The 144,179-nt window shown below is 35.1% G+C and overlaps 1 protein-coding gene across 5 annotated transcripts; it reads left to right on the top strand.

Moving 5' to 3' along the window:
- The first annotated feature begins 31,788 nt into the window (after positions 1–31,788).
- On the top strand, positions 31,789–101,306 carry TMEM161B (transmembrane protein 161B). 5 transcript variants are annotated; one of them, XM_069492067.1, is made up of 12 exons: positions 31,789–31,912; positions 53,590–53,693; positions 65,131–65,214; positions 67,554–67,651; positions 71,859–72,015; positions 89,950–90,063; positions 90,581–90,641; positions 91,133–91,273; positions 93,921–94,034; positions 97,348–97,522; positions 98,589–98,685; positions 99,855–101,306. In XM_069492067.1, the coding sequence occupies exons 6-12, from the start codon at positions 90,012–90,014 to the stop codon at positions 100,130–100,132; spliced, it is 918 nt and encodes a 305-aa protein (XP_069348168.1). In that variant the 5' UTR covers positions 31,789–31,912; positions 53,590–53,693; positions 65,131–65,214; positions 67,554–67,651; positions 71,859–72,015; positions 89,950–90,011; the 3' UTR covers positions 100,133–101,306. The 5 variants fall into 5 exon arrangements, with proteins under 5 accessions (XP_069348168.1, XP_069348167.1, XP_069348170.1 ...); XM_069492066.1 differs by having other exon boundaries at positions 89,912–90,063; XM_069492069.1 differs by lacking the exon at positions 53,590–53,693.
- Positions 101,307–144,179: the final 42,873 nt, after the last annotated feature.

The raw sequence follows: 144,179 nt of genomic DNA, 5'->3' as shown, positions 1-144,179 counted from the left end.
CATAAGCTTAGCTCACAGCAACCTCAAACTCCTAGGCTCAATTAATCTTCCTGCCTCAGCCTCCTAAATACCTGGGACTACAAGTGTGTGTCGCCGGGCCTGACTAATTTTTTTTTCTATTTTTAGTTGTCTGGCTAATTTCTTTCTATTTTTAGTAGAGACAGGGTCTCACTCTTGCTGAGAGGCTGCTCTTGAAGTCCTGACCTCAAGTGATCCTCTTGCTTGGCCTCCTAGAGTGCTAGGATTACAGGTGTGAGCCACTGCACCTGGCCTTGGTTTTGGATTTTTTAAAATGGCCATTCTAACAGGGGTAAGGTAATATTTCATGGTGGTTTTAATTTGCATTTCCCTGATGGTTACTGATGTTGAACATTTTTTCCATGTGTTTTTTGGCCATTTGACTATCTTCTTTTGATAAAACTGTTGTTGTATTAGCATCTGTTGTTTTGGGACTTTCTAATAAAAGCCATTCTCACTGGAGTTAGGTGATATCTCATTGAGGTTTTGATTTTCATTTCCATGATGATTATAGATGTTGAGGATTTCTTCATATGCTTATTGGCCATTAGTCTATCTTCTTTTGAAAAGCTTCTGTTCATGTCTTTTGTCCACTTTTTAATGGGGTTGTTTGGTATTTTCTTGCTCATTTACTTGAGTTATTTGTAAATTCTGGTTATTAGCCTCTTATTGGTAGGTTGTCTGTTTGCTGTATTGATTGCTTCTTTGGCTATACAGAAGCTTTTTAATTTAATCAGATCCCATTTATTTACTATTGTTGTTGCTGCGATTGCCTTTGGAAGTCTTCTTCATAAATTCTTTGCCTAGGCCGATATCTATGAGAATTTTTCAGACCTCTTCTAGAATTTTTATAGTTTCACGCCTTAGGTTTAAGTCTGTTATCCATCTTGAATGAATTTTTGTGATCAGTAAGAGGCATGGACCCTGTTTCAGTCTTCTATATGTGGCTATCCAGTTTTCCCAGCACCATTTATTGAATAGGGATTCTTTTCCCCTGTGTATGTTTTCGTCTGCTTTGTCAAAGATCAGACAGCAACATGAGGATGGTTTTATATCTGCATTCTCTGTTCTGATCCCTTGGTCTATGTCTCTTTACTTGTGCCAGTACCATGCTGTTTTAGTTACTATAGCCTTGTAGTATAGCTTGAAGTCTGGTAAAGTGATGGCTCCTGATATGTTCCTTTTGCTTAAGGTTGCTTTGGCTATTCAGGGTCTTTTCTGGTTCCATACAAAGTGTAGAATTATTTTCTTTAGATCTGCAAAAAATGATGTTGGTACTTTGATGGGACTGCATTGAATCTGTAAATTACATTGGGCAGTATAGACATTTTAACAATGTTGATTCTGCTGATTCATGAGCATGATATGTTTTTCCATTTGTTTACATCCTCTGTGATTTCCTTCCTGGGTGTTTGATTGTTCTCCCTGTAGAGGTCTTTCACCTCCTTGGTTATATATATTCCTAGGTGTTTTATTTTCTTTGTTGCTCTTGTGAAAGGTATTGAGTCCTTGATTTGAGTCTCAGCTTGACTGTTGTTCATGTATGGGAATGCTACTGATTTCTGTACATTGATTCAGTAGTCTGAGACCTTGCTGAATTTATTTATGAATTCCAGGAGACTCTAGGCAGAATCTTTGGAGTTTTCTAAATATAAGATCATATCATCAGCAAAGAGCTGAAGAGGTAAAACTACTGCTCTTTGCTGATGATATGATCTTATATTTAGAAAACTCCAAAGATTTGGAGTTTGGATATTGGAGTTTGGATACCCTTGATTTCCTTCTCTTGCCTGATTTCTCTCGCTAGGACTTCAAGCACTACATTGAACAGACGTGGTGACAGTGGGCAATCTTGTCTGGTTCCAGTTTTAAGAGGGAATACTTTCAGTTTCTCTCCATTCAGTATGATGATGGTTGTGGGTTTGTCATATATGGCTTGTATAATATTTCATGTATGCCTATTTTCGTTAAGAGTTCTTATCATAAAAGAGTGCTGAAGTTTGTCAAATGCTTTTTCTCCATGTATTGAGAGGATCATGTAGTTTTTATTTTTGCTTCTATTTATGTGGTGAATCACTTTTATAGATTTGCATATATTGAACCATCCTTGCATCTCTGGGATGAAGCCCACTTGATAGTAGCAGATTATTTTTTGATGTGCTGCTGAATTTGGTTTGCTAGGATTTTATTCAGGATTTTTGCATCTATATTCATAAGGAATATTGGTCTGTACTTTCTTTCTTTTCTTTTTTTTTTGTGGTATCCTTTCCTGGCTTTAGTATCTGGGTGATATTGGCTTTGTAGAATGAGTTGGGGACAATTCTTTCCTCCTCTATGCTATGAAATAATTTCTGCAGTATAGGTATCATTCTTCTTTGCGGGTAAAATTTGGCTGTGAAATCATCTGGTCCAGGACTTTTTGTTGTTGTTGTTGGAAGATTTTTTTATTGCTGCTTCAATTTGGTTACTTGATATTGGTCTGTTCAGGAGTTCTATTCGTTCCTGGTTGAGCCTAGGCAGGTTGTGTGTTTCCAAGAACTTGTCCATTTGTTTTCAAGTTTATGTGCACAGAGATTTTTATATCATTCAGAGATGATATTTTGTATTTCTGTGGTATCACTTGCAATATCTGCCTTTTCACTTCTCATTGAGTTTATTAGTGTGTTTTCTTTTCTGTTTCTGGTTAATATAGAGAGAGGAATGCTGATTTTGTTTATCTTTTCAAGGAACCAACTTTTTATTTCATTAATCTTCTGTATAATTCTAAGGCTATCAATTTTATTTAGTTCTGCTCTTTTCTTCTGCTGGGTTTGGGATTGGTTGGCTCTTCCTCTTCCAATTCCTTGAGACAATTAATTAGATTGTTGAATTGTGGTCTTTCTATCTTTTGGATGTAGGCATTTATGGTCATCAATTTTCCTTTTATAACTGTTTTTGCTGAATCCCACAGATGTTGATAACTTGTGTCTCCTCTGTCATTGTTAAAATGTCCATACTTCTCAAAGTGATGTACAGATTCAATGCAATTCCCATCAAAATGCCAATGTCATTTTTCATAGGTTGAGATAAGTTAATCTTAAACTTCATATGGAACCCAGAAGAGCCTGAATAACCAAAACAATCTTACAAAAAAGAACAAATCTGGAGGCATAACATTACCTGACTTCAAATTATACTATTAATATTATGTTAATTCTTCCAGTCCACAAGCATGGGAGTTTCCCCATTTGTTTGTGTTATTTATGATTTCTCTCATCAATGTTTGTAGTTATACTTGTAAATATCTTTCACCAACTTGGTTAAGTATACTCCTAGGTATTTTATTTTCTTTGCAGCTATTATAAATGGTATTGAATTCTTGATTTGTATCTCAGCTAGACTCTTATGAATTATATAGAAATGCTACCAATTTGTGTACATTTTGTAACCCAACACTGTGCTGAATTCATCTATCAATTCTAGAAGTCTTTTGCTGGACTCCTTAGGGTTTTCTAGATACAAATCATATCATCCACTATTAGGGATAATTTGACCTCCTCTTTTCTAATTTGGATTGCCTTTATTTCTTTCTCTTGCCTGATTGTTCTGGCTAGGACATCCAGTACTATGTTGAAAAGAAATGGTGACAGTGGGTATGCTTGTCTTATTCCAGTTCTTAAGAGGGAATGCTTACAACTTTTCTCCATTCAGTATGATGTTGGCTGTGGGTCTGTCACACATAGCTTTTATTATTTTGAGGATTGTTCTTTCCACAGCTAGTTTATTGAGGGTTTTTGTCATGAAAGGGTGCTGGATTTTATTGAGTGCTTTTTGTGCATATATTTAGATGATCATATGGTCTGTAGTTTTCTTTTTTTGTTGTGCCCTGGCTTTGGTATCAATGTGATACTGGCTTTGTAGAATGAGTTAGGCAGGGTTCCCTCCTTCTCAATGTTATGGAAGAGTTTCAGTAGAATAGGTACCAGTTCTTCTTTGTAGGTCTGGTAGAATTTAGGTGTGAATCCATCTGGTCAAGAGTTTGTTGTTGTTTTGGGGATTTTTTTTTTTTTAATTACAATTTCCAACTTGCTACTTGCTATTGCTTTGTGCAGGATTTCTATGTCTTCCTGATTCAGGCTAATGAGGTTGTGTGTTTCCAAAAATTTGTCCATTTCCTGTAGGTTTTTTAGTTTGTGTGCACAGAGGTTTTCATAACAGTCATGTATTATATTTTGTATTTCTGTGGTATCAGTTGTAATGTCTCCTTTTTCAATTCTGATTGAGCTTACTTGAGTCGTTTTTCTTCTATCTGTGGTTAATCTAGCCAGTGGTATACCAATTTTATTTATGTTTTCAAAGAAATGACTTTTTTTTTTCATTGATCCTTTGTATTTTTTTGGTTTTCATTTTGTTTAGTTGTGCTATGAGCTTTGTTATTTCTTTTCTTCTGCTAGGTTTTGGCTTGGTTTATTCTTCTTTCTTTATTTCCTTGAGGTGTAATATTAAGTTGTTAATTTGTGATCTTTCTGTCTTTCTAATGTAAGCATTTAAGGTTATGAATTTTCCCCTTAGCAAAAATTTTTCTGTTCCCCATAGATTTTGGAAGGTTATGTCTTCTCCATGATTCATTTGGAAAAAATCTTTTAATTTCCATTTTAACTTCATCATTGACCCAAAGATCATTCATCAACTGGTTGTTTAATTTCTAAAACTTTGTGTAGATTGGAGAGTTCCTCCTGGAGTTGATTTCCAGTTTTATTCCACTGTGATCTAAGAAGATACATGGTATGATTTTCGTTTTTCTAAATTTCCTAAGTCTTGTTTTGTAGCCTAACATAAGATCAATCTTGGAAGATGTCACATGAGCTGATGGGAAGAATGTATATTCTGCAGTTTTGGGGTAGAATCTTCTCTAAATGTGTGTTAGCTCTGGCTGTTCTAGAATCTTAATTAAGTTCATTGTTTCTTTGTTGATTTTCTGCATTGATGATGTGTCCAATTCTGTCAGTTGAGTGTTGAAATCCCTGGCTATTATGATGCTCTTGCTTATTTCTTTACTTAGATCTAAAGAATGAGGTTTATGAATCTGGGGTTCCTGAGTTAGGTGCATGTGCATTTAGGATTGTTATATCTTCTTGCTGAATTTCTCCCTTTATCATTAGAAAATGACCACTTTTGGCTTTTTTAACCATAGTTGATTTAAAGTCTATTTTATCTGATATGTGAATAGCTATTCCTGCCCACTTTTGGTTTCCATTTGCATGGATTTTTTTCCCATCCCTTCACCTTGAGTCTATGAGAGCCCTCGCAAGTTAAATGGGTTTCACTGAGACAGCATATGCTTGGGTTGGGTTTTTTTCATCCATTTAGCCAAGCTATATCTTTTAAGTGGGGCATTAAGACCGTTTATGTTCAATGTTAGTATTGATATGTGAGATGCTCTTTGTTTATCATGCTTAATGATACCTTGTTGCTTTATTTTCCCCCTTGTGCTACTATTTTATAAGACCTGTGAGCTTTAACTTTCAGGTGTTTTTACCTTGGTGGGTATCAATTTTTCTGTTCCATATATAGAGTACTTTTGAGCATTTCCTGTAGTGCAATTCTAGTGGTGACAAATTTCCTTAGTTTTTGCTTGTCTGAGAAAGATTTTATTTCTCCTTCATTTATGAAACATAGTTTTGCAGGATACAAAATTCTTAGCTGGCAGCTATTCTGTTTAAGAAGCCTGAAAATGGGACTCCAACATCCTTTGGCTTATAAAGTCTCTGCTGAAAATTCTGCTGTTAATCTGATGGGTTTTCCTTTGCAAGCTACCTGTTGCTTTCATCTTGTAGCTTGTAAGATTTTCTCCTTCATTTTGGCTTTGGCCAAACTGATGACTACGTGTCTTGTTGATGTCCTATTTATGAATCCTCCAGGTGTTCGATGATCATCTTGTGTCTGGATATCTAAATCTCTTGATCATACCAGAGAAGTTTTTCTCATTTATTCCCTCAAATATGTTTTCCATGCTTTTTGCTTTTTCTTTTCTCCCTCGGGAATACCTATGATTCTTATATGAGCTCATTTTACATACTCCCATATTTCTGAGTGATTGTTCATTCTTCTTTGTTCTTTTTTCTACATTTCTGACTGATTAGGTTAATTTGAAAGCTTTATCTTCAAGTTCTGAAATTCTTTGTTCTGCTTTGTCTAGTCTGTTTTTAAAGGTTTCTGCTGTACTTTGACAATTCCTAAATGAGTCTTTCAATTTCTTTAAGTTCTGTTATATCTTTTCTTATGTTACCTATTTTTTAGAGAAATTTCAGTCATGTCCTGAATTATTTTTGTTTTCTTTGTATTGTTTTTTTTTTTTTAAGAGTCTAACAGTATATCTTGTTAGATACAGTATGTCCTCATAATGTATACATTATTTCTTGTACAATGATATGAAATAATATGGGAAATATTCATGATAAATTATTAAGTGAACAGTGCAAGTTAAAAACAATAGTTTCATATTTTTTCCCCACCCCGCCTTTCCCGAGTCAGCACCTTCAAGTGTTACCACTCCCCAAACGGTGCGCAATGCACTCATTGTGTAGGCATACCCCCATCCCCTCCCCCACTCCCCACCTCAGTTGTATTGGTTTTTGAGTTTCTTATTAATTCCACTCATCTTATTTGCCATTCATATTCTGAATTACATATCTGACATTTGACAATTTCATTAGCTTGGGGTCCATTACTGGAAACCTATTGTGATCTTTTGGGAGTACCAAAACAGCTTTTTTTTTTTTTTTTTTTTTCATGTTTCCAGGGTTCTTATGCTGGTTTCTTCTCATCTGAAATAATCTCTCAGGTCAAGGCTGGTAAGTTTTCCATGTACCTATTTTTCTCTATTGGTAACTCCTCTGACTTAGTGAAAAGAAGGAGAGATCCTGGATGGTGCACATGTGTCCTACTTGGGAGGGGACAGATAAACTGAGAGCCTGTAATGCAATTATTCTCCTGCATCACCCCATTTCCCTGTGGTTGTTACAGTCCAGGCCAGTGCTAGGGGGTATTCGTGGGGAGTGGTGGGTTGGTCCTCAGGCCACTATTGGAAACTTGGGCAGGGCACTGAGCAAGTCCTTCTCCATGGAGACAGTTGGTGTGGGAGTTTGCATTTGCTCTGCTGAGGTCCAAGCACAGTGGCAGTACGTGGAGGGGGTGGCTGCCAGTGAGCAGATCTGCATCTGTGTGAGGGGCAGTGCCACAGTGGCCAGGCAGTGTGGGGTGTGTGTGGGGTCACTGATGTTCATGGTGCATGGTGCTGCTAGGCATGTAGTGGGGCTTCCAGGGTGCATAGGGCCATGGCCGTTGGATGAGTCTGAGGTGCCTGGGCAGGTCTGTGTCCCTATTTCAATGGAGCTTTCAATGTGGTAAAGAAAATAGGAAAATAAATAAGTGAAGGAAAGAGAATTTCAGGAAGAGTGAGCAGTAAGTATCAAGACTCTGAGGCAGGAATGTTTTTGGTGAATTGAGAATTCATAAGGTCTTAGTGGCCAAAGCAGAGCACTGAGATAAATTGATAGTTGAGGTTGGAGATGTAGGCATAGAGGATAGACCAGGTAAAGCCTTGTAGGCAAGCCACAGTAAGGACTTAGAATTTTGTTCTAAATGTGATGAAATACCACAGGAGAGTTTTAAGCAATGGTATAATTTGACTTGCATTTTTTAAAGAATCATTCTTGGCTCTATGTGGCAGGTAAAGAATATGGGGGAGGGGGTACAGAGGGAAAAAATTGAAGTAGGAAAGTCAGTGAGAGGTTATAGGGATGGTCTAAGCAGAGATGATAATAGTTTTTCCTAGGGTGGTAGCCATGGAAGTTGTGTGCAAGAAGCCCAGAAATAATTAGAGCTAATTCTAAATAATTATTTGCGTTGAAAATAAAATTAATAATAATCTGGAAGTAAATTTCAGATTATCTCCTAGAATTATACAACATAGCAGTAGCAGGAGAAAGGGCACCAAAGGAAGTGAAATTGATCAAAGACAACATACAGATGCTGCTTAATTCTAAGATTTAGGAGAAAATATATGTAAAATGGTGGTTAAAGGGTAAATTCCTATGAGCAGAATAAAAATAGGATGTATAATTTCTAAGTTACTAAAATAAGAAAGGAAGCAGTTTAATTTTGTAAAAGGTGAAAAAGATAAAAAGTAGGAACTAATACAAAATCACTGAAATAAATCCAATCACAATAAATATAAATAAATTAAATCCCCCTAATAAAATAAAGCCTGTGTCTAACTGGCCTTAAAAGAAAAAAACCCAGTTATATGCTTTCTAAAAGAGTAAAGGAAAATAAAATCACATTGGAACATAGTATCAGAACTACTTGGAAACTCCGTATCAGAATCACCTAGAAAAGGCATTACATAAGAATCAGGGGTGAACTTTGGGATAAAGGGCTTTCTTTTTTTAGGACCCTAGAAAGTTAAGCAGAGATGTCTGGCAAATCTGGGAACTAACGCTTGTGATTGCTTCTGGAGAAAACAATGGAATACTGAAGAATAGGGTAGAAGGTACATTTACTTCTACTCTTTACTATATGCATTTTTGTGCCCTTTCAAACTTAGTTTTTTTTTTATTTATTTGTGTTTTTTATTTTTTTATTAATTGAGTATATTATTCACTCAGATAATTAATATATTTTAAAATATTTTAGGAAGGTCATCACACATATACAATTATGTAATTGATGACAAAGGTGCAATTCAGTGGGGAAAGGATGATCTTTTGAATAAATGGCTCTGGACCAACTGGATAACCATATAGAAAAAAAATGAACCCTGACCCTTTTTCACATTATACACAAAATTAATTCAAAATGGATCAAAGATTAAATGCAAAGGATAAAACAAAGCAATGTTTTCTTAAATACAAAAGGCACTAACCATGAAAGAAGAGACTGGTAAAAGAGATTACATTAAAATTAAGAACTTCTGTTCATCAAAAGACATCATTAAGAGAGTTAGAAAACAATCTACGGATTAGGAGAAGAAAAATATAAAACAACTATTAACAAAGGTTTTATATCCAAAATATATAAAGTACTACTAAGTATCAATGAGACAACTCAATGTTTTTAAAAATCGACAAAAGATTCAAGTAGGCCCTTTGTAAATGTAGATATATAGTCAGCCAACAAGCAGTTGAAAAAAGATTCATTATTGCAAAGTCCAATAAAAAATAAAAATTTTGAAAAAGAAAAATGATTCATTATTTATTAGGCAAATTAAAACTATAATCAGATACTACTACATACTAAAATTTTCAAAATTTGCACTACTACTACATTGCTGGTAAGTTGTAAATTGGTACAACCACTCTGTCCCTCCCATTACTTTCTCCCATCTATCCATTAGTAACTTCTCATTCTGCCACAAAATTCCTTTGATTAGCATAAGATGAAAGATTTTTTTCCCACACACATTTAATAATTTTTCCTTTCTAGTTCAACTGGTAAATATCAAGTACACAGTAACAACTAAATGGATAACTCTGTTCCAGCCTCCTTCCTTGTCTATTAATTCTATCTTTACTTTTCTTGGTTCCTTACTACATGACAAAGTGATCTGCGTTTCTTCACCTATTCATAGGGGGAGCCTCAATTTATTATGTCCAGTTTAACATGTAAATAATTTGTGTATTGATGAGTGAATCACTAGAAGAGAGTATTCATGGAGAAATCTCCAACCACAGAAAACTTAAAATTTTTTATCAACTTCAAGGGGCTCTGCATATACTAATCATTTTATAAGTATGGAATGAAGTTGGCATGATTATGGTCAGAAAAAAACCAATGACCAGAATATTTAAGAAAGTGGAGTTGCTCTCACATTCTAGGTATGACAAGATAATGACCCTCTGAATTTTTCCTGAGTGTCCCATTGTATCTCATCATAGGTAACATGTTTTCTTTCTTCTATTTTATATGCCCAGAGCAGTAAGTTTTTTAAAACTCCACTTCTTTTTTTTCTCATTTTCCTCATAGTCATTACACATTAAAATCACTGTTTTCCATGGCCAGAGATTTCCTACTAGCCTCTTTTAAAAGTAGTCTGTGCTCTTCCAATCTTTTCTTTCCATAACACCCCTACAGTCAAATCAGAACTTTAGGGAGCTAGCGTTAACTCTTAGTTTCGGCGCTTTCAAAATTCACTTTCAGGAAAAACATTTGATAGAGAATTCACTTTTTTCCATAGGTAACTGCTTTAAGGAATTATCTTTTAAATCTTTTAAATTATGTTTTAAAATGAATTTCTGACGGTGGAATTTTAAAGTCTGACAAACTGGTAGAAGGATGGTGGTTAGATTTTTAGGTTAGTAACCTTCCCTCTAACCTTCCCTCCGCCCCTTATAGCTATAGAACAAGATCTCTTTTCCAGTAAAGCTAGTTCTGTTTTCAACAGACTACAAAGTGTAGCTATCTGATCTGCCCTTAGTCCCATGTAACTTTGATCTATTTTCTTTCAGAGGTATCTTCCTCTCAAAAAGCCAGGAGGAACTGGCAAAGAGTTGAAAAGAGTTCTTTTTTTTTTTTTTCCACCCAGACTGAAATGACCTAAGTAGCAAGGACTGGGTGATCTCAGTTTCTCTGCAAAGTACAAAGTGTTGTTTTTCATGGTTGGTAGTAAACAAAGAACAGGATGCATCATTGGTAACACTTAACCAAAAACAAGTCTTCAGTTTATGACCTATTGCCTAAATCAATGACAGCTTACAAAGGACTTGTCTCTAGATGGGGTCCCTGAATATAATAAAATGTCAGCATTCACAACTTTTGTAAAAAGCATTAGCAGCTAAATAAGGTCTAATCATTGGCTGCCTTTGCACTGAGTGTGAAGAACATTTCTATTGTTTAATAAGAAGGAACATCATTTCAATAGTTTTTAACATACGGTGTTCAAAAGTTATAAACTGACTATTTTAACATTTTAAAGTCAGTGCCTTGGTGTGGAAGGTATATAGCCCAAAGAAATCAATAACATTTTACATGATGTTAATATGTTGTCATTATTGAGGCTCAATAAAGATTAATAAGGGAGTGCTACAAGTAACCAATTTAAAAAAACGCATGGAGAGATAGTAGACTCTTTTGGTGCACTAGTAAAGGTAGCTATAGAACTCTTTGAGGTTCTTGTTAAATACAAACAATGCTCCATTGGTCTTTTTGTACAAATAATAAATTACCAAATAAACACCACTTATATGGGAATTAACATTAGCGTCCCTATACCTAAGTCAAAATTGTATCACCCAAAAAGTCTTATATGTTCCTACCTTCAATTTGTGTCTTTGACACAGCTTCTTGTTTTTATACAGACACTTGACATTCTATATCTACATGGAACAAGTGAACTTATCCCAGGAATTGGTGGCCATGGCCTAAGGAACTAGTATGACAAAATGACTATATTAATAATGATTGCAGATGCTATATACAAGTATAGTACTTACTGTATCAGAAATTGCTTTAAGCCCTTAATGTATTTAGCTCATTTAATCCTTTCAAAACTCTATAAGGTAATTATTATTCCCAATTTACAGAGAACAAATCTAAGGAACAACCAAGTAAAATCGTTCCTAACATTGCATAGCTAGGAACTGCCAGAATTTGAACCTAGGCACTCTGGCTCTCATTTGTAGTCTCCTGCTCATTAGTCAATCAGTTATTCATTTATTCATCAAATATTTATCAAATATATACTATGTTCTCAGCACTATGGTAGGCTCCAGGGTATATATGAATGAGTTATATCAGATATGGTACCTGTGCTCACAGACTGTAAGGTCCAGCAGTGAATATGAACATTAATCAATAACAACACAAACAAACATAAAATTCCCATATGACTGGTACACAAAGAAGGCATGTATGATGCCATGAGAATCAATCAGGAAAATTAGGGAAAGTTTTGTGGAGGAACTGACAAATGCATTAGATATGAAAGATGGTCAGACTTAAACTAGACAAAGAGGAAAAAGGGGTTTCAAGGCTGAGTAAACACCGCATACAAATCATGTGTGGTGAGTGGGAACAGAAAGAGCACTGGTAATTGAAAAAAGTCCACTGTGTGGTGGGATCATAGAGAGCAAAAGGGAGAAGCATGCAAGACAAAAACTGGAAAGATTTTGTAGGCATGTTATGTATTTACCTTATTTTTCTAAGCACCGAAAATTTCAAATTGGGGTAGAGGTGGTAGTGGAATTACAAATAGCTTTGCATTTTTAAAAGACTGCTCTAACTTTAATGTCAACAATGGGATGAAAGAGGACCAATGGATATGAATAAATGAATTAAAAGGTTATTGTAATAGTCCAGGGAAGAGAGGACTAGACTGGAGTGATGATGTGATAAAAAGTGGATTGACTCAAGCTATCGCAGACAGAAAAATCAATAGGACTCTCTTGCAAAATGATCTAACCACATTTGGTTATGCACAACTATTTTGTTCTTTTTGACAGAAAAAAAATTTCCACCAACTGTTGAGATAAGTGAAGGAGGTAGCTATTAACGCTAAGAGTCAATGAAACAAGTGTCAGGCCAAATTCTGTCATACAACAGATATTTTAAAAATACATAGTGGTTAACAGGGAGGTACACATACAACAGTTCATATAATCTCTTCAATAAGCTCAGCTGAGCTCTGGCTCTGTGTCCTTTTATGTACTATGGTATATTAGTTATCTTTTGCTGCATGATGGATTACCCCAGAATTTAGTGACTTGAAACAACCATAAACATTTATTATCTCACAGTTTCTGTAGGTCAGGGATTTGAGAACAACTTTGTTGGGTAGTTTTGGTTTAGGATATCTCTCATGAGTCAAGATGTTGGCAGGGGCTGTTGTTACCTGAAGTCTTGACTGGGGCTAGAGTATCTGCTTTCAAGATGGCTCACTCACAAGTTAAACTATTGGCAAAAGACCTCAGTTCTTCCCCATGTGGACCTCTCCAAAAGGCTACTTGAACAGTTTCTCAACATGGTGACTGTCTTCCTTCAGAACAGGTAATCCAAAAGAAAACAAGGTAGAATCTGCAACGTCTTTTAACGCTTAGCCTTAGAAGTCACATATCTTCATTTCCAGAATATCTTATTGATTATAGACGTCAGCTCTATTTGATATAGGAGAGTATTACAGAAAGGGATAAACACTATGGATCATTGGTATTAGATCATTGAGGGCTAACTTGAAGGCTAGCTGTAACATATGATGACAACATGCATAAAAAATTAATTTAAGGCAGATGTAGCAATATTTTGAGGAAGGATTCAGGCAACCAGAATTCACTGAATCAATTGCTACATACTGGACCTTTGAGGGATTAAACCTTGGGTGCCATTTCTAAGGATAGAGGTTATGGTGCTTAATAGCTTTTTATACCCTATTCTTCAAAGGTGGAATGTCTAAAATATATTAGCCAATCCACATATTTTGAACAACACTAATTTTGCCCATGAAAATGCATTCCATGCAGCCTGAGCACCATAGCAAGACCCTGTCCCTACAAAAAATAGGGGATACGTTCTGAGAAATGAATCATTGGGTGATTTTGTTGTGCAAAAATCACAGAGTGTACATATATAAACCTAGATGATATAGCCTACTACACACCTAGACTATATGTTATAGCCTATTGCTCCTGGGCTTTAAACCTACACAGCATGTTGCTGCACTGAATACTGTTCCTTCTATCTAACTGTATGTCCATGCCCATTTAGCATCTCTCTTCATCCTCCCACCTCCTTCCTACCCTTCCCAACTCTTTTAGCTCCTATATGTGAGTGAGAATATGCAATATTTGTCTTTCTGCATGGCTTATTTCACATAACATAATGACCTTCAGTTCTATCCATAGTGCTATAAATGACATAATTTCATTCTTTTTTATGGCCAAATAGTATTGCATTGTGTATATATACATTTTCTTTATTCACAATTCATCCATTGAGGGACAATTTAGGTTGATTCTATACCTTGACTATTGTTAATACTGTTGCAAAAAACATGAGGGTACACATATGCCTTTGATGTACTGATTTCCCTTTTTTTTAGAAAAATACCCAGTAGTGGGATAGCTAGATCACATGGTAGTTCTATTTGTAGTTTTTTGAGAAACCTTCATATTGTTTTCCATAATGGCTGTACTAATTTACATTCCCACCAACAGTGTATAAGAGTTACTTTTCCTCCAAATCTTTGCTAGCATTTGTTATTTTTCATTTTTTTGATGATAGGCTATTCTAACTGGGGTGAGGTGATATCTTATGGTGATTTTGATTTGCATCTCCCTGATGATTAGAGATGTTGAGCATTTTTTTCATATACCTTTTAGCTATTTGTATATCGTCTTTTGAGAAATGTCTATTCAGATTCTCTGCCCACCTTTTAATGGGATTATTTGTTGTTGTTGTTGTTTAAGATCATTGTATATTTTGGTTATTAGTCCATTGTCAAATGAATAGTTTGTGAATAGTTTCTTTCATAAAACAGGTTGTCTTTTCATTTTGTTGACTGTAACCTTTGTTGTGCAGAAGCCTTTTAGTTTAAATATAGTTCCATTTGTCTATTTTTGCTTTTATTGCCTGTGCTTTTGAAGTCTTAGCCATAAAATCTTTGTCTAGACCAATATCCTAAAGCATTTCTCCTACATTTTCTCCTAGTGGTTTTATAGTTTCAGGTCTTAAAGTCTTTAATCCATTTGGATTTAATTTTTTTATTCGGTGAGAGATAGGGGTCCAATTTAGTTCTTCTGCGTATGGATACTCAGTTTTCCCAGTAACATTACTGAAGAGTGATCTTTCCCCAATGTACGTCCTTTGCACCTTTGTCAAAAATCAGTTGGCTGTAGATGCATGGACTTACTTCTGGATTCTCTAGTCTGTTCCATTGGTTTCTGTGTCTGTATTTACACTAGTACTACATTGTTCTGGTTATTATAGCTTTGTAGTATATTTTGAAGTCAGGTGGTGGGATGCCTCCAGCTTTGTTCTTTTTGCTCATTATTGCTTTGGCTATTAGGGGTCTTTTGTTGTTTCATACAAATTTTAGGATTGTTTTCTATTTCTGTGAAGAATGTCATTGGTATTTTAATAGGAATTGCATTGGATCTATAGATTACTTTGAGTAGTATGGTCATTTTGACAATATTTATTATCCCTATCCATTGAGAATGGTATGTCTTTCCATTTTGTGTGTGTCCTTTTCAATTTCTTTCATCGGTACTTTGTAGGTTTTGTTGTGGAGATCTTTTATGTCCTTGGTTAAATTTATTACTAGGTGTCTTATTTTATTATTTTGTAGCTATTGTAAATGAGATTGCTTTCTTGATTTCTTTTTCAGCTAGTTTGTTATTTGTGTATAGAAATGATTTTTGTATGTTGATTTTATGTCCTGCAACTTTATTGAATTTGTTTATCAGTTATAAGAGGTTTTGGGTGGAGTCTTTAGGTTTTTCTAAATATAAGATCATGTCATCTGCAAAGAGGGACAATTTAACTTTCTCTTTTCCCAATTTGGATGCCATTTATTTCTTTTTCTTGCCTAATTTCTTTGGCTGGGATTTTCAGTACTACCTTGAATAAGACTGGTGAAAGTGGGCATTCTTGTCTTGTTCCAGTTCTTAGATGAAAGGCTTTCAGCTTTCTCCTGTTCAGTGTGATGTTAGCTGTGGGTTTGTCATATATGGCCTTTATTACTTTGAGGTATGTTCCTTCTATTCCTAATTTGCTAAGAGTTTTTATCATCAAAGGATATTAAATTTTATCAAATGTTTTTCTGCATCTATTGAGATGAACATATGATTTTTGCTCTTCATTCTGTTGATGTGATGTATCACATCTTTTGATTTATGTATGTTGAACCACCCTTGCACCCCTAGGATAAATTCTGCTTGATCATGGTATATTATATTTTTGATGTGTTATTGTAATTTTTTATTTATAAACTTTTAAAAAACTTTTTGACTCTTTTGTAATAACACTTAGCTTAAAACACAAATATATTGTACAGTTGTACAAAAATATTTTCTTTCTTTATACATATCCTTATTCTTCTATAAGGTTTTTTTTTTTTTTTTGAGACAGAGTCTTGCTCTGTCACCCACACTGGAGTGCAGTGGTCTCATCATAGCTCACTGCAAGCTTGAACTTCTGGGCTCAAGTGATCCTCCTGACTCTGCCTCCCAAGTAGCTGGGTCTACAGGCAAGCACCAACATACTTAGCTAATTTTTCTATTTTTTGTAGACACAGGGTCTCTCTCTTGCTCAGGCTGGTCTCAAATTCCTGGCCTCAAGTGATCTTCCCACTTTGGCCTTCCAAAGTGGTAGGATTACAGGTATGAGCCACTGTGCCTGGTTGGCTTTTTTTTTTTTTTTTACTTTTAAAACTTTTTTCTTAAAAACTAAGACAAATGTTCACATTAGCCTAGGCCTACACAGGGTCAGGGTCATCAATATCACTGTCTCTCACCTCCATACCTTATCCTACCAGAAGGTCTTCAGTGCATGGAGCTGTCATCTTTAATGATTATACCTTCTAGAATATCTCCTGAAGGAACTGCCTGAGGCTGTTTAACAGTTATTTTTTTTATATAAATGGGAACAATATATTCTAAAATGATTAAAAATTATGGTATAGTAAATACATAAGCCAGTTACATTATGAAGTATTATGTACTGTATATAATTGTATGTGCTAGACTTTTATATGACTGGCAGTGCAGTAGGTTTGTTTACACCAGAATCACCACAAATACACATGTAATGCATTGCACTATGATGTTATGATGGCTACAATGTCACCAGGCAATAGGAATTTTACAGCTCCATTATACTCTTTTGGGACCACTCCTGTATATGGGTCAGTCATTGATTGAAATGGCATTATGTGAGCATGGCTGTATAAATAAAAGTTAGCTTTGCCTGAAGTAACTTCCACATTTTACTATTCACTATTTACTTTTTTAAGGAGAAGTAAAATTATTCTGTCAAATAAGTACACCTCACACTCTTATTTCTATGGCATTCTTCAATAAGAAAAATGTTTCATGTGAAAAACATTCCATATTATAGATTATAAGACATGAAAAGTTCAAACATGAAAAAAGTCAATGAAAACAAAAATTGAATAAAGATACAAATTTCTGTGCTTTCCAGAACCTTAAAAGTAAACATACTAATTTATTTTTGGCATATAGTTCTATAAAATTTTATATGCAATAGATTAATGTAGTGATCACCACCAAGATACAGAACTCTTTCATCACTCCAAACAAACTCCCTTAGGCTACTCCTTCATAATTACACCTTCCCCTAACCCTAATCCCAGGCACCATTGATCTGTTCTCCATCACTAAAATTTTGCCATTTTAGGAATGTTATATGAACAGAATCATACAATATATAATCTTTTGAGATTTGCTTTGCTTGAATCCTTCAAGTGACTGGGAAGGTACTAATTTTGGGCCCTGTTTTATTTAATTTTTTTTTGTAAATTTTAGTCATTTTTGTGTATGTGTACTGGTATCTCATGGCAGTTTTTGTTTTGTTTTGTTTTGAGACAGAGTCTCGCCCTGTTGCCCTGGGTAGAGTGCAGTGGCATCATCATAGCTCACTGCAACCTCAAACTCTTGGGTTCAAGTGATCCTCCTGCAAGACCCTCCAGAGTAGCTGGGACTACAGGAGCACAACACAATACCTGGCTAATTCTTCTATTTTTATTAGAGATGGGGTTTCCCTCTTGCTCAGGCTGGTTTCAAACTCCTGAGCTCAAGCCATCCTCCTTCCTCTGCCTCCCAGAGTGCCAGGACTGCAGGCATGAGCCACCATGCCCAGCCCAGGCCCTGTTCTTTTAGAATGTGTTTCCTAACACTGAACTGAAATGGCCTATAAACAAGTGAACAAGTCTTAAGTGTTTTAACCTTGAGCTGAAATGGCTTACTATAGCTCCTGCCAATGGGTCTAGTTCCATCCTCTGAGACCCTCCAGTAGAATTGTGGTCCCTTTTCCACATGGCAGAATGTCAGGTACTTGAAGACAGTCATCATGATTTCACAAATATATTCTAGGCTAACCATTCACATTTTCTTTCACTCCTTCCTAAGATGAGCTTCTTTACCATTCTATTTGCTTTTATGTAAAACAGTCCAAGATTTCTTATGGTGCAAAATATTGAACAAAATATAGTAGTAATACAGAGTCTATACATTTTCCAACTATACACATCCACTGCAGGAAATAATGAAATATCCTTGCCTTTGATTTAGTATATCATGAGTATTTCCTCAGATCATTAAAAAATAATTTGTAAATGTATTTTTAAAATTTTAAGCTGAATATTTCATTTTAAAATTGTGTTTATTTTTTGAATGTGTTACATGAATGTGGTACAAAATTCAAAATGTTGAAGATGTTTTAAAGTAAAAAACCATGACCTCCAGACTTCTAGTTGAATATAATATGCTATGCTATAAAAAATATATTTCAGAAACCCTTTTTTAGATACATAATTCTCTATGATTATGACATTCTATTATATGGCTATACCATCGTTTTAATCATTCATCTTAAAATTTTTTTGCTATTATAAATAATTCTGTTATAAACTTCCTTATACCTTTACGAATATATTTTAGATTATTTCTTAAAGTAAATTCCTAGAAGAAAATTGCTGCATCAAATAGTACAGCAATTTGGCTTATACATAATAACTTTCCACAAAATTACTATTTTATGTTGTACCAGCAGTATATAAGTGTTCATTTGTGACAAATTTTTTCCAGCTTATTAAATGTCTAAAAGTGTTCCACACATTCCAGTTCCCATCCATCTCATACAATTAAATGTAGATCATTGCTTTTTTTAAAATTTTTACTAAATATAGTATCTTAATATTTATGTTATAGTATATTTTATCACTTACAGATCTGTTTTATTCACCAGATTTTAAACTCCTGCAGTTCAAGGACAATACCTTATTCATTTTTCTAAAGCCTAACATGGACATTTACACAGAGTAGATATTCTATAAATTTGTGACATCTAAATGAGTGAATAAACTTAAAAATCCCTACTAGTTTGTTGGATTCTGCCCATACACTCAAAATTTTATTAATTCCAATTATGCCCATTTAGAATTTAGCCCAGAGTCAACATCAAGCTGTTCTAAAGTTTGGAAAGCACCCTATCCTTCTCAACATTGAATCAGGTAAAGATCTGGTAAATATGGGTTCTATATCTTCATTCAAGTCAATGAAATACAGTGTTGACCCAATAGGGACTGTGGATCTATACTAAAAAACCTTTGTAGAGGCTGACTGCCATCCAGGAGTCAGTACCCTTTGGGTGCTAAGTCTCTGAAGGTACTATCATCCAGCCTTCCTGTCACAACTTATGAGTATATGATGAAAAATGTCAATAATACTTCATGGGCCCAGATATATACAGCCTACTGCATTTTACTGGTGGACTAGCATAATGACCTTGTCAGGAAGAAAATTAAATTATACTGAAATAAATTATTGTTGGTAAACCCATACTGTATTGCATTGATTATAGATGCTCCCAGAGTATCTCTTTCTCTTATGGATGGTCCCAGAGAATCCTTTTTTTTTTTTTTTTTTTTGAGACAGAGTCTCACTCTGTTGCCCAGGCTAGAGTGAGTGCCGTGGCGTCAGCCTAGCTCACAGCAACCTCAAACTCCTGGGCTCAAGCAATCCTCCTGTCTCAGCCTCCCGAGTAGCTGGGACTACAGGCATGCACCACCATGCCCGGCTAATTTTTTTTCTATATATATTTTTAGCTGTCCATATAATTTCTTTCTATTTTTAGTAGAGATGGGGTCTCGCTCTTGCTGCAGAGAATCCTTTAATAATTCTTTTTAGATTCTTGCCTAGGATCAACATGGTCTTGACTGGAGATTATAGATATTAGAAAATCTCAGTTGAATGAATAATGTCCCAGTCAAGTAAAGATCGAAGGGAGGTTTCCAAGTGATATGAATTTCCATTTTATATCACTGGAACCCCTTTAGTTATCCATGATCTTTTTTGTATTTCTGAAGATGTGAATACTTGGGACTACTGAAAAAGTTCTTTTCCTGTGAGTAGTTTGGATAGAATTGAGTAAAATATCTGCTTGCAGACAGCTGTTATTCCTGCTCCAGATCAAGGGGGTGGAAAGTGGGAAGCATTTGTCAATCAAACAGAGGCGCTGTCTCTGAGCACATGAAATACTCTTTCGGGGATCTTTGGATATTGGCTTGGCTGCCACATGGTTTCATGGTTCTGGTAACACATGGTAACCTTACCAGTTCTCTTTCAAACCTTGGTAATCTGTCAGAGCAGAGAGTGCACTTTGTAATTCACTACCTCCACTCTGTTTCACATAGTCCCTCCAAAAAGTCCCTCAAACCTTCTCCACCCTCCCACCACCTGTTTCATCAGCTCTTATTCCCTCCAATCCAGGAAAACCTAATTGTGATGGTTAAATTTATGTCAACTTTGACTGGGTTAAGAGGATATTCAGATAGCTGGTAAAACATTATTTCTGGGTGCCTCTGTGAGGGTGTTTCTGGAAGAAATTAGCATTTGAGTCAATTGGCTGAGTAAAGAATATCTGCTCTTACGACTCTGGGTGGGCATCATCCAATCTATCCTATCTATTTGGGGGCCGGCCCAAATACAACAAAAAAGGTAGAAGAAGAGTGAATTTGCTCTCTTCTAGAGCTGCTATATCCATCTTCTCCTGCCTGTGGACATCAGAGCTTCTAGTTCTTGGGCCTTCAGACTCCAGGACTCACACCAGCACTATTCTCCCCATTCTCAGGCCTTGAATTGGGGATTACATTATTGGCTCACTTGGTTCTCAGGCCTCTGAACTTGAATTACACCACTGGCTTTCCTGGTTCTCCAGCTTGCAGACAGAAGCTCTTGGGTCTCTATGATTGCATGAGCCAATTCCCAAAATAAAACTCCTATCTATCTATCTATCTATAAAAAGAGAAACTGAGGCACAATAAATGTTTTTTTTTGTTTTTTGGAGATAGAGTCTCGCCCTGCTGCCCGGGCTAGAGTGCTGTGGCATCACAATAAAGTTTTAAAGAGATTATTTTAGAAAGTAGCAACTCATGAATTGAGCAACTCCACACCAGAAGTGGTTTGGGAGCTCCACTGAGGGAATTCAGATGGGAGGTTTTTATGGGAGGAACGTGAAAGTAGAGCAAAAAAAATTTGGTTACAGTTATACTGTTACCTTATTGATCTGTCCCTAGTTATAGAATTATAAGTTTGGCTATTTCTGATTGGTTGAGCTGAAGTTCTGCTTTTTAAAAAATATATTCATTTGTAACAAATAGCTCAGATTAAGTTTCAACTGTGTTTGCAAATCAAGCAAGGTTAACTTATGAGGCCTAACTGGTTTTGTCTGCTCAGGGATTCTTCAGGCCCAGCATCCATTTTAATTTGCTTTAACAATATGTATATCCTATTGGTTTTGTTTCTCTGGAGAACCCTGACTAATATACAAATCCATTAGAGATATTACTGAACTCTCTTTAAACTCTGATTTAACTTTGCAGGGCTACCATAACAAATGACCACAAACTGGTAGCTTAAAACAACAGAAATTTATTCTTTTGCGGTTCTGAGGCCATTAGTCTGAAATCAAGGTGTCAGCAATGCTGTATTTCCTCTGGAAGATCTAAGGGAGAGTCCATTCTTGGCCTCCTCCAGCTTCTGGTGGCTGTCAGAATTCCTTGATTTGTGACCACGTTACTCTAATCTCTGCCTCCATGGTCACATTGCCCTTTCCTCTTCTCTGTGTCTTTTCTGTCATATAACAATACATGTCATTGGATTTATAGCTGGCCAGATGATCTCTTCATCTCAAGATTCTTAACTACATCTGCAAAGACTGTTTTTCCAAATAAGATGATGTTCACAGGTTGCACAGTTAGGACCTGATTTATCTTTTTGGGGGCCACCATTCAACCTATTACATCTTGTTTAAGAATGCAATTTTTTTTCCTTCTTTCAAGCTCTCTGTCTCTTGAAGCTTTGAATAAATTCAAGGTCTGTTTTTTATCCCCCCCAGCATCACCTTAGCTTTCAAGACTTGTGTCTCCATTGTAAGTACTTCTTTGGCAACAAATTCAATCCATTCCTTTGTTTCAGTTGCTTTTTGGGGAATTTCCCTCTCTTTGGACCAAATGAACATGACACCAATGGGGAATGAAGTCACTTAGTCAAAAAGCAAATAAGTCAGGATTTAAGATTTCTCCTTTTTATCCTGAAGCCAGACATTTTCTCATGTTTAGTGTTGTAGGGCCTATTATGTTTTCCATAATTCCTCAAAGATGGGGACCATTGTTCTCTGATCTCATTTGTAACCCCTACCTGCACCCTTCCAAAGTCTAGACTGTAAACCATTCATAGCATATAAACTAAATTCAAACTGTTAAGTACTCTCTTAGAATTTCTTCCTTTATTTGGGAACAGTATTGCATTCGGTCAATATTTATACTATGCTTTTGAGTAATATTAACAAGTTGTTATTTATTGAGTCACCACTGTGAGCCTGGCTCAGTGTTTTGAATGTGTTACTTCCATTACTCAGAACAATCCTGTGAGAAAGATATGGTTATTTCCATTTTATAGATGGGGAAAAGGACACCCAATGTAAGGTAGCCAGTAATGTCAAAATTTCAACAAATTTAGTTTAAAGATCTATTTGGCTTTTATTAGTGATTCTAAAATTAGGCACCATGTCATTTTATAAAATAGACTGATAAGCTAAGCAGAGGAAGTGGTCTTTCTAGGCAGAAAAGAGATAAAGAAGGCAGAAATAAGGAATAAAAAGTTAATTGGTCATTTCAAAGTTACTTTCCTTATGGGGTTAAAGCTGAGGGGACTTCCTTATCATTCTAGCTAAAACTGGCCAGTTTGAAAAGTTGGCTATTGTCTCTCTCCTGATTTCTGGAAGGTAAGATAAAAAACTTAGTTTTGGTTTGGCGACCTGGAATTTTAGCATGAGTGACACCATTTTGGTTTGGTCTGGTAAGGCCTAGTGCAGGAGCTCAGTCCAAAACAATGGCCTCCCATAAATTTTAACAGTGTTAAAACAGAGAATTAAAACCTAGGTTTGCCTGACCCTACAAACACATGTTCTTTCTATTATGTCAACCCACTTTTCAAGTTTTCTTTGTAGAAAATGAAGCAAACAGTAGTTAGGGAAATCTGCTTTCTTTGTCAGTTCTAACCTTATACCAGAAGCTGCAAGTGGGCTTTTCCTTTCCTTGATCATCTTCTGGTTCTGAACAGAATTTTAAAAGGCCTGTTCTTTGTCCTCTTTTAGCATTTTTTTGCAAGTCTCACCTCATTTGGGAGCTTCAGGTTTCTTGACACTATCCTTTAGGGCCCATATTACCTTTTCATAATTATCCTTGGTATGTGGTTGCTTTCTCCCAAGGTTTCTGTCACTTCCAATTAGCCAAGCAATTCCTCCTTGTTGGCCAGAATTAGGTTCCCCAGTTGCTCTGCTGGGACATTAAATCATGAGAAAGGCATGTCAAACACTTGTCAGATGTTTTGATTTTCGCCCAATAAAACTTTTAAAAGGTGTCCAGCTATTTGAATTTTCATTTTTGATTGTTACATGGCTACAGGTATTGACAAATATTAATAGTGCACTGTAGGGCACTGTGGTATCAATAATGAACCTTTTTATGAAGGATTACATGTGTCAGTACATGTTTGGAACCAGTTTTAAACCTCTTGCATAAAACACCCTAAAGTAGTTCCAGCCTTCCCATTGTTTATATGCACCTGTGGGTATTTTCACACATTTCCATATCTTACCCCCTACTCAAGTTCATCGGGTGGAAGAACATTTTCTATTTCTAATAAACGAAGTTATTTGTATATTACCTTTTGCGTATAATCCCAAAACAGAAAATGGGAAGTTGGGTGGAGAATGCCTCTGAGTAAAACATGTCAGAAAGTCTATGAATTAAGATTATAGAGGGCTGTGAATTTGGTGGGAAAAATATTATAACCTTAATTTTTACTAACTTCTAAATTTAGCATTTCTTTCAACTGTGAGCATAGATAATAAACCACAATGTTATTAGATGTATTGGTGACTTTTTTACCTATAAAAATCACAAATATTTTCCTATCATGTTACCATAGTTGTAGATATCTCAAGATACAATTGGAGTTCATCACTTCAAAATTATACATATTATCAGACCCTCCACTAGATTTTGTTATGTAATGCATTAATTAAAAAGCACATGTACAGTATACATTTGTTAAATAGTTTTATTACTGTATTTTAGTATGGTTTTATTTATAATCCTATGTATCATATCACCATATTGTCTTTGTTGGAAAATTTCTACTGATTCAATTTCTTACATAGGTATCAGGACATATTTTCTATTTCTTGTTGCATAACTTTTGAAAAGTTATATTTTTCTGGAAGCTATCTACTTCATTTGTATTTTCCCATTTATTATTATAAAGTTGTTCATGATTTCTCTTCAATCTCTACAGTGTTTGTAATAATGTCCTCATTTTCATTTCTAATATTCTTTATTTGTGTCTGCTCTTTCCTTCTTGGATAATCTTGTCAAAGATTTGTAAATGTTATTAGTTTGTTAAAAGATACAATTTTTGGATATACCAAGTACCCAGATTGGTTATTATATTAACACAGATATGTAACAAAACACCAAATTATACTCCATAAATATGTATAATTATAATGTGTCAATTTAAAGAAAATAAAAAACTTTATTTTTCTCTTCTATCTTTCATTCTTTCCTAATACCTTAGGTTAGATTATTAGCTCTTTAATTTTCACTCTTCCTTAAGTATTTAAGGTTTTCAATGTTTCTGAAAGTACTGTTTTTGTTGCATTTTACAGCAAATATGTAGAATTTTTGTCATTGTTCAGTTCTGAATATGTATTTTCTATTTATCAGTGAGAATCCTTATTTGAATTTGACTCATCCTACATAGAAGAGGGTTTTTTATTTTCCAAATATATCACGTTTTCTAGATTTCTGTTGTTATTGATTTCTAGCTTAATTATATGGTGATTAGAAAATGTGATTTAAATAATGTCAATTTAGAAATTTTAAAAACTTTTATAGTTAATTTCTGTAAATGGTTCATGTGTACTTACAACATTTTTTACTTCTACTTTTAGTAACAATGGGCTAGGTAATTTACACTAGTCTTTCTTATGAGAACAACTAGAAAAGCTGGACAAAATATAAAACAAAAATCTGAAGGCATTAGAGACAGTGAAAAATCCAGGAGAAAAAAACAGTGTTGTTGAACTCAGCATTTATGATATCTTTTCCTCCAGGTTATCTTGCTAATTTCTGAGATGATGGCTAAGAAGCTGGAGAGATCTTCTAACTCAAAGAGTTAAAAAGACAAAAATTAGAGTTCAGGGCCTGCTCTGGTAAACTCTGCAGGCTTTGAGTTAGGATCTCAAAGATCTACATCTTGAGAGAAAGTATGAACTAAAAGTAGACCTGCCCAGATTCTAATCATCTCAATTACTAACTGGATTCAGATGATCTTAGATTACTAACACCCAAAGCCTCTGTCAGTAGACATGAATCCTTTCTTTATAAAGTATTATCATATTGGACTTCAAGGTATAATTTCTTCATATACAATTCAAGCAAAATAGTTCTGATATTCAATAAAAACAGCATAACATTAACCAAATTTTATACTATATTTATAATGTAGTGTTTATAAAATAAACATAAATAATATAAAAATAACATAACATAAAAGTAAAGGACATAAAAGACAATGTAATAAACAATGTCAATAAGGAAACAAAACAAGCACCAGATAATGGTAGACTCCATAGTTATTAGACACAGGCTTTAAAATAACTGTGATTAATATGTTTGAGAAAATAAAAGATCAGATTGAGACACTGGATAAATAACTACAAACAATAAAACAGAACCAAACAGAAATGCTTGAACTAACAACAACCAAAAAGCTAAAAAAATGCTTTCAACTGATATTTTAATAGCTTAGAAACTATTAAAAAGAAAATAGTGAACTGAAGGGGTAAGAACGATCCAGAATGAAACATAAAGAGAAAAAATATGAATGGAAACATAAAGGATAAAGTGAAATAGTCTAATACACATTTAAGTGGAGTACCTGAAGAAGAAGAGAAAGAAGAGAGTGAAAGGAGAAGCAAAAGCTGAGAATTTTCTAAACAGTCTAAGGACATCAGATCAAGATTCAAGAAGCATTATAAACTTCAAAAAGAAAAGAAAAACAAAAAGCAAAGAAAAGCAACACATAGGGACATCAAACTTAAGACAAACATCTTAAAAGCAGCCAGAGGAAGAAAGAGATTACCTTTGAAGAGGGAAAAATAAAACTGACATTATTTCTCAGAAGAAATAATGGAAGCCAGAAGCAATGAAATGAATGTATCTTCAAAATAATAAAATAGCTGCTAATTTAGCAAAAATGTTCCTAGAAAATGAAAGCAAAATAAGACAGTTTCAAGATACAAAAATTTAGAGAACTTGTCACCAGTAGGCATTCACAAAAGAAAATACTAAAGTATGACCTTCAGGAAGAAGAAATAGGATTCCAGATGAATGCTCAGATATAAGGAATCACAAAGCAACATAGAAAAGGGAAATGTGTGGGAAAATGTAAATGTACACTAATTGTATAAAAATAATAATGTCTTGAGAATTTAGGAAACACATATTAAGAATACACAAAGTATATAACATGGGGTGTGGTAGAAATGAAGTTGATGTATTCTCAAGTCCTTACATTGTCCAGGAAGAGGTACAATACCAAATATTATATATCTTAGAAGTTGATGAGCTGAGGTTCCATGTTTTAATACCTGAGGTAAACTCCTAAAGGAATACTAGAAGATATATAACTGTCCAGCTTATGCGGTAGGAGAAATGGAATAATTAAAAATAACCAATCTAAAAGGCAAAAGAAGAAAAAATGAATATAGGGAAGGTAGGACAAATAAAAAAAAGAGCAAATAATAATATACTTAAGTCCAAATATATTACATGTAAGCAGACTATTCCAATTAAAAAACAAATATTATCAGAGTAGCTTTTAAAATATATTATATCACTCCTGAGGTTAAAACGTTCTAATTTTTTTCCGCTGTGCTTAGAATAAAATCCAAGCTCTTTCCTGGCTTTCAAAGCTAACATGGTAAGTTACAGTGTTCTACTCTGTAGTCACTACGCTGCAACCACGAAGGCATTCTTGTAGCTGCTGAAATATCCCAAGCTAATTTTGCACTGTTGTCCCTCTGCAAGCAATGGTTTCCCCAATTTTTACCAAGATGGATTCTCGTCATTCAAATAGCAGCTTACGTGGTAGTTTCGTAACTTGCCTAAATCACATAATCTAAACAGTCATGTTTTTATTTCCTGCCTAGTACTTCTCAGTCTCTTATATTTTTGTTTATTTATTATTACTACTAAAATGTAAATTCCCTGATAGTAGGGACCATGTCTGTTTTATCCGACCTGGGCTGGTTGACCCCTTCTTAGGCAACCTGGTGGTCCCCTACTCCCAGGAGGTCACCATATTGATGCCAAACATAGTGTGAACACTGGATCGGCATAGTGCACTCTAGCCCAGAACTCCTGGACTCAAGTGATCCTCCTACCTCAGCCTCTAGAGAGTAGCTGGGACTACAGGTGCACACCACCATGTCTGGCACATGTCTGCTTTAATATACCAGTGTTTCCTCAGAGTGCAGAACAGTGACTGGTACACAGTTGATATTCAAGAAACATATAACGAATAAATAAGACTAATTTAGGTTTTAATCACATAAGTAATTTCATATTTTTTATGGCTCTTGATGGTAGTGGTTGTTTAGACTCTCCTAATACCAAAAGGTATCAAATGGTATTAAGATCCCATTATGTATGTTAGTGGTTCTTGAAATTGTGCATTGTACAACTTGTGTAAAATTTTAAGGGGTTATTCTACCAATTACTCAGATATGTGGTATAATCCTAGGTACAACTACAGTAAGAAACATGGAAATAAAGAAAAAGTTCAGAGGAAGTCTACTGAATTGTTAAAAGATTGCAATATAATTCTGAATAATGTTTTTTCTAAACTAATTTTGAATACAAAAAACAAACTGTCATACATTCTTTGCTTCAGTAAAAGAAAATGTGCAAATTTAAAAATCCCAACTAAAGAAAGGTTGTTTTAGAGTGTTAATGCCAGAAGTGGTGACTGACATTTTGGTTACTTTTTACACTTTGTGCTTAGGATTTTTTTCATGTCAAAGTAATTGTCCTAGGTACAATTTTACATCCTGCTGTAGCTTAGTTTGGGGTACTTTAATAAAACTACCGTAAATGGGTGACTTAAATAACAGAAACTTACTTCTCAGAGTTCTGGAGGTTGGGAAGTCAGAGATCAGGGTGTCGGCATGATCAAGTCTAGTGCAGGCCCTCTTCCTGTTTTGTAGTCGGCTGCCTTCTTGAGATCTCTTCACATGGGTGGAGAGCAGAGCAAGGAGGGAGCAAGCTTTCTGGTGTTTCTTCTTTAAAGGCACTAACCCCATCAATGAGGGCTCCACCTTGATGACTTAATCACCTCCCAAGGGCCCCACCTACTAATTCTATGCCATTGAGCATTAAGGTTTCAACACATGAATTTTGGGGGTATAGAAATAGTCTATAAATGTTCTTTTAACTTAGAAAATAAACATCTTCCATTTGAAAGATTAATCTGACAGCTTTTTAAAAGAACTAGATAATATTCCACTAAGCATATATAACAGGATTGACCAATCTTATTGTTGTACATAAGATCGTTCCTAACTTTAATTAACATCTTCGTCCATAAAGCTTTTTTTTTTTTTTTTTTTTTCAGACAGGGTCTCACTTTGTCGCCCAGGCTGGAGTGCAGTGGTTCCATCACAGCTCACTGCAGCCTCAAAGTCCTGGGCTTGTGATCCTCCCATCTCAGACTTCCAAGTAGCCAGGACTAAAGGTGTGCACCACCATGCCCAGCTAATTTTTATCTTTTGAAGAGATGGGGTCTTGTTATGTGGCTCAGGCTGGTCTCGAACTCTTGGCCTCAAGTGATGCTCCTGCCTTGGCCTTCCAAAGTGCTTGTATTACAGGCAGGAGCCACCATGCCTGGCCCATAAAGCATTTTAGGGGTAATTTACAGGAGTATTTCTGTCTATCATATTCATTTAAATAATATTTCTTAACGGGAGGATGAGCAAAAAACAAAACAAAAACAAGGTCCCAGCTCTTGAGTCATTTATAATCTAATTAGGAAAACAAAATATGCAGTAGGAAAAAATTACAAAGAAAGCATATTAAGCAAAACTAGCAGAAATTATTAGAGGAGAAACTAATCAGAACATTTTGTGAAAAACATGGTTGAAAGAGTTCCAAGTCAGTGTGGTTGCTGTCAGAGGAGGTAACTTTTTGTTGGTGCTTGTAAGTATTTTGAGAACAGCTGTCACTCAGGACATTCAACTCATCACAAAGCCCTATGGTAAGCAAACAAGACTTTTCTCAAGGATTGCCCTCCTAACTCCCTTGCCAAAACTACTAAATTTCTTTTTAATCTCCATCACCTATAGCTTTTGTTCACTTTCATAATTCTCCCCTTTCTTTGTATCTTTGTCAAAGACCACTACCTATTTTAAGCAATGGAAACAGGCAAATTCCTCTACTTTAAGGCAGGCAACCAATAGAAAACATTATTCTATAGGATAAAAAAGACTGGGCAACACAGCTTTAAAACATACATGCATTTTAATCATTAAAAAAAACAGTACTTACGTAACAGATTTTTCACACTGTAACAAAGATAACTGTGAGAAACATGAATATTAAAGGGTATTAAACAAGGGTTATTTATCAACTTGCTATATACCAAATAAGGAACATAGAACCTGTGATCTATTAAAAATGATAAGCAGATAACAAAAACTGACTGTGATTTCTTTTCATGGTTTCAGTCTGGCAGGAATGGATTCCATCCTGATATTAATTCCAGTTTTACTGTCACATAGAAGAAGATGCTTTGTGAACCTCAATGAGGCTGCCAGGTTTAGGACAGATGTAAGAACCACAGTGTCATAAATGAAAGAGTAAGACTTCACAGGATGTGTTGTCTCTGACAGGCTGATAGCCACTTTCCTTCTCCACCTTTTCTTCCTCAAGGATAGCAGCTGCTTCCCACAGATACAGTACCAGACAATTCCAATCCTTCTCTACTACACTAACCATTTGCAGATGCCCTGGGGCTAGTCTATTTACAACCTTGTCCCCACACTGCAGAAGTGGAACCCTCAGGGAAGTTCTGGATTCATCCTTAGCAGGATCTGTTTCACAAACTATTCCCCAGCCCCACCCCACCTCCAGCTGTTTGTCAATACTTATGATTCCTGTATCTCCTTTCTCATGCTATTGACAAAACAAAATTTAAAGTAAAAGACTACACATACTCATAAATTCAGTCTCTGTTCCCCTTTTCTAATATAAAGCAACTGCCCTAGGCCTGCTTATTTGGGATGTCTCAGAACCCTGATTCCCTGGGTCTTTGGGCCATTTATAGTTTGGAGGCCATTCCCTCCAGCTACTTTGATAAAGAGGGTGAAACTTAACATCCATAGCTACCCCTGCCTGCTCAACCTTCTCAACTTTTGAATCTGCTTAGTTTCAACCTCCCCAATTCCAACTTCATTACACAATTTGACACTATGGCCAAAAAACAAACAAACAAACAAACAAACAAACAAAAAAAACCTCATGGATGAAATTACAGATAGCCACGACTTAAGTAAGGATCCCTAAATTGTGAGACATATTTCTGGGTTGAAGGTGTTCTGTATAACCATTTCAAACCTACCTACAGTACTATGTCTCATTATAATCAAATAAAAGTCAGGAAAAGTTGACTGGTATAGATTTTAGAAAAAACACAAAATTAAGAAGTATATGGGTTTCATTTCCTTCCATTTTTTTTTTTTTTTTTTAACTAAAAGGAAACCTTCCATATTGGAATGTATTAAACACGCAGAATTTTCTTCCTGGTTTCTGTCTGCTCTTGGTAGATGTCCTTCTGGCTTCAGCTGGTATCTGTGAATAGTGAAGAAACTTCTCACGACCAGATTCCACTGCTCTGAGGTAGGGTAGAGCTGGAGAACTCATTAATATAGGGCACAGAAACGACAAAGGGACAGATCTGCGCAGATGAAGAAAGACTCCAAGAAAGGGCCGAATCAGGAAAATGAAAGGGTAAAAAGAGAAAAGGCACTGGCTAAGCTGAGACAATTACAGTGCTGTCTCAGCACGAGCACGGCGTAACTGTTGTCTTCACCCTCACTAAATCCTTTGGGTCCGGGGTCGACTCCCACCCCAGCCATCAACCTGTGCCTCCACCACCTTCCAGCTTGAGGATGCGCTCCTGCCGAAAGAAGCCAACCTACCTCAGGATCCTCGCAGGCGCAGCCACACCGCTCCGCCCGCCCACCTACCTGCGCTGCGCCTGCGCCTCCCCCGCGCGCTCTCAAGGTCAGCACCGCCCCTAGCCCCTAACTTAGCACCCACGGAAGTTGCTTTAGTTTAGAGGACGTCCTGCGTATCCTCACCTCTGCGTGGCGTGAGGTCGAGGGCGTTGAGGGGAGGGGAGGAACTTCCTGTCCCGCGCGGGCAGAACTTCCGGCAGAACCGGAAGATCTTCTCCCTCGCTGTTTTCAGAGGCTCTAGGCTGCGGGACGCGGAGGTGAGGTCCGGGACGGTTCCGGTGACTCCAGGGTGTCTGGCCCACGACCTAGCCTAGGCGTCATGGTGAGTCCTTCTGTGAGGGCAGAGTGACAAAAGTGGGGAGGAAAGGGCCAGGAGATCAGTTTTTTGAAAAGAGCAGGTCGGGTGCTCTGCTCAGAATGGAGCGGGCTGGAGCGTTGGGATGAGCTGCTGGGCACGACCCACCACTTGCCCCAGAGTGCTTGAGCCATGGAGGAAGCAGCATTCGTCCTGTCCGGCCGCGAGACTAGCGGGACGGAGGTGGAGACGAATCTGTCAGGGAGTGTGGAGTAGGTAGCCTACCTGTTCATGGCCCATTGACTCTGTATGGCCTGTGGCGCCAGGTGGTCTCAGTGTTGACCTTGCCCGGGCGATCACCTCTCCGCTACCTTTCTCAGCCGCAGGGCAGTGGCCAGGAACTTACGATCTTAGAAATGTTTTTAACCTCTCCAAGTGGGTCCCCTTGGAGAGGGTCAACACGTGTCATTTAAACGACAAAGTCAGCTTATCGTTCAAACTCAATCACTTCAGGATTGGAAAGGGTGTCAAATAAAAAAATCCAAATTTAGTAAGGACATACTTTATTCAAAAGGAACTACTGCAATAGGGGGAATGCCCTGACCATAAGATCTGCAAGCGTCTCAAAGGTGAGGTTAAAAAGGCTTTTTCTTTTATAGGGAGGGGTAAGTAAGGCTAGAAAGAACTGGATGTGGGGAAGTAGGTTGCCAGGGTGGTATAACCAGAGAATATTTTACCCTGAGGCCAGCCTATTATGAGAAGGAGCTGTTCAGGAGGGTTTATACATAAGGGAGGTTTGTATATTGCTGTTTCAGGCTGAGGGTAGGCCAAAGTTCAGAGACCTAGGGGAAGAGAATTTTAAAGTTTGGTTAATAAGCATTTTGTTACTATTGATTGTGGGGACAAGTAGTTCAGCAAGTCATTTATGAGGCAGAGAATGGGAATTTGAAGGGTTAGATCTGGCCTTGTCATAGGTAAACAAGAGATGGTGGTGGGAATTTAATCTAAATTAAGTCAGATTAATCTGAATTCTATGGGGAGCAATGATTTTTTTGTAGTAAGCCCAGAACACAAAAGAGGGAGTGGCAGAGTTCTTAACCTTTGCTGTTTTTCAAAATTACAGGACTCTGGTAAAGTTCAATTTTCTTGACTACATAAAAGATTTCAAACCCACATCTACAGGGGCTTCTGTCTTGGAATTCAGCTTCGTTTTGCCATACATTTTCAGGGCCAAATATTGCAACATTCAGTTATTGTGTGTGATGACTGGCTTTTGAATGACTTTCAGAAACTTAACTGAGTGTAAAACAAGGACCTGCAAAATAATGTAGTTCCTGGTGCACTCTGTCAAATAACCTATCTGTTTGAGCACTGTGTTTTTTTTTTTTTTTCTTTTCAAACCTCATGGTTTGTATTCGTTAAGGGATTTTGTTTCTTTTCCTTTGTATTAGTGAGTGTGGACAAAGATGAGGAACAATAGAATTGGAAAGAACCAAAGCCCAATCACTCGCCCCCTGCCCACCTAAAACTCATATCTCCATTTCTTAAATTTAAGCCCAATTTTTGACTTCTTGTTCTGAAAAGTTGAAGATAAAGTGTAATTAAAATCCTTAAATGCATCGTAGTCAAAGAGAAGCTGAATGTGAACTTGTTCCCAGTATTCTGGAATACTAAAAGTAGAATTCTTCTCCTGCCAGCTCAAAAGAGGTAGTTATGTTAGAAACTAATGTAATTTCATGCTGTTTCTCCAAATGTCACTTTAGAACCCACTACCAGGGGCCAGATAGTTGGCTCTCTGCATTCTGGCATTGCTTTTATTTCTGAGTTAATTACTTGACTGAGTTTTATCTTTCCCAGCTATGAAATTGGTAACCTCTGTACATGCAAGTGTGGTCAATGCTTGAAATTTTCCAAAAGAAAGGATTTAACCATTAAATAAGAGAATATGGGCTGAATTTATTTAAGATTCAGCTTAGTTGAAATCAGAACTTCTGCATTAGTTGAGCCTAATGATATAATGGAAAGAACTTTAGACTTGAACTCAGAAGACCCAGATTCTGCCCATTATTATATGAATTTGGAAAAAATCATTCAATTTTGATAAGAGTTCCAAATTCCTCCTAGATAAGAGAAGTGGGACTTAATGAGTATTAAATAACCTTCTTATTCTTACATTATGGTTCTATAACTCAGAACTTTTCAGTATAGGTACATGTTTCTGATTAAATTAAAGTTAGTCTGATTTCCGCTGGGTTTTTTTTCCTGGTCATTTTCGTTTAAGTTTGATTTTGTTCATCATTCCTTTTTCATTTTTTCTTACATCATGTAGGTAATAACTGAAATCTTTGTCCATATGTTTGGCCAAGTATTTCACTACTATCTTGAATACTACTCCAGAATGGAAAACATCTCTTGGAACGTTTTCATTTTACTTTGGTTTTAATCAATTATAAACTCATTCTGCTCTCTCATTCTCTGATAAATTATGTGGACCAGAACTCAATAGATGTCTGTGCATAAGATTCTTATATGTGAGCAAATGACCAAAGGATTATAAACCAGACTAAAAATACTGAGTTTACTCTGAATTTGTGTGCTTTCAAGTTGTGAAAATAGTGTGTAGAAACTATACTGATAGAATGAAACCATTTGTTTTATTTACTTTCCTTTTTGAAAATTACAGACCAACTTAAATAAGATAGAAATCTGTTTACTATTCAAGCTAATTTGTGGGAGAAAGGTAGGTTAGAGCTAGCTCCTGGAACTGTAGGTATCTCATGGTTTTACCTAGGTAGCATACTGTCATTTACAGCTGGGATTGAGCTATGGTCTTTTGGAGGTAAAAAAGGTCATACGCCTCTGCCATAGTCAATTGGCGTTAATGTAAAGATTTATTTTGGGGGGAAGAGTGGCGAGGAGTGTTGGGAAGAGATAATGTGGTAAATGTTATAAGAGAAGTACATGTAATATACTCAAAGAATACAGAGGAAAGACATTAATTCTAACTTCTGGGGGGGCTAGTCATGTAGTAGTTGACTTCAACCTTGTTTTGAAAAGTGGGTTATGATACTAATTCTCAAACTTGAGCTTACGCAGCAATCACCTGTGATGCTTGATAGAAATGCTTACCAGGGCTTCCTTATTGGGGGTCAGGAATGAAGTTTTAGAATCTTATTTTTAATGAATTCTGCAGTTAAATCTTTGTTCGTCTTCTTTTTAATTCTTATCCTGTACTGGATGCAGTTAAATCATGAGCTAGTAGCCCTTAAACCACTGTGAGAGGAAAATGCAGGCATAAGAGACTTTGATGGAAATATAGGAGGTCTCTTCGCTAGCTGAGTGATAATCAGACATGTGCAGTTTGAAGGATGGATTCTGGTCAGGTTTTAACAGGTAACCACATACTGGCAGAGATTTGGGTTTCTTCTTGTTTTTCTGACTTTTCTTTTGATTTTTCTGCTTGATTACTTCTTTCCTCAAGAGGCCTAATTGAAATAATATTATAGACTGACTATTCTCTTGGTTAGTAATTTGGTTGATTCAAGGTTGTTTCTTAAGACTGGCTTATACTTTGAGCTTTGATCCACTTTTTAAAAAAAAATTAGTTCTTTTGTTTGTACTGGAACAAATGCTTAAAGTGAATTAAGTTGATTTCGGAAAATCAGAAGTTATTCTTAAGTGTTCAGTTCTAAGAGAGAACTTATTGTTTTCTTACTGTTGTAATGTGGTTTTGGCCATGTTACTAAGTTAAGAATGAACACAGCTTGTCCCAGAGGAACTTGGCAGAAATGGATTTAAGTGTAAACTGCCTTCTTACTTTTTCTATATCATCTACCCTTGAGTTATAGGAAAAGTTAAAGTCCTGATGAAATGAGTATCCCTTGGTTTTGATTGAAATGATTGTACCTTTTGTTTCACCAGATTAACATTTTAAAAATTGTACTATTATCTCAAAGGTAGTTGTTCAAACATTCATTTACTTATTTACCATTTATATTCCAGCTGCTCTTCTTGGCAACAGGGATATAACTGTTCATAAAACAGAGACAATCCCTGTGCTTATGGAGCTTATGTTTTATGGGGAGAGGCTGATGATAATTGACACATAAAGCAGAGTAAGGGGGATAGAAAATACCTATTTTAGATAGGGCATTTAGGGAAAGCCTCAATGAGGAGATAACATTATAACAAATTTGACATATATTTGATATATATATATTTGTCACATATATATTCATCCTATGTGCTTGGTACCTATGAGTATAAATTGAATGGCACCCTAAAAAATTCTTGTAGTACAGTATATCTGAAAAGCAAGCACAAAGCTCATACTGTTTTTAGTTGTATAAGTCTTAATAAACTTATTTATTGTCACCTTTCCAAACAGTAAACAGAAAAATAATAGAAATGTATTTTTTTTAAAAAATTATAGTAGTAGGTGATAATGACATTTTATTTAATAGATTTTATTTTTTTGCCATGTTAAAAACACTTTTTTTGAATTCTTTTTTTTAGAGCAGTTCAGGTTCACAGCAAAATTAAGAGGAAGATACAGAAATTGCCCGTATCCTCCCTGCCCTCACACATACATAGCCTCCCCTATTATAAACATCCTTCACCAGAGTGACACATTTCTTACAATTGATGAACTTAGATTGACACATCATTATCACTCAAAGTTCATAGTTTACATTGAGATTTGTTCTTGGTGTTGTATATTCTATGGGTTTGGACAGATGTGTAATGACATTATCCATCAATATAGTATCCTAGAGAGTATTTTTACTGCCCTAAAAGTCTTCTGTGTTCTGCCTGTTCATCCCTCCCCATCCCCAACTTCTGGCAACCACTGACCTTTTTACTTTTTGCATGATTTCATCTTTTCTAGTATGTCATAGTGGAATTATCCAGTATGTAGTCTTTTCAGATTGGCTTCTTTTGCTTAGGAATATGCATTGAAGATTCCTCCATGCCTTTTTGTGGCTTGATAGCTCATTTCTTTATACAGCTGAATAATATTCCATTGTCTGAATGTACGACAGTTTATCCATTCATGAAGGACATTGTGGTTGCTTCCAAGTTTTGGCACTTGTGAATAAAACTGCTGTAAATATCCATGTGCAGGTTTTGTGTTGATAGAAGTTTTTAACTCCTTTGGGTAAATACCAAGAAGTAAAATTGCTGGATCATCTGGTAAGACTATATTTAGTTTTATAAGAAACTACCAAACTGCCTTCCAAAGTGGCTGTACCATTTTGCATTCCCCAGCAATGAATGAGATTTCCTGTTGCTCCACATTCTTGCCAGTATTTGTTCTTGTCAGTATTCTGGGTTTTGGCCATTCTAATAGATGTATAATGGTATCTCATTGTTTTAATATGTATTTCCCTAATGACATATGTTGTAGAGCATCTTTTCATATGCTTATTTGCCATCTATATATCTTTGGTGAAGGTCTTTGGCCCATTTTTTAATAAGGTTGTTTGTTTTCCTATTGTCAAGTTTTAAGAGTTCTTTGTATATTTTGTATAACAATGCTTATCAGATATGTCTTTTGCAAATATTTTCTCCTAGTCTGGGTTATATTCTCATTTTCTTGACATTGTCTTTCACAGAGCAGAAGATTTTAGTCTTAATGGAGTCCAGCTTATCAACTATTTCTTGGGTTTTGCATTTGGTGTTGTATCTAAAGTCATCGCCTTATCCACGGTCATCTAGGTTTTCTCCTGTGTTATCTTCCAGGACTTTTATAATTTTGTATTTTATATTTAGGGATATGATCCATTTGAGTTGATTTTTGTGAAGGGTGTAAGGTCTGTATCTAGATTAAATTTTTTGCATGTGAGTGTCCAGTTGTTCCAGCACCATTTGTTGAAAAGACTATCTTTTCTTCATTGTATTGCCTTTGCCCCTTTGTCAAAGATTACTTGGCTATATTTATGTGAGTCTATTTCTGGCCTCTCTGTTCTGTTCCACTGATCTGTTTCGTCTTTCACCAATAAAATACTGTCTTGATTACTCTAACTTTATAATAAATCTTTAAATTGGTTAATGTCAGTCCTCCAGCTTTGTTCTTCTCCTTCAAGATTGTGTTGGCAATTCTGGGTCTTTTGCTTTTCCAAATAAACTTTAGAATTAGTTTTCTTGATATCTGTGAAATAGCTTGCTGGGATTTTGTTGGAGATTGCATTGAATCATACAGTAGATCAAGTTGGGAAGGACTGACATCTTGACAAATATAAATATTCATGAACATTTAGTATCTCCATTTATTTAGTTCTTTGATTTCAGCCATCAGAGTTTTATAGTTTTGCTCATATAGATCTTGTGCCTGTTTTGTTAGATTTAACCTAAGTATTCGTTTTTTTGGATGCTAATGTAAAGGGTATTATATTTTTAATTTAAAATTCAACTTGTTCATTGCTGCTATAGGAAAGTGATTGACTTTTGTACTTTTGTATATTAACCTTGTATCCTGCAACCTCACCATAATCACTTAATAATTCCAGGATATGCCACAAGTTTTTACTCTTTTATTACGGTTCTTACAGAATATAACTTATTTACCCCAAATATCCTGATTTTACATTCATATCTTTTATTGTATAAAACAATTCTGTTATTAAAATAGATTAAATATCTTTTGCATTTTGGTCATAAACTATAAGATTTGAACAAAATAGTTCAAATTCTTAGGATTTGTGGGAATATGAATTTAAGTAATGGTGTTCCATGACTAGAACCATTTTGTATTCAGCCTTACTCAAAAAAGAAACCATGACATTTTTTCTCAAAAGTTTTGAGAAAACAATTTCAACTTTTACTACTGTGGTATTGCGACTAAGGATCTTAAAATCTGATTATAATTTTTTTTAAATAAAGTCTTTGATCAAGATATTATGAAAACAAATCTGCTTATACACAGGTATTTCTAAAAATGACTTTTTGAAATGTAAAATAAGCTCATGGTATTGAAAGTCCTTGAACTAGAACTTGACCTTTATAGTTTTCAGTCAAGATTCTGTGACTCTGAATATGTGAATTTGTAAATATTGTTGATATATATTTAGTTGAATGTACATTGGGGAGCATAAAGGGAGGAATATTCAATTTATAGGTATTTAAGAAGGATTTCACAAAGAAAGGCCAGTTGGACTAGACCTCTAAGGGTAAGTAAAATGTGTCAAATGGATAAGAAATTGAATTTTACTTTTCCTCAATAGTAACTACATTTATTTATCAGTTAATATTTATCAGGTATTATTCTAAACTCTACTAATATTAACTCATTTTATGCAGTAGTTAAATCCTGGTTTTTTTTTAACCTCCAGTCTACAGATGTAGAAAATGGCAGCACAGCAAGATTTTTGTCCAAAGTCACACAGCTAGTGATGATAAAATTTGACTTCTAACCAGGTTTCTTGGCTACTGTGCTGTTGTGCCACTCTGATTGAACTTATGGAAGGATTGAATTTCAGAAGTTCAATCCAGTGTTTGAAATTCAAAAACATTTTTCTATAGTTAGTGATGATATTTCTAGAAAATCTTCCCCAAACCTGGTTAACACCTAATATTTAACATATCTTATGTAGTAGTAGAGAAATTAATCATGTCAGGCATAGTAGTACTGATTGACATTTCTAAGACAGGTGCTAAACACATCTGCTACACATCTGCTGCTGGTGCAGTAAGTCACAAGATTCCTTCATATTCCTGCCTTAACTGCACCAGTTAAGGTACTCCTTCACACCAAAGCATTAGTTTTCCTTAAGCCTGAGGACGGACTTGTAGTAACACTGATGAGGTGGAGAGCAATTAGAGAAATTGGCAGTGAGAAGTTGTGAACTGGAAATTCTTGTCAGTGTAAATGTTTAGTGTGTCACACTTGTTTCAAGTTTGTCTCACTATTCTCCCATTTCTTTTCCTGAGTGCTCTAAGGACTGGCTTGCTCCCTTTCTTTCCACTTGGACTGCCTGATGCTTGCAACTAGAACTTTGTTTCCTCCCCAAGTTGCAAAGAAGAATGTAATCTTGTTAGAGTTCCTTGCCTTCCCTCTCATATGTTCAGCAGACAGTCCCTTTAAAGGTTTTTACTGCTAGGAGAATTTTCAAAGGTCATCATCCCATGTTACTTCACAGCCATCAACTGTTTATCAATTTACTTATTACAGAGATCCTCTAGAGGAAAAAATAGGTGATAATGGTAGGATCTTTGCAATAAATTTTAAAAGTAGAGAGGTTTGGATTGTGAAGAAGATATGAGATAAACACTTTTCTCCACTGTGTAAAAGTGGCTTATGAAGAAGGAGCTTCAACAAGTTGTTCTCCATTTTATAAATGTATGATTATGGACTGTCAACAGTTAATGCTGTGAATACTTGACACTATAAGGCTATGGCTGTTTTTCTTTTTTGAATAAGGTTAATACCTTTATCTTTGATTAGTAATTAGAAGCCCTTTGAAATATTAATCTGGATTGCTTATTTCTTTATATAGCTATTGTATGCCTGCTCTTTACACAGTGCTTAGCTGATTTTTGTTATCTTTTACCTGGTGGTTGCCACTGTTTGCTCCAGTGCACTGATCCACTTAGAAAAAGCAATGTCATAGTGTCCTGCTTCCTTTTTCTAAAAGAAAAGTCATACAGGAAGATTCTGTTCACCAAAGCCAAAACTTCATTAACTTGAATGTTTATTAAGCATTTTTATTATTCAGAAAATTTTTGTCATTTTTATGAAGAGTATAAATAATTGATTACAAAATAGTTCAAATTCTTATGATTTGTGGGGATATGAATTTAAGTAATGGTGTTCCCTGACTAGAACCATTTGTTTCTGTGTTAAGCCTTACTCAAAAAAGAAACCATGACATTTTTTCCTCAAAAGTTTTGCTTTTATTAGTAGTTAAATTCATTATTAGAATTTTATTTCTGTTTAAATTCATGCTTACTGCTTCCTCTTCCCTTCCCCTATTAGATTAATTAACATTAGAATAATGAAGTCTCATCATATCCTTTAATGCCAGACAGTTGTTTGGTTACTTGGGTAGGATATTTCATATAGAATATACCAGTCTTTTTTTTATTATAATCTTTAAGACAAGAAAAATAGAAAAGGGTCTGGATAAGTGGAATTAGAAGTAATTGCCAATGAAATGTGTTTTCTAGTCGGTAGGGACACATAAGAAAGCTTTGGAAACCTTCATTGTAATGTAGATCATAACTTTAATTGAGACATATTCTTTAATATTAAAATTTTTCTAATTTGATTTCAACTAGCATTTATTGAATGCTTATACTTGATTCTTACAGAGAGCTTCTCAATCATTCATATCAGAAGTGTTTATGGTCATCATAGTGTTTAAGGTCATGATAGCCACTATATAGAAAATTTGCAAATTATAAAGAAAATGAATCATTTTAAAAGAGAGAATTGGCCAAGTATCTGAGATAGATAAAAAAAAAAAAAAAAGAAGAAGTAGTAGTATAGAATTGTTGGCATTCACAAGTCTTTCCTGAGAGAAATTCCCACAAATCACTAATTGAGGTGAGACTACTGGTGGGCTAGGTCTACTCTTTTACGTTAGATAATTTGGATATCTGATTTCCTTTCAGGTCTTACAAGTATTAACTCATTTAATCCTTATGTGGAAGGATTATTATTCATTGCCATTAGCAATAACCACACATCACAGGCTTGTACAGTGGTTTAGAAATGTTAAATCTGTGAATGCCAATGATTAATTATATATTTAGTTAAAATATTGCAATCATAGGCAATAAGATCTGCTTGGGAGTTTGGAGATCATGTGCCAGCTCTTGTCATTCTGTAAATAAGGAATGAATCCCAGAGAGAGCTTATCTAATTGCTGTGTATCTAGTTAGTGACAGAACTTCGATCCTAGTGTGTTTAATTATTCAACACATTAAAATATTCTCAATGAATGTATTTACCTAATAGTTAACATTAGGGGTACACATTAGAGTTTCTTGGCATTTGTATATGGCTTAAAATTTAGAATTGAAAATTTTATTTTAAATTTGTTTAATGAAGCTTTATTAGTGCACTTACCAAAGTAGTAATTTTTAGTTTGCTTAAAAGAAAGTATTTGTAACAGAAAGCTATTCATTTAATTGAGAGGATTGTCTTGTAAAAACAGATATACGTCTTTCTTTGAGATATGTAGAAAGCAGAATATATTATTTTTTGCTGTTAAAGCAAATAATTTTTCTTATGCTAAAGTTCAATGCTTGATACACTGTAGGAACCTGAATATAATGAAGAGCAGTGGGCAAATTTATGCTTTATTCTTTTATTTCATTAAAAGGTGAATATTTTTTCAACCTGCGTTGAAAACCTGCCATGCTAGGCACTGTTCTGGGAATGGAGGTGGGGCTGAAGAAATGAGATGAATAGTTTTAGTGGAGGAGAGACCCTTAAATTGGTGATCACAGTTAAACATGATAAAGGTTATTTTGGAGTTATGCATATGTTTTTTAGTAGAAGCTGGAAAGTCTAGGAACATTAGGATGGTGAAGACTGGGAATTGGTCTGAAGAAGATGATTTGTTCAAATATGTCTTTTAATTTATTGGTTTTGGCTGATAGCTTCTTTAATATAGAGCTGTAGGGATATTTTCTACAATGGTCAGAAAATACTCTTACAGTTAAGGAAACGTAGCAGAATTTAGGATGCCTTCTTTCATTGAACCTTTTATTTGTTACTTATCAGTACTATAATGAAACATTTATGTATATGTTGACCAGAGATGATGTGGCTTGATAACATCTTTGAAAATACTTTATTCTTTGTCAACTTTTTAGTGACTGTGGTATAACTTTATATGAGATATTGCATTGTTTATTCAACCTCCTGTAACTGAGGAAAGTTGTCTTTTAAAATAAACAACTGTTAATTTCAACAATATGTTAAAATGGTTTATTAATTATATTTAATTAAAATATCCTCTGTTCTTGTGAAAAAGTATCTTTATCCTTGTTTTCTATTTGTTGTTGGTCTTCCATTTGCCCTATCAATGTATATTGAGGAAAATGTCTTCTTTTATTTATAAATTTAATCAAATTCTTATAAATGACTGTATATCATCATCTTCACCACAGAGTCTGGAGCTGCTGTTTTTTGATTGTACTTATATCAAATTCATGCATTCTACTATGTTGTAATTCTAATCCTTGAGAAATTTAGAATATATTGAGGCATTTTATTGAGGACTTATTCATAGTTTAAAATAAATTTCTTGTTTTTTCTGAATTAGAAAATAGCAAAAAATTTATGCTTGTACTTTTTACTTTAAAGAAATTAAAAACATATTTTGTGCTATGAAACTTTGGTGCCGACAAACCAAACTCATTCTGTAAACAATTAAATTTGAAAATCCATATGCTTAAGTTTGAATTAGAGTTGTTGGTAATTATGCTTTGTGTATATTTGTAGTATTAAGTTGAGCTATATGAAATGGTCATTTTTTTTTTAGGTCAAGACAGTTAAATATTAGCAATTTCATATGATTCAATCAATAAATCTATATTAGATGTCAGTAGGTAATCTTTAATTGCTTTCCTGCCAAATTCTTCTATTATTTTCATTTCATATTTAGCATAGACCCTCATTTCTTACTTCAGTCTAGTGTACTATGTCCGTAAGGGCTGCAGCTATGTTATAATACCAGATAGAGGCCAGGATAGCCCATATATATAATCAACCCTGGGATACGAGAGATGGTCTGTGGGACAGAATTCTCCTAGTCTGTTTATGATTGTTTTATTCATGCTTTTACCAGCTTTGGCATTATATGGAAGAATTTCTCTTTGGGATTAAATCTAGACAGTTCTCCATCCTATTAAAGAACCTATTGGAAATAACTATTTTCCAAAACCCAGTTTTGTTCTGTCAGTCATCCATGTGTATAATTTCATCAGACCTTTCTTCTTAAGTTTTTAGACCTCCACTCAGTCACATTGCCAGAGTGGTAATCCTGGTATTTATCTCATGACAGCTTTTTTTCCTCCTTCGAAGATCCTGACCTTGTTGTGATTACTTTTCAAGGACTTCTTGAAAACTTTGTCCACATTTGTGCTCTCTTTGGCTCTTTTGATTAGCCACTTAATTATCCGGATTTTCCTATTGTAACCTTTTTAAGGTCCTAAGTCCTGGTCAGTCATTTCTCTGATGTACCTAAGCTGCAGAATCATGCAGATCTACAGTTGCTTCGCAATCATTCATTTAATTCCTGTGTTCCTTTTTTGCCATAAGTCTCACAACTTTTAGCTGTCCCTTTCCCCACCTTTTCTTTTACAGCTTAACTCCTCATCCCATTGTAGTTCTTAGGGGATGATACGAGGACTTTGAAATAATCTGTGATGAGTTTTCCTAAATTAACTATATCTACTAGAGCAGGACATCCAGAATCTTAACCTAGTTTTCCACTATCCTGGCCAAGTTCACCTAACCTGTGAAGACTTCAGTTTTCAAATTTAATACGTCTCCATCCCTATTTGTGCTTCCGTTCAGTAGGATGGATGAGGTCTCATAAAGTTGTACTTTATTCTTAAGTTTGGTCTCATTTGTTTGTTTCTTTTCTTTTTCTTTTGTCAGATCAATAGCTGCATAAAGCCTTTGTTCTTGTTTGTTTCTGATCCTTAAGTGCTTAAATTCCTACACGTCACTATTTAGCAACTCCCTAACAATGGTTCCTCCCCTTTTGCCTTAAGCACATACATTTCCCCTTTATAAATATATATTTACACATTTATATTTTCTAGCAACCATCAGATTTTTCTCTTATTACTTAGTTTATCCAAGGAATAATTATGGCCATTATTTCCATTTTATCTTTACATAATCACCTGAGTTTTATCCTTACCTGTGAAAACTTAACCTTGCAGAGATAATTACTAATCTCATGCCTCATTCCTGTTTTTTCTCTAAAAACCTTCTTAATTCCTTTTGATTTTTCTCCTGTTTTTGAAGCTGTTTTAGTTCAAGCTTTTATGGTATTGCTTGGACTGTTTCAGTGGATTTCTAGTTTAGTTCCTTGCTTCCAATTACTTTTACCCGTCCAGTTTTTTTTCCATTATATTGGCAGAACCATTCTTCCAAAATACATTATTTGATTTGGTTACTTCCAGACTTAAGATCCTGAGGATATTTCCAAGTACCTGCAGACGAGTCCATTGTGTGTAACCCATACTAAAGGATAGCCAGGTGGAACTTCTCATTATTTCTGGATCATACCATTTGCTTTCTTTGTTTATTTAGATATATCTGCCTAAACTTCTCCTTTCCTATTCTGACAGTAGAATACTTTTTTAACCTTGTCTAATGTCACCTCTGTGAACCAGTCTTTCCCAGACTTTCTTTGTAGATTTAATTACTCCCTTATTTGGAGTGTTTCCATAACACTGACCTCTACCATACCACTTATCACATTTTATTTGTAAGTGAAAGTGAGGGATGGTTAACACTGTAAGAGTTTGATAAAATCAACACATAATGGAAAAATGAGTTAAGTCCTCTTACCTTGAACTTAGATTTGAATTGGTTCCAGGACCTTTGATAGTCTAGTTGGTAGCGACATATTTATATTTGATATTTATATATCAAAAGATAGAGCAATTTTTAGATAGGTTTTATCTAAAGAGAAAGTGTATCAATTGTAAAGAAGTTTTACCAGATGAAAGTCTAGAAAAACAGTTCAAGTAGCCAGAATGGAACATATTTACCTACCCCAAAGTTATTTGAGATTGAGAATATTTTACACTCTTTAGAGAGGTATTCTGTACATTTCATCAGATGGTCTTCTTCCCTGCCTGAATGAAATATCCTTTGATGATACTTGTTGCTTTCTGCTCTAAATCACTACTTACCAAGCACTCTGCTTCTAATTTGGCTTCCAGTGTATCATTAAGATAGTAATTGAATGGAATACTTAGTGAACTTGGATATCTGATTCACTTGGTAGTTTTCACTGTAAATGCATTGGTAAAACTCTTACAAACCTGGTTATTGCCATTCTGTCTCAGATTGATCCTCCTTTATGTACCAGCAAAAGGATTTCTGTGTGTTCTGAGAAGCTGAGGATGCAGCCAAGGCGCTATCCTTGGGAGGTCTGTCTGAGGCTTGTCAGCCCATTTCCTTGAGTTTCTTTCAGTCTGTGACTTTCCCTGTCAGTGGTTCTAGTATTCTGCCAATCACCCAAACTGAAACATCTTGAAATAACCTTTGAGACATTTCTCAGTTTTATTCTACAGTTGTTATACTTCATGTTCAGTCACACTCAGGGTTTGATTGGTTTTCTTCTGAAGTAGCTTTTATCTTTGTTTTTTCCTCCTAGTTTCAATGATTTTTATCTTATTAGGTTTTTTCTCTTTAATTGATATATTAAATATAATATATAAATACATAATAATCATATATTGCTTTGTCTACTTTTCATTATATGTTACTTGCATTACTTCATCCCCTACCCTTGCCTGTTCTAAAGTCTTCCATTTTTATTAAACACTTCAGCTAAATACCTTCCCTTGGTTTTAAAGACTCTTGATGGTTCAAAATTGGGTCTTCATCCTATTTCTCACAATTCCTTTCCATTTGCTAAGTCTGCTCTGGTTGAGCCAGGCTTTTTGCTGTTGCATATACCCTCTACGTTCACATTTGTCATTTAGCCTGGAATTAGCTTCCTTTTACTTTTCCATTTCTGTGATTTCAGTTTCCATCTTAGGTTTCATCTACCCTATGAAACTTTCATAGCCATTTTTAAAAATTTCTATAATCCTTATTCATAGTACTATGCAATTTTATGCTCAAATATTATCTTACCATGTATTTTTGTTTACCTACTCTGTTAATCTTGGATTTTAAGCTCTGATAAGACAGATTCTTTTACGGTAATACCATTCATTCATTCAACAAATATCAAGTGCCCTACTGTGTGCTCTGAACTATCTAAAGGGCATTGCTTTAAGTGTTTGGGATTTAATAGCGAAACACAAAAATCCTTGTGCCAAGTCCCTGAAAACAGCCATCAAGATATTGGATGCATAGTAGGTAGACAGCATGTTCCTGTTAATTGAATTTTCATTTGCTTTTTCTATTTATAGGTATAATCTCTGTGATGACATAATTTGGATTGAAAGTGATTTTTAACATTGTTTGACTTAGATCCTAAATTATTTGTCACATAATGTATATTGATATATAATTCTTGTCACCAAAGTAAGAGAGGCTGCAGCCCTATTTTCTACCCTTAGTTCAGGTCCTCCTCTCATCCTTGAGCAGTTTTCTAAGTGCTGCTAGGCTGTCCCTCATCCATTCTTTATCTAGAGTGATTTGTCTTAAATACTGATCTGCCCACCTAAGGCCACATGTGGCCTTCTAGGTCCCTAAGTGCTATCTTTTGACTGAATCTAAATTTTACAGAACAAATCCTTTTATTTAAAGGGGTGCAGCAGAGAAAGATGAAGCTTTTTTGCCTCCTTTGGTGCTTAAAAAACAATCTTGAAATCAGAAGGCTGCAGGGGTTCACCACCCTTTTGCCCTTCAGTTACCTAGTTTGGCTTACATTCTTTCCATGTGAAGTAGGTATCACTGATGATTCACTACTTGAGCCCACTGTGTCTTGATTTATGGTTTACCTCCAAAATACCCTTTCATAGCATTTTGCTCTCAATAATTTTTCGCTCCTTTTGCTCTGTTCTCATAGAATCCTTTTCCTATCCTCTTAGCACTTTATACTGAATGGTACGTTTACTCTCCTAGTGGACTGGCTGCTCATAGATGGCAGGGACTGTGTGCTTTCTCCTTATTGCTAGTGGTCTAATGCCCCACACATGTAGTTTTTGCTCAACAAATGTTCACTGAATGCATCCAAATAGTCTTTAGTGGAAAAAGCATTAAGTTAGAAATTGTATAGGTTCTAGATGAGTCTGTAACTGGGTAATCTGTGATCTTGGTTGTTTGGACCCTGTTTTCCTCATTTGTAAATTGTTCAGAGATGGTTTATGTACATGCTTAAAATGTGAATTCTAAGTTTTATATGAACCTGGATTGAAATGACATAGTTTATATCTTCTTTTGGAGTCTAAATTGAGTATCCCTAAGAAGTCTTTCTCAACTTATTTAGCTGTCAATAAAACATGCAAACAGCTGAGAAACAAAAAATAGGAAGGGCACTGGGTAATATCCTCTTTGTTTTTCTCCCTTCCATTTATTCAGGGAGATGATAATTGAAATAATTTGGGGTGGTCTGAGTCCCAAGTACACATGCAAATGTGCCTTCTAATGGTAGACTATGTTTTTTTTTTTTTTTTTTTTCAATTTGTTTGTTAATAGGAGAGCTAGTTTAATGAAACGTAAAATGTCAACTTCACTGAGGTGACACAGTATTCAAAATTCAAATTTTTAAATTGCAGCATGTTTGTATTTAGATTTTGAGAGTTTTATTTTCAGTATTGACAAACAAGATAAGGTATTGTTATTTGGTGTATTTTATTTCTTGGAGGATATTGTTCTTTGGTAATAATTTTTGTAACCTGTCAAGAAACAGTTACGGCAAAAATAGAAATGATCATTCTTCTAGAGACTAAAGGCAAATAACTTTTTCTTGCTCTTCATGGCCTCAGGTTAATAGATGTGGAAAAGTTGAAACCTAAGTTACCCTAATGTTTCGCCCTTCTTGGGTGCTTATGAGCTATTTCCTAAATGACTTTCCCCGGTTCCAGTTATCAAGATAATCAGGGCCTACAGGCATTGAATCCAGACAGAAACTGTCTCTTTGGTCAAGTTATTGTTTTGTAGCCTTAATAAAACCATTAAGGGTACTTGAGTTAATGACCCATATGGTTATTGTGTGTGAGACTTCAGCCATGATAGACTTTGTATAATAGCTTCACTGCATCTCTGCCCAGTTGAATAGTTTTTTATTGTGAAATTAAAGTTTTAAAAAAATAAAGTTTATTGTGAAGTTAATGGTTAAATTTATTAAGCATCCTCCTTTAATTAAAAATAATGAAAAATGTTCAGGGAATTTGATTTTTAAACATTCTAAAATTCTGATTTTTTTATAAACTTATAGGTAGATGCTAAGTTAGGCAAAGAAGACAGGTTAGTAGAATAGTTTCTTTTTTTTAATTTTAAATGATTGTCTTTTGTAGTTAATGAATTGGATACTTTATACCTTAACATGTAAATCCCTGATATGTATACTGTAATTGTCCATTGCACAGTAATATCTTAAAAGTTGATCAAATTCAGTACTAATAATTATTAAATTGATAATACATATAATTCTCTAAAATCATTACTATTTTGAAAGTATATTTCAAGGGCTCTTTTAAAAATACATGTAAAAAGAAATAACTGGTGAAATGTTTTCCATATAATTTTAAGATTATCTCTCCTAAAGATTATGTAGATTCCTGTATTAGCACATATATAGTTACTTAATAGCAGATGCTTCTGGGATAGATCTGTTGACTTCTGTTAGAAAGTTAGAAGAATATGGCTGGATATGGTGGCTCATACCTGTAATACCATCACCTTGGGAGGCCGAGGCAGGAGGATAGCTTGAGGCCAGAAGTTTGAGGCCAGCCTGGGCAACACAAGGAGACCCCATCTCTATGAATTTTTTTTTTTTTAAAGTTAGAAGAATATAATAAATTTATTTAATATAGTATACAGGTGAGGTTTGGGGAAATTATTTTTAGCCTCATTTGGAAAGATGAAAATGGTATAGTAAAGGAACAGAGTGAGGCTACATTTTTGCATTTTTCAGTCAAATATTAACTACAACACTGAGAATGAGCCACTGTAATATGGTGTTTGACTTTCTCAGGGTCAGTATCTTTAATTCCTCCTTTGTTTTCATATTTAGCCAGTCTCTGAGTTCTTCAACAATATCTCTAAAATGCATTTCTCTTCTGGGTGCCAAAGATTATTTGAGGTCATTTAAAGTTTTATTGTTTCTGGTTTGGATTATTGCAGAAACCTAGTTGATACTCCTGATTCTAGTCGAGCCGGCTCAAATATCAGTTGTTTGTTTTTTCATCTTTAGTAGTGAGTCTACAGCAATATTTCATTGTGTTAAGTGATTTGGAGGAAGGGGAGAGAGTTGGTCAAGGTGTCGCCTTTTCTCAATTTGTCACATTCCATCATATATATCTTCCAGATCAATCTTTCTGAAATACCACTTAACAGCTGTGACTACTAAATGTGACTAAGATATGATTTCTGTTACTAAGGAGCAAAAATCATATCTACACTATAATATTATATAATATACATTGTGAGGGACTATACTAAATGACCTTGAAGTTTCTGTGATGCCATTACTTCCTTTAAGGCTACATTGAAGTTCACTTTGTCCGTACAACTTTCCCTGACTGAAAAATGATCTTGTACTTTTAAGTCTGTAATATCAAATACAGCAACCTTCTGACATACTTGCTAATGTATTTCTTGGCCTTGTTCTGCCTGAAAGGGTTCTTTGTAATGGCAGGCATTCATTGTATGGAGATTGTAGAACTTCCAACACAAACTACACAGAAAATAGGATAGTAAATTCAAGTGATAGAAAATATGAAAGAAAAAGGTCAAAATGTAATTGTTGATGTAGGTAAATATAAAAATGATCTGAACTTTAACCCAGTTGATGGAGTTTAAGGCATTAAAATATCCACAAATAAAACCATTGTTGAGGCCGGTTTGGTAGACATTTTAAAAGCAGTCCTATTTTAGAACCATATTTAATTCCTTTTTTGAGAACTGTACATATTTTTTCTTCTTTTTCAAAGTAGGCAATTGATCTTTTATTAATTGATTTATAAGAAATCTCTATATAATACCTAATAAGTAAATTATCCATTTGTGATATGATATACAAATACTTTTTCCTAATTAGTCTTCTAGCATTGTTTATATTGTTTTTTCATGCAGAAATTTGACCTTTTCAACTTTTTTTGGTCTTCTTTTATCACTTAGGAGACCGATGTCACTGTTTGAAAGGTTTTCTCTATTCTTGACATTGTAAGAAAAATTTTGTCCTTTGGTACTAGTGATAAGAACAACAAATAGTACTAACGTGCATTTACTAATTATTCGGTACTGGGCATGATTTCCAACCATAGCTTGATAAAGTAGGTTGAATTATTAACTCCATTTTTTTTTTTTTTTTTAAAGAGACAGGGTCTTGCTCTGTTGGCTGGGTGAGAGTGCAGTGGCATCATTGTAGCTCACTGCAACTTCAAATTCCTAGGCTCAAGTGATCCCCCTGCCTCAGCCTCCCAACTAGCTGGGATGACAGGTACACACTACCATGTCTGGCTAATTTTTTAATTTTTTATAGAGACAGGAGTCTCACTTTGTTCAGGCTGGTCTCAAATTCGTGGCCTCAAGCTACCCTCCTGCCTTGGCCTCTCTGAGTGTTGGGATCACAGGAGTGAGCCACTGTCCCTGGCCTTAACTGCATTTTGTAGACAAGGGAACAGAGGTGCAGAATATTTCAGTAACATTTCCAAAGTCACACAGCTAGTAAATAATAGAAACCAGCTTCTAACCCAGGCAGTTTGGGTTGAGAGTCTTGGCTCTTAAAACTAATATGCCATACTGTTTTTTCTTTTTAAATTTTTACATTTTCTATGTACTCCTTTTGTATATTAGATTTGAGGTAGGAATTCAACTTTATTTTGCTTTGTTAGAGGAGGAGCCAGGAAAGGGAAGTATAAAGGATGAGTCATCAAGGTGGAAGTAAAGCAGGTGGATGTGGTTTATCATGTGGGATACTGCTGAGATTTAAGATAAAGAAAAATAATTTGTCAAGATGGAGTGATTTTGATGGTATGTGTTTCGGTGGAATTGCTTGAAGTAGAAGTTGAGTGGATACTATGTGGGAATGTGAGAAAATGGAAACAGAACAATCCTTTTGAAAGTGGTTGTGAATATGAGGATGGGGGAAGGCTGTAGAAAAAGGGAAAATTATTGTTATTTTTTAGAAACATGAAAGAGACTTGTAGGTGTTACAGTGCTGATAGGAAGGATTTAAATAGAGAAGAGATTAAAGAAGATATAGGAAGGAGACCATTCAATGGCTGAGGTTCCTGAAAATGAAAGAGAATGGGCTCTGAAGCACAGATAAAGGGATTTGCTTTATATAGAAGATGCTCTGTTTTCTGGGGGATGTGGAAAAAGACAGATGCAGATGCAAGTGACTTTTGTGAGCTTGTTGGTGGCAAGTGAGAGAGTTCCATTTGATTGTGTTTGTTTTTTCTGTGAAGTAGAAAAAAATGCCTGAGTGGAGAGTTAGAAGTTTGAAGGGGGTTGAGGTATGAGAAGAGGGAAGAAGGTTTGAATTAGCTATCATGGAGAATTTGGGAGGGATTAGTGAAGCAAACTAAGAGGATTGTTGGATATGGTTGAAGACCCATTCACTGGAAGTTGGTGGTGACAGCATGAGTTCAATTTTAGAGATGGAGTCTTGCTCTGTTGTCTAGGCTGCAGTGCAGTGGCACAGTCATAGCCTGCAGCCTCTAACTCCTGGGCTCAAGTGCTCCTCCCACTAAAGCCTCCTGGGTAGTTAGTTAGTACTATAGGAGTGAGCCACCACTCCAGGCTAATTTTTTAACAATTTTTTTTTTTTTTTTTTTAGAGACAATCTCACTGTGTTACCCAGGCTGGTCTCGAATTCCTGGCCTGAAGCAATCCTCTTGCCTTGGCCTCCTAAAGTGCTGGGATTGTGAGTCACTGCACCCACCCTCAGAACATTGCTTGAGAATAGATTTCTACTACATGTGCTAATTCATTTAACTTTAGTTCATATTGGATGTGAGACCCTTACATAATTTGTAGAGGATTATAAGATTAAACTACATAAAGTATGTCATCTTGAATACCAAAATACCAGAATAATACAGTGTTCCTTCTATCCAAAGGAGATTGGTTCCAGGACCAAGCCCTCCCAGCCTCCAGTATACCAAAATCCAGGGATGCTCCAGTCCCTCATATAACAGGATGTTGGCTCACTCCCGTAATCTCAGTGGCTCGGGAGACCAATGTGGGAGGGTTGTTTGAGGGTAGGAGTTTGCCACCAGCTTGGGCAACATGGTGAGACCCCGTCTCTAAAAAAGTTTTGTAAAAATTATCCAAACATTGTGGCAATATGCCTGTAGTACCAGCTACTTGGGAGGCTGAGGTGGGAGGATTGCTTGAGCCCAGGGGTTTGAGGTTACAGTGAGCTATAATATAATCACTCCACTGCACTCCAGCCTGGGTGATAGAGTAAGACTGTGTCTCTTAGTAGAAAACCAAACATAAAATAATTCAATGGTGTAGTATTTGCATATAACCTACACATATGTGTATACTTTAAATCATCTGTAGATTATTTATTTATAATACCCAATACAATGTAAATGCTATGTAAATAGCTGTTATATTTTATTGTTTTTTATTTGTGTTTTTTTATTATTGTATTGTTATTTTTTACTGCCTCCTCCCAATATTTTCGATCTGTGCTTGGTAGTATACACAGATATGGATGCGGAGCCCACAGACATGGGAGGCCAACTATAATGCATTTTAATAACAAAATCATTTTCTTAAAATGTACTTTTCAAAATGTACAGAAAGTTTCCAGCAGTGTTCCCAAATCCAGATTCATTCATTGTTAAACTTGTTTATTTGTTTTTTTACACAGGGTGTGATAGGTATACAGCTGGTCGTTACCATGGTGATGGCCAGTGTCATGCAGAAGATTATACCTCACTATTCTCTTGCTCGATGGCTACTCTGTAATGGCAGGTAAGGCAAGGATAGGCTGATGGTCACTGGCACTTTCAATCTCTATTTAGTTTACCAGGCTGACTGACTTCCTAGAAGTTAAGAGCTAATTTCTATTTCTAAAAGTATGACAAAGGAAAGTTATAACAAAAATAGAACTTCCTTATTTCTCTTATTTGAAATATTAGTAGTTTGTCTGTTTAGCACAAAGATAATAGGATCACAGATTAGAATTCAGTCCTCTGCCTACTCCTACCTTTCTTTGCTTTGTTCTGTCCATGGCCACTGAAAATACCATCTAACTTTTCTACTTACCTTAAAAAAATGGTCAATAGGGAATGAGAAATTATAAATTGAGGGCTTAAATATTTTCACAATTGTTGGAAAAAAAAAAAGACTCACAGCATATGTTCTGTTGGTGAAGATTCAGTTCAGAGTTTATTATAAGAGTTAGGGGGGGTCTTTGTTTTACTACAAAGAATTTTAAATTTTAATTTAGCAAGGAGGGGATGAAGTTATACTGTGGGATTTTAATTTTGTCTACTACCTTATAAGCACACTACTACCCCTACTCCTTCCACAAAGGAGCTAAATTGCCTTGCTGAAATATGTTCAAAAAATAAAATCAAATCAAAAGTACAGGAGTGTAGATGATATAGTGAGACAAAAGCAAGAAAAGTTTACACACAGAAATACATGCCCAAATCCTGTGTAGTTGTGAAAGGTAAGTTATAAATTTGGTGCTATGACTATTTACTTCAATTAATCATTTCTTTTAATAAATAACCAAGTTCTGTTATTTCTCTGTATGTGCATTTTCTTTTGTTTAGACCTTTTGAAGTTAGAAAACAATGGATAGCTCTACTGGTAATGATTTCATGTTCTGCAGGACAAATAAGCCCTTAATTCAGGGCCATTCCATCCACAAAGCTTAAATTTCATAGAATTTATTTTCTATTTTAAATTATTTATATTCTTCTCTTATGCTTTCCACTTTTTCCACACTGATGTTTAAATATGGAAAAATATTATTCAGACTGCTTTAAAATTTTTGGGGATGTGTGTATATAATGAATGAGAGAACAGCTGTTTACTAATGTATATTTTATTAGCAAAATAAATAATGACTAAAGTTTTGGTAAAGTTGAAAGCCTCTATCAGACCTATTTGTAAGTGAAAATCAATCATCTATAACTAGTTTTTTGCTAGGTAAGTTTAATATGCCTGGTGCTATCTTGTTTACTTATTTTGCATAGCAAAACCATTTTTCATAGATCTTGAAAGGGTAAACATCAGCAGGGCATGTTATTATTAATTCTGAGTAAATGGGATCTCCGTGAGTAAACTACATAAAATACATTAAGATAGCTTATTTTCTTTTGAGAATTGTATGTTTCTAACCTTTATGCTTATGATCCAGTGATACTTCAGATCCCTTTTGGCTGTTAAAGATCTTGGCAGTCTTGTCTCATTTTAGTCTGTATACATTTTCACGTTCTTACATATTCTGCTTTTCATTTGTTTCTATAAAACTTATATTTACCAGTAAAAGCTAAAACTTTAGAACTCAAAAACCTGATTATCTTTCTTATTAATATTGGAAACAGTTTATATTTAAAATCTTTACTTTTTAAATAAAAAATGTGTTGTAAGTATAAATACATAATTTGAGGGGGAGCTCAGTTTTTAAAAATAAACATGAAGTTGATTTTCTTTGTGATCTTGATTTGCTTTTGTAGGTAGGTTAACTTTTGTGGTAATTAATGCTATCTTTAATGCCAAATTAGGTTCTAAGTAATGGTTACTTTTCTGCTATAGTTAGTTTCCTTTTTTCCCAGTTTTGTTTTGTTTTGTGTTTTTAAGATCATCCATCTTTCTCAAATGTTAATCCTGAAATTTTGAGGTCATAAAATTCAATGCTGAATGTTGTTGCCTAACAGTTGAATAAGATCATTAATTTTACCCTTTTGGTAGAATTATTGTTTTACCAACCTTTTGTAATGCAAAATGATACTTTTAAATATTGAAAAACATTTAAAATTCCCTCTAAATTTTCCGTGTAAAAATATTAATGATCAGAAATGGCAGTCTGCATTTTAAGTCTTATGATGCAGTTGGGTTGAAGAGAGAAATCTCAGGACATTATTTAGGATCTATAAAATGTTTAAAGGAATTTAAGGGAGAGGCTTATGTCGACTTTTTAAAAACTGTGAGTAGTATAGGATGACTTGGGAGTGACTATACTGAATAAAACCATTAAATAGAACTATTCAAGTGAATAGATGTATAGATACCATGATAGATGAATCATGAGTATGGCAGAAGAAACTTTTTTAGTTCCTGTATATATCTTAATATTCATTTATTCCACTGGTGTCCTAACTTGAAATTGTAAATAAATGTTCATATTTTCTTAAAAGTTATGGCTTCTCTTTTGCTATCATGTTAATTAATCTCTATCCCCATCTCTCATTGGCCTCTGTCCCTTTGAAATGAAGTGTTTAAAGTGACACCTGATTCTAGTGCAGTAGACCCTCTGTATTCATGGATTGAATTGTGGATTGAAAATATTTGGAAAAAAAATAAAGCATAATACAAGTTTAAAAAAAGTAAAAAACCTATTTACATAACATTTGGATATAAGTAATCTAGAGATGATTTTAAGGTATATGGGGGAAGATATATGTAGGTTATGTGCAAATACTACTCTACTTTATGTAATATAAGGGACTTGAGTGTCTTTGGATTTTGGTATCCTGGGGCTGGGGGATTGGGGAATTGGGTGGTCCTGGAACCAGTCCCCCACCCCGGGATACCGAGGGACAACTGTATGTTGACTTGATGAGTAAGCCATTTTCCTGAAGGAGTCAATACCTTGAAGGAATAAGTATTTATACCTGAAGGAATAATCAATTTTTACTTAGCAGCCTGTTGATTTTTAATATAAAAAATTGACTAATTTTCTAACTTTGTTAACTAATACATATATTGCTATTGATTTTTTTTTTAAAAAAACTACTTTTTTACTATCTTAAAAAACTATATAGTCTTTTAGCCTGGTTTAAGTTTATAAATATTACCTTTATAATTATATAAAACTTTATACTGATAACATCTTTTAAGTCTTTTATTTCATTTGTATCTGTACACACTGAGCTAGGTAGGAGGCGAAATGACATTGGGGTATATTGTGACCTTCAAAATCTCACTGTATGAAATTATTAATAATAAAAGTTTTTTACTTAGTTTCTTCAGATAGGAATCAGGGTCAAATGCTGGATCAGAAAGGGATTAGGCAGCTCTCCAGGTAGGTCCTTTCACAAATGATGATTTAAGGTTTAGAGTTCAGCTGTCTTCTGTTAAACCTGGTGACTTAGGGATTCTGGCTTTCTTCCATCTTGTGGATCCTCTGTTCCTTATGCTACCTTGGAGTCCTCTGTTAGATTGCTGTGCCAGTTGGCAAGTGAAGAGAGAGCGAGCTATGGATCTTTCAGGAGATTGGAGTGTCAAGCTTAGAAGTAGATTCATCATTTTTGCCCACATTACATAGGCTGAGACCCCATAATTAGTTCTGGCCAAAGTGCAGGGGAGGCTAGGAAATAAAAACAAATTTGGTGAGTATCTAATTCTTTTCTGCAATGGATGATATTTTTTTCCATTTCTGTAAATGAGAAAACAAGTTTTAAATGTTTTAGTCAATTTTACATACTGAGAAATGAAGCAGATCCATACGTTTTATTCCTGGATGTCTGACTCACAGTATTTATTTGATTGATGGCTACTCATCAACTCCAGATCTTATCCCGAACTGTCATACTTGAACATTGTTTTAAATTTGGTGGGGGAGACAAATACAACTTTTATGTAATCACTGTGATGACTTTTGTTGGCAGTCTATGGAGTAATTTATTTAATTATTTTCTTTCTCCTTTTTTTTTTTAGCTGTACTTTGCATTTTAGAATATGTCCTTCAGGTTATAGGTAGTGTATGGTTTCTCTTCACTTACTATGTTCTATGGCCTCATAATCAGCTTTTTTTCTAAACTAAATTAAAAGGCACATCAGCATTGGCTTTTTTCCTTTTCTTTTTTTTGTTTTTTTTTTTTTTGTTTGTTTGTTTTTTTTTTTTTTTTTTTAGAGACAGAGTCTTGCTCTGTCACCCAGGCTGGGCTCAAGTGATCTTTCCGCCTCACCTTCAGCCTCCTAAGTAGCTAGGACTACAGGTGTGTGCACCACCACACCCGGCTAATTTTTTTTTTTTTTTTTTTTTTTAATTTTTTGTAGTGACTGGATCTCACTAAGTTGCCCAGGCTGGTATTGAACTCCTGGCCTCCAGTGATCCTTCTGCCTTTGCCTCCCAAAGTGTTAGGATTACAGATGTGAGCCACTGCACCTGGCTCCAGCATTAATTCTGATTACTGAAAGCATGCTAAGTATGAAGTAAAGTATAAGAAATATCATCTGTTCAACCATAGCTCTTACCCTGACACTTGAGATTAAATTTATTCCATGTTACTAAATTATTATAATCTCATGTCACTAAATTATTCCATTCTTCCAGTTTTTTACAGAAAAAATTATAGAAACTGTTATTACTTCTTTTTTATGTACATTTTTGTACTGTAAGATTTTGCTGAAGAGATTCCTCCTTTAACAAGAACTTGAGTAGTAAGATATCTTTGGCTCATAACTGGTTAGATGTATTATTTATCTAGAAAAACTCAACTGTGAAGAGCCAAATGCTTTCAGACTGCCCTCCTTCTCAAAGGGAAGAAAAGTCCTGAGAGTTGCTTTCTCTGTACCTGTAGTGTGAACTGCTTTCCCTGTTATAAGGAACACTTGTTCTAACAGTTGCTCATATCAGTTAAAACTGTTCTTTGTATTATGTACTGCATACCTCTGATTTGTAGCCAAAGTATTCACTTATCTTTTAATTAAAGTTCCTTTTTGTTTTGAAGTTTGCTTGGCCCCACTTTCCATGGAGAGGTAAGTGATAGGTTACATTCTTTGTACATTTGAATAGTGGGTTTTGCATGAGGAATAGGATATTGCTTATTCTCTATAATAGCTTTCTTGCTGAACCTGCTTTCCATTTTCTTAATTGTTCAGCTCAAACCTCATGCATTTTTCTCTACCCCCTTATCTTCCTGAGCTCTCACTTTGATCTACTACTTCCCTTCATACGTCCCTCATCAAAAATATATATTATGGTCAGATTTACTCTGATTCTGTCTCATCCTATATTGGGTAAAGAGGGTGTTAGAACACCTTCATATTCACTTGCTTTAATTCTTTTTGCCTGTTCTTTGTTGCATGTTGCCTGGTCCAACAATCTGCAAGTTCCCTTTGATGAGAGAAACCTACTATTCAAATGCACAGTAGGTGGGACCTATGACCTAAGGGAAAAGTTTAAACCTTCAGCTATGACCCTTATGGAATGCCAGAGTCCTTGCTCTCCTTGCCTTAGCTGCCTTAACTTTCAGTTCCAGAATGTTCATGATATTCTATTAAAATTTCCAACATATAACAGGAGGATGTTTGTATAACAAATGATATTTTAGCTGTGTTCACTGAAAAGATTACCTAGGTTTTATGTGGTATTTGTTTTCTCTTAAGTTCTTCTCCCTCTACCCCTCACTGGTCAAAATTATGGAGACTAAGTTAGGATGGAGACTAAAACTGTCTTTGGTGACTGTTTTAGTCAGCTCATCCTGCTGTGACAAAGTACTATAGACTGGGTGGCTTATAAACAGCAGAAATTTATTTCTCACAGTGCTGGAGGCTGGAAGTTCGAGGTCAGGATACCAGCATGGTTGGGTTCTGGTGAGGACTCTCTCATGGGTTGCAGACTGCTAACTTCTTGTATGCTTACGATGCAGAAAGACAGCAAGCTACTCCTCCGGTCCCTTAAAAGGGCAGTAATCCTATTCTCAAGGACTCTACCCTCATGATCTAATAATCTCCCAAAGTCTCACTTTCAAGTACCACACTGGGGATCAGATTTCAATGTAAGAATTTTGAAGGGGACATAAATGTTCACTCTGTAACAGTAACTTATGTTGTGTACCCTGAAATAGAGTTTTGTATGATTATTTATGTATTAAGCTTTTTTAGTTTGCTCTATTAAAACTATAGTTTTCTATATTTATGTTTATGTTCCATTTTAAATTTCTAAAAGTTTTATTTTTTAAAATTTATGAAGTGGTTTGCCATAAATGGTATTGCTCCTTAAATTTTAAAAATAAAGCATACATCAGTGCATTCTGTATTTTCTGCTACATATTTTTTCAGTGCTGTTGAACTGCTTTAGTAAGAGTTGTAGTGGTCTGATAATATTTAATGTAAGTGGTTTATACAAGAATGATCATTGAAAAATTATTTTAATAATTTAGTGGAGTACAATACCAGATTGGCTTTATTATCTGAGATGCTGCTGATAATCTGAGCGTAAGTGTAAAAAGCACTGAGTAACCAAAGTAAAAGTCATAAAGTACACTGAGATTAATCTTTAGCTTAAATGCCAGAGGTGCACTTTGTAGTGAGATCCTTTTTTTAATGCTCTATTTGTTACATAAATTTTAATTCAAATTTTTTTTTCATATTTCAAAATAGTACATGCCTACAATGTGAAAAAAAAGATGGTAAATTGATAAAAAATAAAAATAAGGTGATGGACTATATTTCCATCACCCAAAGATAATCACTGTATAAATTTGGTTGCATTTCTATTTATATTTCTTCTCCTGCTTGTGATATATTGTGTGCATAATTTTGCATTGTGTTCCTTTTGCTTAACATATTAACATAAACCATTTTTCTCTAATTGTATTTTTGTAACTATTAACTGTTACATAGACTCTAAATCTAATAAACTTTTATATCTGTCTTCCAAACCCCAGTTAGAAAGGCATAGTGCAGCCATTGCAAGCAGGCATTTTGCTGACATACCAAACTAACAGCAAAGGAAAAGACTAAAAATTGAGACCAGAATACAAAGTATAGTAAATGGTAACCATGCAGTATGGATTCAAACTGTGTACGAAGCACTGACTATTAAAGAAAATTGTGCAACTGTACTTCTAGGTTTTACTTTGAATCCATGATCATGGACTTTAGATGGCTGCTCCATGTTTGTATGCTGTACTTCTCAGACAGCTTTTTCAACCTGAATCCTTTCTCTTCAAACCGTAAGCATGCCTGCCTCAGCCTCACTATAAAGCTCCTGAAACCAGACCCCATCACTCATCTTCACACTACCACATCCACAACCCTACTTACATGTGCAACCCCTCTTCTGTATTTTTTTAAAAAATTATATATTTAAATTTTGTCCTGTGGGGGAAGTATCCTGTCTGTCACAGCCCAATTTCCTATATTTATGCTCTGTATCCTATTCTCTATTCCTTCACCTGGATTTTGCTGCTTTGTCCATTCCCTCTCTTCTGTGTCATCAGTTGTACCATTTCTGTTGGATCATTCCTGCTAGCACACACGTATTTTTTTTTTAAAGATCTCCCATTGAAAGTAATGAAAAGAAATAAAGAAAAGTTACTCCCTCGCTATATAAAAAGTAAAGTCCTTCCATATTGATTTCTTAGTTTTTGTCCTATGTCCCTTTATAGCCAAATTAATTAAATGAATTCTCTGTGTAGACTCTACTTTTACATTTCCTCATTAACTATTTAGTCTTATACCATGTTTTACTTTCTTTTTACGTGATTTTACTAATTCCTGTGGATGTAAATACCATAATTATGTAATGATCTCAAATCATTACTGAACTCTAGGTTCTAATATGCAGTCACTCTTCTGACACTTCAAACTCAACATGTTTAAGTTCTTCATTTCTTTCTGTTCTATTCCATATCACAAAATATACCACTATCTCCCTCAAATCAGAAATGTGGCTATCATATTGTATCGTTTGCTTTTTTCACTCCCCTCAGCAAGACCTTTTGATTTGCTATCCAAGATATATCTTCCCTGGTATTCTTGCTTCCCCCTAATTCACAGAGCAGCAAAAGGGATCTTAAAATATATATTGAATAACTTCTCTCCACTGCTTTGAGACCATGGTTTTAGCATAAAATCTAAACTCCATACCATGACCTGTGAGGATTTGCATGATCTGTTTTCTTATCTCATCAGCCTCACTCTTGTGTCTCTCGTTAGTGCTGCTGCCTCAGTGGCTTTTTAGTTACTGCAATATTCTGTGTTCTTTCATATCTCTATGCTTTTGGACTTGCTGTTCTCTGCCTGGAATGTTCTTCCCTCCATTTTCTCATTCTTTATGTTGCTTCAGAGAAGTTTTCTTAAGCTAATATCTAAGACTGCCTCTCTCATTCTTGCTTGTTTGGTTCTTTCATGTAGTATCACAATTTATCATTTATTTTTCATTTTTTTAATTGGTTACATTCTACCCCAACTAGAATATAAACATGAAAAAGGCAGGGACTTCAGCTTTCTTGGGCATGATTATATCTCTGTTGCCTGGCAGAGTACCTGAACACAGAAAGCTCACCACAAATATCTGATGAATGAATGAGTAGAGGAATAACAGAATAGAGCAGTAAGTGGCCCTGAAAGCATCCAGCAGCATCCTTAGAGTCTACCTTTGAACAATAATTGTTACTAGTGAAGTCACCATGAATTATCCACTAAGAGCTGTAATAAGTCTAATCCATTTTAGAGAAATGAGTTTACAAAATAAGATTAAATAGGCTTGAATATATTTAAGAAGCATGTTTCTTAGAAATCATAAGGATCTTAAATAAAATATTTTAGTATTATAGGGCTCTAAGTATAACCTAAGTTTTCCTATACTAAAAGTTCTTTCATTAATTATGTATTATTTCTCAAAGCTGAACAACTAATTTTAGTCTTCATAAATGAGTTATTGCTTTATTCTTCCAAGTGTTATGCACTCATCCTCATTATTTGTGGATTCTGTATTTGTGATTTGCCTACTTCATAAAATTGATTTGTAACTCCAAAATCAGTACTCTTGGTGCTTTTGTGGTCATTGATGGACAGAGTGGGGAAAAATTTGAATGGTTCAATGCTCATGTTTCCAGTTGAAGACTAACAAGCCAACACTCTGCCTTCTTGTATCAGCTGCCATATTATGAATAAGCCTCCCTTTTATGGTCTATTTAGGGCCACATTTTTCACATTTTTGCTTTTTGTTAGTAATCTCATTGTTTAAAATGGCCCCCAAGCATAGTAGCAGAAGATACTGTCTGGTATTCCTGAGTGCAAGAAAGCTTTGATGTGCCGCATGGGAGAAATGTGCTGGAATGATTCACGGTACTCAGTAAGATGCTATACTTAGGATTACAGGTACTAGGTAAGCTTTGCTCAGGCATGAGTTACAGTGTTGTTGGCTGTGAATTCAATGTTAGTGAATCAACGATATGTATTCAATAAGGCATCTTTAAACAGAAACACACATAAAACAAGGTTATGTTTTAATCAGTTGATGAAAGTACTATGACCAGAGGCTTGCAGGAACCTAACCCTGTATTTCCCCTAGGAGCAATGGTTCAGTGTTCGCGGCGACTTTATAGAACCTAACTACCGCGAATAACAAGAATTGACTGTAAGTTAAAATTCTGGACTTCAATCGAAATTTCAGGAAGTGCCTTCTCATCTGTTAATTGTAATTCAGGGACTTTTTGTTGAGATATGTATTTTGTTTTAAAACCATTAAATGAAGAGAAGAACTAAATTCATTTTGGTTTAGTCATCCTTTTTGAGTACTTACTATATGCCAGTAACTGTACTAGCTTTGAAGTATATAAAAACAAGGAAGTCCTAAAATCTTAACTCCAAAAAACTTTCAGTTAAGGTAGTATTCCATTTTAATCCAACTGATCTGACACCAACTGGGTATACTGTAATTCTGTTCTGACACTGATTACCTGGAGTTAGCTCAGTCTGCACAGGTTAAAGGTAAAGTCCTCCACAAGACTACCCTCACTTCAGATATCAGCTTCAAGTTCTTGGAGTACCCAGGCCACCTGCACTTCTGACTGACTGTCTACAAATTTGGGTATTTCCATAATCCTCTCAGGTTCAGTAATTTGCTAGAATGACTCACAGAACTCAGGAAACTGCTATACTTATAATTATTAAAAAAGTTTTTTTTTAAAAGATACACATAGGGTGAGGTGCAGGAAAGTACAAAGAGTTTCTATGCCCCTTCCTTGTGAAGTCAGGGATCTCACTCTCTGGCCACAAAAATGTGTTAACCAGTGAGGAAGTCCTCTGAGCTTTGGTGTCCAGAGTTTTTCTGGAGTTTGAATACATAAATCATTGATTTTAAATTGATTTAAATGATTGAACTCAATCTCTAGCCCCCTCCCACCCCTGAAGATCAGGTGACTCAAAGTCCCAATCCTTAATTCTTGTGCTTGGTGTTTCTGGTAACCAGCGCCCAACCTGGAGCTATATGGGGACCACATTGAGTCACCTCATTAGCATAACAAAGACACCCCTACCACTCAGGCTATTATAAGGACTTCTGAAGCTGTGTGCCAAAGAGTAGATATATTTTGGGACATTATACTATAGGGAAATTGCTCTGTAAACAAGAGATAAATTGGAGGAGTTTACCAGCTGTTTACAAGCAGAGAGGAGAATATATGCAAAAGCAGCAAGAAATGAAAGAATTTGTGAGGAATCAAATATCATTTAGTCAAGCTTCAATTGGGAATGGTTGAAGATGAATCTGGAGAAGTAGGTAGAGGTCAGATGATGAAAGGCTATGGACCGATAGATTGTGGGACCACTTGTTAAGACATGAAATTTCGAGTGAGCCAGTTGATGCCTAAGAGGGAATAAATGATTTGTTTGGATCTTGTGTATTCCTTAGCTTCGGATTACAGTATTTTGACTATGTGGTGGAGGTGAACACGCCTAGTTGCTGTTGGAGCCCTAACTGAAGGTTAAATACAGCCATGAGTAAAAGGTTTTGTAATATAATGATTTTTTCTACTTCTCAAACTAAATTAAAGGAGAGAAAGAAAGGAAATGTAAATGTGAAAGCATTCAAACTACTCTATGACTGTCAATTCCACGAAATGAAGGATTATTAGAGAATTAATGTGTTCTCCCCCAGCCCCTGCCTGGACTGCAGAGTTCACTTAATTGACTTATAACAATAAGCCTATACAATCTTAATATATATTAATACATTCTCAGTTGTAATAAATACACATACAGACAGCATTGCAGGGCCTGGCATCTAGTAAGTGCGTGGTGAGTATTTGCTGGATTTTAACCTAAACCCTTTTAACGCTTAAGCAGTAGGATCTGTTTTGGATTACAGTTTTCATCTGTTTCCCTACAGTGTCTTCAAAAATAGGAAACTCAATAAATATTTGTAGGGCAAACAAATAATTCTGGTGATTTTAAGTGCTTTATTTGAAAGGATTCCTCTTTTTCTTTTTCCCCTTAGTTTGAGGTGGTATCAGCATCCTACAGAAGAAGAATTAAGAATCCTTGCAGGGAAACAGCAAAAAGGAAAAAGCAGAAAAGATAGGTAAGTTATATTGTTGAGCTTGTAAAGTGTTAAACGTTTAACACAATTTATGTATCTAAGGAACATTTACTGATTATGTTGTAAGCAGTTGATAAATTTGAAATCAAAACCCATGAAAATCCAATATGTAGTAATCTAATATAGACACACAAAACAGTGATTATTTTACTCAAGAATGGTTAACTTTATTCTTTGTGTGTAAATTATGAAACAAAATAGCTGTCATATTAAAGAAAATTTAGTCAGAGTTGATTGGGGAGAGAACTGTAACCCATGTCTTTGTTCTTTATCCTGAAACTCATTTAAAGATGTTAGTTGATTTGGGTTCTTTTCCAGGTTTTGCTACTACTTTGTATTGTGTTATTGGACAAATTGACCTGCATTTGGCCTCATATTCTTCATTTTTAAAATAAAAGGGGTGGACAGTGTAACTTTGTAAGTCTCATGTAGCTCTTGAATATCCTATTCATGTTTAAAGTTTATGAGGAGAAGTGCCTGAATGGAGCATGGTAGCCTCGTCTGTGAAATGAAAAGAATGAACATGGTTATTTTGAAGGATCCTTCCAGCTTTACGATGTTATATCTCTATTTAAATTGAATTCTCAGGGAAAGTACATGGTAATTAGCCTCTCTAAACGGGCCTTAGTTTTCTCATCTCAGGATCCAGGAGAACTTAGGTCATCCTCTCTGACTGTGAAATCATGATTCTAATATATTTTAAAATGTAAGTGACAACAAATTATCACCAAATTTCTAATGTATGTCGTAAAAATTATGCTAACTTGATGTAATACATTTGTAGGTCTAAAAAAATTCCTTAAATATTAATGATTATTTGGTATGAAATTGGAAATTTGAGAAGACTGTCTTTTCTGATTTTACTACCACCCTCTTTTTCATTTACTACAAATATACCTTGAAGCTCATTAGAATATTAATTGTAAACCTACCTTCTTTTTATTCCAGTAGTTAGGTTCTTTAATGAAATATTCCTGCCTAACATAATTTCTAAAACACTTTTATACTACACAGTTATTTTTAATCTACACAACAATCCCGAGTATTAGCTGATAATTTAAGTTACACTTTACTAATGAGAAGCTGTTGATCAGAGATGTTAGATGAGTTGTCCACGTTCACATACCTATTAAGGCCCAGGATTTTAATCCAGGTTAATTTTTAGTTTCTGTGTTTCTTTTTAACTATTACACTTGTAGCTATCATATCCAACATTTGTAAAATTTAGTTAGGTAGTATAGCAGCAGTCCCCAACCTTTTTGGCACCAGGGGGGCCCACCGGCAGCTCACCTCCTGCTCTGCCTGCCCCCCTCCTAAGTTTCATGGAAGACGATTTTTCCATGAGGTAGGGGAGGTGGGCAGAGTGGAGTATGGTGGTGGGAGCTCTGCGAGCCAGTCCCTAATAGGCCATGGACTGGTACCTGTCCTCGGCCCAGAGTTTGGGGACGGTAGGTATAGGATTCATTTCATAAATATTTGAATTCTCATGCTTTATAATCAATAATTTTATTTTACAATAATTTTTATATGTTGAACATGTTTTATATTTACAAAAAGATAAATTATTGATGCTGTTGTGTTCATAGTAATAAGAATTATTGTTTGACTTACTGACATGAAATAATTTTTACTGAAGTTTTCCCAGTGTATACTTATTCAAGAATAAATGCAAAATTGTTTTCTAGTTTTGAAATTAATGGTATTAAAACTTAGTGTATTACTTTCTATATATGTTTGTTTTTCTTTAGGAATTAAATTTGGAAATGATACAAGTGCACCTGAACAATTCTATTGTTTTCCTTCACATGTTATTTTTAGTAAAAGCTATTCCAAGTTAGTCTTTCATGTTTTTTAATTTCTCATGCATATAAATCTTACATTTCTTCAACTCTTGACTTGTATATAGTTATAGATCTGTTTATATGTATGTATGTATGTGCTTAATATCATTTCAAAAAGAAGTATACTTTGTCTTCCTTTGTGTTTACTCTGGTGCCTAAAGAAAGAGATGTTAGGTTGTCTTTGAATCTGCAGAAGAGAAAGTAGGAGAAATGGGTGAGAAATGATTTTGTTGCTGTCACTAATTAAGTAATTCTTTACCTGATCTGTATATTACACGATAATTTACCTTCACATTTTGTGGTCCTGCTTTAAAAACTACCTTTGAGTATCTTACTCTCCTTTTTGATGAAAATATTAAAAATTCTGCTTCTCTTTTTCACTGTGAAATTTAAAATCTCATTTGTAATTAGTTTGAAACAAGCACTTGGATTAACAGTGTAGGTAACTTGTTTTTTGTGTCACTTGTCTGATTTTTATAGGAAATATAATGGTCACATTGAAAGTAAGCCATTAACCATTCCAAAGGATATTGACCTTCATCTAGAAACAAAGTCAGTTACAGAAGTGGATACTTTAGGTAAGGGAAATCTTGATAAAATATTCTGGAAATCTTAGTTTTATATTATGGTAGTGAAAGTACTTATCTATTATAGCTAGATTTGCTTTATATGTTTTTCTAATCATTAAATCCGTTATATAGAATATGGACTCTTTCAAAGAACTTAGAGTTCAAAAATGACTTCATTGAATTAAATTTGTTTTTCTGTTCTCCTAGCTTGTGATATTTTGCCCATTTTTCAGAAAAGGCTGACTTACACAAATTTGTTACACAGTTTCTGTTTATTAAGTTGAGATCACAGTCAGTTTTTATGATCTAGAATTCTAGACTTTTTTACGCTGTCTATGCCAGCCTCCCCCTTTTCTAATGTGACTGGCAAAACTGCATTTGAATACAGTTGAACCTTGAGCAATGGGGTGGGAGGAGTAGGGTTGCTGACTCCAGCATAGTTGAAAATCCAAGTATAACTTCTGACTCCCCAAAAACTTAACTACTAATAGCCTTCTGTTGACTGGAAGCTTTATGGACAACATAAACAGTTGATTAACACATATTTTGTATGTGCATTATATACTGTATTCTTACAATAAAGTAAGCTAGAGAAAAGAAAATGATATTGAAATCATAAGGAAGAGAAAATATATTTACTATTCAATTAAGCAGAAGTGCATCATCATCATATCTTCATCCTCATCATCTTCACTTTGAGTAGGCTGAAGAAGAGAAGATTGGTCTTGCTGTCTCTGGTGCCAAAGGTAGAAGAAAATCCACAAATAAGTGGACCTGTGCAGTTCAAACTCATGTTGTTCAAGGGTCAACTGTATTTGTATTAAATTACCTATGTTTTGCTTACTGTTCACAAAGTCTGAAAAAAGAAAAAGGAAAAAGTTAGCTATATTTACAATAATTCGATTTTATTTTCACATTTAGTAGAAAGGAAAGTAGTTTTAGAATAATGAACTGGATTAGGAATTGGAAAACTTCACTTATTTAAGATTCACCTTTACCCATTGGGTATCTCTGAATAAGTCATTTAGTTTTCCTCCTGTATCTTAATTATCTTAATTTCTATAATTATATAATGACTTTAAGTTTAAAATGAAATTTATATGAAATTATTCCTAGAAAGGAAAGGCATCTAATATGATAATTATTTAAAACACTGGTTTTTAAACCTTGGTATGTATCAAAATCACTTGAGGAACTCTAAAAATAAAGATTCCCAGCCGGGTGCAGTTGCTTATGCCTGTAATTCTATTCATTAGGGTTAGGAGGATCATTTGAGGCCAGGAGTTTGAGACTAGTCTGGGCAACATAGTGAGACCCTGTCTCTAAAAAAAAAAAAAAATGCTGGATGTGGTGGCATGGGCCTATAGTCCCAGCTACTCAGGAGGCTGAAGTGAAAGGATTGCTTGAGCCTAGGAGTTTGAGCATTCAGTGAGCTGTCATCACCCCGCTGCACTTCAGTCTTAGTGACAGAGAGAGACCCTGTCCCAAAGAATGGAAAGAAGGAAGAGAAGGAAGGAAGGAAGGGAGAGAGGGAGGAAATAAGGAAGATTTCCTATTCTACCTTTGGAGATTCAGTGAATCTAGAGTAGGTTCTGAGAATTTGTATTTTTAAAAGTACTCCAAGTGACTTTGATTTTTGACCAATTTTGAGAACCACTGGCCTATGTGATAAATGAAGAAATATGTGTTTTTTTAAACGTAATTTTAATAATGTCATATAACCTATCATATCAAAAAGGGCAGTTTGGCCCTTTTTGGGTTAAATCACACCACCCACAAAAAACCTTAACAGATTTATCTACCATCTCATATAGGATTATTTTGTGATACAAAGTGGCTTCAAAAATGTGAAAGTTGATTAATACGTCTGCAAAGATTGTATTATATATATGGAAAGGGTGTCCTAGAACCCCAAAATATCAGTGAAGTACAATGTAAATCAGTTGTCTAATATTCAGACTTTTAAGACTGGTTATGTCATTTTTTCTTTTTAACTATTTTTTATGCAACATTTAAAACATTTATAAAGGTACTTCGACTTTTTGATTAGTAGTTGTCATATTTGTTTTAGTAATCTCATACGTGTGCTTATTGGTATGAAATGTTCACAGACATATATAAATACAAGTAGATATACACATTCTTCCTTATTTTTAGTTTTTGACATTTTTGCTAATAGCTAATGCTTTTGGAATAATTAACAGCTAATTAACTTTAATATATCTTAAAATTATTGAGTATCAAACATTAAATACTTACATTAATCCTCACAATTCTGAGGTGGGTAATTGTTATCCTTTTTTTCCCCCCTCATTAGAAAGAATTAAATAACTTGGGCAGGGTTACACACTAAATGTCTTAGAGCCAGTCAGTGAGAATTAGGTTATTTTAATGAACTTAAAATATTGAAATTAGGGTAATGTAACTTCAGCATGTAGTTTATTGAGTATTTGATTTCACTTGTACAATTTTGAGAATTAGTTGCAAGTGGTACTAGTTTAACAACTGGTCACATAATATCAAGAGCATTTCCAGTTAACCAGATTGGCAAGGAGATGTTTATGCTTATAAATATATATAATCCTTTGTGAATTCATGTTGTGTATATGTGTTTAGGTAACAGTAAAGGGTCTTCTGTCTGAATATCTTTTGACTTCAGTATTCTGTTAAAAGGCACATATGTAATTACATTATTGAATACAAAAAGAATATAACACTTAAATATATAACCAAGAATATATATAATTTGAACTTTTGTTGAATGTATGTATTATTGATATCCCAGTAACTATCTTGAAAGTCTATCTCACTTTGTATTAGCTATTTATTATAAGAACCTCTTACAGAACATAGAACTTTTGAATGTCACTTAGATGTTTGTTATGAGTGAGTTCCCTTGAGAAACCCGCTGTTAGTGTGGACAGCCTTGGAGAATTATAACACTTACTTCGATTACTGTTAATAAAAATTTAAAACATTTAAATGATTGGATTTTTGTTTGTGTTTTGTATCCATCTCCTTGTCCTCCTTGTATTTAAAAGGCTCAGTGTGGATGGTTTTTTTTTTTTTTTTCCTTTGCAAGGGGAGGTGATTGAGTGATGGAGGGTAGGCATCTTGCAACCATTTTAGAATAAATTTTTCAAGCTGTTGTTCAGAAGCTCACTGAATCTAAAGCAGTTAAAATAACTTGAAGCAAATTAAGAGTGTTAAAATAACTCAGAAAATTAAAAAAGTTTACCCAATCATAAAAAGATTTGGGATTTTAAAAACCTTGCTATCACCTTATAGAAATGGTATAAATTTTGGTTAGTCTGTTTTGACATTTTTAATAGGTTTTTGGCATTTTATTTTTAAAATACTTTTTTAAATAAGGATATTATATCAGGTATAATTGTATTACATTTTACAATTGAAAGTTTTCCAGAATAATGTAGATCATTTTATTATGTGCTAGTAAGAACATATGAATTGATGTTTATGTACATAAATTACACATTTTAAGGAGACCTTCTAAAAAATGATGTTGGTATTTTGGACTACACTCCAGTAGAAGTAAACCAGATCATCTATACCATATAAGAAGTTTAAAATACCTGAGATGCAAAGGATGGTGGAATTATATTTACTTTCAAAAAATGTTAATTTCAATATAAATTATTATAATGGAATAGTTTGTTTAAGGGGTATGGATTATGGAAAACCAATAGACATTCAGCTTTTTTTGCAGAACAGAAGAGGGAATAAAAGGTATTATTTATTCACTTATTTTAATCTACAGTAACTCACAAAATTACTAATCTAGTGCAGTTAATAACTGTAACATAAACTGTAACATATTCATTTCTTATTTTACAGAAATGAATAATATAAGTAAATCTGTTACATTTTAGACTAAGTTTTTTTCTGAAGTTAAGGTTATAGGTAGGTCCTTATAAAAAAATCTTATGATTTCTATAAAAAATGGCTAGTTAAGAAAATACCAACACATTTACAATCATATTTTAATTATTTAATATACGAGGCTTTTAAATTTAATTTTAGATGCTAACATTCTCAGTCTATTTCCTGCATTTGTAGATTCTTACATTTGCAAACTTTTCATTGCAAATGCACAAATAGACTAAGTCTAGCCTACCTAAAGTTAATTTTTAATAAATCTTCATAAGCTACTTAAGAAAATTTAAGTGAAACTTTTTTTTTAACCTTTATTTTACAGCATTGCATTACTTTCCAGAATACCAGTGGCTGGTGGATTTCACAGTGGCTGCTACAGTTGTGTATCTAGTAACTGAAGTCTACTACAGTTTTATGAAGCCTACACAGGAAATGAATATCAGCTTAGTCTGGTGCCTGCTTGTTTTGTCTTTTGCAATGTATCCTTCAAAACATCATTAATATTATTTTATTTTGCAGTTAACACCATTAGATCTAATCTTTGATTTGAAAAAAATTTTAGGTCAACTTTTCTTTGTTGAATTCTGTTATTGAAAAAATTTTCAGATGGAAGTAAATAGTTTAAAAAGCCAATTCCCTGCTTTTTGTTTCTTATCGAAGTCTAATGTCACAGAGGCTGCCACTTTCATCTCTTTTAGGCATTTCTTTTGGGATTTCTTTCCTTATGTTTAAATATTATGTGATAATGGTACTACTTTAATTTTAGATATTGTTGCACCTTTCTTTCTCTTTCCTTTCCTTTCCTTTTCTTCCATTCTCCCAAAATAACTAGAGATAACATTTTATTGAATTTATAGTCAGTTTTACCATGTTATACTTATGAAAAATTATTGATAGCCAGGCATTATAGTGTATTATTACTTTTTATTTTTATTATGTGGAAACTAAACTCTTCTACAAATTAGAACTTTAATAGTTCGCATACATCATTTTTGTTGTTTTCTCATGGAAATATTCTCCCCCAGCCTTAAGTTTTCTAAAGTTCCTGCATAGCTGTTATCCTGGCACTTTCTTTGTTATCTTCCTAAGAATTCCCTCTAAACTTTTTCTGGATCCCATGATCTCCTTTTCCTTGGTTTACTTTCCTTTTGGCAGAGTACATTCTCCTATAGTGTCCTTAGAAAGGATGTTAAATTTTTTTGAAATCTTGCATGCCTGAAATTATCTTTATCTTTTCTCCCATACTTGTTTGTTGTTCAGTAGAAAATTCTAAAAATTCTAGGAATAATTTTTCCTAGAAAATTTTGAAGGCTCTTGAGAAATTGGATGCCCTTTTGCTTTTCTTGTATACCTACTCCCCCCCCCGCCCCCCGCAACCCCCACATACATCTTCCTGAAGGTTTTTCTCTTTATTCTTTTGGTTTCTGAAGTCTTATCATTAATTGTGTTAAGGTCTAGATTTACCCTTTAAATCTGGAAACTCTTATCTTTTACATACTGGGAGATTTTTTTTTTTAATTATTATTTTTAAATCTCAGTATCTTCAGAACTGTCATGTAGTGTGTCAATTTCATCTTCATATAGAGAGTTCTCCTGGAGTCCTCAAATAAGCCTCAGTCTGGATTGGTTGACCTTCCCACCTGATATGCATCTGTGCCCTTGCCATCAGTCATTATCATCTTAGTAGGCATTCTCTTTGCATCTCTCTTGAATTGGATGGTGCTCCTTTTTTCTTATATTCCATGCCTGTCTACTACTTGGTTTACTTTCTCATTTTGGTGGAGTATATCCTCCAGTATCATCTTCAGAAAAGGTTGTATGGGAAGTACATTTTAATTTTGCCCTAAAAATTAATTGATCCTTTGGCTGAGAATGGAATTCCAGTTTGAAATTATTCCCTTGAAAATTTTGAAGGCATTATTTTACTGTCTTTGAAGTTCCATTCTTACTCTAAAAATTCTAGCTGCCATTTCAATTTCTGAGTATCAATGTCCTATTTTTTCCCCTGTGGAATCTTTACTGTCTTTTCTTGAGCTAGCTACTTACTATGTTGAAATTGTATGATGATGTGCCTTATTGAGGATCTGTTTTCATCTCCTGTGCTGGGACTTTACCAATCTGGAAACTCATGTTCTTGAGTTTTAGAAAATTTTCTTGAATTAGTTTTTTGGTGATTTCTTCTTCCCCATTTTCTCTCCTTCTGGAATGCTTATTGTTCAAATATTGGATCTCCTAGACTGTTTTTTAAGACTATCATCTTCTTTCTCTCACATACATGTTCATGTTTATATTTTTATACTATTTGGTTTTCTGGGAAAGTTTCTTAACCTTCTCAACTGTTTTATTGAGTTTATTGTTTTGAATTTCTGCTGTAATTTTTAATTTTAAGGAGGTTTTGTCTTCTGTTCCCCTATCCCCCCTTTATGGAATCCTGATTGTTTTATTATTACATTGTCTTCTTACGTCTATTTTAAGATATTAATGATAGATTTTGTTAAAAGGTTTTTTTCTGCCAAGGTATCTTTTTACTCTGTTGCTTCTGTTTGTTTGGTTTGGCTGCTGTTTTTCATGTTAAAGGCTTTTCTCAGATAGCTCTGGTGACCTATGTTGGCCTGTCCATATTTAAGTGGGAGACACTGAAAACCTGAATGGGAGCTCTGAGCACATGGTGAGGGCATGTTGTTGAATAATGTGGCAAGGCCAGAGATTATATTTTTTTTTACTCTCTTCAAAGCATAAATCTCCAAAGCTAATTCAGATGGGGGTGGATTAAACTGATTACTCTTTTAAAAGTACTTTTTTTTACTAGTACTTGTTATTAATACTTCCTATTACTCCCAACCCACACATTCAGTAATTGGTACTTTCACCCCAGTGTAGAGAGTTATGTGTCATCTAACCAATTCCCTGTCCTTTCTGGGAGTTCTGCAGTTAAATAGTATGGCTTCTTGGCTTTCTGATTCAGCTTCCTCATTCTTTTTAGTCAATCATTTATCTGCCTGCTTTCTAGCTTCCAAAATTTAATTGCTTTTTTTTTCTTTTTTTATTCACTGTATTTATGTTCCTAAAAACAGATTCCCTTACCATCATTTTGGTGGGGTTTAGAAAGAGACCAAAAGTAAGTGATGTGCTCAATTTGCTGCTTTTTTTCTTTTTTTAAGAGATGGGGATCTCACTATATTGTCTAGCCTGGACTTGACTTCCTAGGCTCAAGTGATCCTCCCACCACCGCAGCCTCCCAAGTAGCTGGGACAACTGCTGAATCTGGCATTTTCTGTCATCTTTTTTAGGAACTTGTTAGTGAGATATTCAGTTTCCTTGAATGATCCTTTAATTTTTTTATTTCCTTTTTTTCATTTATTTTATACTATTTTCTTGATTTTTTCTTTCTAATTTTGTCTTTTATCCCTTATGTTGAATTTTTACATCAATTTGTTTTACTTTTTAAGACATTTTTAAATGTTATATTTTCATAACATTCTTGTGTCATGGATATGTAATATCTTTTTATTTCTAAGAATGTTAGAAATAAATAAGCATATTCTAAGTTGTGCCTTGCATTGTTTATTTTCTGAGTTTTTTTCTCCCTTTTTGCTTTAATCACAGTCAGAGATTATTCTTAAATGACTTGTGATCTTTGAGTATCTGTTTATACGTAAGAAGGCCCTTAAAAATTGGAAGTTTTTTGAAAGTGGCTGGAGCTTAACTTGTTGATTGTGGGCCTTTTTTGTGGATGATTGAGTGGGGACCTGACGGTATTTTGGAGGGCACCTATAAATATAAGTTCCTGTAGGTGTTGGGGCTCTCAGTTTCTGCAGAGAGGACTTGTTCATTCTCCCAACTGCAGTGACAACCAGTGTTTTAGGAATTGATCCAAGAAGAGGGCTTAGAGTCTCAACAATCAGTGTATTAACATTTATTTATTCCCCTACTGTTTTTCATTCTCATTGTCACCCTAACATTTGCGTAATACTCCAAACCATTCGTCTTTGGTTTAACATCTTTAGGTAGTAATCGTTATAGGCATTTGTCAGAGTTGGTGAAAGGCCAGCACCTAATCTATATGATTAGGCAAGACAAAAAATGTGGGAAGTCTTAATTATTGCTTATAGGGACTTTAACCAATCTTCCTATTTTCATTCATTGTGCAACCTTGCATTTGGAGTTACCTGGTGTGTCCAATTCTTGACTTTTCCAGGGCTTCTGGTAAATGAATTTGCTTTCTTCTTATTGGGTTCCTCCCCTTTCAGACCCAGCAAAACAGAGAAAGCTGAAACCTAAATTAGTTATTGCTTTTCCCATCCACTTAAACTTTCTTGCAAAATTGTGTTGACTTTTTTCTGCAGTTGTCTCTTTTCTTATTTTTTGTTCTTGAAGATTTTTACTTTCCTTTTTATGTGGTTTATTTAGTTAGGAGTGAGCAGAAGAGATGCATGTCTCACATCTTTTCTATTTACCCAAAGACTGCAGAACCATCTTTTAGAGCCATAAGTGAATATCATTTTAAATATATGATATGATTTGACATTTCATCACCACTGTGCTATCTCTCTGTTGACTCTTTTGGATTGATTTAAATATAATTTAGACCACAAGGGTGAGAACAAAGCCTTAAGAGTCAACATTTTCAAAAGTATATAGTAGTGTACTGGGTAGAAATACTGATCATGTGTTATCAGTTGAGAAACATCCCCAGATACCTAGTGCTGCACTAATTCTAAGAACAGATTTAAGTTCAAGCATTTAAAATATTACTGTTTAATTCTGTAGTATTAAATATGTGAAAATACCATTCAATCAGAATAAAGTCGTATCCCTAGACATGGAGACATATAAAACATACTAAAAATATTTTAATTTGATAATTAGCACTAGCTGACTACATGTAATGATACTTTTTCATACTTTAATGAGTTCTCACGTTCTCTAAAACATTTATTATGGTATATTTTTTCCTTCACTTTATGGTTTATACATGTATGTGAATGCCTGTTTTTGATAAGCAGTTTTAATTTGATTCAGCTCTTAATGCCCACCTACCAGCAAAATTATTATAGAAAAATATACTTATTAATAGATGCTCATATTGTTTATGTGAATAAATTTTATCTTTATTCAGTAATGCCTAATAATATGAGAGCAAAGATCTCACGTACTGAACTGGCTCTGCTTAGTTTTAAGTACTGAAAGGCACCAAAGAATAGACTACAATCTAGTCTGGTTAGGGTTAGGGTTAGAGAATCCCTGTGGGATTCTCGTAGCTGTCTGTCTCTCCATCCCAGAGAGGATAGAAAGTGCTGAAGAGCCTACAATCCAGGCTATTTTCTGCCAATTTGACCCTCCATAAAGGGGGTAGAGAGAAAGAAGGAAGTAAACTTGGGTGTGTGGTTTTTTTTGTTGTTCAAACCTGTAGCATGGGAGAATATGATGTACTCCTTTTAACAGCATGTAGGAGACCAGAATTAAATTCCAGATATCCAAATTAACACCACGGAGGAATCTGTTTATACCCTGTCTTTTATCTTAGTTATAATTTATCTGTTTTTCCTTTTATACCCTAGGAACGGAGTCTTAGTAGACGTGACCTCTTTCTGGTTTCTCTTCATTTTCTTGTATGTGTTTACTTACTAGTCAAACACATTTCTCCTTGATTATGTAGGACAATAGCTTTGTTTAATTTTAGAGTTATACATACCTCATTTAATTCAGATATTCTCCCTGATGAAATGTTCTTTATTAAAATGGTCCCTAAATTAGATACATATAACTTAAATAATGAATTCACTAAAAAGTGAGAAAGAAAATTGGTTTTTTCCATTGTCATTTTGTTTTCTTCACCCATCAGTTATATTTGACATACTTATGTAGGACAGCAATTATCATTTCTACAGAATCTTGAGAGTTCTAAAAGCACAAGAACTGCTTTATAAAATGTATGACACTAAAATTTTGAACCCTGAAACGAACCCTGAAACTGAGTCATCTCTTGTCATCAGCTAAGCTTTCTGCTTCAACTAGTTGTTCAGGCATCTCAGCTATCACACTTGCTTCCAGTCTCACTCCTAAACCCAAACTGATTCTCAGCTCTACTCTTCTTTCCTATTGGTAATTCTCACCACCTCCTTTGACCAAGTTGTGTTCCACTTCCATTTATGTCAAGTTACATGGTATGGGGAACACAAAAGGTGAAGAAAGCCTTGCAATGAGGACAGAACACTTCTCGTAATTGTCTTTCCTCTATGATGGTCCATGAAGGCTTAGTCACTGCAGAAATGTCTACTGATTTTATGAGTATGAAGCGTATCATTTTAATTTATGAATAAATGAAAAGTGAAAAGGTAAAAATGGTGCTTGCAAAAAAGATAGAGACCTTTGGTGGAAGTAACTTTTAAAAATTAAAATACTCTACAATGTATAGATTTTTTTTTTCAAAGAAACTTAGGAATAAACTCTAGCATAAAGAGTAATATTGAGTCAGTTACATAAATTTGAGCAAGAAGAAAGCTATTCTACAAAGAATGATAAAGTTTCTCCGTAGTCCTGTTACATTTGGATAAAGTGCTTGATCATTAGTCACATTTCCATAGTGCTCATGTTTTATGATGTGAATGGTTTAAGGTACAAAACCCTATTATATATGTTTTTACAGCTATGTTCTAAAATTTTAATTTGCCTTGGTTGTCAGACATACACATTTTACACAAAGCTAAAAGGTGGGAATGGTTTAAATTGAAATAAATTCTAAGGTTTTCTGGCTTAATATTTAGTTCTAGATATAGATTTGTAAATTAAAACTCTACAGATTAAATGCTGCATTTGTTTGCTGTGCAAAGTAGGCAACTATAGGAAACTAGCATAATTTAGTCACCATTTCTAAATTCCTTAAAAGATTCCAAATTACTATATTCTTTTAGTTTACAAAAATGTTCTGCTTTACACTAATAAGGCAAATGGAACACTAAACCTTGAAGTAAACTGCATAAAATATAATAGAAAGTCTAATAAAAGGGGAACAAAGACTCAAAATTAGTGAATCTGAGCCAATGTACATGTTTTATATTGAAAACTTGAATATGGCATGTTATGTCAAGGTTTCTTCCTTTTATAAACTTTTGGAGCCTTTTTGTGACATTAATGCTGCCAAATTACTCAGATTTCAGGATAGAAACCTTGAGTTAAATAGAGAACTCAGGTAATAAGAATTTATCTTTTTTTTTTTTTTTTTTTTTTTGAGAAAGAGTATTACTCTGTCACTCCAGGCTGGAGTGCAGTGGTACGATCATAGCTCACTGTAACTTCAAATTCCTGGGTTTAAGCTATCCTCCTGCCTCAGCCTCCCAAAGAGCTAGGACTACAGGTGTGTACCACCATGCTCAGTTAATTTTTTTTTTTGGTAGAGTTGGGGTCTCCCTATATTGCCCAGGCTGGTCTGAAACTCCTGGCCTCAAGCAGTCCTCCTGCCTGGGCTTCCCAAAGTACTGGGATTATAGGCACAAACCAGGCTTTGTTTTTGTTTAATTTGTAACTGAGTCCGACTTTTTTTTCTTTTAGGTGCGAAGTGCTAATTTTCCTTCTGAAGCTAAAAATTTAAGGGTAGCCCTCTTTTGTTTTTATAAATGCTCATGTTTATGTTTTCAAAAATCTTTGGCTGTTATTTCTCTTCACAGATTAGTTAAGTTGGCGCTGACTAACTAGGGGATGAAGTTTTAAACATGCATGGTGATATTTTGCTTATATCTGAGAGAATTTTAGGGTTTTTTTTCCTTTATAATTAAAGTAATTGAACCTGCATATCTAAGAACATAGGAAAAATATTTTAGTTAAAAATTATCCAACTTTTATTTTTTTTTCTGTCTTTTTATTTGTTTAACATTGGAGGACATGATTAGATTATTTTAAAAAGGGTTTTACTTGCTAGGTCATAAGAATTGACATACTTATTGTTAATTTTCAATGTACATCACTAATTGATTTTTTGGTGTGGTTTCTAGTATCTTTGCAATATAGAATGCAAAATGTAGTGTGTTTTGAGTGTTTCACTTTTTCTTATGGAAAAATAGATGGAGGTTTAATCATTGAATAGGAAAAAATTAGGATTTTTTTATTGATAGTGGTCACAAAAAATAAGAATATAATCTTCCTTTTTTTCACAGAATAGAAAAACTTTCAGTTTACATGAAAATTGCTTAGTTGAGTGGAAATGATCTATTTTAAGAAGATAATCATAAATTTGTGAAAAATGTTTGAGAAACCTCTGTGTTTATTCCTTAGGATACTATTAATCATATATGTGTATTGACAGCAAAATATTTCTTCTTGGAATATGGTCTCTCTCTTTCTCAAAAAAATATTGATACAATGTCTTTGAATAATTTCAGGATGTTAGGGTATAAAAGACATGTTTTCTTAATATGAGAATTGGGCCTTTAAAGCATGTGAGTAAAAATTAAGTTCACACATAATGGTACCTTGATAAGTATACATTAATTAAGTGATTATCCTAGATCTGAGAGAAATTTGCCATTTTAGAGCTAAAAAATTAAGCCTGTTCATTTGAAAGGTCTTATTTTCAGCTTGAAGGTAAAAATGTTTAAAATACTTCTTCCTGAATAAATCTTCCCACTTGTCCTTGATTTTTCTTTGCTATCAGAATTTTTATATTTGCATGTATAAAATACGGCCTTTTTCCAATTGCAAAAAATGTTAATATTAAATTAGAACTTTAAAAATGTCCACCTTTGGCAGAAAAAAATTATTCCACTCGTAACATTCTTTGATTCAAGGGTTGAGATTTTGTAATATAAAACAAAATAACTTAACATGTAAAAGAGGTGGTCCATTCAGCTAGAAATGAGAGGTAAAGAGAAAAAAATTGTTAAAAGAAAATGACTGTTTGCATCACTAGTTTCCCACATGCAGGTTTGAATATTTACTAGTATAATTTTCTTTATTAAAGTCTAACTTACAGAATGATAGGTGAAAATACATAGAGGCATAGTGGTGGGGAAAAGCGTTTACTCAGAATGAAGGTGCTTGACTTTTATTATCTCCATTGTTGAAGTCATAAATAAATACCATGTTTTTTTTTTTTTTAAATACCATGTTTTTAACTAGTAAGTGTTTTTTGTGTTGTACATGTCTATAAATGTAAAAGCCTAATTTTGGCATTATCATAATGTTTATAAGTTTATATTATGAGGCTGTATTTGTGTACAAAATGGCAAAAGTGAATACATCTAATTTACTTCATAAAAGATCTGTTTCAAGGGAAATAACTTATAGAAATTTTATTTTGAAAGATGTTCTTATAATATTTCAGGTATAGTGTATGATTTTTTTATGTAACTTACTGTTCATGTGATTAGAGCATACAAGGATTTTTCTTCCTTATTTTAAAATAATTTGTTATAGAGGTATTAGAGAAATTTGCTAAGTAGCTCAGTGAGAAACTTTGTTACTGTCTCAGTTAGTACAGAAGTTCTCTATCAAGTCATCTCAAAATAAAGTTACCACAGTTGTCACTAAGGAACTCTAAATGGGTCACCACACTGTAGTAGTTATTTTTTGTGTGTCTTAAAAAAAAAAAAGCCAGATTTATATCCTATTAAGTCTGATGGTAACAATTGTCATTTTAAGAGGTTTTTGTTTGGTCTACTACCATGTGCTTCTCTTTGGGTCTGTTATATATAATTATAATACAGTGTAATACACTTTGCTCTAAAGTTTTGGTAGAAAAATGTTTGAATTGAAACATGATGAAGATTCTACAAAAATAGTTTCTTCTGTCTTTTCTATCAGAATTTTATTTCCTGTTTTCATGGAATTCCAGAGCGTACTTCAACTGGTTCAGCAAACCTTTGATTATCTCTTCCTGGCCAGAAACTGTTAAACACTGGGGCTATTGCTAAAAAATACTCAGGTTTTTTTTTCTTTTGGAGGGAGACTATATAACCCTTAAAAAAGCAGCCTGTTAACTTTACTTCTCTATAAAATAGGTTAAATACTTGCTCTGTTTTATTCTGGGTATATTTAATCTGTTTATCTATATCTGTTCATCTGTCTGTCTCAAGTCTGTGTGTAAAGGACTAAGTTGTATTGAAATCAATGTTTTATGATAGTGTTCACAAACATAGTAAACATTTCTAATCATAGGTTAATATTAATTGATCATCATAAGCATTTCACTATATTTTAATTCATAGGACCTGGAAATAATCTCAGTGTATGACATTTTAAAGATTAGTAAAGTATATGTATATGTACTATGAATTGGTATGTATCCTAGGTTGTGTTAAACTCCAAGATAGAATGTACTTTTTTTGGAGTGATGGTAAGTTGTAGATCAAGACTTTATTAAAATCTGGATTGGATTTTCTAAACTGTTGATTTTTATCAAATGATATGTATGCATACTTTATATATAGTCAAAGAGTACTAAAATTGTTGTATTAAAAACCAGCAGTCCTCTTCCCTACCCCTTCACCACTTCTGGCTTTTAGCTTCCTATTTTTGCTGTTTTTTTCTGGCCTTTAAAAATCCCCATATTTCTAGATATAATGGTTTTATACTACTAACTTATTTCATGAGTTATGGTAGGTGAGGACTTTCCTTTCTTAAACTATGTCATCCCTCTGTTTTATTGATAGATAGATAGATAGATAGATCGATAGATAGGGTCTCCTTCTGTTGCCCAGGCTAGAATGCCCTGGTACAATCATAAGTCACTATAACTCCAACTCCTGGGTTCCTCCTTAGCAGCTGGGACTACAGGCATGCACCACCACACCTGGCTAATTATTTTTTTTTTTTGTAGGGACAAAGTCTTGCTAAGTTGCCTAGGCTGTTCTCAAACTCCTCTGGTCTCAAGTGATCCTCCCACCTTGGCCTCCCAAAGTGCTGGGATTATAGGCGTGATGTTACATGCCCAACCATGATATTCTTAATGTAGTTACTTTGTACAATTTTTGGTGAAATCAGTATTCAGTGATTTTTATGCCTATGTAAGTATTATTTATAAGTGAACATTACAAGATACTACGGTTTCTTTGCAATTTTTTCAGAATTGCTTTTTATAAAAATTGGCTTATTTTTTCTCTGTTTATTACTAATTCCATTAGCATTTCAGTACAGTTTTCCACAAGGTTACTTACATTAGTTCGTTTTTCTTTCCTATGGAAATACCTTTCCTAGAGAGCTCCATTCTTTGGCTTTTATTTGGATTGGTTACCCTTCAGACTAGCTGCATAACTGTAATCCTGGGACTTATTTTTGTTACCATCCTAGGAATTCCCATTGCCTTTCTCCCAAATTTAGTTTCCCATTTCCAGAATTCAGTGTTTTTCTCTAGATGTTTTTGGTGGAGCTTTATTCAAAAGTAGGCATGTGAGTGAGGTAACTATTTTTGGACTTTGTGGTTTTGAAAGTGTCTTAATCTTCTACTCTCATTTATTTGATTGGTATTTGGTTGGATATAGAATTCTAGGTTGTCAGTAGTTTTCTTTATAATTTTGAAGACATTGCTCTGTTGATCCTCAACTTTGAAAGTTGCTATTAAGAATTACTGTATCATTGTGATAGTTAAATCTTTTACATATGACTTGTTTTGCTTCCTTTTCCTTCTCAGGAAACTTTCACAGTCTTCTCTTGATTTGTCTGGTTCCTCAAGGTTCATGATCATGTACTTCATGAGGATCTTTTTTACTTTCTTGTACTGGGATTTTGCTAGGGTCCTTTATTACCTTTTTTCTTATATTCTGCTTTTCATTTTGTTGTGCTTAAGGGAACTTTTCCTCAACTTCATCTTCCAAACCTATGTTTTCTTCAATTTTGCCTGTCCTATTTTTAATTTTTCTGAGCTTATTTTTGATTCTGACCATTGCTTTTCAGAGCATCCTGCTCTTATTTCAAAGATGCATTTATCTTTGCTTAGCATTATGGAATATAGATTATGTCATACATATAGATATCTGTGTATAAAAACATGTATGTGTGTATCTAATTATATATAGTTATGTGTATATTAAAACTTTTTATTCTGTTGCCTATATCTTTTTTTTCCTCTAAATTACTTTTTTCATGTTACTTATTCTGTTTCTTGCCTTTTCTATAAGATACTATGCTCTAAACATGGGTTGGCAAACTATGGCTTGCAGTATCTGGACTGCAGCCTATTCTGGTACAGCTTTTGAGCTAAGAATGGTTTTTAACATTTTTAAAGAGTTGAACAAGTAAAGCAGACAAAAAATATGCTACAAGATTGTATATGGCCCGCAAAACCTAAAATATTTACTATTTGGTCTGTAAAAAAGGTTTTTCTGATTCCTGCTTTAATGCCTGGGGATTCTTTTTGTATTTAAGTGTCAGCCACTAAAAGCTGATTGGAAGCTCTATAGGTAATTAAGGCTTGGTTAGTTTTACTAAAGAATAACTTGATAATAATGAAGCTGGTTTTATTTTAGGTAGCCCATAATGTCTACTGGTCTTTTCTTTGAAGCCTTTAAATTTATCTAGGGGAGAGTTTCTTAATCTCCTTCCTGGAGTGTACACATCTACTGTGCTTGTTTCCAAGATGAGTACTACCTTTTCATATGTAGATTTTCACTTAATCATCCTAGTTTCAATACAGTTGACTTAATCTAAATTCTGCTGTACCTCAGGTTTACTTTCTTCAAAGGTGAAATCTTAGTCTTCTACTGTAGTCAGAGTGGGGTTACTTAACTGGCTTCATGGGAAGGCAGCGGGAGTGGAGAGTTGGGAGTCCCGTTGGTACCTATATAGAGGTCAGCCCCCTCCTATTAAGTATATTTTCAGCCCACACTACACCACTACCACTTGAGGAATCTTGTTCTTCTTAAATTAGATCTTTATGGAAAAGGTTAAAAGAAACAACTAGGAATTGTATCATTGTGTGACACATCTGTCCTTTTGTACATTCCTTTATTACTTTTCGGTATTAGAAGTTTCATGTTTAATTCATTTATCTAGAAAACATCAAGTTGTTGCTGAGAACTAGAAAAAAATCTTTTATTTTCAAAATAGTCCCCTGAAGTGCTGGATATAGTGGCTGCATTTTAGAAGTGAAGAAACACACAGAGAGGTTAATTAATTTTCATGTGGAAGAGCACATAGTAAGAGTAGAACCAGGATTCAGCCAGGCACTCTAGATCTAGAATCTTTTTTTTTTTTTTTTTTTTTTTGAGGCAGGGTCTTGCTCTGTACCTTGGGCAAGAGTGCAGTAGCATCAGCATAGCTCACTGCAACCTCAGACTCCTGTGCTCGAGCTATTCTCCTGCCTCAGCTTCCCGGGTAACTGGAACTACAGGTGCCACCACGCCCAACTTATTTTTCTATTTTTTATAGAGACAGGAACTTGCTGGTTTCGAACTCCTGGCCTCAAGTGATCCTCCCACTTCAGTCTCCCAGAGTGCTAGGATTACAGGCGTGAGCCACCATGCCCAGCCTTAGGGAATTTTTTCTGTGCAACTTTGTTACACTACAGCTTGAGATAACATGATACCATTATGTGGCAAGTAAATTATAGTAGTAAGTGCTACAGTGAATTCAGAAGAGGAAGGAAATGGTCTGGGCAGGAGAGGAATATGGTAAGTGTCATGAAGCATGGAACATTAGTTGAGTCTTTGAGTAGATAGGGAGAAGGGAAGGGGATAGTTCAGGTGATAGAAAGATTATGATCTAAGACAATGTAATGATTACATTCAAGAGATGGTAAATACACTATTCTGATTTAAGTGAAGTTTGAATAAAAGCTTAAACATGTGGATATGGCCAGGTCATACTATTACGTATGGGTTAAGATTTTGTTCTAATATGGGACTCAATAAATACATAGTTTTAATATTTATCCAGTATGCAATATGAATTGAGGATATAGGGATTATAACATTTTGTGCATTTGTGGAGTGAGATTATAAAGCACTAATGATAAGGACACTGTCATCCTTCATGCCTTTATCAAGTTGCATCTAATTTTGTTTTTCTTGAATTTAGTTGACATATTTTATAATTTATTTTATTATTTTAGAGTAACAAAGTATGACGGTAGATGTTATTTTGAGGAAATTTCATTCTGATCCTTTGGTATCACTTTTGGCCAAAGATGTTATTTTTCTTTTAGGTATAATGAAGGAGTTGGAAATTGTATCTTTATAGATTCTAGTATCCAGTCAGTAAAAATGAAGCAGGGTTTTTCAAACCTGGGCTTAGGGCTCTCAAACTATGAGAGAGATCATAGCTATGTATCAAAAGCAGTTTGGTTGTGGTTTTGGAATTTTTATATTTTGTTTTTAAAATTCCTTTTATTCCCTTTTCCTTATTCTCTTCTATTGTGTAAGCTCTTCCTTACAGTGCCAAGAAAAAGAGATGGACCAGTTGTTTGATACAGCATCCCTAATCTGAAAATCTGAAATCCAAAATGATCCATTATCTGAAACTTTTTGAGCACCAACATGACACCACAAGTGGAAAATTCCACACCTGATCTCATATGACAGGTCACAGTCAAAATGCAGTCAAAATTTTGTTTCGTGTGCAAAATTATTAAAAAACATTGTGTAAAATTACCTTTAGGCTATGTGTCCATAAGGTGTATATGAAATATAAATGAATTTCGTGTTTAGACTTGGGTTTCATCCCCAAGATATCTCATCATGTATATGCAAATATTCCAAAATCTGGAAACATCTGAAGTTCGAAACACTTCTGAACCCAAGCATTTTGGTTAAGAGATATTCAACCTGTACTAGTAAAATAAATCACTGGCTTTTGTTTTTTTGTTTGTTTTGGAGAAAAGATAAAGGAGTAAAGAACTTGAAATTCAAAATATCCTGGAGCGAAAAGTTTGAGCATCTGTATTGTAGAATCTCATCGCCAGTCTTAAGTAGTGTTTTGTGTTTCTTAAATTCTATCTTAAATGTTGAAGTTTAAAGTTTCTTTTAAGACTTATAAAAATTTTTCCTGATTTCTTTTTTAGAAAACGTGGTACTCAGATTCTCTACTTTTTAAAAGAAAAACCACAATTTGCATGGAAAAAGCTTTAGTAGTCCTATTAACTCTATTTAAAATCAGATCTTTTGTTCTCTGTTGTTTGCATTCATCTTTTTTCACACTTAATTAACCTGGCTTTCAACTCTATTACTAAGTGAGTAATATCACTTATTAATCATACATATAAGTAAGGTTATGCTTTTAAAATTGCATAATTTTAAAACTAGTTGTATACTAGACTCTTCTATGTATAATACTTTGTTTTATCCTCTGAGGAGAAGTTAGAAAGTTTAAGCAGGGAAGTCTTAATTTTGTAGTTTTTTTATTAAACTACCTAAAAGTCAACAATAATGTAAAGTTAAATTACAGTATGTTTATTACTTTGGTTAATTATAAAACTATTCCAAGAATTTAAGATTATGCAGGATGGTTTAGGTGAATTCCTTTTAACCTTTTTTTTTTCTTGGCACAAACAGCTGGCTTCTATCAGAAGCATTTTTCATTAGAAACAATATATTTTTTTTCGTGCTAACGGGATAGGTTTGCATTGATGGTGAGACAGGTCCTGTCTATATCTTCTCTAGCTGGAAACTGCTGATTACTGTTAGGGTCTTAGTCTCTCAATGTAGATAGTCTTTCCAATTTTTTTCCTCAGAAAGTCTTTTTAGTGTAACTGTAGACTACCAGTGTTTGTCTTTGAGGTGAGAGCATAAATGCAAAAACTCTGAAATGAATGCTATTATAGAAAAGGAGAAGAGAATAGTGGTAGCTTGTATGCAAAGATTAAGTTGTAGAAAAGCTAAAAAAAATTCACATTTTTTTTCTTAAAATGACATAGAAACTAAATGTGTTTCTGTGAAACCCTATAAGTCATTTTAATTGAAATTGACAGTGTAAATTTGACAATCCTGGTTAAGCTTGATATTACAGAATGTGCTAACTTCTACAATGTTGCAGTATATTCTTATTGTTTTTAAATGATTTAGTGGCTGTTAGCCAAACTAGGAAGAAGATTGACAAATATGTCTAGGGAACACTTGTACAATCTTAGGTGATTTTAGAAAGAATTTTGAAGGAATAACATGGAAGCATCACCAGATACTGCATTGCAAAATAAGAACTGGAATGTAAATATTAATCTTTAAATTCTTACTACACTTTGCTGAGATTGTTGGTTTTGCAGGTTTGTAAGACTTGAAGATTTATATCTTGTATTTTAAAAAATAATTTAGCTTCCCCTTTCCCCTAATGCTAAATTCCACGGAATAACTGATACCTATTATTATGTAGATCAACTTTTTTACTTCAGTGTAGTTTCAGATTTCTGCATTATTGTATAACCAGAATATAGCAGAGTTAAATTGAGCAATATAACCTTATGCTAGGGTGCCAAATATATGGGGGGTATTAAATGTAAACCAGTGGCATTTACTCATTTAGTAATTTTTTATTTCTTACATTAAAAAAGTAATTTGTTTGAGTACTTGACCATTATATGTAACCTGAGTTATGGTGGATGTAAGAAGATAGTTTGAATGAAAGTAACAAACCTGGTAAATAAATGTCTTCAGAATATGTAAGCTGAAGCTCTTTATATTAATAAATTTTTCTGGTTCAGTGTATCCTAAAGCATGTATTTGTTATAGCAAATATGTAAACCTGCAGAGGTCTTTTTAATCAGAAAGTTCAGGGGTTATCATCCAGCTTTTTATTATTTGATTTTGTCTTGTCTCAGAAGCAAGTAAGTACTTAATTTATAAAATATGGTAGTATAAATAGTCTATAATATTATAATAGTCTATAAAGAAATATATCAAAAAGTTGAAACTGGTTGCTAGTATAGCAATTTTTAGATAGTGCCTCCAGCTTACATGTAGATTGCATTCTAAAATGCTTGAAAATAAAATTTCCTTTTCCTAGAGAAATAATACTGTAAATGGCATCCTCCTCTTCCCAAATTTAGCCCATGAAAGTTCATTCGATCTGTAACGTAGCATCCAGGACGATATGTTTTCAAAGAAAATAGTGCTATTGCTAAATAAGTAATTAGAAAAACAAAGTTGAGAAAGTGTGTTATTTATCTTGAATGATGGTATTTGAGAAAAAAAACAGTTTTGTGTGAAAAGGAGACTAGAATGGGATTAACTAAGAACAATGAATGGCAAGAAAAGGGACAATAATCACTGAAAAGCAAGGTGCTTAACTAAAGGAGGTTAATAAAGGTATTTCTCATCACTCATTGTTCTGAGGTCCTGGTTGCCCTTGGAATAGGTGGGTAAAAATGAGATACTCCTGTACTTAGTATTTTTTTGACATTTTAAAGGGGAACTATCTGCTAATAAGCTTTAGGAAAACAAAGTCTTAGCCTTTATAAAACGGAGAAAATCCTTTGTACCTGTGAGTAGTAAATAATTTGTATTTTCATTATTACCAATAAAAACAGAATTTAGACTAAAACTTTTTCTAAAAAAGCATTGATTGTTTTGGACTTCGGATATATTATCTCAGGGAAAGTGTTGTTATTGATATCATTCTTCAAAACTTCTATTTACCATTAAAGCATCGAATTAATACTATTTCTGCTTATCTGAACTACCATGAAAAACATTATTTCTATGGCAAAATTTCTTTACCAATTGTTTGAGCACCTATTATGTGCCAGGCACTGTTCTTGTGTGTGTGTGTGTGTGTGTGTGTGTGTGTGTGTTGGGGGGGTTGGTTCAGATAGGATGATCTTCAGTATTTTTTAATAGGTAAGCATGTTGAAACTTTGGCTGATTTTGAATACTCAATTGGAAGTTGTTTTCTCTAGAGACTTTTGCTTAATTCAAGTGGTAATCTCAGATTTCACAGATCAACAGTAGGTGTTAGCGATTCTCAAATTTTAAATTGTTGGACAGTTACAGATGATTCCTGTGATGTGTGTTGTGTGTTCAGTTATAAATGTAAACTGTTTGACAAACATGCTCAGTAAAGATACATCCCTAAAATAACCTCTACCCTTGCTTTTCATGTCACAGGGAACCTATTGCATAAAATCCTGTGATAACTTCCTAGTAAAATTTGAATGAGGTAAACTAGAAATAAATTTCCTAATTACAACTTAATGTGTGGGTGCACTTTTCCTTAATTTAAAAATGTTATAAACTGTACTTAGATTTGCTTTGTTTTTATGTCCTATTTCCTATAAGACTTCAGATTTTTATTAATAGTTTTTCACTTCCTTCCAAAGGGTATCTTGTAGATAAGCATGTTGTATAATCAAAATAAATGTTGTAACCAAATTTTATTGGAGTTCAGGTCCTGTAAAGATGGTTGTGTATAGCTCCCACAAAGTTATTTGTGGTTTTTCCTGAACTTTTCCTTCTGCAGCAAAGTTCTATTTTCATTAACTACACACTATTTTAAAGTAGAAGATGGTGGTGAAAGATCAGTTTGTGTCACCTTTGGATTTTTTTTCTTTGTCAAAGCAATGGCAGTCTTGATTGTAACAGAAAATTATCTCGAATTTGGACTTGAAACAGGTAATAGTTTCATACAACTTTAAAAATCAATTTTGTTTTATTTAGTGTTAATATTTTTAACCTCAATGTTTAAGTATAATATCTGATGAATTTTTAAATTTAAATTTGAGTTATATACTCTGCAGTGTTCTAAATAATTAACCTTTATTATTTTTATGATCCTTTTTTCCTTTTGTTTTAGCTAAGTTTTTTATTAACCTCTTTCCAAAAATACTGTCTCCTCATTTTTTCTTACAGTTAAATAAGTTTCTGTAATGCTAAAGTTTACTCACATAGTTAAAGAATTAATGCAAATTTTATGCACACTCATGGAATGTACAAATATCAAAGGGATGTTTTCAAAGACTGTTCCTGCTAATAACCAAATTTTATTGCATTATGGCATACTAATTAACACATGAAAGAGCTAAGCTAGTCACTTCAAAATTTAAGATGCTCTATTTTCTTGCATTTTATTTCCAAGGAAAGATTCTGTATTTTACCCCAGTGATAAGAGTAATCTCTTTTTTTTCTACAGGGTTTACAAATTTTTCAAACAGTGCGATGCAATTTCTTGAAAAGCAAGGTTTAGAATCTCAGTAAGTTTTTGGAAAATTAAGTATTTAAATTTTTAAATTTTCCATTTTTAATAAAGTAGTATCTACTATAAATGGTTGTTTTAAATCAGTGAAAAGACTTCTTTTTAAGTTGGATTGTCACTTCTAGAAACATCAGTACTCATAATATTTACAGCTGTGTAAAATTAGTATCTTTTATAGAATTCTTACATAGATTTGATCTTAATTCCTCTGCCTCCAGAAATTAAACTAAATGTATATCCAAATCATATATCAATTTTGTATTGAATATGTAAGTTGAGTTGTTATGACTGTGACTAAAATGATACCTGGTTTAGTTTACAGTTCACCAAGATCTATTATAGGTACTTGAGTACCAGCAGTCTTTTTGTAGCAACTTGTTTGTTTCACTCTTATTATTGTGATTTGTAAGGTAATTGATTAGAAGAAAGGAAACTCTTAAAATATTAATTATAAAAATTGATCAGCTTTTTTAAAAATTTTATTTTTAGGAGTCCTGTTTCAAAACTTACTTTCAAATTTTTCCTGGCTGTTTTCTGTTCACTCATTGGGGCTTTTTTGACATTTCCTGGATTACGGCTGGCTCAAATGCATCTGGATGCCCTGAATTTGGCAACAGAAAAAATTACACAGTAAGCGGAAAATGTACATAAGCACATGCAGATAAATATATGTTTTCCATCTTAATGAAGGTATATTATTGTAATGTAATCATAAATTATTGTATTGAAAATTAATAAATAACCATTTGATGTCACATTACTTTCTCTTTCAACTATCAGCAAGTTTCTTTTATTTGCTTCTAAATTTTGTCTTGTATTAAAATACACCACTGATTATGATTAAAATGAAAATACCCAAATTTATGTTAGTTCTTTTTAATTCAGATGGTTATGATACTGCAATCCCTACAACTGAACTGAGGACCTAAAGAAATTTCCCTTTAAAAAATTAGATCATTCTACTTAAGAATACTGATCTAAATTTATATAAATTTATTTAAATAACTTAATATCTCATTTTAAATATTTTAAAACATTTTACAACTAAAAGTTGTATATATAAGAGATGTTTGTTTCCCTGAAGTCATTGATCTACTTATTAGACTCTTGTTAAAATTATACATTATTTTATCGTGGGACTGCTAATATGGTACAAAGTTACATATTGTAGATTACTTTGAACTACCAGATTCTATTTTAGTTCTGAAATGGAGAAAATCGTACTGAATCTCTCCATATAGTTCAAAGCCCATTTACTATATTCTTTGTGGTTGTCATTGTCACAGATTTTTTGTTCATGTAAACATCTTGACAGAAAGGCAGGCTTATATCTACTTCAGCTCATATTCAGATCAAAGTTCCTGTCTCATCGTTTTGTTTTGCAGTGGAAGCCCAACTTGAGACTATTCCATTTTGATATGCGTATTTATAGTCATTAAGTTCTCTGGGTGATTGTATTTTCTAACATTTCTGCTCTTTAAAACCCTATTTTTAATGATGCCAGTTCTTTCACATTCCCTTTTACCTGTGTCATTTTCCTTTAATTTAATTTTGACAGCCTTTTTTTCACCTCACCTCCATTTTTCTATGTACTCTTTGTGCGTATGTTTACTTATTCTCACCTCCCACTACACACTCCTTTCCTCTTTTTTCCCCTCCTTTTACTCAGCATGCTTTTGGCTACATCCTGCCTTTCTCCCACCACCCGTCTCTCTAATGGCTTCTTTTAAAACAAAACCTGGTTCTCCCCCTCTTCTCTACACACACACTTCAGTCCACTAACCCCAGTGTTATGATTTAAATAAGCTGAAAAGGGTGGGTGGAGGGGAGCCCTTCACAAGCTACTGAAACCGCTGTGGGCTGCTCCTTGATACTAGAGTGTTCCCTAGCAACACTGCATACCTAATACTGCTTCTTTCTTCCCCCACATCTGATGGTTTACCCAGGCTGTGGGATGAAAGAATCACTTTATAAAAACATTTAAAGCATTTAGTAGTGGTTGGTGGGGGGGTCCTTTTAGTGTCCTTTTCAGTAAAATGTGGCTTCTTTTTAAGATTTTTTTCCCTTGGAGACTTGGGATTTTATTTTATTTTCAGTTTATTGTAGCCCCTCATTGTGTTGTAGCACTCTGCCTTGATACAAGGGTATGGGCAAGCTAGTTCTGTTACGAGAATAACATGACTGGCACAAAGAGCAGCATTCTGTTCACCCCCTGTGGCCAGGCACTAGGACCTATTTTAATATTAGAGGTTAGAACCAGAGTTCCGCCTTTCCCCTGGCAGGTGTTTATGGCCTCCTGACTCTGCTCTGTTTGCTCACACATCACTGTCTCTTGCCTATGTAGTGATACTTTAAAATGTGTATGTTTGTATGTGTATTTTTAATCCTCCAGTTTAGCCCTTAAGTGTGGTTGGTAATGAAAGCAGTACATGGTAATAAAATAATCTGAAGAATTTGCCTTTTTTCTAAAATAAGAAAAATTTTTATCAGCCATCTGTCTCTGTAGATTACAAACTTGAACAATTAACAGTGAAATTATGGCTCAGGCCTGAAACCCTTTGCTGTGTTAGGTATATTGCCTTGTCAAGGGTAATGTAAATTTTCTTCATATATATAGGATGAGTAAATTAATTTCAGGTATGTTCATAATAGTTGAAAAAGAAATAAAAATGTGGAATCACTTATGAGATTAACAATGTAATTTAAACATGATAATGATCATTACATATTGAAAGATTCCTCAGTTTACAAGTTGTTGCAGTAGGTTCCTTCTGCCACATGCCTTCTAGTGTTATGGAACTAGCTAATCACTGTCGTTTACTTGTAGATAATGAGCAGGCACTTTGTTTCAGTTGACTCTACCATTCTGAAAATCCATTAGATTCATTGACTCTCTAAAGTTAGAGAATCATTAAAATACCTGTTTATTGAATCGGGGATTTAGTATAGGATTATTAAAGAATATTAGAATAGAAATGAGCAAATCTGGATTTTAGTCCTAGATCTGCCCCTAACCTGTTATATTGTCATGAGCAAGTCTTTAACTTTCCTGGATCTAAATGTTCTCATCTAAAAAATTAAGATAATGATATAATTTTTCATGGGCTCAAATCAGTGTTAAATGATGATGATAACTATAAAATAATGATGACAGTAGTACTATACTGTAAAATACAGCAAATAGTTCCTGCTTTCATTTTAGTAAGAGTCAAATTTCTGTAGTTCATTAGCACATGTTGTTTCTAGATTTTTATGTTTATTTCTTACGTACTTTCAGAACATTACTTCATATCAACTTCTTGGCACCTTTATTTATGGTTCTGCTTTGGGTAAAACCAATCACCAAAGACTACATTATGAACCCACCACTGGGTAAAGAAAATGTCCCTTTGTAAGTATGGGTATTTGAGGGCTAATTTTCATTTCATTATATAATCAAAATTGTTTTCCTAAATGTTATTTGTAAAGTTCTTAAATGATAAATTAGGACACTGTATTTTTCAAACATCAATAGAAATGCTAATGGATGTGATATAAAATTAAAGCTACAGGCCATCATTTAACCTTGTTGTGATCTTTGTTAATGAATGTTAATGATTATTACCTTGCACTAATATTATCTTGTGTACTTGTAAGTTTTTTCTTTTCTTAATGTTCAATTGTTGTCATCTGACATTTTTCTGTTGTCATTGTGCCTATTGTTTAGATACCTTCTGCAGTTCTTTTATATTTTTTAATTGTGAAAATTATGGAGGAAAAAAGGATAGCATAAAGGGAAACTCATATATTCATCCCCTGTATTTAACAGTTGTTAACATTTTCCATATTTCATTAATTTTGGGGTTTTGTTTTTTGATGAAGTATTTTTCAATTAAATTAGAGACATAATTTTACCCCTAAGTACTTTAATTTGCATCTCTAAAAATTATATTTTTTTACATAACAATATTATCACATGTAAGAAAATTAAAAATAATGACTTAACATTATTATCTAATACTAGTTCATATTTCTCCAGTTAGGCAACTATATTTTAACAGAAGAAGATGGCAAGGAAGCATAGAAATAATTTATTAATAGGCATTAATAACTGTACTTGATCTGTTAACACATTAGCCTTGTGGAACTATGTTAGAGTATTAGAACGATTCAGACACAGGTGGTTCAAACTCCAGCTCTGTCACTCACTAAAACTGTCAGTTGAGGTAGATATTTAACTTCTCTGAGCCTCTGTTTCCCCATCTGGAAAATGAAGATAATAGTATCTACCTCACAAGGTTATCATTGGAATTAAATGCAAGAACACATGTAATGCAACCAGCTGGAAGTAAGTGCTTAATAAATATTCCTTTCACTGCTTTGCCTCATCAAAATTAAAGTAGAAAAGCTTGACTAGTCATTGATTCCATGGTGCATATTTTATGTACTTCTTTTAGATCCGGGTTACAAATTCATTTGTTTTGGAATATATAATCAGTGATGACTATGACAGTTGTTTGTTTGTTTGTTTACAGTTAATTCTTTTGAACTAGGGAAATATTCACTGAAAAAGCAATATTTTTTCCCCACACAACTAAACCTTAATGGTAATTTTAACTTGACAGATACCCTAAGTATTTAAATGTAATCCTAAGGATCATAGGTTTCTAGACAAAATCTCAGAGGAACATCTAATTATGTCTTTGATGCTAAGAATTCCTAATCCTTCCTTTAAATTTGGTCATAGAAATTGGATTTCATATTTCTGTAATTATGTTCTCTGATTTTATATTGACCTTAGTTAAATTGAGAAAACAAGGAAAGTAGTATTTATGACATACCAGTTATTATGCTAGGTATTGATTCTTTACATATTTTATAAATTATTTTTACAATAATTGTCTATTGTGGTTGCTCTTCTCATCCCATTTTAGAGATGAAATAACAGACTCAGAGTTTAAATAATTTGGCTAAGGTTATTCAGCCATATTTGGTATACATAAAACATTTGGTGGTTTATATACTTCCCACTTTCAGCCTGACTAAACTTTGCATGGATTTATTAGTAGTGAATACTTAATGGAAATGGGAATAAGGAGCTTTCCTCTGGGTGTATATTAAATTATAGGAAAAATGTTGCTCATAATGAAGACTTGAGGTCCTCTTCCTATAGTTTTCTTCCCTCTTTGACCCCATCCATATTTTTGACCTGTTGCATAAACAGGTGAAACAAAATTGTACACTTTCATGTCTTCTCTGCCCTTCCTGTTTCTTGTATTATTCTTCAACATTATTTCCCCAGCTTTTAGTTTAGTTTCTTTCCTAGGTGCTTGCCACTGGACAGAGGTTGGGGTGATAATAGAACCTTTTTGAGGGAGAAGTATTATCAGGTTTTTTTCAAAAAGTCTTTTCCCATGTATTCTTTATATGTATGTATTCCACCCTCATGTTCTTTTTTTTTTTTTTTTGAGACAGAGTCTCACTCTGTTGCCCAGGCTAGAGTGAGTGCCGTGGCGTCAGCCTAGCTCACAGCAACCTCAAACTCCTGGGCTCAAGCGATCCTCCTGTCTCAGCCTCCCGAGTAGCTGGGACTACAGGCATGCACCACCATGCCCGGCTAATTTTTTCTATATATATTTTTAGCTGTCCATATAATTTCTTTCTATTTTTAGAGGTGGGGTCTCGCTCTTGCTCAGGCTGGTCTCGAACTCCTGAGCTCAAACGATCCGCCCACCTCAGCCTCCCAGAGAGCTAGGATTACAGGCGTGAGCCACCGCGCCCGGCCACCCTCATGTTCTTAAGAATTTCAGGGAGACCGGGTCCCTGCTAAGTTCCAGGTCCTATCTGGCAGAGCAGTCTACATTTCAAGAGTCATATTAAGTGCCTGATATGTGCTGGAGATTATACTAAATGCCAGGGGTAATCTAGTCATTACTTTCAAATTACTCACAATGTAGTCTTTTATCAGAGGAAAAACCATGGTCTTTTATGAACATTAAACCCCAAAAAGATTTCAGAAGTTGATTTTATTTTCTTTCTAAACCCTTTAAGGAGCCCTTACCAGTGATCTAGTTTCTGAAAAGATGTCCTAAGGGCACATCTTTTCTCTTGGAATCCTCACCTTAGCCTTGAGGAATTGCTGAGAACTGAGCCAGCTTCGGCACGTAGCAGGTTAAGTAAATTGTAGAGGAATCTGAGGCATCAGATTTCTTCATAATGTGTCAGAATTTTTATTAATAATTTTCCCATGGTCCCAGTTAGAAACTCAGCAAAGTGAAGATCTCATCCAAATATGTATATAATCAGACAAAACTGTAGCCAATGATAGGTCATTAACTTGATTAGTTTCACAGGCAATCCCTGTGGTTTTCTTGTTTCTTTCCCCTAGTCTCTAGTTTAAGAGCACCCAACTTCTGTTTTCATGTCACAGCCAATTTTTCTTCCGTAGAGGAGGGTAGATAGAGAAAATGATCCCAAGTATTTCTCTACTTTTTTCTTCTAGATATGTTGCTTCTTATACTTTTGTGATACATTTATCTATCTAGTTCTATTATATAAGTGAAAGTATTGTATAGATAAGTCTATGGCAGAGTGGGATTCTTTTAGGTCTCCAACTGTAGCTAAGAGTAGATTTCTTATATCTTATATGGTGAACATTAATATATAACTAGCATGCTAGCATATTGTGGTCTTTGAGAGCACCATATCAACTTTTTGATCTGTAGAATGACAGAAGCTACATTCGATACTCTGCGACTCTGGCTAATAATCCTGCTGTGTGCTTTACGGTTGGCCATGATGCGTAGTCACCTGCAAGCTTATTTAAACTTAGCCCAGAAATGTGTGGATCAGATGAAAAAAGAAGCAGGGCGAATAAGTACAGTTGAGCTACAGAAAATGGTAAGTTTTATACCATAGTCAAAATGAAAAATAGCAAAATCTGTGTTGTTAAAAAAAAAATTGGTTTCCCTTAATAGACAATAATTAATGTTTTAACATATAGTATTCTTGTTGTAAATAAACTGAATAATCTAAAACTTGACATATCAAAGAGACCTTGATCTGATTTTGGTGCTAAGTGAAGAAAGGGTCTCAATTCCTCTTCCTGCCTTAAGTGCTTTAAGAGGGATACAGTTGGGCGGTACAAAGCTGTGGTGTGCCTACCATTGCTAAAAGGCACTCTTCTAATTGTTTTCAAAGACATAAATTGTTCAGACCTTATGGCTTAAAGGATAGGAAATACTAGTGATTAAATTTACTTCTTTTAATTCCATGTACTTGAAAGTGAAATATAAGTATTTAACTTAATGAGGATTCCAGAGAAGGAAAGGGATAGGAATCCATCCACTGTTATAATAGAACTATAACCTGATCATGTCTTTTTTAGAGATTTGATGGTGAGTTACCTGTTTTTGATTCACTTCCATGGTCAGGGGCATTTGTCAAGATTTAAAAACTTTTTTTGTTTCACCTTTCATGTATTTTTACATTGTTCATATTTGACTTCAATCAAATGTGTTCATGTAGAATGGGGATTTAATATTTATTTATGAAGAGTTTATGCTCATATATGATGTCTACTATAGTTTATAGATCTTACAGATTTAAGCATTTTGTTGTTGAGATGAAAGTGAATATATACCATTTGAATTTTAATGATTAATTTCTATGTATACAGAACTAATATATACATATATATTAATTTCCGTGTATAAAGAACTAATTTTATGGAATCTATTTTAATATTCTCACATGTTAATAACTTACTTTTCAAACTGGGCGTTTCTGAAGTCAGTTTTCAGAAAGGGGACATTTATAATGAAGCGCAAACTTACTAACATTTAGTTTCCTTCTCATGAAAGGATTGCTTATCTCTTAAGCATTCCAGTTTGACAATTACATGAAAATTTAATTCACTCATAACATGTCAGCTGTATTAGATACTTAAGAATATTGTTGGTTGCAGGTGGCTCGAGTCTTTTATTACCTTTGTGTCATTGCACTGCAGTATGTGGCACCTCTGGTAATGCTGCTTCACACAACTCTGCTTTTGAAAACATTAGGTAGGCATGCCCTGACAACTGGGAAACATCTTTTACTTTCTACCTATAATTAATAATACTTTTTGTTACCTACAAAGGAGTACGCCTCTTAAAATCGTTTCTCTCTTTAAAAGTTTTAAAAAGCATGACAAAGTTTTAGCTGCAGAAATTGATTGATAATCTTGATTTTAAAAACTGAGGCCCATGTGGTTTTATAACTTTGTGCTTTATAAGAATTGTTTACTAAAGGTTAATTTCTAAATTTATCAAGTAAACTTGAGTGAACACTGTTGACCTTAGTTACTTTTGTGTTATAAGAGGATGATTTAAGGTTTTGTTAGTGCCTAATATTTAAATTATTGCAATTTTGCTTGTAAATTTACATAAATTACAGAGTCATCTGGTGAATTCTATTTTAGATAACTTATGTTGTGAGGGTAAAGATTTCTCTGTGAAAAAATAAAGTTCTTCTACAGGTCTCTTCACTAAGCTATCAAGTCCCTGTGTGGTGTTATTGAAGAACTGTTATTGCACTGATCATTTCCCCTGGCTTAGATCAGGCAGTCTGCTATGTGGGGTTTTAAGAAGCCCAAAGGAACTAACAGTATTATTTAGGTGGGCTCAGTAGCTACCATAGATATAATGATAGGCATAAATGCCCTTTGGGAATCTAAGGAACGTAAAGGGATAGATAGCTCGATTGTAAATTATGTGACTCATATTCTATCCAATGTAGGAAAGTATATGATGAAAAAAATTTCTGGAAGTTATTAATAGTTTCTCACATTGAAATTATAGATAGTTTCTGAGAAAGAAATTTATTCTGATATTCTAGAGGTAGAAAAGATTTCTCAGAAGCTACTGAATCGTTCCCTGTAACTCCAGTAGAGGTAGTTGATTCATGTCTTGTACAAGGAAAAAATTATTTTTATTATTTGACTATATTTTAGTGCAGTTAATTAAAAGTATATCATACTTCTTGCTTTTATGTGTACCTTTACTGATGAGGCCAGATAATTTTTTAAGAATATAGAATAAGATTATTATTTTACTCTTTTTTGAACATAAAATGAGGTACTATGTCACTAAACTTCTTGTTAATTTCAAATATAGGCTAAAGAATTGTTTTTTCAATATAAAGCTTTGGATTAGTGACTTTTCAAGTTATATTTGTGTCTTGAATTTTCTAGGTAATCATTCCTGGGGGATTTATCCAGAATCTCTGTCTACCTTGCCAGTGGATAATAGCCTACCCTCCAATTCTGTTTACTCTGAATTACCATCTGCCGATGGGAAGATGAAGGTAACTGTTACACAAATAACAGTGGCACTGAGCAGCTTAAAAAATATTTTTACTCCTCTCCTTTTTCGAGGACTTCTATCTTTTCTGACCTGGTGGATTGCAGCTTGCCTCTTTTCTACAAGCCTTTTTGGGCTTTTCTATCACCAGTATCTGACTGTGGCGTGAATCTCAGTTAACAAAAAGGATATACAAGTCTTACTTTAAATTCAAATACTTGTGCCCTTGAAGGGCTGACGAAAACCAGAAGAAAGCAAATACAAAGAAAAAAAAGAACATATCAAAATATCTTATTTTAAATGTTTCCTCTGTATTCTCAGGGTGAATTACTGTTATAATATTTAAAATCACAGAATAGATTGTTCACTGTTACACTGTGGCATTGGAATTTTAACTCTTTGTATTCACTGATGTGAGAGGGCCATATACAAGGGTAATACTTATAATTACCTTGGTTTACAGAAACCTCCAGCAGTCTTCTTTGAAACATCTCATATGACTCCAGTTATTGACTGATTGTGCTTAATGGTATTGAGGTACTGTTAATAGTCATAGTGGTTACCTATAGAACAGTCTTCAACCTGAGCCATGTTTTAGGGGAGGGAAAAGAGCTAAAGTCACTTCTGTTGGTAATATATCAGTTACTGTTCAAACAACAACAGTAAAATCCAACAGAAAGAAAGAGATTGCTACTGTATATTACAGTAAAGAAAGCTGCATAGTTATTTTAAATTTAATGGAAATGTACATGCTGAATATCTACAAGTACCGCTGCTTGAGAGTAGCAAGATGTTGTTTTAAAATGTATACTACCCAACTTGAGAGTTCTTTTTAAATGATAGGCCATATAACATCTGCAATCTTGCTGTTAGGTTTGGCCTGTCATATTTTATTTTATTCTATGATCCTGAATAGTTCATTTTAATAGTCTAAAAATATTTATCAATATTGATCAGACTTTTAAAAAATTACTTTGTAATCCTGCTGACTACCTGTATGTATTGTATATATATTATATATTAAACATATAATATATTGAGATTTTAAAAGATGAAAATATTGAATTCTTATAATATTTTACGTTGCTGAATGTATGTCAAAAAGTGATTTGAATGAGATGTAGTTGTATCTAGAAATTTTATTTGTTTTTGGAATGAGATTAAAATACATTTTGAAAGTTCAGCAGAGCAAGCAGTTTCTTTATGTTGCCTATGTGTGAAAATACTTAAAGTTTTATGGATGCTTAGGTGATTTCTCCCAAATTATAATTCTTTTTCTGTCATTTCGAAAAATCAGAATCTTTCTCTCTCTAACCAAGTCTACAGATATCATATATACCCTTGTTAAATGGTACTTGTTTTAAATTTGTAGTCTCTAGAATTAGAAATATTAAGTTTTATTTTATTACTGGCCAAAATTGAGGAATTTTGAATGAAACACTCAAGTGAAATGGGGGGAAAAAAAGAGTAAAGTTCCTTTTGATGCTTTTTATTTCTGAAGATCAAAATGAAGGGTTAAGATTGCAAAGTGAATGACTACAAGAGATAAGCAAAGTTTTTCTTTCTGGTTTTAACAAATAAATTTTTTACATATAACTCTCTTGGGAGGCTATATATATATTTCAGTGCTGTTAGCACTATTGAAAACAAGTTTGAAACCCATTTTGGAATTACTGTCAAGGCTTAAGCTTCACAATCACTTAAAAAACTTTAAGACACCAAATTCCTGTCTTTTGTGTAGATTTAAATATTTTTAAAATAGCTGGTATTTTAAAAGACTGAGTAATAAGTGCTTAAACTGGAGAAACTCTGATGGAAATGAATATATAGCCTAATGATATTTCATGTGTATTTCCAGAAGAAGCAGTTCAAATATATTTCGAGTTACATCAGCATCACCACCAAAATAAGTGTGTATCTTACAAAAAGATGATACCAAAGTTTTACTTTTATTTTGTATGTGAAAGTTCTCACATGTTGGACTTGAAAAGAATCTCACCTGGTATTTATAACCACTCTTACCCAAGAGCTACATTTAAAAAATTAACGTTATTCTTTTGAGTTTCAAAGATTGTACAGTGGAGTAATTACAGGGGAAAGGCATAGAAATCATTATGTGATGAAACAACATGTATTTCTAAAATTCTGTTGATTCACTCTTTTAAAACTTGAACCTCTACGTAAGTAAACTGTGAACTTGGGCAAACTGCACGTTATTTTAAAGTAACAGATTTGGTTTAGGTTTAGGGTTTTTTTGGCCTTTTGAAACAAATTTGAATTGGTTTATGTACACATTTTGTCTTTGAACCAAGAGTTATCTTCTTTAAGTGCAAAAGTTTGTACTTCATGTAAACCAAAGTAATATTTTAATTTCCCTAAATTAGACCAGTAGAGTTCTTTTATTTTTTATATTGGACTCTAGTCAATATAATATGCTTCAAAGTTCAGGTATTTTAATTATGTATGTTTGCCACATTAAGTAGAAACCCTTATAATCTTGCTTTATATTAATATGATTTGTAGAATTTTATTTGACAATTTATTGACTCCTCTACACCCCCCTAAACTCCCTGCCTGTTGCACTGTCTATAAATCAGAGCTGTATTTCCCCTCCTACCCCTGTTGATTTGTCTGAAATGAAAAGCACATAATTTTATCTTAATATCTGTGTACATTTGCATTATCTTTGGTATTTCCCCCAGAATTCCAGTTACTGTATATAAAATGACCAATGCATGCAAAAAGAATGGGCTCATTGTCTTATTGTTTCTGATATAAATATAGTTGGTAAAATAGTGACATTTCTTCTTGAGTTATGATTCGGAAGAGATATTCATCTATTAATGGAATTGGCAGGTCCAGGAAGCAATAAATAGAATTCATTATGAAATCTGTAATTGGAACTTCACTGGATAGATTTTATTCTTTCAAATGAAAGATTAAATTCTCAGTATTGCGAAGCATAAGAGCTCAACATTCTCTAAATTCATACATACTTTCTGAGCCATCACATAAATGAAAATGGTTTATCAAAGTATATGACTCCATTCAGCAAAATAAAACTAAGTGATTTTTGAATGCAGATTATCCTGTGTCTTCACAGAGCTTTAGGTGGCTTAAAGAATCAGATTTAAACACACTTAAAATACTAGAGCTTGAACCCAGTGTCTCAAATAGTTGTATAGTCTCATCTTTTAACTTCTACCCATCTCTTTATGTCCATACCCTGGCTTTGTAGCTGAGCTTGGTTATAAGCCATGAAAACTCTGACACGGACACTAAGGATGATCAGAAGTCTAATGTCAACTTTTCCCGTCTTTGAAGCGATAAACATTTTCACTTATTTTTGTTTTCTTCCTAAGAAAAAAGAAAAACAAAGTATAGCCTTTTCATATATTTTTTCCTGTTACCATTCGCCCCCCCCCCCTTTTTTTTTAGCTACAAATTATTTATGGTGGATAAGCTTATTTCTAATGGGTCAGAGATTCTGTATTTTTCCATATTTTTTTGTGAGACTGAGTCTCACTCTGTCACCCAAGCTACAGTGCAGTGGTGTCATCACAGTTCACTGCAACCTCCAACTCCTGGGCTCAAGTGATCCCCCTACCTCAGCTTCCACCACGCCCATCTAATTTTTCTATTTTTTGTAGAGACTGGGTCTCTTTTTTGCTCAGGCTGGTCTCAAACTCCTGACCTAAAGCAATCCTCCTGCCTTGGCCTCTCAGAGTGCTAGGATTACAGGTGTGAGCCACTGCACCCAGCCTTCCATCTTATTTTTTATTTTTCTTTTTTTTAACCCTGTATCTCCCTACCTAGGGTTGCTTCTCTCTTTACTCTCATTTGGCAAAAGGAAATTTATTTTCTTAAGTAGCAGCATAATTTTGTGGAAAGAATGCTAATCTAAGAATCAGGAAACATTTCTTCTCATCCCATTTCTGCCTATAATTAACTATTGTTTGTACTTACTAAACATTTAATCCATACTAATTAAATAGAACTAAATTATCATGACTGTTGACCTCAGTTTTATCATCTTTAAAATGAAGAGTTTACATTAAATGTGTGGTTATATATTTCTAAATCTCATAATTGATTTCTCTCTGTATTAGCATGAGAAAAACGTAGAGCTATTTTTGTCTTCAGGAATGGTTATGGATCATTTTGGAGGGTATTTATTTATTGTTACCTGAAGACGACTTCACAGAAAATCTTTTCTCTGGAATATTTTGGTTCGTACTTATTTAATTATTCAGTAAATATTATATTGAGTGCCTATAATGTGCCAGGGACTGTTCTACCTGCCTTAGATACGGTATTGAGCAAAATAACAAAATTCCTTTCTTCCAAAGCTTAGCATCTAGTGGAGGAAAGCAGACAATAAACAAAGATGAAGTGTCTTAATGTAGGATATGTTAGATAGTGGTGAGATCCAATGAGTTAGGGGCAGGGAAAGGACTTGAGGAAAGGGGAGTATGAAGTTGGAGGGTAGAGATAAAGTTTTAAATAGGGTGACCAAGGGAAGCCTCACTGAGACGGTGATTTCTGAGTAATGAATCGAAGGCAACAAGGACCATCATAGTAGTTTTCTTTTACATCACTGTGATTCATTGGTAGGCAAAACATCCTAATTGTTGTGACTTTGCTAGCTGAGGTCACTAAGGAAATTTCTTTTAATGGAAAATGTATTTCTCTGTTCAATTGGTGTGTTGTATAGGAAAGAGTATAGCCACTGAATCAAATGCTGAATGTTTGCTGTTATACAGTAAAGTATATGATAATATCATCTTCTGAGTCCACCTTTTATAATTTTTCTCACAAGTGCTTTTAACATAATTTGGACATGTTTATATTTTATTTCAGTAGAACTTTTAAAGACTCAAAGAGATTTAGAAGAGTTGTAGGACCCTAGAGTAGTATGTGTCCATTTGACAGACAGATTTAACCCATAGTTCTTTAATATGTCAAATAATCCGTTACATAAAGGTAAACATTAAGGGTAATATGACTGAAGACAGATTTGGATTAACATCACAATTTTAAAATATACAAAATTTTAAATGTATAATATAGTTTGGGTATATTATTAAAAATGAGGATGTGTTTTTTTTTAAATAGTGCTGTACAAAAATTAGCTTTAACATATACTGTATTTGTTTGGAATGCATTTTTCATCCTGTTATCAACAGTGAAACAGTTTCTACTTTTGAGTATAAATTTCCAAAAGACTAAAAAAAGAAACATGAATTACTTTAGGTAGCAATAATAAAATACAGGAATTACTATAATTGTGTTTGTGTGTATATTTACGTGTTCTTTCATTTCTATTTTTAACAATTCCTTCAAGCATGAAATACAAGTTTTTTCACATATTTAAACTTCTGTCATTATGATAGGTGGTCTTGTACCTATTTTGGATAAGTGGCAGATATTTAAAGTTAATATTGACAACTGAATTATAGTAATAAACAAAAAAATTATTTAAAATCTTTTAATCTTTACAGTTAAAAAATTAGTAGTAAAATTTTAAAAGAGCACCACTGGTTCAGGAAAAGTAATTTTTTGAACATTTTCCTTTTTTCCTCTCTGTGTTCTTTATATTCTTAAATTACTATACTTGAATTTCCAGTGTGGGAACTCTACTAGCTACTGAGTATATTGGTCCCAATTGTGTATTTTAGAACTGGAGAAATAACCACAGGATGGGTTCAGGGGCCCGCAAAGCCCACTGTGAGACAAACCTGACCTCAAACTCCATTGATCACCTGACCTCCATAGGCTTCTACTCTGACGTGTGGACATTTTGAGTCCCCTGCAATTAGTGTCAATTCAGAACCAGTGTCTAGTAGTCAGTTCCCAAAAGGTCTGATTATTTCCTTTTCCCAAATACACAATTACTCTGTAAAAAAGACTGTAGGTCCCTATAGGGAGAAAGATTATAAGTTGTTGCCAGTGTACCCAGGTCCTTCCTCAAGGGGACCTGTCCCCTTCATTCCAGGGAATCTTGGTCTCTAAACTGGCTAAAGTGTGGGATTTGATTGAGGAGCTGTGCCTGTTTGTTTCAAAGTAAGTAATCAGAGATTACTTACCATGGATGCTATACATGATTTTGAGGTTTTTACTCCTCAGAATTTTGAGGTCATTAAGTAACACTTTAAAAATATTCTCTTCGTAGGATGTGCAGAATTCCTAAATAAGACTTATAGCCTACATGGAATTAAAGGTATACTTTGTTTTATTGCACTTCTCAGGTATTGGTGTGTTTTACAAATTGAAGGTTTGTAATAACCCTGAGTGGAGCAAGTCTGTTGGAACTGTTTTTCTAACAGCATATGCTCATTTCATGTCTCTGTCTCACGTTTTGCTAATTCTCAACAATATTTGAAATGTTTTTGTTATTATTATATCTGTTATGGTGATTTGTGACCAGTGATCTTTGATGTTAATATTGTAATTGTTTTGGGGCACTGTGAACCATGCCAGTATAAAAGGGTGAACTTAATAAATGTTATGTGTGGTGTGACAGCTCCACTGACCCACCATTCCTCCATCTCTCTCCCTGTCCTCGGGCCTCCCTATTCCCTGAGACACAGCAGTATTGAAATTAGGCCAATTCCAACCCCACAATGGCCTGTAAGTGTTCAAGTGAGAGGAAGAGTCATACATCTCTCACTTTATATCAAAAGCTAGAAGTGATTTTTTTTTATTTAATTTTACAGAATCAAAGAGTCTAACAGTATATCTTGTTAGATACAGTATGTCCTCATAATGTATACATTATTTCTTGTACAATGATACGAAATAATATGGGAAATATTCATGATAAATTATTAAGTGAACAGTGCAAGTTAAAAACAATAGTTTCATATTTTTTTCCCCACCCCCCCTTGATTAAGCTTAGTGACAAAGGCAAGTAGAAAGCTGAAATAGGCTGAAAGCTATCTCTTGCACACCAAACAGTTAGCCAAGTTGTGAATGGGAAGGAAAAGTTCTTGAAGGAAATTAAAAATGCTACTCCATTGAACACACAAATGATAAGAAAGTGAAACAGCCTTATTGCTGATACAGAGAAAGTTTTAGTGGTATGGATAGAAGAGCAAACGAACTACAACATTGCCTAATCCAAAGCAAGGCTCTAACTCTTCAATTCTATGAAGGCTGAGAGAGATGAAGAAACTTCAGAAGAAAAGTTTGAAGCTAGCAGAGGTTGGTTCATGAGGATTAAAGAAAGAAGCTATCTCCATAACATAAAATTACAAGGTGAAGCAGTAAGTCCTAATGTAGAAGATCTAGCTAGGATCACTGAAGAAGACAACTATACTCAACAACTGATTTTCAATGTAGATGAACCTGCCTTCTATTGAAAAATGTCATGCAGGACTTTCATAGCTAGAGAGAAGAAATCAATGCCTGGCTTCATAGGACAGGTTGGCTTTCTTGTTTTAGGACTAATGCAGTTGATAACTTTGAGTTGAAGCAAATGATCATTTACCATTCTGAAAATCCTAGGGCCCTTAAGAATTATGCTAAATCTACTCTGCTTGTGCTCTATGAATGGAACAACAAAGCCTAGATGACAGCACATCTGTTTACAGCATGGTTTACTGAAAATTTATGCCCACTGTTGAGACCCGCTGCTCAAAAACCATGAGAACATGTACCAGGAGATTAGTGTTGTTTTCATGCCTGCTAACACATCAAAGCAAGACCTACCACCAACAAAAAGGCCATGTTCAAGGCTGACTAGTTTTTCCTCCTGAGGAAAGAAGTAGAAATGTGATTGCAGTGCATTGTTGGATTTTTACAGCAATTTTCTTGACATCTCTTTCAGCAAAACAATGTGTTGAAAGAGAAAAAGGTGCTAGATTGTTAAAAGTGCCTAGGATGGTTACATAAAATGTTCTGTAAAAGCACTACCTGTATAAAACATAAAAGATTTTTCAATTACATTATCAGACTTGGAGTAAACGTATAATAATTTTCTTTGACTTTATTGATTCTGTTTGCAAATATTAAAGGTCTTTGCAGAAGTTGTCGATTTCAGTTTTAACAAATGCATTTTGAGTGGAAGAGCACTTTCCTGGTCTTGACACTCAATTTGAGAACTAGAAGGACCATGTTTATGATTATTCAGCTGTATTTGTTGCTGACTTGTAAAGCAATAAAAATTCTTTTGGTCTGTTTGAATTTGTCCCACAACTTGTTGCTCTGTTCATTTTTTTCCAGGTTTTTTTTTTTTTTTTCTCTTTCTTTGTTTCCTTTTGGATAGTTTTTATAGCTATTCAGGTTTGCTAACTTTTTCTGCAGCATCTAGTCTGGTGTTTAACTCATCTAGTGAATTTTTTTTTTTATCTCAGACACTCTTTTAAAAAATCTCTAGAAGTTCAGTTAGCGTCGTCTTTATCTTTTCCATGTCTCCTTAATGTGTTAATGCTTTCCTCTACTTTCTTGAACATACAGAATATAGTTATAATAGCAGATCCAATGTCATTGTCTACTAATTTTATCTTCTGTGTCATATTAGGACTTGTGTCTGTTGACTGATTTTTCTTCTCATTGTGGGTCATATTTTCTTGCTTGTTTGCATTCCTGAAAATCAATGACCAGATTCCAGATGCCTTGTTGAGTGCTAGATATTTTTGTTTTTTTTTAAATATAGTCATTGCTGCATTATTTAGTCAGTAATAGAATATATGACAGTGGTCTCATAAGATTATAATGAAGCTGAAAAATTCCTATCACCTAATGACATCATAGTCATCATAACATCATAGTGCACTACATTATGTGTTTGTGGGGATACTGGTGCAAAGAAACCTGTGATGCCCAATCATATAGAACTATATATAGCTCATATAGTTATAAACAGCACATAATACTTGAAAATAATAAATGACTATGTTACTGGTTTAGGTATTTGTTATATTATTTATTGTTATTTTATAGTATAGTCCTACCTATTAAAAAAAAATTAACTGTAAAAACAGCCTCAGCCTGGTCCTTTAGGAGGTTTTCCAGAAGGCGGCATTGTTCTCATAGCAGATAACAGCTCTGTGCATGTTATTGCCCCTGAAGACCTTCCAGTGGAACAAGATGTGGAGATAGAAGACAGTGATATTGATGATCCTGACCCTCTGTAGGCCTAGGCTAATATGTGTGTTTGTGTTTTACTTTTTAACAAAAAAGTTTGAAAAGTAAAAAAAAAAAAATTAAAAATAAAATAGCTCACAGAATAAGAATATAAAGAAAGAAAATTAAAAAGTAAAAAAAGAAAGTATTTCATTAAAAAACATTTTTGTACAGCTGTACAATGTGTTTTAAGGTAAGTTATTAAAAGAGCTCAAAAGTTTAAAAAAGGTTTATAAAGAGAGTTACAGTAAGCTAAGGTTAATTTATTATTGAAGAAAATTTTTTTATGTATTTAGTGAAGCCTAAGTGTACAGTTTATAAAGTGCACAGTAGTGTACAGTAGTGTCCTAGGCCTTCACATTCATTCACCACTCACTGATTCACCCAAAGAAACTTCCAGTCCTGCAAGCACCATTCATGGTAAGTGCCCTATACAGGTGTACCATTTTTTGTCTTTTATACTGTATTTTACATGCCTTTTCTATGTTTAAATATGTTTAAGTACACGAATACCATTGTGTTATAGTTGCTTACCAATGTTCAGCACAATAACAAGTTGTAAAGGTTTGTAGCCTAGGAGCAATAGGGTATACCTTATAACCTAGGTATGTAGTAGGCTATACCATCTAGGTTTGTGTTAAATACACTCTATGGTGTTTACACAGTGAGGAAATTGCCTAACCATGCATTTCTCAGAACCTATTCCTGTCTCTAACCAATGCATGACTGTATTCTTGAGCTTTGTGCTGGAATGTAGCTAAGTTACTAGGTAGCTTGAGAGACAATTTTGATTCTTTTGAAGCAGGCTTTAATTTAGTACTAACTTTTACCCACTACTGAGGCAATACCCTTTTGAGTCCTCTACCAGTCTCCTATGTATTACAAGGTTTCCCCACTTTGGCTGGTGAGAGCAGGAACTAAACTATTCCCATCTTTGTGTGAGTCCTGAGATTATGCCTGTATGCCTGTTCTGCTTGTTCCTTTTTGGTGACTCTTTCCCCTACTTTGGGAAATGTCCTCATATACATGTGTTAATCAGAACTCAGCTGAAGATGTGAGGGAACCCTTTACCTATATAGAGCTCTGTCACTTTGCACCTTTCCTTTCTGGCACTTTTCTATGAACTCTAGTTGCCTTTCCTTCGCCAGATTCTCAACTCAGGGAGACCACACTGGGTTCTGTTTAGACTTTTTCTCTGTTCCGTGACTAGACACTTCAAGTCAGTAAGCTGGAATAATCAAATGTTTATCTTTTTTTTTTTCCTGTCTTGTGCTGCCTGTTCAATGTAATCGAAAACTTGTTTCACGTGTTTCCTTCAGTTTTTTAGTTTTGTAAAATAGAAGAGTGAGTTTGGTTCCCATTAATTCCATCTTAGTTAGAAGAAAAAGGCTCCAGCTCCCAATTTTAATTTCTTTCTAGAGAATTTTTGTTCCCCACTAAGACTCCATTCAGAGGCTTTCTGAATTATTCACATATTATTGTAAAGATGTGTAACTCAACATCATTGGTCATCAGGGAAATGCTAATGAAAACCACAATGAAATACCACTACATAGTTACTGGAATGGCAAAAAGTAAAAAGTCAGATACCACCAAATGTTGACAAGGATATGAAGCAACTGGAATTCTCATACTTTATGGTACAACTACTTTGGAAATGATATAACCACTTTACAAAAAGTTCTAGTAGTTTCTTATAAAACTAAATATACACCCACCCTATGACCCAGCAATTTTACATTTATGTGTTTACCCAAAAGAAATAATACTCTACAAAAAGACTTTTCAAGAAAGTACATCGCAGCTTTATTCATAATAGCCTCAAACTGGAAAAAGCCCATGTCCATTAAGAGTAAAATATATAGGGCTGGGCGCGGTGGCTCACGCCTGTAATCCTAGCACTCTGGGAGGCTGAGGTGGGTGGATTGCTCAAGGTCAGGAGTTCAAGACCAGCCTGAGCAATGAGCGAGACCCTGTCTCTACTAAAAATAGAAATTATCTGGCCAACTAAAATATATATATAGAAAAAAAAAAAAATTAGCCGGGCATGGTGGCGCATGCCTGTAGTCCCAGCTACTCGGGAGGCTGAGGCAGCAGGATCGCTTGAGCCCAGGAGTTTGAGGTTGCTGTGAGCTAGGCTGATACCACGGCACTCTAGCCTGGGCAACAGAGTGAGACTCTGTCTCAAAAAAAAAAAAAAAGTAAAATATATAAACACACTGGTATATTTGTACAATGGAATAATACTCAGCAACGAAAAGGTACAAACTGTTGATTCATGCAAAGCCTGGATGAATTTTTAAAATAATATGCTGAAATAAGAAGCTTCATACAACAGAGTGCATACTGTAATTTCATTTATATAAATTTCTAGAATAGTTTATGATGAAAAAATATCAGAAGAATGGTTGCCTCTGGGCAATGGTAGGGGTGGAGATTGGGAAGAGACATAAGGAAACTATGAAATGAGAATAATGTTTTATATCAGTAGGATTTGGGTTAGCTATCTGTCAAAATTCAATGGATGTACACTTAAAATTTGTGCATTTCACTGAATGTTTACCTCAGGGAAAAAAAAACCTAAATATATATTGGACTCTAATAATATGCATGGAATATTTGGGGGGACTGTATTACCTCTAATTTATTTTGAAATTTCTTCAAAAATGAGATTACTGGAACGATGAGTGATGGATTGATGGATATATACATTTAAAACATAAAATATTAATGATAGCATCGAAGTGGAGGGTACATGTGTGTTCATTGTAAAATTCAACCTTGCAAAAATTTTTATTAAAATATTTACAAGAAAATTTTGAAAAAACGAAGAGTATATAGGTTAAGCATCCCAAATTTGAAAATCAGAAATCCAAAATGCTCCAAAATCCAAAATGCTCCAAAATCCAAAACTTTTTAAGTGTCAACATGATGCTCAAAGGAAATGCTTACTGGGGAGTTTGGGATTTCAGATTTTTGGACTTGGGTTGTTCAACTGGTAAGTATAATGCAAATATTCCAAAATCTGAAAAGATCTGAAATCTGAACACATCTAGTCCCAAGCATTTTGGATAAGGGATTATTCATCTGTATTATAAAGAGCGCTACATCAATAAATTTCACAATTTAAATAAAATGAACAGACTTATTTAAAAAGGCAAACTACCAAAGCAGCAAAAGAAGAAGTAGGAGGATCTTAATAGTCTACTAGCTGTCAAAGAAAACAAATCCATTATTACAAAACTTCCCTGTAAAGAGAACTTCAGGCCTGGATGGCTTCATCAGCAAATTCTGCCCGATAGTAGAAGAAGAAATAACACTGATTTTGCACAAACTCTTCCAGAGAATAGAAAAGAGTGAATATTTTTCTTACTCTTTTTATAAGACAGGATAGTATTGACTCCAGAACCAGAAAAAGATATAAGAAAGGAATATATTAAAAACCAGTCACCAATGATTATATTAGCAGATGTCAATATCCTTAGTAAAAATATTAGCAAATCAAATTTAGTGATAGAATAATTCATTACAGCCAAGTGAGATTTACTCCAGGTTCACAAGGGGAGTTTGACATCTGAAAGCCAACTGACATAATTCATCAAATGAAGAGAAGAAAAATGTGGAGGGCTAAATCTTGTGATTCAAGAAAACCATTTGACAATATGCATAGCCATCCATAATAAAGCCTTATAGATACTTAGGAATACAGAGAAGCATCCTTAATTGGAGGAGGAATATCTACCAAAAACAAACAGCAAACATCAATCATGAAACATGTTATTAAAGACTTTTGTTTGCTCAGAAATGAAACAAGGATTTCTGCTGTAACCATTTCCATCCAATCTTGTATTGGAGATCCTCTACTTACAGTAGAATAAGGCAAGACTTTTAAAAAAAGCATTAAGATTGGAAATGTTTGTACCCCCATAATATCCTGAAATAAATAAATAAGTAAATAAATAGATTGGAAAGGACAAAACTGTCATTCAATAATATGATTTGTGTATGTGTACCTAAAATAAATAATTTATAATGTGTACACATGCACATATAGAGTGCAATAATAGACATTGGAGACTCAGAAGGATGGGAGAGAGTTGTGGGATGAGAAATCAATGGGTACAGTGTATGCTGTTCAGGTGATGGTTACGCTAAAAGCCCAGACTTAGCCACTGTGCATTATATCCATACAACAAAACTCCATTTGTACCCCCTAAATCTACAAAAATAAATTCAGTTTTTAAATACACCAAAATATGAGAACTAAACAGTGTATTTGGCAAGGTCCCTGGGCATAGGTCAGTATTAAAGAATCAGTTGTATTTTCACATATCAGCAACTAATTGACAAAAAGTATTTTAAATGTTACCTTTGACAATAACATTATATTAAAAGCCCCCAAATATTTAAGAGTAAATCTAATAAAAGATGAGCCAAGCCTTCTTCACTAAAAAAATCACAAAACATTTTTGTGAGGAATTGAAGAATTTTTAAATAAATGGAGGAAGATATATTCATGAGTTTGTCTTACTGCAAAGATGCCAGTCCCCCCCAGTTAATCTACAATTTCAGTACAATCCCAATGAAAAGCCCAGCGGGTATTTTTGTGGAAATTAATGAGTTGATTCAAAAGTTCATTTGCAAAGGACCAAAAATAGTTAATGCAATTTTGAAAAAGAAGAACCCAGAAAATTTACACTGTTAGATAAAATGATTCATTCTAAAGCTCTTCTAATAAAGTCAGTGTGGTATTGCTAAATGGTTTTTTAAAAATGTGACCTAGTCAGGCATGGTGGCATGTACCTGTAGTCCCAAGTACTTGGGAGGCCGAGGTGGGAGGATCACTGAGGCCAGGAGTTTGAGACCAGCCTGGGCAACATAGTGAGACCCTGTCTCTAAAAAGAAAAAAAAAAAAACACCATGTTTTTAAACCAGCTGGGCATGGTGGCGCATGCCTGTAGATCCAGCTACTCAGGAGGCTGAAGTGAGAGGAACACCTGAGCCTAGCAGTTCAAAGTTACAGTGAGCTACAGTTGTGCTACTGCACTCCAGCCTGTATTACAGAGCAAGACCCTGTCCCTATTTAAAAAAAAAAAAAAAAAAGAAAGTGACCAATAAAACAGACTAGAGAGTCCAGAAACTGACCCATACATACACAACTACTTTTTGTCAGGTCATACTGCAATTAAATATAAGAAATGATCTTTTCATTTAATGACATGAAGTCATTTGCATATTCATATGGAAAAAAAGTGTATCTTGACCCTTTTCTCAAAAACCCATACATAAAAATTAATTTTAGAAAGATTACAGATCTAATCTACATGTGACTTTGACTAGGCAAAAGTTGGTTAAATGGGACCAAAAAAACTGCTAATAAAAGAAAATGGTTAAATTGGACTATATTAAAAATCTCTGTTCACAAATAATACCATCAAGATGATAAAACAGCAGCCCTCAGAATGAGATAAAAATATATATATGTATTCAAAAAGAACTCATACCCAGAATCCATAAAGTACATTTATAATCAGTTGTATTTATGTATTTTTAAAAGACACTAGAAAATAGAAAATGTCAGTTTACAAATGAGGATATCCAAATTGTCAATAATAGGAAATGTGCACAACTTCATTAGTCATCAGAAGAATTAAACCTCAAAGTACAATGAATGTGATACCACCACACATCTAACAAAAGGGCTAAAATTAAAAAGGTGGAAAATAATCAAGCATTGACAAGAATGTGGAGTATGAAAACTCATATGCAAATGAGGATGTAAATTGGTACAATCACTTTGAAAAACTTAGGCATTTTCTTCTAAGGCTAAGGCTATGTTCCTTATAACTCAGCAATTTCACTGGTAGGTATTAACTCCCCAAATTCCATACATATGTTACTAAAAGATATGTACTATACCATACATGACAGCAGTATTGGACTAATAGTCCTAAACTGAGAAATATTCAAATGCCCTTCAATATCACAATGAATAGTTAAGTTGTGGTATATTCACAATGGAATACTATACGTAATAGGGATGAGTGACACTAAAATGGGTAAACGGATAGAGTCACAACAGAACACTGTAGTACAATGTAGTGTATAGCAATGGAAATGAATAGTCTATAACCATATGCAACAGTGTGGATGACTCTCACCAACACTGAGACTAAGAAAACATGCAACAAGATACTCTGCAATTCCATTTATACAAAGTACTAAAATAGGCAAAACAAACATATGCTGTTGAAGTATGGATGGTGTCATGACTAAAGTAGCTTGAAGGGGGCTTATGAGGTACTGGAACTGTATTACTTCTAAATCTCAATACTAGCTATAGGATTGTGTTCTATTTGTGAAAATTCGAGCTATAAAATTATAAATGCAGTTTCCTATATAAATATGGTTCAGAGAAAAAGTTAAAATTAATGATGCTACTGATAAGTATCTGATCAACTTAAAATAGTGGGCTCCCTCCCAAGTAAACATTATGAAATCATACAAGAAAATACTTTCCTGTCAATCTATTTTAAAATCTTAATTTTACCCCAACCCACTCCTAAAAGAAAAAAACGTAAGCTAATCTGATTTCTAATTGCTGAATATGCAAACTCAAAATGGCTACAGTAGAAATATTTAGAATTTTAGTAATGGTATTTTAGTATTAGTATTTAAGTATTTGAAATCTTCATCATACTGATTGGGATTAGCAAATAGTATTGAAGAAGAGACTTGCAAATGTACAAAATGATGTTCAGTTTTAAGAATTTTTTGTTTTCAGCATTGTTAATTACTCTAAACTTTGAAATTTATACTGCTTGCTCTTAAATGTGGCATATTTAATAACTTTGATTTTCAGAGATGCTAACTAAATCATAGAGCAACTGTGATATCAAAGATCAATAATTATTTTAACCTTTTAGTTGAGTGGTTGCTTACATTGTTCCTCTAAAATATTATATAACCTGGTTCTTCTTAGTTCCTTGCATATCACGGACCAAAAGTAACACGATGAAATCCTTTAAAGTGGTGGTCCCCAATCTTTTTTGTACCAGGGACCATTTCCATGGATGTAGTAGGGGAGGATGTTGAGGAGTGGCAGAGCTCTGCAGCCCGGTCTGGCCCGGGGATTGGGGACTGCAGCTTTCAAGCTTGGCACTCAATCCTTGATTGATTACTTGGCATGTGGGGAATGCATATGCTATTTTTAATAATAAATAAGACAAATAGCTCCTCAGCAGCTATTCAGCTATTATTAGGCTACTATCTATACCAGTATCTAATTATAGGATTTGTTAATATTTGCTATTGTCATACATTTTTGGATCAGGCTTTTAATAGTTTTATTTTATTTTTATTTTATTTTTTTTATTTCAGCTCATTATGGGGGTACAAAAGTTCAGGTTATATATATTGCCTGTGCCCCCCCATCCCCCTGAGTCTGAGCTTCAAGCGTGTCCATTCCCTAGACAGTGCACATCGCACTCATCATGTAGGTATGCACCCATCCCCTCCCCCACCCCCATCCCCCCCAGTCAGAACTTCAAGCGTGTCCATTCCCCAGACAGTGCGCATCGCACTCATCAAGTAGGTATACACCCATCCCTTCCCCCCAGCCCCCACCTCTGTCTGATACCCAATTGGTGTTATTCCCAAATGTGCACTTAGGTGATTATCAGGGAAACCAGTTTGCTGGTGAGTACATGTGGTGCTTATTTTTCCATTCTTGGGATACTTCACTTAATAGAATGGGTTCCAACTCTCTCCAGGAGAACCAAAAAGATGCCATATCGCCGTTATTTCTTATAGCTGAGTAATATTCCATGGTATACATATACCACATTTTGCTAATTTATTTATTTTACTGAAAGACAGGGTCTCACTCTATTGCTCAGACTGGAATGCAGTGGTGCCATCATAATTCACTGCAGCCTCAACCGCCTGGCCTCAGAATATCCTCCTGTCTTGACCTCCCAAAGTGCTGGGATTATAGGGATGAGCCTCCGTGCCTGGCCAAAAATTTTTAATTCTCATGTGTATCTAGGCAGTGTGGAAGTTGTCCATTACTCTGAATAATATTCCTACTATCTTAACATTTAGGTTTTTTTTAATGGAGTCAGGAGTTGGGAATGAGAAGTAGGCTATTGTATTATCCTGGATAGAGCTGGAGCCCATCCTTCAAAGTGAAGTATCACAAGAATGGAAAACCAAGCACCACATGTACTCGCCATCAAATTGGTACTAACTGATCAACACTAAGGTGTTCACATGGAAGTAATAGTCATCAGGTGCCAATCAGGTTGGGGGTGGCGGGTAAACTCACAACTAAGGGATGCGGAGCACACTATATGGGGAAGAGCACACTTGTAGCTCTGGCTTGGGCTAGGCAAAGGCATTATAAGTAACCAAAATGTTTGCACCCCCATAATATTGTGAAATTTAAAAAAAATTAATAAAATAAAAATAGGCTAAGAAGCATTGAAGTAGGAGCTCATATATGTTTGAGAATGAATTGCAAAGGGAAAGGTCTGAAATTTTTTAGAAGTAAAATAGTCATCAAAAAGTAAAATGGGCTGGAGACAGAAGAGAAATTGAGTGAGGTTATAGTGGGAAAAACATTCAAGTTAACAACACTGATCAGATAAATAATAGTATATTTGTACTGAGTGTTCAGTAGTGCTCTTGCTTTCTCAATCTATTTTTGTTTCTATACTATATAAAATATTTTCCTTTTTTTTAATGCCCTGAGCCTATGAACATGGCTGACATATTTTCAATGCAAGTAATTTAAAAAAAATTGGATGGGAATTTAAAAATTAAGGATGTGGTCCTGACTGTACATCTAAGTAATTATGTGCAAATCATTTGCCTCCATTTCCCCAAGTGTTAAGTAGTAGTGATGAACCACTTCTTCTTAACAATAATGTTTGAAAATGGGGTAATAAATGAAAATATGTTGAATGTCTTTGAGAGAAGGAGCTATTTAAAGTAAAGATGTTTATGTGCTTCTACTTGTGTGCTTAAAAAATCAAGATGTTATAGCATATTTTTCTTTCAAAGTTTAATCTTTTTACATGTTTTAATAGTAGGTATTATCTAAATAAATGTATTTATTGAGAAGCTAAAACTATTTATTGGCATCTGGACTTTAATATCCTTTACAATTGATGGTGGACATCAATCATCAGTTTCTTTGCATGTCTAGTAGTTTTTACACAGTTATAGCATTGCCAGATGATGTCATATTGCCAAAATCCAAAATCCCCACAGCACACACACACTCATTCACTCTTCACTCAGCTAATCCTACACATCCTTAGCATAAAGATCACCTTTTCATGGAGGCCTACCTTGAATCTCTACAGTTGAATAGTTTCCTCCCTTGCACGTTTAATTACTTGTTTGACTCTTGTTTTCCTTGCTATAAGAACCAAGTGGCAGAAACTGAAGGTTTTTTTTTCTCCCTACAACTATATCCCTAGGACTTAGTAAAAGCTTGATTTATATATAGCAAGGCCTCAAAAAAAAAAAAGATTATTATTATCTTTAGTTATCTTGAAACTATCTTAAACTTATAGTAAAATTGCAAGTGCAGTACAAAGGACATATTTTTTAAAATTTGCTGAACCATTTCATAGTAAATTGCTCACAAGGTGCCCTTTCACCCATTAATACTTTAATGTGTTATCTTGCCAAACAAGGACATTCTGTTATATAATCACAATACAATCATCAAAATTAGGAATTTGATACTGATAAACAACTTCCATTTAAACTTTAGACCACAGTCAAGTTTCACCAATTGTCCCAATAATGTACTTTATAGTGATCTAGTGCAGAATAGAATTTAGTTATCATGTCTCTATTCCAGCCCTTTGGTGTGAAATAGCTCCTTAATCTTCTCTTGGTTTTCATGGCCTTAACCATTTTACAGACTATAGGCCAGTTATTTTGTAGAATGACCTCAGTTTGGAGTTAGGGGATGTTTTCTCATGAGTAAATTCAGGTTATTCAACTTTGGCAGGATTATCACACAAGTGACACCAAGCTTTTCCCATTGCATTCTATCAGCTGGCACACAATTACTGGTGATGTTCAGTTTAATTCTTTGATTTAGGTTGTGTTTGCCTCTGTAAAGATAGTCTTTATCCCTTTGTTATTGATAAGTATTTTGTGGAGAGGTACCTTAAAACAATATAAATATCTTGGTCCTTTGTATAAATGAATAAGTTTATTTATATCTTATAAACTCATGTTTATTCAACAGGCCATTATCTGTTACTATCATTATTTATTTTGATGCTCAGATTGTCCCAGATTTAGCCAGTGGAAGCTTCTTCAAGCTGGTTTCAGTGACCTTTGACATGTCCCCATCATTCTTTGAGTACTTCTTACTTCCTGGCCCGCAGAGCATTCCAGACTCCTCTTGTACTTTCTGTACTCTGTAATCAACGGAGTACAGAATGATATTTAGAAAGCATAAATTGAACATTTAGGTGCATTTATTTCTTTTGGATTGTCATTGAATTTCCATTTCCAAATTTGTAACTGCTTTTTTTGACAGTGAGAAATCTGATCCTGTTACCCTTCATTCATTTACTTATTTGGCCAATCTTCTTGTTTGTAACTAATCTCATGTCACCAGCACCATGCACTCCCCAGTGTGGATGCTCTGCTCATCCTGCTCAGGCTGTGACTCCCTGCACGGAACTGGCACGGCCATAAATACAAAGCCGTCTGAAGCAACTGGTTAGAAATGCATAAATTAAGTCCCAAATGCCATGTAAGAAAGGTGTGTTATTTGATTTCTTAGCTATATATTTACACTCTGGGTAAAAGCTCCATACCCCATTTTAGCTCTGACAACAGCACTGAGCCATCCCCCACCTGCATGCTATTGGCATTTTTGGCAAGAAATTCTTTATTATGGGATTGTCCCACATACTGTAAGATATTTGATATCCCTGACTTCCCCATTCACCATTGCTACCAGAGTGCCGCCCCCCTCCCCGCCCCGAAAATCTTGGCAAAACTAAAAAACAAAAACAATAATAAAACACTCCTACACATTTCCAACTGCCTCCTAGGAAAGCAACCTTCCCCTAGTTGAGAACACCTACAGCTCTTTGCAGTTTGTATAACAGCTATTTTCTAAGACATGCTTAGGTTCACATTAATTCCCATGGAGACTTAACATGGAACAGTACCACTCTGTTCTACATTAAGTTTGTTAACCTTGTAAAAATCCATGCTCTCTTTTTCGGTCAGGAAATATCACATCCTCCTTGGCTTGATAAATGTTCCCTGTTGATTCTAATTTGGGTTCAGAGGCCCAAAAAGCCAAATGCTGCTTTGTAAAAGGGATTATCTTCTGTCACTGAAATGTCTCTTAAATTAATTGAAGCACATAAGCCATAAATACAAAGCTGTCTGAAACAACTGGTGGTTAGAAATGCGTAAATTAAGGCCCCACTGCCAGTAAGAAATGTGTGTTATTTGACTTCTTAGCTATACATTTTCATAGAAATGGTAGATTGTTTGTGTTTAGGCAAGTCAACTTGTAGTGAAGGGTTCAGGCTGCACGCGGCATGCTCTCTCCAGGGCAGCCTGAGCCCGTCGCACCTGCTGATATGCTGCGGCCATGCTGCTTTTCCTCTGATCGGACAAGGAAGGGCCGTGTTTTCTACGGGCCCTACAGGCTATTGGAACAATTTCATTTCCCTTCCTCACCATGCAGTGGTGAGAAACCATAACCCTTCAGCTAGAGAGTTGTTACTCTCCCATTGGAACCCCAAAGAGTGGGAACTTGCTTGTGTTTTGCCCTTATCTTATACATTTGGGTTCTCAGAAAAAAATCTGTTCCTTATTCCAGCAACTGTGCAAACATAGAAATTAGAGTTAAGTTTCAACTCATGATATGTTTGAAAATAAAATCATCACCTTAGACTTGAAAGCAAACTCTTTATGAACATATGGTATGAATAAAAAAAATTAGTGGGGTGCGTCTGCTGGTTTGGGTAGAAGCTGAGGAAGAGATAGTCACTGCCTCCCAAATATGCAAGTACTCCCCCACACTTCCTAGTCTGGAAGTTAGATGGGGGCCATGTGACTGGTTCTGCCAACTAGTCTGAGCTAGAGCTGCAAGCAGAAGTGATATGTGTCACTGTAGCCTCAAACTTGTAAGGCTATGTTTATTTTTATGCATGCTTTCAAGTAAACTAAATTTGAGTTGTGCTAAAACTAGACATAGAATGTGTCCTTTAAGATAATTTCAGCTATCCCAGGAAATGGAAGACATTATTGCACTAGTTTTGTGCAACACCTTTGGTTAGAAACTAGTGTTTGATTTTGATTTGGTCTGGTTGTGAACAAGTTTGAACCAGAGTTGATGTGATCCATTAGCTTGAAGGACTTAATCTGAATGGGATTGATTCAATAATTTAATGAGAAAAGCAAACTAGGAAATTGTGTCAACATGACAATGTTTCATTGCTCTTTGGTTAGTGGTTTAAGCCATAGGAGATTTATTTTAACTCAAAAAGAAGCTCATGCTGCTTTAAATGCATAATCCATTTCCTTCTCCATCCCTACTTTTACTTTCCCTGACAACATGGTACATATTATTTCATTCCCAAAAAGGGCATTCCCAAAAAGTTGTGTCAGCAGAATCTTCTTTGTAACTTTGAATGGCCTCTCTCAGTTCATTTCGGATCCTGGACAGATGTGAAACACACACACACACACACACACACACACCCCTACCTTAGGATATCTTATCTAAAATAAAATATTTCTTCATCTGAGAACTTTTTAGAATTTGATTACTTGGTACTGTTGGAGGATTTTGTGCATTGTGTCCTTATGACCATTTTTTTTTTTTTTGCACTTGGTGAACAACAAAAACAAGGAGAAAAAACACAGAACAATTTCATACCTAAAATTGAACGAGTTGATTACTGTCATTTTGATGATGTGCCTTTTATACGTTTGCGGTGGTTAAGAAAGACTTTATGGTTTGGAGCATGAGCACTTTAAAGTGATTCAAAATTATTGAAGAGCTACAAATTTTATAAAGTGCTTCAATTTGTTACCGACTAGTGCAGCAGTGGAACGATTTGGCAGCTTTTAGTACTATGCACAGCCTGCAAATGCTCTCATAATCTTCCCAGGTGTCGCTCCTTTACACGTGGGGGCTCAGAATGTTCCTGCCCAGAGACACTCCATCACTAGCAGCAGCAGAGCTTCTGTTGTGGAGGTCTGCATGCCACAAAAGCAGCGCTGACACATGAGTATAGTTTTGGCAATGCTGCAAACTCCAAAGCAGCCTTTTATTGTTCTTGGGCTTTGCCAGAGGAAAAAAACTATTGATCTAAAAAAGCTACTGGACTATTGAGCAATTAATTTGGTGTCTGAATGGGTATAGGCATGTGGGGAGTAGAAAATAGGTGGAATAGTAGTGGGCAAGGTGGTGTGGACACTGCAAAACAAGCAGATGGCTTTTCAGTCCCTTTGAGACTTGAAAGAGAATAACGTTTAAAAGTTGGTGCTTTTGAGAAAGGCTGAAACTTTGTAAAAGCAGGTTTTAATGATTTATTTCTGCTTTGCTATTAGCTTGCATTATTTTGCTGGTCTTTGATTTACATGTTTTAGAGTGACAGCGAACTCTGCTTATGTAAAATAGGAAAAATAAGGCATAATTCTTTGAAATTTAAAATGACCAGGTGGTTTAGATATTGGCTTGTAATGTAGGGCTCCACTAGAGCACAGGTACAATTTTGTCTTCTAAAATGAATTTACACAGTTGAGATGCATCCTGAATGGTACATGGCTCCTCTCTGTGATAGCTGTAAATGGCACATTTTATTTCTTTAGAAGTAGAGTTCTAGAGCTCAGCTAGTTCATTAAGGACAGGGCAATCTCAAATCAGAACAAAGCTAAATGCATAAAAGTCAGTTCAAAGGCATAACCAATTTTAGGAGGGACTTACCAGGTCTCTGTTGCCACAACCTGGCAACTCTGGTTGTGTCCAGAAAACTTGGGTCTGTGTGGTGATTCCCGCCAAAGCTGAGGTCAGAGTCTGCACTTCCAAGACTCTTATCTTACCGTTGTACTTTTTACTACCACGCTATCGATCATTCATTTCATTTAAAGGCACAATGCACTATTTTACAGGAGGATTTATAATGTAGCCATAAGTAATTTTAAAAACATGTTATCCTAATTTTTATGCAGTAGAAATATAGCATTTTCTTTGAGATTTATTATTTTTATTATTTATTTATTTTTTAGAGATAGAGTCTTGTTCTGTCACCCCGGCTGAAGTGCAGTGACGCGATCACAGCTCACTGCAGTCTTGAACTCCTGAGCTCAAGCAATCTTCCCACTTCATCCTCCCAAATAGCTGGGACTACAGGTGTGTGTCACCATGCTCAGCTAATTTTTTTTTTTTAGAGATGGGGTCTTGCTTTGTTGCCCAGGCTGGTCTTAAACACCTGGCCTCAAGTGATCCTTCCACCTTGGCCTCCCGAAGTACTAGGATTACAGGCATGAGCCACTGTGCCTGGCTGGGATTTACTAATATAATTAATCTGAGTGCCCACCACCCAAACATTTAAAGGCACTAAGCATTTCTCTCCATTTGGTTGTCTTGGTGGGTTTTCTAATGAGTACCTCAGTAAACACCTCTTTTTATCACCCAAACTGTGAAGCAAGGTTGATTTAGAACAAGAACCAACACTTCAGAGCCACAATATGGTAAGACACAGAGAGACACTAGTTCATCATACTTCTTCAAGTACAACAGTGGGAAGATTGTATGTCATTTTAAGATCAAAACTTTCTAAGAAAATTAATTAATTTCTCCTCTCTCTACTTTCCTTCTTTTTATGTCTCCTCAAACTAATACATGTAAAGAACCTACAGTGCTTGACTATTATCATTTTATCATTTTTATTATTACTTCTTCCCTTTGCCTGCTTACATTCTTTCTTCAAATAGTCATGGATATCTCTGCCTTTGTTGAGATGCTGCTTTCTCTTGTCAGGAAAATTGGAATTGATGGTGACTTCCAGCTCTCTGCTCTAAAGGAAGCACCAGATAATACCATTGCAAGTGTGTGCACTGACCCACCACTGAGTGTCACAATCTGTCCCAGGCAGTGCTGTGTTGGGGAATTTCAGCCAGATTTATTTACTTCTGCCTGAGGTACTCTGTGGTTTATTTGATTAAAGTGCAAGCACCTGGATATTTATAAACAGAGTATGAAAATATCCAAGCATTCTGTTTTCATTAAGAAAATCTAAGAGATATGAGTTGAAATTGCTAAAACTTAGTAAAATAATCAGGAATGATATGTATTTGTCCCTACTTCCTAAGCAGACAATCAACTGTAAATAAGGTACATTTGCATATTGAGTTAATAATATATCTTAATTCAGCTCTGAAGCCCAGGAGATATGATATGAAACTCTTTAATTTTGCCTTAAAATGTGGTTTTATGTACCATGATGATTATGTCTAAATGTCCATTCACTATACTTTATGGAGTTGATCTGAGAAAAAAAGTCTGATCTGCCTCTAGTGATTGTTTAGGAAACCATTACTTTTGAATTATTTAAATTAGGCTTTTGTTTTTAAGTTAAATGTGTTAAACGAGCACAAAAATTTTATAACCTGGATATTAATTTGACTTAAACACTTTATGCCATGTAAATTTATTTTCTTCTCATTTCTACCTATGAAAATCTTATCCCTTATCTTCTGCTGGATATTCTAATCATCATGGCTTAAAGCAAGCTTTTCCTCTTTTGGATGCCTATTATTGCACTCACTCAGGTGACCCCTACGACATTTATCGCATGCTGCAGACTCTTATTCCTACTACATCTTAATACATCTAATTTCCCAAACCTGATTGTCAGTTTCAGATCATTATCTGGACACATAATTCATTCAACATTCACTAGACACATGTTTATCAATTGAGGACAATGTGCAAGAGTTATGCTAGGCCCTGGAGACGCAGTGGTAAGAAACACAGACATGACCACAGCCCCCGTGGAGTTGATCTATAAAGTGAATATATGAATCACAGTTAAAGAATGTGTATAATTCTCAGTATCAGGTATAATGCTTTGCCCATTGTGAAGTTACATAAAATACTTTAGAGGAAGGATCTAAGATTCCATTTTTGTTGGTAAACAAACTTACATCTAGTATCGGAATGCCAGTTGTTTTTTATGCTTTGCTACAAAGTAAGATTTTCTAGTTTCTTCAAGTTGCTTTTGAAAAGAGGAGTGGTATAAATAAAGCTCAATAAATCTAAAGTTGTCTTTTCCAGTCTCTTAACACTAACTAATATAGGGCCCCCTAGAAATAAATGTTTCACATTCATTTCACATTATAAAGTATAGGTTTGAAAAAGAGTTAACATTAGGCCATTCAAATAATCAAAGATTGTCTTAGAACTAACAACTTTCTTTCCAATTTAGACTAAATTAGACTAAGGTTCATGATTACTTAAAAATGACCAATGAAAAGCAATGAATCAGCTGTAGTATTAAAGAAGTAAAGCATAAATAACATTAAAAGGTTTTTAAATTTTTTAAACATAAGCTTCATGTTCAATATGGCAGCCTGGTCCTCCTAAAACATTAATAAATTATAGAAAACCATATTTGAATGTATAAAGGAAAGGACACAGGAAGAGGCTAATAGCAAAAGAGAGATTTTTTTTTAAAAGTTCTGGAAGGTGAAAAATAGATGCAGGAGTGGCAACTAATGAACCAGGACCGAAGCAACCACCACTTCGGGCATGTGTAGAAATGACTACAGCCTAGGAGGGGGCAGTCTGCCCCTGTAAACCTGGAAGACTTATAACTCAGAAATACTAGAGGTGTAGGAGCATAGGAGTGAGGTGTGTGACTGAAAACAGATATTTAATTGATTACATGTGAAACTATCAATGCCCCCACACGAGTGTGTAGCATATAAGAAATTGTACCACTTCCCAGACAAATATAATGAAGGTCTTCTCTAGAGAAATTGCCAAAATCCAGGGAAGCTCATGCAGGTATTGATACCCCAAAGCAAAGACCTCAGAATTGTGGCAAGTGTGTGTTCTCCAATACACAGCCAGCTTCTCAATCACATTTCATTAATTAAACTGTCAGTATATAAGACCTCATCCATGTTCAGAGAGCTACCAGTCAGCCATTTGACTATTTTCTAATTCTACACAGAAGCCAATTATCTCTAGTCATTTAAAGAAAGCCAGAAATATGAATGAGAAAAAATGGAAAAACAAAAAAGTCATAAAAAAAAAAGAGAGAGAGAGAGAAGCAGACAGGCAGTAAGACAGCAATATCCTGCAGGAAACAGACAATTAAAGAACCACCACCAAAACTTAAAAATTATAATTCATATCACAGGGACATGAAAAATCATAATGCATCAGTAAAACAAGAACAGGATTCTACATATACATTAGCAAAAAAGAATAAGATGCCATGACAAAGAAATTATGGACCAAGAAATTTCTCTTGGCATTAACAATGTGATTATCAGACTAAAAATACATCAATTGAATGGTTGAACAATAAAATTAAGTACATTTCAAAGAAGGCAAAACAAACAGAAAAATAAATGGAAAATATAATGGCAATGCAAAGGAGAAAGAGGATTAATCTTGGAGGGCAACTTCAACTAACAGGAATTTCAGAAAGAGAGAATAAAGGATAACTAAAGAGAGAAACTAGACAAAATATCAGAGTTTTTCCTAGAGCTGAAGGGTATGTGTAATTAGATTGAAAGTATCTCCTGACTATTTAGAATAATGAAAAATGCAGACCAATATTAGATACATTATTTGAAACTGCAGAATACTGAAAATAAAGACTTTCCAGAGGGGAGGAAAGCCTGAACTTTAAAAAGGAATGAAAATCAGATTGGATCACTCTTTTCATCAGCCATAGCTAAAGAAAGACTCAATGTCTTAACATTTCTGAGGGAAAAATATTTTAAACCTAGAATTCTACACCCAGCCAAATCATAAAAAAAAAAATTGAAAATTGAATAAAGGACACTTTTAGACAAGAAAGCACTTACAAAAATTGCCTCTCACATGCTCAGCCTTAAGAAGTTATTTGAGCAAAATAGGGAGGAGGAGAGAGGAGGTGATCTAAGACCGACATGAGATGCCATACAGAAAACATTGGCTATCACCCAGGAAAGTAATGATGGGATGTCACAGCCTGTGCTTTGTGCAGAGAGCTTGGGGAGAAATTTGCCAAGATTGGAGCAGAAAAGGGGATGGCTCATGGGGAGAGATATTTAAATAAATAATAGATTCCAAAGGTTTGATATCATCCTTGAGAATCTGAAAAATTTATGGGGCAATGATGACAGATAATTCAAGAAGAAAAAGGCAATAGGAAACTCCAGGAAAAATAAAAGGCTGTACAAGAAGAAATATAATTATAACTATAATAAATAATATTTACTTTGTCATGAAAGTATAAAAACTTTATTGATTTTTAATTTTATTTTGAACTTATAAAAAGTACAGAGAGCTTATTTATATGAATTAAAAGAGCAGAGTGTAATGTCACCAATTTTGATAAGATAAACACAAAATACAAATACTCTTTGGGTGGTGACAGATGGTAGGAGAGCTAAAGTGTGTAATCAAGAGATTTTATTTGTGGTTAATGTATCAAGAAATACATATGAAAATGTATTATTTAAAACTAAGAAGGCAAACAATGTAGAAAATAAAAATAGTGACATAACTATATTGGGAAGATGTGTAGAAAATGGTACAGGTAAATTATATCTGCATTTTCCATGGAAGAAATTTATGACAATGTCCAAAATTAATAAAGCAAAAAGTAGATGTATAATTATATAATTTAGTAATATGGTGGTAATCACCAGAAGAGGAAAAATCAGAAGTGGTTTAAAACACTTAAAAACTTATTTTTTTATGAGACATTTCAACAGAGGTGGAGAAAGTTGGGGCAAGAGACTGTAGCTCTTCATCATAAGTCATTCTATGCTATTTTTTAAATCATGTATATGCTGTACTTTGATAAAAATTAAAAATATTAAAAAAATGTAAAGGATTATGGACAGAGAGAACTCCTCCTACAAAAAATTAATGACCAGATTAAAAAGTCTGTCCACTTTCATTTCAAGCTCCCTCATGTGACTACACTAGGCTTCCTTCTATCCCAGGTCTCCTCCAGATTAGACATTCTTAATACTTCCAAGACACTATTTTCGATGGGGACAGGAAAATTGTTTGCAAGTTTATCTCTGAAATACCAAAGAATATAACTGTTTGGTTTCATATTACATGTAATAGAAAAATTTTCTGAAAATATCAGGATGGGAAAAACAGAAGTGGGATGTTGTAGAAGCACTCTGAGAAGCCTACCCTAACTGAATATTGGTATTTTCAAAATAAAGTAAATGATGTCTCAAATAGCAATTATGATACATTTCAATCCTATAATCTATGTCCCACATAATAGTAACTGATGTTTATTATGTACTTAGATGTCAATTACTTTGCATCATTATATTTATTTGTTACAATTCCACAAGATTAGTATTTTTATTGTCAATTCTCAGTTGAAGAAGTGAGACTCAGAGAGGTTAAGTAACTTGGCCAAAGTCTCGCAGCGAATAAATGGGGAGTTAAGGAAGTGAACCCGACTCAGCTGACTCTGCAGTCCCTGCTGTGTTGCTTTTTTTTTTTTTTTCCTGCCAGCACGAGCAATACTGAGTGTAGTCTTTGGATTCTTGGAGCTCCTGCTAATTTTCTGAATTTTCAGTTAATTTCATGTTCTTCTACTTCTTTCAACAAAGTATGTGAGCATCAGTTGAACACCATTCTATGTGAAGTACCATCTAATGGCTAAGAGTCTGTCCTGGAGCCAGATTGCCTCCATTTAAATCTTGGCGTCGCCACATGCCAGTCATGAGCATCACATGATGCTGAGTAGTGAGTTAACGTCTCTGGGGCTTTGATGTCCTTCCCTGTAAAATGCTCACTATAGTCCATGCCTTAGAGGGTTTTCCTGGGGGATTGCATGAGTTAATCCACACAGAGCACTAAGAACAGTGCCTGACAATGTCACCTTCTGGCCTTCTCAGTAAGTTTGGTATTTACTTCCCTCCTCCATTTCCCTCAGTTGGAAGACTTCTAAAAAGAATTTTATGATAATGGACTGCTTAGCAACTTTATTTCAGATTTATGACATGTATTTAGTATTTTATTGTGTTCGTTTTGTATTTTTTATTTAAGAGCACTTATAATATAGAACCCACACTAGTAATCACTAAAAAGCTGCCACTTCTCCCACAGGTCCAAATAGTCAAATAGACATTGGGTGTCCTGCATATTTATTTATTCACTTAATTCACTCATTCTTTCACACTCGTGGCAGGTATGCTGATAGCAATAAGGTGACGACACGCCAGTGTTCTAACTGTATCTACAAAAAGGCAGGCAAAATATGGTGCCCGATTGTTATTTGCTTTTCTATCTTGTGTGTATGCTAGCTGTGGTAGGAATTAAGAAAATGGTGTCTGGAATTCTGAATATGCCACCAAATCACTTGTAATCTGTTAACAATTAAATAAATGGTTGTGGACTAATATAACAGAATGGGCCCAAAATCCTGTCTATGAATGCAAGCGAATCTTAAGCAGCTTATTGAAATAAAAAAAAGGTAAAGTTTCAAAAATGGTATTCAGTCTTTATTCTGTGATGAGAAGAAAAATGCCAGTGCTTTAATTGCAAACATGATTTCCTACAGCATTCCAAGTTTTCCTTGGAGACATGCAGGGCCAGGGATTGACTATCCTTGTGCCTGCTTGGATAGACAAGGGCTTGATAAAAGTGCTATGTCTGCTGGCACAGTTTAATCACTTAATACCTTGTTCCAATTGAAAACATAACCCAACCCTATTCAGATGATGGAGCACCTACACTTGATCTGTCTATGGCTTGTGCAGTCACTGATATTTCCAAGGGAAGTTTTGTGATTATCAAAATGGAAATTAATTTCATAGACTTGGGGCTGAACTGAAAAAAAAAATTGTTCATTGTTGTAATCTGCTGCTGATGATTCCTGAAAATGTTGCTCAGAGTAAATAAGCTCAGCGTCAGTCACTCTGGAAGAATAGGGCTAGGTGGGGACTGGGTATTGGAAATAAAGGTGGATTTGGGGGTAGGGATCAGAGAATTGAACAAAGATTCTTTGTTACTGGAGAAAAATACAACTTTAAGGGTACTATCAGAGAGCATATTTTTTGTAGTTCTTGCTTCTTATAATTGCTGAAATGAACCAGCTATCTTCTAGAGAGAGAAAGTTACAAAATTATCAAAGGTATTTATTCACTGACTTCAATAGCTGAAGGAAAAATTTAAGCTTGTTTTAGGGGCATAAAATTCTCATGGATAACACCATTCCTGAGGACTTCATTTCCTACAACTACGAGCACTATTGGAGAAGTTCATGTATTTGATTCCCTTAAATTACTTTAAGCACCAACCATTTCATCCATGCAAAAGAAGAGCTACAGTAAGGTGCAGAAAAGATCACAAAGAAGTAAAGCTTGTGCCACAGACTTCTGCTTAAATTATGGGTTTATGACTGTTTCTTTGAAAAACTCTGAGTAACCATAGACCCAGTGACTCTGCATAGTGTCCAAAACTTTATGGACTCTTAAGACTAGTTGGATTTCTGAAGCTCATCTGATTCAATTTCTCTATTGTATGGGTAAATTAGGGCCGAGAAGGATAAGGTCTCTTTCAAGGTCACTAGATATTTAGAAGACCCAGAAATAGACTCTCTTCATTTTCAGCTTAATGATCTTTCTAAAATTGTGCATTCCAGGGTGTCTATAAAAATTATTACTTATATCCAAATGTAAATGCAATGATTGCTGTGGTGGTTGTTGTGGTCTCACTTATGAATGTTTCAAGTATAGACCAATGGTTCTTAAACTTTTTTGAATCATGGATCTCATTGGTAATCTAGTGAAATTAATGATCTCCCAGTTCATTTCTCCATCAGCATGGAAGGATGTGTTGAATTGGCACACCTATCAAGGACAGCAACTACCATGGCTTCCAGAGCTTTGATAAAACCTCTGTGGTTTCATATTGTTGGAGCATTCATTGTATCCCTGGGGGTTGCAGCTTTCTATAAGTTTGCTGTGTGGGTGAACCAAGAAAGAAGGCATATGAAGATTTCTACAGAAATTATGATTCTATGAAACATTTTGAGGAGATGAGCAAGGCTGGTATATTTCAGAATACAAAGTGATTTTGAAATATAAAGAATTTCTTTGGGTTGATTTACATAGAAGTTTGTCACTGATCTGTGCTCCTGAGCTATGAATATGTGGGCTGAGGAATAGTTTCTCTTGATAAATAAACAAATAAATACAAAAAGGAAAAAGAAAGATATGATCTCCTTTACATAAAGATATATGCATAAAGACACACAATTCTTTTTAATCCTTACTGTAGACTCATGGACTCTTAGACTGTTAGGAGTGATGGAGCAGGTTACAAAGTCCTTGTAGACAGCTAAAACATGGTATTATTGGCGCTAATTATATAAAATATTCTAGAGAAATTTTAGTTTTGATATTATTGTTGCCTTATTTTTATGTAGCTTCAGAATTAACAAAGCCGAGACCTATTAAAGATAAAAGACTTGAGTTTCTCTGGCTAGCTAATAACAAAGGCTATATTATGTTGTATGCATATATGTATTAATACATGCACTAAACTTTAGAACTGCTGTTTGAGAAGAGTGGATTTAAAGGACAAATTTAATCTTTAAAAGGATACATTGCTTGTCAAGAATATCTATTCTGATTTCTACCCCAACATATTTGGATGTTATGAAGTAAAAGGAGAAATTAATTTCAAAAATACTTATCTCTATATTTATTAAATCAAAAAACCTCATTAGCGTATACCTCATACCTCTATGTTTTTAAAATGTCACCTATTACTAACTTAATTGTGTAAAAATACAGTATATTTACTCTTTCAAAGTTAATTTAAGCAGTTAATTTTCGTGAAGTTTTAAATTCAAGGAGAAATTTCAGCATTACTTTCCAGGGAAGATTATTTGAAAACAGAAATAATACTTTTTGAATTGTTAAATCAATACATTTGTTAACAATCCAATGGTTTCAGTTCATGAATCAGATACAAGCAAGCAGAACAAATAGGAAACAAATTAGGTGCTATTACGGAGGATTTTAATATTGCAATATTATTATAGCTTTGTATGAGGAACTCCCGTGAAGAATCACCTGGGGGTGGAGCGGGGCCCTGGCATGTGCCTGTGCTTCCGTGGCAGTTGGTCCGTCTGTGGCTCACACTCTGAGAAACCCAGATGCGGATCCTCAGCTTGTCCTGTCGAAGCCTCGCTGCCTCCTCTAGAACCGCTATTGTTTTGAAATAACAGTGGCACGTCTTAGACTAGAATCGTCCCTACTTCTGCACTCATCCTCGACCCTTAGCAGCTTTGGGAGGAAATGTTGCTTTGGCCTTAAACTCCGTCCAGAACCCTGGGTTCTGGAAGGGAGTTACTGTCAGGTGATTGAGTCTCACTCTGGAGGTTTTCAGCCTCCTAGAGAGGCTGGTGTCCCTTCGTGGAACGCAGGGGCGACTTCCTGCCTGCCTCGGTGCACTCTGTCACTCTGGGCCCAGAGCTGGGCTCAGTGGACGATTCCTTCCCGCCCCTCACGCCCCGCCAGGGCTTTCAGGGTTCGGGTTATAGGCGTTTGGCTTTGAGTACAACTCACTTCCAGAGAACCTGGATCCGTATGACCAAAGGGATCCAAGGATCAGGACCCGGTTCCGGCTCCAGGTCCGGCGCCTGCAGGAAGCGCAGACGCTGGCCCTGCCTTGCACTTCCTGGAAGTTTTGCTAACTTTACTCTTGTCGGTTTCCCAATCCGTTGTCTTCTCTCTTCGGAGAGCTCAGGCAGACAACATCGCCTGTCAAACAGCAATGCCAGGAGGGCTGAATTTGGTGCGAGGAAGAGGTGCCGGAGCCGGACACTTTGCACTCGGCCCCCGCCTCTATGCACCCCACGCTCGCCCAGTGGGAAAGCGGGAAATGGGTGAAACGTGACACCTCCGAGTTCTGCATTCTCGCTTCTACTAGAGAACATTGCTTGGAGGGTCTATGTTTGTTCTGTTTTACACTTTTTGATTTTTACTTTTCCTGTTCTGTTTGGAAACATGTTTTATTTACCCCCCTTTCCCCCAAAACACCTTTTTCGCTGTCTTTCTGCACCCCTAAACCCCACGATGCATGCGCTTGCCAGCAGCTATCCCGACTTGCCTCCGATGACCAGAGCCCACCTTCCCAGTCCGCCGCCCCTGACCCCCTGGGGTCATAGGACTCTGTTCCAGGAGTCTTTTCATCTCTGGGCACTACTCTTGGGACTTTTCCACTCACCGCGGATGAAAGTCGGTAACCATCACTATCAGGGACGCTGCAACAGCGAGATGCCCTGGAAAGGTTGGGCTAAGCCCCACCCAGATCTCCTGGTTTGGTCTTAGACTTTTTTTAGGGGGCCCTAGTCCCTTTTCAGCTGTGCTTTACACATAACGTCTGTTATGAATTCCCAAAAGGAAGGCAGGCAATGGGGGAGGGACCATGGAGGAAAAAAGAAGAGCGAACAGAAGACACTAAGATTATATATTTATTTTATATAAAGAAATGATACATATGTAATTTTAGATTTTCTTCCGAATTAGAGTTCCGAGGCTATAGAAAACCTATTTTTAACACCCCCTTCTCTCATAACGGCCTTGATTGCTTAAATTGCTTCTAATTGGGTGGCACACATTACTGGAGACGAAGGACGCATGACAAGCAGCCTTCATTCTTCTGCAGATTTAGATAATGTCTCTGGATGAACATCTTTTCTGATCAGGAAAAACTAGAAAACTCTTAAACTGCCTGCAGTTTTCATAAGGGGTTTGTGCAATAAGGGGCAAATGTCCTGACCGTCATACTGGCATGCAAATAGATAGCATTTTACAGGATGCACTACATAATAATCTAGTGCCAACGTTTTCCTCCCGGATCTATCATGGCACAAAGAGTACTTTTTTTTTTTTTTTAAACTCACTTAGCCTTCCTTCCCTCTCTTATTTGGCATCTGTAAAAGTTTTCAGTAAACCTCTGTAAAACATATACGTTATCTAAAATCCCCTTCCACTTGCCCAAGGTTTGGGCAATGCCGAATGCCAGCCCCGACAACCGCAAGCAAAGGTCATTACCAAGCAGATTGGTGCGTTTCAGCAACTCGAGGGAGTCAGCGACTGGCGGGTACCCGGGGGCACAGGGTTATTGGACCACTGAGAGGTGTAACCCCAACTTGAGTTTGTTTAGGGTAAGCTTGCAAAGTGAGGGCTGGTTTTTCTAAGGTGCTTTCTGGCGGATCCCAGGGCGGGGCACCTGAGAGGCCAACAGACAACTGCAGCCAGTGGAAGCTGAAATATTATGGACAACTGAACAAATCTGACAGGGAGACACGTATCTCATTGTCTCACCAAACTGCAGTTTCATTTTTTTCATTACCTCGAAACAAACAAACAAATAAATACATAAATAAAGTCATTCTTTTAGGCCACAGGAAATATGCCAAGAGGAAGTCTCCCTTTCTGCGTCAACTTTAAAGGCACCGGATTTTCTTGCCCTTTTTTTTTTTTTTTTTAAACGAAAAGAAAACCCCAGAATGGCACAGGGAAGCCCCTTCAAGCCACTTTAAATTTCACCACAGCAGAGTCTTGGGGGAAGCGGAAACACCCCGGGGCAAGGGTGTTTGTTAGTCCTTTGAGTAGAAGCCCACCCAGGGCACCTGCCTGCGGAGCAGGGCATTGGCAGCGCAGGTATCGGTAACCGGCCGCCTGCACCTTTCCAACACGCTCAGACAACTTTTTTTTTTTTTTCTTTTTAAGCATCAAAGTAAGAAGACCTCAATGTTTGGGAAAGTAACCCTTCTAATACATTAAAGGCCCACTGCCATATAGCTTCACATTTTACATTGGCCCTCAGAATGACTTTATTAGCTCCATAAAGAAAGATCTGGGCAGTAAGAAATTCTCAGGGATGGCATTCCAAATTGGTCCCAGCCATAGGCTTGTGCATCACCCCTGTCCTTGGCTGGGTGGCCAAACACTGCTGAAACTTTCTGACTGTCTTTAGAAGGTCCCCACTATACGGTTGCCCCACTACTAGTCCCTTGATGGACGGGAGGCGCAACGCGGGGAAATACTTCAAGGATTTGGGGAACTGGCAACTTCTAAAGAGCCAAGAAAAGCCCTCCGATTTAGGGGATGCTTTTCAGCGAAAGTTTAAAAACTGAGGAGCAATACCAAAGCTTCTACTTTAAAAAAGGTAGCCCTAGTGACTGAAATTCGATCTTTTGGGTAGCAAAGAAGCAATTGCCTGGAAACGAAATTGTCATTCAAATAGGGTCAGGTAAAGCCCAGAGCCCCTGGCTACATTTTGGACTCCAGAAAAGGCGATTCTGGTCCCTACCCCTTTTAGAAAGAGAAAGGAAAAGGAGGAGAGAGAGAAGGCAGAAAGGGGGGAGAGCGGAGAGTGCAAGAGAGAAAGAAAGAGCGAAGAGGGGGATATTTAGCAAGTTAAGAGGTTAAATATTTGAACAGATTTGTAAATATATAGACAGCCCTTGTTATTTGGGGTGTGTAATAATGCCTTTTGTAGTGCTGTCTGGCTGGGAGGCTGCGGAGAGGACCGCTCCCTGGCACCTTCTTCCCTGGGAAATCAGCTGGAAAGCTCACGGGCTCACAAAACAAAAACAGGGCTATCCTCCTTTGGAGGTTGGGGAATTCTCCCTCTATCCTGTCTTTAAAATAAGAAGAAAAAAAAAAAAAAAAGAAAGACAGTAAAAGAAAAACAGAATAAATGAAAAGGGTTTTTTTGTTTTGTTTTGTTTTGGTCTGATTTTTCAGGGAGTATCTCGGAAAGCTATCTTCAGGCTGAAGTAATTTCAAAGTATTGTTTAAGCTGATGACAGACCCCAGCACTCGGTTATCTATTGTGCATCTCTTATTTCTTTGAACCCAACTCTCTTGTCTACCAAGGCTGCGTGTGTGCGTGAGTGTGTGTGGTGTGTTTAGGAAACCTGGATTCTCCAACGGTGCTTCCGTGGTTGAGTAGGGTGGGTGGGTTTCTTTCGTTTTTCTCGCATTAGTGTTTTCTGGACGACAGTACTGGGCGCTGTGGATGGCATCGGTCTCTGCCCGTGCCCGTGCCCGTGGGCGGAGGACACAGGCTGTGGGTGTGTCCCGCCCGCAGGCGCGCGTGCGTGCGTGTGTACGTGTTTGTGTGTGTGTGTTTACACGCATTCTCTGGTGTGTGCCTCCAATGGAGCCATTTTTTTTTTTTTTTGCCAGTGTCGGAGTCCTGCGTATATTAGTATTATGCAAATAGAATCATTCCACTTGAATATTTTTTTGGAGGGGGAGGGGATGAATCATTTTAATTCTTCTCTGGTATTTTCTCGGCGGTATTTCCACTGCGTGTGAATTCATTTGGATGCCTTTTCTGAGGTCCTTGATGTATGTGTGTTTGTGTGTGTGTGTGTGTGGGGGTGCTGTTCAGTGGGTGCGTGCCTCGGTGTGTGGGAGAGCGTGTATAGTCTGCGAGGCCCTTGTGAGAGATATGTGTCCTCTCTGGGTGTCCTGTTTGTCTCTGCCCCCCGTGTGTTGTGTTCTCGGGGTGATTATGTGCATATTTACATGTGTGCCTATTCTCCTGCCTTCATGTATTGTCTTTCTCTACAATGCACACATTTCATATACATTCTCTTATCTTCTGGCAAAGTGCCTTTTTTATTCCTCGAAGAATATTTATTGATGTGATAATCTGAAATGAAAAGTGGTCTCCCATGAAGGAGATGGAAGAGAAAGGAGTGTTCATCTTTCTTAATAGACGGGGCAGAGCCAGTTGACTGGATCACAGGGTTTCTCTGCACTTTCTGCTTGTGTGTCTGTGTGAGGGGGTGGGGGCAGGGACGCGGCGGGGGGAGGATGGAAAAGGAGCTTTAAACCAGAACAAAGATAGGACATCGCGCCCCCTTGCGGCCTGGCTTCATATTGCGCCGACCCAGCCCGCCCTGGCTTTCTTTAGCCGAATGAATCCTGTAATTTCCTCCGTTAAACCATTCAGGGGGCTCCTCTCAGACCCAGCCCCCGGCCATCAGCCAATGACCAGGCGCCATGCAAATCACCTTTTCCGTTCTCCAAACCCGCGTCGGCTTCAGCCGCTGCTCTTGCCGCCCCGCCCCCCCTCGTTTCCTACCCTCCCCACCCCTTCCCTCCTTCGCCCCCGCCCGAGCAGCTGCGGGGGAAGAGGGCAGTGCTGGGTGCCTCATGCATATGCAGACAGATCCTCCTCCTCCCACCTTCTCTTGCCCCCTCCTGCCGCCTCCTCCCCTCCCCCAACGCCGTCACCTCCTCCCATTTCCCTGCCGCGTCCGAGAGCCTGGACGAGCAGTTCTCCGAGCTCTGCTCCCGGGCAGCTGTTTCCCAGACGGAGGCCTACGTGCGCTCTAGGAGCAGGCGAGGGAAAGGAGGAAGGCTCTACCCTTAAAATCCTCTCGAAGGTCAAGTTTGAGACTTGCTAAGCAGGCGCGAAAGGCTTCGAAAATGCCGCTGCAGGTTTTGCAGGAACGTTCTGCACGGAGACTGATTTTGAAATGCCTTTCTTCCCCTAAACACCGGATTAATTTCTCTGAAACACACAATGTACTGGTCACGTCCAAAGGCAGGATGATGATAGATGGTTTTGTAAGCCCAGAGCTACAGTGTGTATTTGTCTTGTACATCAAGGCTACAACAGTTCCTTAAGCCACAAAGAATTGGAGAGGAGATCAAACAGCGTTAGATCTACTTAGTGGTGGCTGGGAGAGTGAGTGAGAAGTGGAGACGCGGGGGGAAGGGCGAGTGGTGGTTCAAGACCTGCTAAAGGTGGGCAGTTAAATGTCAGCTCCTGCAACGGGACAGGTAAGCAGACTGAGAGCACAAGTGGAGACCCAGGAAAAGAAAAACCAATTCCTGGAGCAAAAAAAAGAAAAAGGAAAAAAAAAAAAAAGGACTCGAGAATAGTTTGTTACTGTTATTAATATCCAGACCATGGCTTCCTGGCCCTTTACAGCTACCAGTAAAGGGTATTCAAGCTTTGCTTACTGCTCCGAACTGACCTTGAGGCACTTTAAGGGGGAAAAAAAATCACTGGAGAAAATCGCGGTTGTGTAGTGCTTTGAGATCTTCTAATGAGAAAAGTAGCAGAATTGTGAAGTGACCGTGTTTCGTAGGTCTGTACTTCAATACCGAAATACTAAGGGACTTGAGAATTGAGTCAGTTCCCCCTCAAATCTTACGCCATGGAGAAGTAAAGAGCACACAATTTAAATAATATTTTGTCAGCATTTCTTCTCTCAAGACATTTTCATGGAGTGCTTATTGTGTGCTAGATACACAGTAGCATCTTCTCTGCAAAGCACATTAGTACAGCGGTTTGCAGGTATACTGGAAGTTAAGGAAAGGAAAAGGAATTCTGGATGATTTCTGCCCTGGAGTTGCTCATCATGTTGCAGGAAGAAGAGACATAAAAGATAAATGTGGCATGGTGTAACATGGAGCATGGAAACAGCTTAAATATCTGTCAGGAGTGCAATGAATTAATGTATTGGCATATTCCTACAGTGAAATACTTTGCAGCAATTAAAAATGGACTGTTTTGAAAGCAATGTTGGGTGAAAAAAGCAAATTGCAAAACAATACACGTGATAGTAATATCTGTTAACATAAAATTGAAAAACCAAAAAAATTTACAAAAGTTGTTGGTACGTAGCTATGTAGTAAAAGTATGAAAACATGTTGGGAGCTGATGAAGTGGCATGGGCATGGCATGGCCTTCTAAGTAGCTGGCATGGCCTTCTAAGTAGTCCCAGCTACTTAGAAGGCCAAGGCAGGAGGATCTGGGCAGGGGGATTGCTTGAACGCAGGAGCTCCGGGCTGTAGTGTGCTATGATTGCATCTGTGAATAGTCACTGCACTCCAGCCTGGGCAACATAGCGAGACCTCTTCTCTAAAAACAAACAAACATGTTGGGGAAGGATGTATGACAACTCTGGTATGGAGGTTACCCCTGGGAGAGAGAGATTCTTTAGCCATATGGGTACTAGGTATGTGAGTAATTTTTATTTCCTTAAGAAACAAGAAAAGATTAGAAAGATGTGGGAACAGAAAGAGCAACAGAAAGGCTTTACAGAAGAGCTGGCATTGGAACTAATGTCTTGAAAGTGACAAGCAGGAGTTAATAGGAATATTCAAAAGACAATTCTCTCTTCTTGAGTACATAACAGAGAAATATAGACTGTGTGAAAATTTTATAATTTTAATTTAAGCTTTAATTTACACACAGTAATACTTATTTGGTGATATACAATTCTTTGAGTTTTATGAATGTGTAGAGTCACGTAACCACAACCACAAGCAGGAAATAACAGTTTCATTATCTGCCCAAGTTCCTTTTTGCTCCCCTTTGTAGTCAACCCCCCCCCATACCCTTAAATCCTGGAAACCACTGGTATGTTCACAGTCACGATAGTTTTGTCTTTTTCAGAATATCATATAAATGGAATCAGACAGTATGTAGCATTTTTTGGTCTGGCTTCTTTTGCTAAGCATAATGAATTTAACCCTCGTCTATATTGTTGGGTATATCAACAGTTTGTTCCTTTTGATTGCTGCATAGTATTTCATTGCATGGATATACCACAGATTGTTTATCCTGTTATCAGTGGAAGGCCATTTGAATTGTTTCTGATGTAAAGTCTCTTGATTCCAGGGACTAGATGCATTGTTGTCCAGGGTATTTTCATGTATAATGTGGATCTTCTGTGAATGATTATAGTATTTTATATAAATGTGTTCAGTTATTTCCCCCAAGAGGCTAAATCTATATCTGATGTTAAATACTGTGTAGTGTCAAACTAGGTAAAACCTACCCAGCCACATGTGTAGAAAAACACACATGTTCATAGTCTTATGGAAGTTGCCCTTCAGCTACTTTAGTTATAGTGAATTCGATAGAAGAGACTAGCTAGAAGTGCTGATTGATGCTCAGCATGTGTGAATTTACATGTGTGTGACTGAGGATCTAAATTTCTAACTCTTTTAGCATCTGTATATTTCCTAGTGTGGAACTATACCTTGTTTCTAATTATTTCCCAATCGTTATTGAAAAAAAATTGACCTTTGCTCTCTGAGGTCCAAGTTGAACTTTAAGGGTAGGCAGAGTACTCACATATTTGATACAGGATAACTTTACATGACCAGTGAAGAGGTTCTAAACACTTGCAAAGATTCTTGGTAACTTTAGATCATGGCTATACTGTTGAACCTCAAGGGTTTGGTTTCCTCTTGTTTGTTTCTTCTCAGGACCCTGAGGTGAGATGCTGACAGCTGGGCTGTACAGATTGGGTGCTGAGTTCAGTCACAAAGTAAGCCTATGGCTATATAAGCATTTCTTAACTTATGCCTCAAAGTGCCAAAGTCACATATCAACTGTTTGTAACTTACCCACTACTTAGAGCCTTATTTATTTATTTAAAAAATCCCTAGTCCTCTCATGGCTATTTGAAAGCTCTCTTTCAAAGGTAGCTGTCCCAGTAATAACATGCAAGATGATAAGGAGAGATGTAAATAGACATTCATAGACTGACTACCTTCTGGGTGTGGTTGGTTAAGGGTCAATAAGAGGACAATTCCAGGTGTAAAGAGTGACAACAGTATTGGAATCAAAGGAGTGCTATTGTCTACTCTAGTTATGTTGCTAGAACAGTCCGTTTTTTGCACTTAAAATTGTATCCAAATGCTGTACATGAGATTTTGCATGTCATCCCTAGTTTTAGTTCTAATAATCAGCATCACCCTCTGGCAAATGACTCTATAAAAAAAGTTTCAACTAACTATTCAACTAAAGGAATAGTTGGTAAAATAAAATTACTTTGGACAAATTCTTAAGTAAAGGTTATAAATCAAGGGATGTAAATGCCACATTTTAACTTTGTTAAGGCTCGTGCCACCTTAGAAAAAATTCTACCTTATTTGCACCACAATTTTATCATTGATAAAGGGCAGAAGAATAAACATGTTGCTATTTATGATTTTAAGATTCCCCCAGCAAGAAGCACTATATGAACCCTAGGCTTTGCTGCTATAGACTTTTTTCATTAATCATGCCAAAGTGCATCAGTAGAGGCATCTACCATTTTCTTGGTTAAGTTAATTACAACACACCCATGCTTCATGTTTCTGGTGCACTTTGAAGATTTTGAGAAAGTGGTCATTTCCCCTGCATAAGCTAATTTACAGCCCCTTATTTAAATAAGATAATTTAGAAACATGCACTTAGAACTTTTGTCTTTACTAGTGCAATTGTATTTAGTAAACATGTCCAAGCTAAGAAGTCTTGGCTTGTGAGGTTTAGCAGCCTAGTGACTTGATAGTAGTTCTCTCATTAGGAGAAGATCACCTTTGTGCTTTGTGCTACAAATAAATTGGTGCTGCCTTAGTACCAAGACTATGATTTCTAATGAAAATGAAACTACTGCTGGTAAAAAAAAAAAAAAAGAGACACCTTTCAAATGACCATCAATTCCATGATTATGGATTAAGCCAGTAAAGCTTTTTCTTAACCAGGCACTGTCTTTTAAAATTAAATTCTGTTCAAGAGTGTTACAGTAGCATAATATAAATTGGTGGCTCTGGCTTTTTAAACTTTGGTTCTTTCTCCTGTAAAGCAGCATAAGTGAGTGCCTTATCATAATGTTGGAATAATGACATCTCAAGGCCTGTGTGCTGCATTCACAAGCAAGGAAAGTCCCAGAATGAGGTTGACTCAGCAGTACCTGACCAGGCTGCTTAATGCACTAATGAATACCATTGCCCCTAGGAATTAAATAGAGAGGTGCCCGGAGCTTGTGTAAAGTTCTCTGTGCCATTTGAAGAAGGTACTTGGAGAAAAGATAGGCTGATTTTTAATTTTAATGTTTTACTCATTGGTTTAAGTACATTTATGGTTTGCTTTGCAAAATGTCAACAGACATCCCAAGTGAATAACATTTAAAAAAGATTGAATATTCTGTATTTACTCTAATATCATAGTAAAAATGTGGTCATCAATGCCTACAGGTTCATCTGTTAAGACAACCCATTCAAATGATTATTTGAAAAAACAACCTATTATACTTTTTCTTATGTCCCTCATTGTCCCAAATTATCATTGATTAGAATTCCAGCAAGATAGAACTAAAAGTTGCATTTTAGTTTTGGACATTTAGGAAGGATTCCAAATGGAGGTTTCATCTAGAAGATGGTCAAAGGAGACCTGAGAAGGAATTATCTGTTACTACCGGTATTAGTGTTCACTTTTATATTAAAAATAACATTATACATTTGTATATTATATACTCAACAATTGAAAAAGCACTTTCATATAAATTGTTTCATTTCATGTAAATTATCTCACAACAATCTTATAAGATAGATTGTTGATAACAATTATTATCCTCATTTTACAGTGAAGGATGCTGAGGTTCAGAAATATTTAAAATAGCTAACATTTATTGGAGTGCTTACTTTGTACCAGGGTTCTAAGCACTTTACATGTTTTAATTCATTAGGTTGACACAGCAGCTGTCAGAAGTAAATAGTATTATTATCATCTTCATTTTAGAGATAAAACCACAAAAGTACAGAAAAGTACTTGTCCAAAGCTACACAGTGAGTAAACAGTAGAGTCGGATGAGAGTCCACTCAGTCTGATCTGGACCCAAGTGCCTAACCATTGCACCTCTCTGCCTTAGCCAAGGTTTAGCAACTTACCCTAGGAAATTCGTATTTCTTTTCAGAGCCTTTTATGATCCTACAGCTAGAATTAATATATCACCCCATTAATATATACTGTTGACCCTTGAACAACACAGATTTGAACTGGGCAGGTCCACTTATATGCAAATTTTCTGCCACCCTTGAGACAGCAAGACCAACCCTTTCTCTTCCTCCTCCTCCTCAGCCTACTCAATGGGAAAATGAGCATGAAGACTTTACAATGATCCACTTCCGCTTAATGAACAGTAAATATATTTTCCTTTTGATTTTTCTTAACAGTTTCTTTTCTCTAGCTTACATTATTGTAAAAATGAAGTATATAATACACATAACATACAAAATATGTGTTAATTAACTGACATATAACATACAAAATATGTGTTAATCAACTGTTATTATTATGTTATTGGTAAGGCTTCCAGTAGGCTATTTGTCATTAAGATTTAGGGGAGTGAAAAAAGAAGTTATACCAGGAGTTTTGACTGTGTGCAGGAGGGGGCGGTGGTGCCCCTAACCCTTTAGTTGTTCAAGAATCAACTGTACTTCAATTTAATAACAACAGCAACAACAACAGGAGCCATCAAATGTTTTATACCAAGGAGGAGCGGGATCAGAAAATGTATTTTAGGCCGGGCGTGGTGGCTCACGGATGTAATCCCACCACTTTGGGAGGCCAAGGCAAGAGGATTGCTTGAGGTCAGGAGTTCAAGACCAGCCTGAACAAGAGCAAGACTCCATCTCTACCAAAAAAAAAAAAAAAAAAAAAAAAATTAGCCTGGCGTGGTGGCACTCACCTGTAGTCCCAGCTACTTGGAAGGCTGAGGCAGGAGGATTGCAGGAGCCTAGGAGTTTGTGGTTGCAGTGAGTTATGATGCACTTTAGCCCGGGCTACGGAGCAAGACCCTGTCTCAAAAGAAAATGTATTTTAGAAAAATAATTGTAGTATCATGCAGAGACTGGACTGGAGGAGGAAAAGTCAGTAGGGTAGGGCATATAGAACAAGAATTATATAAGGAAAATCAAACAATAATAGTAATTCTGTAACTATCAATGAAAATGAGATGCAGAGGCGTTATGTAACTTGTCCAAGATTACTTGGGTGGTGA

This window comes from Eulemur rufifrons, chromosome 17 (assembly GCF_041146395.1).
Source record: "Eulemur rufifrons isolate Redbay chromosome 17, OSU_ERuf_1, whole genome shotgun sequence".
Taxonomy (NCBI): domain Eukaryota; kingdom Metazoa; phylum Chordata; class Mammalia; order Primates; family Lemuridae; genus Eulemur; species Eulemur rufifrons.
This window is presented reverse-complemented; position numbering and strand designations above follow the sequence as displayed.

Coding starts and splice junctions, on each gene's coding strand:
- TMEM161B (XM_069492066.1), top strand. Junction 53,694..65,130: donor TGGCTACTCTGTAATGGCAG/GTAAGGCAAGGA, acceptor TTTTCCCCTTAG/TTTGAGGTGGTATCAGCATC. Junction 91,274..93,920: donor GCAACAGAAAAAATTACACA/GTAAGCGGAAAA, acceptor ACGTACTTTCAG/AACATTACTTCATATCAACT.